General features: G+C 45.1%; 3 long non-coding RNA genes and 1 pseudogene across 6 annotated transcripts; 2 read left to right on the top strand and 2 right to left on the bottom strand.

Annotated features, from left to right (window-relative positions):
- Positions 1-1,035: 1,035 nt before the first annotated feature.
- On the top strand, positions 1,036-1,553 carry LOC129647425 (ferritin light chain-like; annotated as a pseudogene).
- Positions 1,554-18,072: 16,519 nt separating this feature from the next.
- Positions 18,073-20,512, bottom strand: LOC129645450 (uncharacterized). The gene is made up of 3 exons (XR_008711339.1): positions 20,410-20,512; positions 20,049-20,130; positions 18,073-18,473 (listed from the first exon to the last, which is right to left on the bottom strand). It is a non-coding gene; the product is annotated as an uncharacterized LOC129645450 (long non-coding RNA).
- Positions 20,055-71,506, top strand: LOC129645448 (uncharacterized). 4 transcript variants are annotated; one of them, XR_008711337.1, is made up of 3 exons: positions 20,055-20,318; positions 23,521-23,678; positions 71,020-71,504. It is a non-coding gene; the product is annotated as an uncharacterized LOC129645448 (long non-coding RNA). The 4 variants fall into 4 exon arrangements; XR_008711336.1 differs by lacking the exon at positions 20,055-20,318 and adding an exon at positions 23,276-23,402; XR_008711334.1 differs by lacking the exon at positions 20,055-20,318 and adding an exon at positions 44,492-44,661 and having other exon boundaries at positions 23,420-23,678; positions 71,020-71,506.
- Positions 71,507-72,182: 676 nt separating this feature from the next.
- Positions 72,183-73,150, bottom strand: LOC129645449 (uncharacterized). Its single transcript, XR_008711338.1, has 2 exons — positions 72,970-73,150; positions 72,183-72,412 (listed from the first exon to the last, which is right to left on the bottom strand). It is a non-coding gene; the product is annotated as an uncharacterized LOC129645449 (long non-coding RNA).
- Positions 73,151-114,071: the final 40,921 nt, after the last annotated feature.

The following is a 114,071-nucleotide window of genomic DNA, read 5'->3' as shown; positions in this document are numbered from 1 at the left end:
GGCCTTGTATTTGCATCATAGGAGTGTTGTGGCATCTATACAGATGTCCCTTGGAAAATGTAATCTGCCATATTCGTATCACATGTTTCGTTTTTGTTTTCTGCAATGCAATGTTGACATTTCCCCATTGAGAGGGTTCCCTACCTTTGAATCTGAGAAAATCTTTGTAACTGCGGTAGGATGCAGTGGAAGGGATAGGGTTTGACCTCTGAGGCGAGGTCATGAAGGGTCATGTGGCTTCTGTCTGGCTCCCTCTCTCTCAGGATGCTCACCTCAGGAACCCAGCTGCCATGTGGTAAGGAAGCCCTGGCCACTTGGAGAAGCCAGTCACAGGTGTTCCAATCCACAGTCTGAGCTCAGAGGTGGTCCTAGGCAGGACGAGGAGGGGAGAAAGGAGGCCGGGGGTGGGGGGGAGATGGAGGAGCCCGGAAATCACCCCTAGTGTGCTCACTAGCCAACTGGAAATGTCTTTACTATGCTCACTGCTGCTGCTGCTGCTAAGTTGCTTCAGTCGTGTCCTACTCTGTGCGACCCCAGAGACAGCAGCCCAACAGGCTCCACCGTCCCTGGGATTCTCAAGGCAAGAACCCTGGAGTGGGTTGCCATTTCCTTCTCCAATGCATGAAAGTGAAGAGTGAAAGTGAAGTCACTCAGTTGTGTCCGACTCCTAGCGACCCCATGGACTGCAGCCTACCAGGCTCCTCCATCCATGGGATTTTCCAGGCAAAAGTACTGGAGTGGGGTGCCATTTCCTTCTCCGACTATGCTCACTAACCAACTGGAAATGTCTCTACTGTGCTCACTAACTGACATAGGGAGACTGAACTTTCAGTAGCTTTGCTCCAAGATCCCGTGGATCTGTCTCCTGCTTCAACAGTGTTTGGACAGAATGGACCCAGGGATGCCCCTTGGTGCAGCCTCTGACCACCCTCCAAACTCTTTTTGCAACCTTCAGAATCAGCCACACAACTGTCCTCGACCACTGGGACCAGCCAACACCACTTTTTGAGCTTAACTCCTTAATACCCACCAACCATGAGCTCCCAGATTCATCAGAATTATTTCACCTAGGTAGAGACTGCCGTCAACCACCTTGTCAACCTGCATCTGTGGGCCTCCATCACCTATTTCTCCCTGGGGTTCTATTTTGACCACGACGATGTAGTTCTGGAGGGTATGGGCCCCTTTTTCCATGAATTGGCCAAGAAGAAGCACCCAGTGTCTCTTGAATAATGCAAGACCAGTGCAGTGACCGCACCCTCTTCCAGGACGTGCAGAAGCTTCTCGACACGAGCACAGAAAATCCAGGATGCCATGGAAGCCACCCTTCTCATGGAGAAGAACTTGAACCAGGCCATTTTGGACCTGTGGGCCCTGGGTTCTGCCCGAGCAGACCCCCACTTCTGTGGTTCTGGGAAAGCTGCATCCTGGATGAGCAGGAGAAACTCACGGAGGAGATGGGTGACCACGTGACCAACCTGCACAGGCTGGCCGGTCCCCAGGCTGAGTTGGGCAAGTATCTCATGGAAAGGCTCACCCTTCAACATGACTAGGAGCCTCTGGAGCCCGGCCGCCTTTGAGTAGGCCTTCTGGGGCCAGGGCTTCTGTCTGAAGCCCTTTTCTGCAGCCCCTAGGCAGCATTTTAATCATCCTGAAGCCCTCTCCCAAGCTCTGGACCAAGCAGAAACAATTACGTTTTTGCAGGGGGAAAAAAGGGAGAGGGGGGCATATAGAATTTCCCATTTGTTCTAGAAGCTGAGATACCCCTAGGAAGAGATAGGGTCTCCTCCCCCTAAAGGGGATGCCCACACCCTTTCTCTCTGGGTATGCATTGCGGCCTTGCTTCTATCTCATCTCAACAAGCCATTTCTCTATGGGCTGACCCACTTGTTGTTGTGCTATGTCTCTAATAATAAACTTTGCATCTGCATTTACAAAAAAAAGACAAAACAGCCCCTTTCTCAGTTCCTGCTGGAGAAAACTCTGTAAATTTAACTGACTGAGCCTTCCACAACTGGGAGAACCAAGCTCAGATTTTCTATAATCCTGACCAAGTTTTATACTTATAGTGAACACATGTCATGGGAATTAATTTGTTCTTTGAAATAAGAGTTCCCCTTTGTTACAGATGACTAAACAAAGCCTAGGGAAGCTGATGGCGAATCTCCTTCATATGACTCCTGGGGACGATGGCTAAGTCATCTTTGCCCCTTATGTTTGACTATTTCCATAAAATCACCGGGGTCTGCTTCCCCGTGCTTGCTAAGTCGCTTCAGTAGTGTCCGACTCTTTGCGACCCCATGTACTGTAGCCCGCCAGGCTCCTCTGTCCACGGGATCCTCCAGGCAAGAATACTGGAGAGGGTTGCCATTTCCTGCTCCCCGGTAGGTAGCTGCTTATGCTTAGTTACTTACACAGCAGACAATCCCGACCAGAAAGCATTTGCGTGGAAACTTACTAAGATCCCTGCTCTCTTTCCCCAGTTTGGTTGGGCGAGGTGCCCCTCCTCTGTCCCATAGTGCCCTCCTTGCCTTACCCCCCGGTGCTGTGCCTTCACTCTCAGAGGACTCACTTCGTAGCTGCCTTCCCTTGCTGGATGGATATTCTTAGAAGGTAGAGAGAATGTGAGCCTCTTGTCTGGATCCAAAGATCCAAAGTACAGTTCTAGGCTCAGAATAAGTCCACAGTGAAAGTCTGGGGAATGTCGAATGAATGATGCATGCCCGGGCGACACCGCCCCAACTCCATCCCCCGTTAGCATCCTGTGCTGTGTTTTCTTGGCTGTCCCTGCTCTGGGAAATAGGGATGGTGCAGGAGGAGCTGCTCCTTCTAGAATGGATCTGCTGCCCAGCTGCACAGACTGAGGTCAGAAGAAAGTCCTCAACTGTCAGCTCCTCCAGGGTCTGGTTTATCTGCAGAAAGCCCCCTTGCCCAATTTGTTATTGTTCAGTTGTTAACTCGTGTCTGACTCTTTGTGACCCCATGGACTGCAGCATGCCAGGCTTCCCTGTCCCTCACCATCTCCCAGAGTTTGCCCAAGTTCATGTCCGTTGAATTGGTGATGCCATCCAATCATCTTATCCTCTGTCACCCTCTTCTCCTTCTGCCTTTAATCTTTCCCAGAAGCAGGGTCTTTTCCAATGAGTTGGCTCTTTGTATCAGGTGGCCAAAGAATTGGAGCTTCAGCTTCAGCATCAGTCCTTCCAACAAGTATTCCGGGTTGACTTCCTTTACGATCGACTGGTTTGATCTTCTTGTAGTCCAAGAGACTCTCAAGAGTCCTTCAGCTCTCTGCCTTCTTTATGGTCCAGCTCTCACATCCGTACATGACTTCCTTACTCAAGGCCATGCCACATTCTGAATCCCGTGACTTAATACAAGAGGAGGTAAAAGTGGCTCTTGGTCCAGTGGGGTCCAACTCACATGGTCCTCTTTTACTCTAAAACTCCCTGCCTGGTAAACTGAAGAATTTCTGAGCCTACATCACACTTCAACTCCCCATTTGCCCATTTTCATCATCCCATCTTCTTTTCACAGGTGCTGGTCCTCAATAAAAATTTTATGCTGCAAAGTCCATCTCAGTGTCTTCCTCTGGGGAACTCAACCCACAGGAATTTTTCTCGTCTTTGATTCATTCACAAGGCTCTTTACCGTTGGTCAACTTGACTGTTTACCGAGTTAACTTACAATGTTGATTTTGTGAAGGTTTAAAAATATTCAATTCTGATTATGGCTCAGGAGACAATTGATAACTCCAAACGAAGGCTGGGCATAATATCCACGGAGGGATTACTTGGAAAGGTTGGTAATGCCTTTTTCATTGACACTTAGGAAGATACATTCAGCTGAAATTAGACATTTTTGTGAGATCCCTGCATTGACTGATAATACTCAGATTGCTGGTTTTCTTTTTGCTTGATCACTCTTCTGCTGATCTGGATTATCAAATGTCCTGCAGAGAAAAACTGCTTCAGCTGACAGATATGAAGTTCAAACCATATGAGTCCTACTTCTCTGGAATTTTGTCCCCTCAGGTCCTTGGTGCCTTGGTACCACTCTGATGCCTTCAAACAGCCTCTTCTTCCCCATCTTCATGTTTTCAATCATTCTTAAGGGGAGTGTTACTCTGTTACAAATTAATCTGCCACAGCTGGGGGCAGAATTGTTTAGGATCATCTTCTTTCCAACTCACTAATCTTAACCAACAGAAGTGATTTGAAAGAATAGATGTTATCTTTTGTAAAGAAGAAGGGGATCTCAGATCAAAAGGTTATTAGAGGAAAAAATATAATATTGAGCAGGTTCTGGAGAAGTGTGTGTTATTTTTCAATCAGAATTTTCTTAGATTCATCCTCAGGAAAACATGGCTTTCATTTCCCCATTATTGCTGTTGTTTGGTTGTTAAGTCAGGTCCGACTCTTTGCAACCCCACGGACTGTAGCACGTCAGGCTTCCCTGTCCTTCACTAGCACCCTGAGTTTGCTCAGACTCACGTCCATTGGGTTGATGATGCCATCCAACCATCTCATCCTCTGTCACCCCCTTCTCCTCTTGCCCTCAATCTTTCCCAGCATCAGTCGTTTCCAATCATTTACCCATGAATGCATTCAAATTTTATTTCTTCCTGTTATTAGTTTTTATTTCTTTATGTTAGTTTTCCTAATTCCATCACTTTGTACCACAGAAAGTTATCAAAAGTTAAATTTTTGAGTTAAAATCCTTTATTTTGAAAACCTTTTAACTCTCAAGTTAATTCCCAATTATTTACAGTGAAATATAGGGGAAATTTGTATTCATAATTCAAATCAATGAATAATTTTAAAATTTTATCTTTGGTTTTGAATGCAGGTCATATTTTGCTTGTTAAAGATTTATCATCCTTCATCAGTTGTATGACATTCTACAGTTCTTTAAGATACTCCACCATTATTATAGTAATTGGTGTCTTTTGTAAATATTGATGTTTTTGGCTGTGCATACAGTTAAATTTTCTTTTCCTTCTTTCAGTCTATAATAAGATAATAACAATACTGTGAGTCTCCATTATGTTAGTTTCATATTCAAGGAATATCAAAGACTCCACAGTCAGTGTCAAACCCCTGGTGAGTAGTTGGTGAAGATCTCTACTATCTGAATGGAGATGAGGCAATCCTCAGAGGGGAGAAAAAGCCAAACAAAGGAAGAGAAAGCCTCTCTGAGCAGATTAGGGCAAAATTCAGGTCTATTGACACATGCTGGCTAGAAGAATGACCTTCCCCCAACCCCTTGCTGGGATTCTGCACCTCTGAGAAGGAACTGGAACAAAAGTGATTCATTTAGGTGTTTCTCTTACGGCGCGTCCCGCTGCCATTGCGACACCTCGAGAGCCGCTTACCTGGTCAAACAGGCTGTGCTCACCTGGATCTGATTCTTGCCAAGAACTTTATTTTCTTACTCTGAAGAACAGTGACTATGGTTTTCTGATTTGTACGCAATCTTATCTAGTTAGTTGGTAGTTCTTCCATTCATTCATTCATTCAAGGATTTATTTTAGACCTGCTCCGTGGAGGAACCACTCATTTACCCGCGCTCCATCATATAGCGCGTACAGCATGTTCCCTTTTAAAACTCACCATTCCCCTGCCTTCTTCCTCCCTTCCTTGACCTGTCACCCATTTTCTCACTGGCACCCCATCAGACCCTAGGGGAAAAGCCTAACGATGACTCAGGAAAGGAAAGAGGGCTTCCCTGGTAGTCCAGTGGTTAAGAACCTGCCTGCCAGTGCAGGGGACAGGGGTTTGATCACTGCTCTGGGATGCTTCCACATGCTGCGGGCCTTCTAAGCCTGTACTCCATGACTACTGAATCAGCACTCTTGAGCTCACAAGCCACGGCTACTGAGCCTGCTGGCCTAGAGCCCGTGTCCCCAACAAGAGAAGCCACTGCAACGAGAAGTCCAGGGACCACAACTAGAGACTAGCCCCCACCAGCCACAACTAGAGAAAGCCCTCACACAGTAATGAAGACCCAGCGCAGCCAAAAGTAAGCAAACAAATAAATAAGTCTTAAAAAAAAAAAAAAGAGAAAGAGAAGTTCATTCCTGAAGCTGCTTCTATCCGACCCCTCTCGGTTCCCGTCTCTGTTCTGATTTGTGTTCTAGTTCCCAGGCCCTGCTCCCCTGACTTGGCTGTTGAAGAACCCATGATACATCAACGAATTTTTCTTTGCCAAGTGAATTTCACTTCGAGTCTCTGATGCTCACCTTTAGTGTCTGAGCTGTATTTGGCCTTGTCAGTCCACACAGAGTCGAAGTGAACACAGAGAAAAGAGCTGGAGGAGAGAATGTTTTCGTTCTTAATTTCTTATTGCTTTAAACAGTGAAGAGCTTTAGAAAACTTCTGAGGGATTCTACACTTCAGAGACAGGACATCCAGGAGAAGTTATTGGACCGTGTCGTGTTTTGTAGCTGACGAGGGAGAAGAGAGACTTTGGTCATAGGGAACAGATGGTGGTGATGGGACAGGAGGGCTTGGGCTAAGCCTGGGACCATCAGAAGAAAAGAAAAGGCTTATGGAGTACCATCTGTACCAGCTCACACATGCACGATCTAATTTAGTGTTTCCAAATGTCTTCCTTGGAACACTAGTCCCAGGAGATGCTCTATAAGAAAAGGAGCCTGGATTTAAATATGTTTGGGAAAAGCTGCAGATCACATTCCTGTCTGAAGAAGTCCTGCAATAAGAAATCAATTGAATCTCTCCCTCGCATCTCATTAGCAGGATTGCTGTGTCAAGAAGTCTGTGCATTTGCAATGCTGGTAGATTCTGCAAATTTGCTTTCATTTCTCTGTCCACACAAGGACGTATGAGACCACCATGTGACCCAGCATTTTCCCACTTTGGTAACACTTATTAGGCTTCCCAGGTGGCTCAGTGGTAAAGAATCTGCCTGCCAATGTATGATCCTGGGTTGGGAAGGTCCCTTGAAGTAGGAAATGGCAACCCACTCCAGCATTCTTGCCTGGAGAACCCCATGGACAGAGGAGCCTGGTGGGCTACAGTCCATGGGGTCGCAGAGTCAGATTCGACTGAGGGACTGAGCACAGACACACACATTAATATCCCATAGAGCTTATGTTCTAGAAAACACAGGCTTGGTATACGGGTCGGTTTTTAATCTTCCAACTTGTATACAGTGCAGTGTACATCACTGTCCTTTTTCTATATATGAGGAACAGAGGCTTAGAAACTTGACCACCACTTGTAAGGTTGACTCTCTCTACCCCCAACCTGCTGGATATCCAGCCTCTCCACCCCCACCTGCAGGGCAGATTCTAGTAGAGGCTCTTCTTGGAAAAGCATTGACTCCTGCTGCTGGTGGTTAAATTCTGTACATCCCCCCACGAAAGCATTGTGAAGTGCACAATGGTTGGATTTCTATGGTCTTTTTAGGACAGTGCTTTTTATTTCTGGTAGATTGCAGGTTATTAGTTATTGTAATTTCCCCTCGTGATTCTATACCATAGAGCAGAGTTTTAATGATAGTAAAAATAATAACAACCACAACTGATTGCGCATCCACTGTATTCAGGGCACTTGACACAAATCATCACTTGTCACAACAATCCTGCGATAGAGATATACTTCTTGGAAGGTATGCTCATCTTTATTTGAAGCTCTGAAAGGTTGTGACTGGACCAAGGTTACACTGAACTAGGATTCACCCAGTTTTTTCTGACTTCTCTGCATCATACTGCCTTTTTTTGAAAACGTGTTTTGAGTCTCCACCAATAACCAATGTTTAGAACACTTCTGCTTGCACAATTCAAGGTTGCCCAAATCCCAAATCTAGTGACAATGACTGGTTGCCTTTGTCTCCAGATATGATTCTGTTTATCCCTGTTTGCTTAACTATTGATGAAGGTCTGCTTTGGTTTAAATAGAGTTAAGCTATGAGATTATCCATTTTTGTTCTTTCCCCTCTGTTATCCCTTGACATTTCCTCTCTTTTTTCTTCTTATCTCTCTATTCTTATCTTTCCTTATCTCTCTATTCTTCTCTTTCTGCTTTTATGTTTTTTTACAAGGCTGGTGAAGTTTGGTCTTCTCCCAGAATATAACACCTGTGCCTTCTGCCCTGCTGGGCACCAAACAAAAGAACTTGTGAAGTACATCAAAGTGGCAAAAGAGGGACATCCTCGGTGGTCCAGTGGATAGGACTCCATGCTTCAACTACAGGGGCTTGGGTTCGATCCCTGCTTGGGGAACTAAGATCCCACATGCTGTGCCTTGTGACCTGCGCCCTCCAAAAAAAAAAAAAAAAAAGGCAGGAGGAAGTTGGTGATTCTCAGTGTTTTCATCCTGCTACCCTTCTTCCCCCAAATTTCTCCTCTTTATCTCATCACCCAATGTTTCCTACATTTTCCTTCACCTTCTTCCCTTCCCCCCAGATAGGGAGCTATTCCTTCTAAGGGGTGGGGGATGGGGAGGATGGTCAAGCAGAGGGCAGACCAAGTGGGAGACACCGAGGCCAGGACAGGAGAGGGAAGGTCGTTAAATGGCAGAGAAGGCTGAGGACGTGCAGCTGAAATCCCCAGAAGGGACAGTGAGGAAGCAGAAGAAAGAGCAATGGAAAGAGAAGGAGACAGAGATCAGAAGACTGGCAGGGAGCCTGCAGGAGAGGGAGACTGAGGAGCAAGCGGGACCAGGTGCGGGCAGGTAGCAACACAGACATTTTGGAGAACAGAAGGGCATTCAGGAAGGAGAGCCAAGGCCACACAGGGTCGACTGTGTGTGTGTGTTTTTTTTTAAGGATTAAGGATGAATCACTGTTTTCATCAGCATCAGTGCACATGCCATATGTTAGGTGTTGCTGGAGTGGAAAACACGTTGTGCTGACTTAGAACAGGCTCGACAGCCTCCCACTCTGCCCTGCTGGAGGCCGGGGACAGCGCCCGTGGGTGTAGATTCCCCCCAAGGTGAGGTAACGCTTCCCAGGCGTCTCTTGGTGCATGACCCTCAGGGCTTTCTCCTCTAAAGTGAAACCCAAACCATATAAATGCTGTGAACCGTCCTCGACTGCTCAAAGGTTAGAAGAGAAGTGGGGGTCGCTGCCCCACTAATGACAGATTCCACAGTAAAGACTCAATAAACCCTTGGTAATTAATTACAGAGAAAAGGGACATGATAGCAATGTAGGTCAGAGACTCCTTTGAAAATCTGATGAAAGCTATGGATGCTTTCCCCAGAAAAAAAAGTTTGTCTATTGCCAGGGCAGGAGACGTAAGAGAGGCGGGTTCTATCCCTGCGTCGCGAAGATCCCCTAGAGGAGGACATGGCAACCCACTCTAGTATTCCTGTCTGGAGAATCCCAAGGACAGAGGAGGCTGGTGGGCTACAGTCCATGGGGTCGCAAAGACTCAGACATGACTGAAGCGACTTAGCATAGCACAGCCCATACCTATTTTATTTATAACATCAGGATGCTCATTAAAGCACTAACAGAGCCAACGGGACCCCTGGACCCCTGGGTGAGAAGTCCTGACTTAGAGCATAGGAAATACCTTTGCGTCCGTGAACCATGGATCCAACCAAAACCCCAGAAGTTGGGCTGGTGTTGCCAGCATCGGACAGAGCAGGAGGCTGGGTGAGAGGCGGGGGACTTGCTCCCACATCAGCTACAAGGCAGCGGGGAGGGGGAGCTAAGGCCAGCTCTGAGGCCAGGCTTGCCCTTTGAAAATCTCCAACTTACTGTTAGAAAGACAGGTTTTAGTTTTAACTTTTTGATAGTCGTCAATGGCTGCTAGAAAAGGGAGATGTCAGGTTACACTTCTTTACCTTTGACTGAACCCATGGCTCATCTTCCAGTTCAACTACACTTATTACAGTTGTTGCATCTCTCTCCTTGTCAGAAAAAAACCTACCTGTCATGGGGTACACGAATGATTGGAGGGCAAATGCTGCATGCCGCAGTTAGCAGGAACCCGAAATGTAACCTGGATATGCTGATGTCTGCTGAAGCCTTCTAACCAGCATACAGGCCAGCCAACATTCCAGCCACCTGCCTGGCTGAAAACTCTTCTTGTCAAGCAAGGCATCCATCTCCTGCAGGGTTTAACGATAATACAGTGTATGCTGGTAACTGGTGAGCCATGGAAAACGAGTATGATACTGCACGAGAGTTTCCTTTCATCAGATAAGCTAGTGTGAGTTTACACACTGTTTTGTTGGGATTTTAACAGGTTTTGTTTGTTTGTTTTGGCTTTGGAATATCCATATTATAACATTCTGTGTGCTTAAATCTCAAGAATTCATAACTAGACTTGTAGCTCTCAATTTATGATGTGTATGAAATTCCCACTCAGGGGCTTCTTAGAAACTCTTGGACTCCAAGCACTAGGCTAAATGCTTGATTTTATAGATCAGGCATGGGTTGGAGGTCTGCAGTGTAAGAAGTGCCAGGAGTGAGTTTGTTGTAGAAAGTCGGAGGATGTGCTTTGAGAGACTCTGACTTAGAGGATTAGAGAGGCACTTAGTCTATATCTCTGGAGTATTGATTCTCATCCTGGGATTCCTGATTTATTATTTTTCTTCCGTGGACTTATCAAGGCTGATGAGCTCCTTGAGGGCAGAGACAAATGTGATGCTCATATTTCTGTTCTGAATCCTGACACAATTACTGGTAGTCGACTACACGAGAGAACAGAAATGATAGTTAAAATGTCAGAGGATGAATATTAATATGTTGAGATATTTCAATTTCACACTACAATCATGAAAACGAAATCTTTACTTAGCCTGTAGAAGTCCCGCTTGCCATAAAATCTTAAAAGGAAGAAGTTTAAGCACTCAGGGTAATTCACAACTTCCTGTCCTTCACCCTACTTTCTGGATGTTCATCTACTTGAAGTAAGACATTTCCCGCTGTTTTGGAAAACATGATTTGGAAAACAGCAACTCTGTGTAAGTATGTACTTTGTATAGGTGTTGTGAAGGATAAAAAGAAAACTACAAGATTTGATTCCCATCTTCCAGGGGATTACAGTCTAGTAGGGGAAGGGGATGTCCAAGCACGTGGGTATCTATACACCAAGGCAGATGCAGTGCTGGAAATGGAGGACAGGTGGGATCCAGGCTATTAGTTAGAATTGTCTGGAGGTTGAAGAGATTATTCCAGGATTGAGCAAAAGCAGGAATATAAAAAAAAATTTTTTTAAAGTAGGATTGTGGGTTTGTAAACATCTGATAGTTTTTGTCAGTCTAGCACTGTTTTTCCTTTTTCTGGATTCAACACCTCCTTTTAAATACTTTGGAGGACTCCCCATCTCTGATGCACATGGTCTTGGTGGTGCTAGCCTTTCTCTGGACAAGGAGTGACATTTAGTTAGACTAAGCAGGTTCTGTTTCCTTGGAATGTGGAACTTGAACCTACTGCAGCCATGAAATTAAAAGATGCTTGCCACTTGGAAGAAACGTTATGACCAACCTAGACAGCATATTAAAAAGCAGAGACATTACTTTACCAACAAGGTCTGTACAGTCAAAGCTGTGGTTTTTCCAGTGGTCATGTATGGTTGTGAGAGTTGGACCATAAAGAAAGCTGAGCACTGAAGAATTGATGTTTTTGAACTGCAATGTTGGAGAAGACTCATGAGAGTCCTTTAGACTGCAAGGAGATCAAATCAGTCAATCCTAAAAGAAATCAGTCCTAAATATTCATTGGAAAGACTGATGTTGAAGCTGAAGCTCCAATACTTTGGCTACCTGATGTGAAGAGATGACTCATTGGAAAAGACCCTGATGCTGGGAAAGATTGAAGGCAGGAGGAGAAGGGCTCAACAGAGGATGAGATGGTTGGATGGCATCACTGACTCAATGGACATGAGTTTGAGCAAACTCCAGGAGATAGTGAAGGACAGGGAAGCCTGGTGTGCTGCAGTCCATGGGTTCATAAAGAGTCGGACACGACTGAGCAACTGAGCAAAAACAGTTTTGAAGATAGGAAACCACTGGACCTGAATTCTCCTGATGGTGGGATCCTAAAGATGCTATTTTTGTGCTCCTGCATAGGAAAGATGGAAGGTGAACAAGTGGAGATCAGACTTAAGGGACTTAAGAGTTTGGGGAGGTAGTGGGTTCCCGGTTACCGGAGGTTTTCTTGTCTTGGCTGGATGGCCACTTGGTAGGGATGTTACCAAAGAGATCCAAGCATTAGATGAAATGACCTCGAAGTTCATCTTCAACATAAAATTCTAAAACTCTTGTTAGTCATGTACTGTCAGTGACTGATCCCCAGAACATACATCCCAGGAATCCAGGATTATCACAGCACATGTGACGAGAAAGGCCCATACATGAGTTCTCCCAGGTTTGTCTGTGGTGCCTTTAACAGTACCTCTGCTGTAAACCATGCCATAGGATTTGGGCAAGTGTACATCTACTTGGAGAAAGAGAATTTTGCTTTTCCTACATGAGGCAATAATTTGTAAGCCATATGTGTTACGATTGGCTTTTAAAGCAGCAGTCGCCGTAATAAAAAACTCAACTTATGGGAAATTTCAACCATCTCTCTGCTCAGTTCTTTCATTTCCAGTGGGGTTTGGCTGGAGCCTTGAGAAAGGAGAAAATTTTCATAGTAGCAGTCATTGAAAACCAAGCTGTTATAGTCATGAATGAGGTTGAAGTAAGAAGCAGGAAAATTGAGATGAATTTATAATTTATTTCAATGCCTTCCATTTTCAAAGTGTGTTTTTAATTTTTTTTTTCCCCCTGAATATCAACTTACCTACCCACAAAGCTTGTTGTTGTGTGTTCCTGGACTGGCAGAGAAAAACACTGTGAGGGCCTGTTTAGGACAATTAAGGCTCCTACTGATAGGTTACAAATCAGCCTTTACATTTATGCTCTGCAATTTATAATCATCTGCCAAAGACGATCCAGAGCAGACCATCATTCTGTCTTAGCACATCAGTGAGGGCATATGTACAATACAATAGTATATATAATCTCAAGTTTTTGTGTCAAGGTGGGTGGCCATTCAGCAAGCCCACGGGCATTTGTAGGATGCTAATCATGGCACAAGTTAAAATTTGGTGGGATGTCTCACGGGCCACATGGCTTCTTCTGGAATCTATAAGATGTGAAAATGACAGAGAAGATGGGGCTAGTGTCAATGTGGGTTCAATGAACATTTGTTGAGCACACATCATATGCTGGGTGATAAATCAGCATGGTCCCCACGGTTGAACTCAATAAACAACCAACTGCAAGTCAAGGTGGTTAGGAATGCATATGTGTAGACTAATCAGCAAGCTCTTTGCCAAGTGCTGAGATGGGTGCTCTGATGATTTCTGCATAAGAGATGAAATTGTCTAGAATTCCGGGAGAGAAGCTGGGGAAGGGTATCCTAAGCAGAAGGAATAATACCAGCAAAGGCCTAGAGGTATGAGTACTTGCGGCTTGTTCAGAGGATGATGGGTAATCTAGAGCCATGCTACTTGAAGCATGTATAGCCCCCAGACAAGCAGTGTTTTCATCATCTGGGGATTTTGTTAAAGGCAGATCCTTATTTAGTACATCTGGGGAGGGCCCAAGATCATGCATTCATTTCTTACAAGTTCCTGGTTGATGCTGCTGCTGATGGTTCAAACATAGAGTCTAAGAAGTAAGAACTAGAGCGTCTGAGCGTAAGGTGTGTGACAGTCAATGCCAGGACACAGACGGAAGGTCATCTGTGCAGTTCGGAGGGGTGGGCAGCTGACCCTGTAGGCAATATTTTTGGGGTAAGGATACCTGAGTCCTCTTTTCACCTTTGCAATTCTCTCCCCTTCCAGATAGATACCATTTCATAGGATGGTTCATTATAGTCACTCATCTTGAACTACTTTGAATCCCCTGGCTAAGAGGTGTTACTGAATGACCCAAGTACCCTGGTGCTTGGGAGGCTGGAGGGACCTAAAAGAAACGAGTAAACAAACACCACGTGGTGTAAAGACACAAAGCAGATGGCCTGTGTCCCAGCACACTTGACACGGCGCCCGAAGCGGCTGGAACAATCGTTCATTTATTCACTCAACCATTCAACCCCTCGCCTAGCTCTGTGTGCTCAGTCCTGGGGGCCTTGGGTGGGGTGGGACAGTGGGAGGAAAAGGGTTTGAACCCAGACTTGGAAAGCAATTTTCTTTAGCCAGGTAACTCTGAGACAGAGTGAAAGAAAAGAAAAGAAAACAAAAGAGGGTCTGGGTTATGTGTAGAGTTTGGATAACTAGAGGATAGGAGTTCAGTATAGAGGACTGATGAGGTGTTGCTGAGAGGCGGAGGGTTGATGTACACAGCTGTGGGCAAAGCACAGTCCAGATTTCTCAGCTGTTCTGGAAGCACAATAAGAGGTCATCTAGATAAGATTTAATGTAATCAAGACGTGGCCCAACACATCATCCCAGAAGAATGACAAAATTTTATCTTGGCCTAACTTATAATCTTAAAAAAATTAATGATACCTAGATGGATAAGATTTCTTTTTCTTTTTAAAAAATTATTATTATTTGGCTTTCAGTCTGACTACGGTGGAAAGGACCTGACTGTTGGCCAGAAAATGGATTGCTAGCTAATGGGAAGAGAAATACAAGAGTGATTGGGATTCCCCCCTAGCCACCAGTCCACTAAGACAAAATAAAGAGTCTGAAAGGAATAAAAGCTGAAATCTTCCTTGTGAGAGGGCTCTCATTCGCTTTATTGAATAGCAACTTCAGGCCAGGTACTTTTCATAGGATATTCCACTTAATCCTCAAACAGCCTTATGATCAACTTCATAATATTTTTTTATTCTTGCTCATGACTAATACTTTACAGTTAATAAGTTGAGACTCAGAAAAAATAAAGTAGCTTGCCTAAGGTGTCACAGCTGGTAAGCTGCAGAGTCTAATTCGAGTCTAGCTCTCCCTGGCTGCCCAATGCTACCTGTCTTCTGGTTCAATACCAATGCCATGAACACTTCCACTTGACTTAAAAGACATGGAATACAAAACGAATGATTTTAGGAACAAGCCATGGTCCCTGTACTCGTGGACCTAATGACATCATCTGTCTCAGGGATGTGGGAAATTCTCAGTGAATTCCTGGAAAAGTTTCTCAATGAGAAGGGGGAGTGTCATCTTGAACCCCTATAGAGGCTTTTATCCTTCTAGGAAAGGTTAAGACTTGGTAATGTCCATAGTGTCTTAAACCCTAAGGAAGCTGCATTCAGCCCTCTAGGAATAGAGAATTTGTTAGAGAAGCTTTTCCAAAAGGATTGCAGATAGCTCATGAAACTCTCATTAGACACCTGGAAAATTAAGATGAATCCAAGATCAGGCATGTTCTTAAGCCTTTAGACACTGCAGTCTTCCCTTTACAGGAAGGCTGCAAATGGGTGTTAAGAGAACGGTGGATATAACCCCTGGCACAGAATATTTTCCTATTTTATTTGGAAAAGTTATGATGGCCCATTGGGAAGTAGAACCTGTAGCAGGTGGAAGATCTTGAGGCTATTTGGTGACCGGAGAGAAGGCTCAGAGTCAGTGTGGTCTGTTAAGAGATAAAGAAAAAACAGCTCACTCGGAGCTGGTCCTTGCTGACCAGTCTATTTTGATGGATAACAGCTGTTTGAAAGCTTTAAAAATTACTAATGGGCTAGCATATATCACAAGACATGAGTATGCATTTTCTCCACAACACATGGTTACAGGAAATCTCACTTATTTGATTTTTCTAAATCAAATTGAATTTGTGTCTTTAAAAGCCACCTCCCAGGGCTGGTAATTTTGACCATCATTACTTGTCCATGGCGGGCTTCTCTACTTTTCCTAGGTTTGTATTAAGACCTTTCTATCTGTTATAGACTGAATGTCTTTTGCCCTCCCCCAAATTCATAGGTTGAAATCAACTCCCAAGGTGATGGTATTGGGAGGTGGGGCTTTTGGGAGGTGATTAGGTCATGAAGGTAGAGCCCTCATGAATGAAATTAGTGTTCTTTTATTTTTTTGGCCACACCACTTGGCATTCTGGATCTTAGTTCCCTGATGAGGGATTGGACCTGTGCCCCCTGCAGTGGAAGTGTGGAATCTTAACCACAGGACTGCCAGAAAGTCCCAGGGATTAGTGTGCTTATAAAGATACCCCAGAGAGCTCCCTTACCCCTTCTCCCAGACACAGCAAGAAGAACCAGGAAGCAGGACCTCATCAGACAATGAATCTGCTGGCGCCTCGATCTTGGACATTACAGCCTCCAAAACTTCGAGAAATAAATTTCTGTTGTTCAGTTGCCAGAATGACTAAGACACTACTCAGAGTGTGATCATCAGAAGCTTATTAGTAACACAGAATCGTGGGTCCCACCCCAGACCTGCTGAGTCAGAATTTGCATTTTAACAAGACATGAAGGCTATTTGTGTGCACATTACAGTTTGGGAAGCACTGATGTGAGAGTCTTGGAGGCCTATCAGTCCTGACTATTTCTGGAAGGGTCACTGGTCTTCAGGTCTTAATGATTATTGCTGAATTACTTAGTGTCCAGTCTTTTGCGGTTGATTAGGAGCCAGGCATTTCTACTTTCACTGAGCCTCTAATGCTCCATCAGAGATCTTGCCACCACTGGGGTCCCAGGTGGGGGGGGGGTCCCCGCCACTCTCAAAGCACCAGCATCCTTTTCTCCTCCCCCTGAGAACCATCACACCCCAGACCCTTGGGGCCAACAATCTTCTCTTGCATCACAATTGCTGTTCCTGAGGAGGGAGGGAGGTGGTGCCAGGAGAGGCTACCTGTCAGCCACCCTTTCTTCCCTGTGAGACTCTGTGAAATGGGTCTCAGGCGTGGTTGGCCAGTGACCACCCCCAACCCCTATACCCCATTCTAGCAGTGAACCAGAGCGAACCAGCGACCCACAGCTAATCCACAACATGGGAAAACATGAAAGGAAGCCAGTCCCAATTCAGCTTCAGGCTGGACCCGTGAAACTGGGGCCCCTATGAAATAATCCATAGGTTTTATGAGTGGGCCACTAAAACTTTCTCACAGCTTGGACCATGAGTGCATTTTCTGAATCAGTGTCAAGATATGCCAGCTAACACAGGGTTTCAATGCCATTCATAAGCTTCCCTCCTTCCAGAACAAACAAACAACTAAGAATCTCCCGGACATTTTAATTACTTATTGTGAAATGGCAACAGAAAATTTGAAATTAAGGCTGACTCAGGAAATTCAAAATCTGAGTCTTCTGGGGGGTAGGTAATTGATGTTTTGGGAAAAATAATTTGATTAGAACCTCTCATCCACTTTTATTGCCATTGAAAAGAACAAAACATGCTGTCACTATAGCGTTTAACTGACTGAGCTTTTGAGAATTCATTCATTGCCACAAAGTAGCTCATCTTAAAGGAAAAGCAAAAACGTTGCTACAAAAACTTAGCATGAAATAAGTTTCAGGAGAAATATTCATTCGGTTCTGGGTCTTAAAATTTTTTAATTAATGAATAGATATATTTTTGGCAAGCAAAGTGAGATTTTAAAAACCAGCTTGAGCCGAATGTCAGGTGAATTGTGCCCTATTGCCTGGGTCTAATCCCTACTGACCTTTTGTTCCCGTAATTAGAATCAGTGCCCACATCACTATTAGCTAAGGAGACTTTAGAGTTGTTGTAAAATCGCTATTAAATTGGGTGCAATCAGATTCTCCTGTGAGCTCACAAAGTCTTCAGACCCAGGATGAAGGCTGTTTCTCATTTAAACATTGTCAGGCTAAGAAGACCGATTCGATTGCTCCTGAATTTTGCATATGTCAGCATAGTAGAAGCTTAGTCATGCAAATCCCTATTACTTAGCATGTCTGTAGCCCAGAAATACAGAGCTGTGTTGCCATATTTTATCTGTGTTTGTAGTTGAAAGCATGCCTTCTATTGTGTTTTTAAAGAACAGATGTCGGGACAATGTTTAAAGCACATAACCCGAATATTGAAAAATGTTTTTTCTACTTTAAAAGAAAAAAAAGAATCCACAATAATGAATTCAGTCTGCCAGTTTGTATTTTCAAGGAATATTTTAACTGTTGAGGGACTTTCCACACCCCGTCCTTTAAATGTGCCCTTCAGATGCCAAGGAAGGCCAAAGCCATCTTGAGCTAGTCGTTTGTTTTACTGACTCAGCAGGACCGCAACATATAAGCCAGTCTCTCAGGGCCTGAGAGTCTTTAGAACTTCAGGGGTCTGTGTTCCATTCTTATTTATTGAGCGAAACAATGCATGGAGGAAGAGTAATAGAAGCACTTACTTTGAAGACCTAGGTGAGGGTGAACCAGAGGCAAGCGAGTGCTCAGGAGAAATCGGGTGGAGGGTCAGCGAGGGCTGGAAGACAGCGGAAGGCCGAGGATGCGCCATCTCTCTGGGGGACACAGTGGGTGGATTGGCAGGAACTGCAGGAGTTGTGGGTGGAACAGATGGTCCAGGGTCAGGAAGCAAGTTCTATTCTGTGTAGGGTTGCGATAAAGGGTATTCAAACAGGGAAATAAAGCAGGAGGCCGAGCATACCCGAGAGGAGGGTGTGTAAAGGTCAGGAGCCTGTTTGCCTACACCTGGCAGCAATTTGCAGCGACTGTCTGAATGCCACGCACAGAAAGATTGGAAGAGTTCCCAGCAAGGACAGGTGAGGTTCCTTACTTTATCTGAGATAGAGTTTCTGGCCGGGAAGAAGGTTACAGGCAGGGCAAGTGCAGTCAAAAGCAAGGAGCTGGAATAGACTTTTGCAATGGACTAGAACAGTTCTCTTTTTGGAGGTGAGGGGCTAAAGCTTCATTTAAAATGTAGGTTATTTAAGGTCCCAAAGCCTCAGCTTGTCTGTAAATTAAAAGGTTCTATTAGAAGGAACCTGCCAGGGGCTTCCCTGGTGACTCAGTGGTAAAGAATCTGCCTGCCAATGCAGGAGACACGGCTTCCATCCTTGATCCAGGAATATTCCAGATGCCGCGGAGCAACTAAGCCCATGCGCCACAACTATTGAGCATGTGCTCTAGAGCCTGGGAGCGGCAATGAACGAAGCCACTGCAATGAGGAGCCCTCATACTGCACTTAGAGAAAAGCCCATGAAGCACAGACAAAGTTAAAAAAAAAAGAGGAAACTGCCATATTACAGACACGGCAGCAGGACCCGAGTCAAACACAGATCTTGTAACTGAGTAGGACCCCATGGGGCCTTCCCAGAACAGGGCTTCCCTCCTATCCTCTGCTCTAGCTCCTCTCTGAAGTATCCAGATAATAGTATTTGATGCACATTTCCTGGATTGTTTGACCGAAGTGAAAAAAAACCTCCCCTTCTCCAACAAACAGAAGATGTTAACTACTTGAGGACCAAGAGCAGGCAGCCCCAGGCCTCCTAGAGCCTAAGGACTGATAATGTTACGCCCTGTGACACCATTCTGTTACTCTCCATCAGGCTGTCAGAGAACTGGGCACAAGTTGATTACAGACCCTGCAATACCTCCTCCACCAAAACCTGGCTTTTCAAAGTGCTTGGCTGAACCCCTTCGGGGAGCTCTCGGGGCTTTGAAGGGCACGAGCAACAGTCTCCTTGCATGGCCTTGCAATAAACCTTTCTCTGCTCCAAAATCCGGTGTTTCAGTTTGTTTGGCCTGACTGTGCATCTGGTGTACGAATGGATGGTCATCTCTCCACTGCCCTGTATCCGCATCTAACCTCTCTTAGAACTGCTTTGCAAATTAGCACTTTTTCATATCAAGCATCTGGAAGACAGACAAGATATGGTCTAAAAGCCATGATGCTATGAAGAAGCAACAAGCTAATAATTTTAGAGAAAGACTCTCCAAATTATCTGGCTAGTGAGTGGCTGTCAGGTTTGGGAGAGGAGTTACGTGGAGGAGCAAACACGAGCCTGGTGCTGGAACCAGATGCCTGTGCCCGTCATTCTTTGAGTAGCAGCCCCTGTGGGATGCACACGAGAGCATGGGATGCACACGAGAGCAGGGCCATGGGATTCCTTGATCCAGAAAAACAAACAGCAAGGGCTTCATGAAGAACCTTTTTAGTACCTGTTGACGCCGGAGTCGAGTGAGTGATTTCAGGGCATCGAAATGAACCTCTGACTGTGTAGAGACTTGTTTCAAGACCAAGCTTCACAGGGGCAAGAGGGGGAGCAAGGTGTGAGAATGAATGGGCAGCAGGCACTGTGCCCGCTGGACGGCAGTGCCCGCTGGACGGCAGCGCCATCTTGTTTTTCATGGAATTTCTTCACTCATTCAGCACAAAGGATACAACGTCTGCAGCATCTTCTGAGCCTGGAGGGATGGGGGGCATTCAAGGTAGGTCCCTGCCCTTAAGAAACTTATGCTCTATAGAGAATCCCAAAACATAGATTTGAAGCACTCGGGAAATAATTACAAGGTAGCTCACAATTTCTCCTCCTCTGAGGTAAAAGATCAAAAGGGCTGTGTTACAATGGGTCATCGTGTTGGTGCCTGTCTCAATTGCCCAAGTACTCCGGAGGCATTTGAACTGGAGAGGAAGGGGGGCCAGGACTTGGTCCTGGTGGCTCTTGGCTTTCTCACTCTCACCCCAGGCTCTGTCTCCTCACCTGGATCCTGGGAATTAAAGCCCTGGCTCTGACTCACCAGGATGTCATAAAGATTGGCAAGACAAGACGCGGTTCGTCCAGCACCTTACACCCTTTGACAGAAAGGCACCTCTAGAGATGAATACAGGGTGGTATTGCTGATGATAGCAGTTTCGCTTTGCATTTCCATATGCTGGACAGCCTAATCTACCCTGTCTAAACATGGAAATCCCATAACTCTGCCCAACTCATCACTCCATTAATCCACTTAACCCCTGGCCAATACATGATCTAAATATTTAATCTTGTCTGTTTGTTATCTGTGTTTATTCCATGTGAATTCATGGTCTGAATCTCCTGTTTATCCCTCTCGATGGAATCTAACTTCAACTAGGAGAACCCCAAGGAGGGGAGGGAGAGTGTCTTGTCCATTTCTTTTTTTTTTTTTTCCCGCTGGCACCCAGTATTGAACTTGGCACATAGTAGGAGCCTACCAATTGTTTGATGTTGAAGGGCAAGAAGTTCTCAGAGTAATTGTTCTTTTTTTGGCATCTGCAGAGAGATGCTTTATTGCTGCCATGGAAGAATCTTATTGCTTCAATCACCTGTAACAGTTTCTGGCACATAGTGAAAATTTATTTTATTATTATTATTTTTTTACATAGTGAGAATTTAATGAGAAGTTGCATGAATGATCTTTGATCGTGCCTGGACAGGTGTGTGTGTGATAAGTCACTTCATTCATGTATGACACTTTACGACCCCATAGACCATAGCCCCCAGGCTCCTCTGTCCATGGGATTTTCCATTCAAGAATACTGGAGTGGGTTGCCATGCCCTTCTCCAGGGGATCTTCTCGACCCAGGGATCAAACCCAAATAAATTTCCTGCATTGCAGGCAGATTTTTTACGTGCTAGCCATCAGGGATATGAGTCAAGTATAAGAAAAGAGGATTGTTCTAGAAGGCAGGAGACCTGGAAATTGTTTTTGGTTTTTGTAATAAGCTGGTCTATGAGGTTGGTCAAGTTCTTTAAAGGTCCCAGGCCTCAGTGTTCTCATCTGTCACATGGACAGATCAGATTAGGTGACCTCTAAACTGCCTTGGCTCTTACGCTCTATCTGGGTCTGGGAGTCACTCTGGGTGAGGCATGGGGGTGGGGGGTCACCGCCTGTTGGAATGAGCATTTCTTCCCACCATTGGGACTCAGGGATCAGGGACATGGGCAGGGAAACGGGGTGCCTGCTCCCCTCTGAGCCTCCTCCTGGCTCTCTTGGTCTGTCCCTTGCAGCCTGGGCTCGGGGTGGGATGCCAGACATCTGCTCATTCCATCTGCATCAGCTCATGTTTATACAGCGCCCCTGGATGCCTGGGCCTGGAGTCACCTGGGGGAGGGCCTGTGTAGGGGGTTGGGGGGGATCTTGATTATGCCAAAGCCTCCATATGGGCTATGTTGTTTCCCTGCAAAACCCAAGCACGTGGGAGGTAGAAGGAGGGTGAAGGAGATCCCAATTTATTGCTTCGTCATGTTTATTTTCACTCTTGGCTGGTTTATGGCATTTTTCTTAATGTATTAGGGTCACAGTTTTATCGACTTCAAGGCTGCTTGAAAGCTGTGTGTGTGTATGTGGAGAGAGAAAGAGAGAAGGAGGGAGGGAGAAAGACAGAGTCTGTTAAGAATTTCTCTCTTTCTTCCTCATCAGTTTTTTCCAGTAACATTTTGATTTTTAGCCTAAATAATTAGCCATCCTAGCTAAATGTGATTCCCTTCTCACAGCTCACTACACCTGTCACCATTCTGTTGTGATTAGTTTAATTTGCCTAGATCAAAAATTAGAATGTGATTTAACTACTTTTAAAGAGGGTCCAGGGAGAAGGCAATGGCATCCCACTCCAGTACTTTTGCCTAGAAAATCCCATGGACGGAGGAGCCTGGTAGGCTGCAGTCCATGGGGTCGCTAGAGTCAGACATGACTGAGCGACTTCACTTTCACTTTTCACTTTCATGCATTGGAGAAGGAAATGGCAACCCACTCCAGTGTTCTTACCTGGAGAATCCCAGGGACGGGGGAGCCTGATGGGCTGCCGTCTATGGGGTCGCACAGAGTCGGACACGACTGAAGCGACTTAGCAGCAGCAGCAGCGGCAAAGAGGGTCCCTGTAAATTATAATGGAAAAGAATTAAAAAAAAAAAAGAATATAGACATACACTTATGTATAAATATAACTGAATCACTTCTGAAACTAACACAATATTATAAGTCAGCTATGAAAGTGAAAGTGTTAGTTGCTCAGTAGCGTCCGACTCTTTGAGACCCCATGGACTATATATAGCCCACCAGGCTCCTCTGTCCTTGGGACTTTTCGAGAATACTGGAGTGGGCTGCCATTTCCTTCTCCAGGGGATCTTCCTGACCCAGGGGATCTTCCTGACCCAGGGATAAAACCCGAATCTCCTGCATTGCAGGCAGATTCTTTACATCTGAGGCACCAGGGAAGCCCCGAATCAACTATAATTAAAAAAAAAAGGGTCTCCCTCACCTATTTCCCTCATGAATCTACACTGTTGAATTCCTCTGTCTTTTATAATAAAAGTACCAAATCCCATTTGTTAAGCACTGTGCCAGGTCCCACGTCGAGTAGTTAACATAATGATGTAGGAAATCTCTCCATTTTACAGATGAGATTAATGTTCAGAAGTTAATTGGGATTGAAACACAGATTTGCTGGACTTATTCTTTTCCTGCAAATTGAGTCCTAAGAAAATAGGATTTTAAGCATGTCTTGAAGAGCCACCAGCAGGGTGAAAATGTACATGAGTTGAGAGTGGCAAGGTGGGCAGGCGGATTTAGGGCTCTTAGGCGTGACGGTGGTAAAAAGGAAGAGAAGACTACATTTAGAGGGGTTTTAACGCTCCCTTGTTTTTTCCTGGGCTATCTCCTGTGGTTGCAGTGTCCACTTTATGTCTGGGAAAATGACGGTTATCACTGTTGCTGCCCTGATACACGTTTCGACACCGGGAATCTTCCCCTCTGGAGGTGCAACTTCTGATGGTGTTTCAGTTCACTCGTCCAGTGTCAGGCCCTGGGCTGGTGCCAGTGGTGGCAAAGGTAAGACCCACTCTCTCCCCTCCAGACCCTCACAGCTGAGCTCCTCAAGGTTCCTCAACACCCAGCTGGGCTGAGAACATGGTGCCCAGCCATGGGTATATGGTCCCTGTGGTCCTACCTCAATCTTGGGCTACGCAAGAGCCGTAACCTAGTTCTCTTTCTAAGCTCAGGAGCCTGCAATGACCCAGATGCCGCTGAGTGAGTGATTACAAGTTTAGCCAGATTTGAGTACTGACAGTGTCAACGGCAGAGCAATGATTACTTTTTTGAATATGTGTCCCATTCAATGGCCGTTCAGTAGTAACTTGTTCTACAGCCCCTGACAATGTTTTCTGTATTAAGTTATGCTTTGGGGGGAGAGACCCATGCCAAGGGATGGCCAGGTATTTAAAAAACAAAAAATCATTTTTTGATGGCTATGGAAAAGATGTCAAAAAAATTTCCTAAATCTTCAACTGTTTTCCCGATTTTTTTTTTTTTTTTGCTACTGACATTTTCCCTCTGACCTCTTGGAAATAGCAGGAAGGGAAAGGAATGTTAGAATAGCAATTTGAGGGTGATAGAGGTGTGACTATGTGTACAGCTGGGGAACACAATGGGCACTTAAATTAGAAATAATTCTAGGGGATTTCCCTGGCAGTCCTGTGGCTAAGACTCTGTGCTCCCAATGCAGGGGCCTGGGTTCGACCCTAGTCAAGGAACTAGATCCCACATGCTGCCACCAAGACCCAGTGTAGGCAAAGAAAATTAAATTAAAAAAAAAGAAAAATAATTCTGAAACATTGGCCCAAATTTTTCCTAACTTGTAAGAGTCTGTTTTTGTTTTTTTTTTAACAGTTGAATTTCTGCAAGAAAGGTGAGACTGAACTTTTTTAAAAGATTTTTTGTTGTAGACCATTTTTAAAGTCTTTATTGAAATTGTTACAATATTGCTTCTGTTTCCTATAATTTGATTTTTTGGCCATGAGTCATGTGGGATCATAGCTCCCTGACCAGGGATCTAACCCACACATTGGAAGGCAAAGTCGTAACCCCTGGACCTCTGGAGAAATCCCTGATTGAACTTTTGGTTAAAGAGTAAGGAAAATTGTTGCATCATTCCTATATATAAGCATGTGGAGAATGGTTCCCTATGACTGTATCAAGAACTGGTTCTAAGACATTGGGTCGGAAATTTATCTGAACTCTATTTAGATGTTTGTTTTGGTTTTCTGTGCGGATGGTTCTGGGGACAAGTTGGCCAAGGGAAACTGACCATCTTTATTCCTATACAGAGGATGCTAAGAGACCATGCAGAAGCTCCTCTAAAGCAGGAATGGGGCATGCGGCCTGATGAGAGCAGAGACTGGGGGTTCACTTAAGACATGTAGATGAAGGAGCTGCTCTGTGCCGGACCTCGATAGGTTCTTGACAAATTGTTTGGTCAAATGACACATTTCCCACCTCAGGGCTTCCAATCTGTACATCAATGGGAGGTGATTTTATTTATCCTAAAAAATTAGTTGTCAGTTCAGTTCAGTTCAGTTACTTAGTCCTGTCCGACTCTTTGCGACCCCATGGACTGCAGCATGCCAGACTTCCCTGTCCATCACCAATTCCGGGAGCTTGCTCAAACTCATGTCTGTTGAGTCGGTTCAATTTGACTGTAACTCCAACGGTGATAACATATATGGAGGGAAGTTATTTGACCTCCAGTCTCTTTATTTTCTAAAATCCAGAGTTTAATATTGGTTTTTAAAAAAAATCACCTAGAAACCATTTTTTTTTCCTGCCTTACAACTGTGAAGAGCACCCAGGAGTTAACTCAGCTGCAATCAGGGAGTAAATGGTCCAGCATGCAGCTTTCGTGATTGTAACTGTACAAAGATGGGGCTGGTAACGTGACAGATGCTAACAGGGACGGATAGAAGAATACTTTTGTTGTATCAAATGTGCTATTTTAAATTTTTTAATTTTTGAAATTAAAGTATAATGTACTTATATTAGTTTCAAGTATACAATATAGTAATTTGATATTTTTGTACTAGGTTGACCAAAAAGTTCATTTGTAGTTTTCAGTAGATGTTATAGAAAAACCCAAACAAACTTTTTGGCTAACCCAATATATTATGAAATGGTCACCAATGGAATGCACTATTTTATTTTCAAGACATGAAATGGCAATTCTCACAAGAACTTCTAAACAGAAAGCCATTTTTGAATCTACCATATGATTCTAAAGTTGAGTTTTTATGAAAAAATGTTCTAACAGGTGTCAACTGCAAAGCCGGATGTATTACGGTGAGGACCCTCTTTTGATAGGAGAGCTGCTTTTTGTTTCTTTCAAAGGGGGTTGTTGGATGGTCAGAGAGGGGCACAGGCTGACAGATGTTTCTAGTAGGGCTGGAGGTTTATACCCTACTGCTCACACCTCACTTTAGTTAAAAGTAGCTGTGGTTCACTATTTACAGAAGCCAAGACATGGAGCAACCTAAATGTCCACTGACTGATGAACGGGTAAATAAGATGTATGTATATTCAATGGACTATTACTCAGTCATGAAAAAGAATGAAATAATGCCATTCACAGCAACAGGGATGGGCCTAGAGATTATCACATTAAGTGAAATAAGTCAGACAGAGGAAGACAAATATCATATGATACCACTTATATATGGAATCTAACAAAAATGATATAAATGAACTTATTTATGAAACAGAAATAGACTCACAGACATAGAAAACAAACTTCTGGTTACCAAAGGAGATATTGAAGGAGTGGGGGAAGGATAAATCAGGAGTTTGGCATTAACATATACACACTACTAGATATAAAAGAGACAAACAGCAAGGACCCACTGTAGAGCGCAGGGAACTATATTCAGTGTGTTGTAATAATCTACAGTGGAAAAGAAACTGGGAACGTTTATATATGTATGTATATATACACAACTGAATCACTTTGCCCTACCCTTGAAACTAAGATAACATTGTAAATTAACTATACGTCAATAAAAAAAAGTCGTGGATATTGACAAGCTAGCTGGACTTGAAGAATAATGCGTTGTATGCTAACATAATAGCCAGTATTTCCACGGCAATTTTGCTTCCATGTACATTATGACATTCAATCCTTTTCACAATGTTGTGGATATTATTCTTTAGAAATGAGGGAAGTGACTTGACTCAGTAGGAATCTGCAAGTGAAATAGCTGATATTTAAAATCAAGTCTCTGATACCAAATCCTACTCTTTTCCACAGTTTCCTGTTGGTTGGGGTTTATATACTACATAATATTTGGCCAGCAATTTCCTGGGTTAAGTTGACATGGTTAGCTTTTATGGGTTGCAAAGTAATATAATATTTCTTTCACATGGTATGTTTTAAGTAAATATTTTAGATCTTTTTCATATACTTATTTTATATTATCTTTCAAGGTAAATATTAATGTAATAGTACCTTATAACTTGAACAAAGCTTTTAATTTATAGTATCCCTAAAATCAATTGTAAACATTCTCAATGGAGTGAATTTTTAATGCATTTTGCAACTTGAGAATCTGTGATTGAATATATAGATAACACTCTGAAGGTGAAGAGTGGAAATAGAAAACACGAATCTTGAGTACCTAATTCCATGTGAGAAAGTATCCATTTGGCAGACTTAGAAGAGATTTTTTGTGGTTGAACTTCAATTTGAATACAGATTTAGCAAGTGATGGGTTTAGGGGTTATAGTTGGAGTTCTTGAGAAAACTTGACATCATTGTAGTAACGTCCTTCTTGGATATAGATGTCTCCAGGGAACTGATACATATTATGTCACCTCTCCCCAAGTCATCTTTGAGTGCTGGATATTCTCTTCGTGTCCCTTATTACCATCATTATGACAATGACAGTGTTAAGGAGAAAGTGAGGCCCTGAACTAAGGTGAGGTGCTGGGGCCGCACAGGTAGAGGAGGCTCCTGGCGCATCCTCTGGGTGGGGATGTTTAGGGCTTAGCTGGGAGATAACGTAAGCACTGAAGTCTTAAGAGATAAAGATAACCCAGAGTAATGGCCCTCAGACTTTTATGAGGGTGAGGACCCCTTGTTAATATCAAAGAATTTAATGAGCCTCATGTGACAGTCATTATACTTTTAATTATCTTATTGCTGGATACTACTTGGGATTGCAAACCTCCTTGCAATTATCCCCTTGGCCTATAGAGTAGGGGTCACTGGAGAAGAGCAGGGGACCCTGGCTCTTTGGTGTCCCAATAAGTGCTAATACTCCAAAGATTCTTGCTTTCAACTGCCTCTTTTTGCTTTTCCTACCTTCTTTGCTCTGAGAGTCTGGAATGAAGACCATGAGACTGAGTTCTCTAAGCAAACCTCCTATTATAAGGATTTCTCTGGCTCAGTGGTAAAGAAGCTGCTTGCAATGTAAGAGACCTGGGTTCAACCCCTAGGTAGGGAAGATACCCTGGAGGAGGAAATGGTTGTAATCCACTCCAGTATTCTTGCCTGGAAAATCCCAAGGTCAAGGGATCCTGGCACGCTACAGTCCACGGGGTCGCAAAGAATCAGACACGACTGGGTACCTCACACTTATTATGTAGATCTGGACTCATCTCCAAGAAAACTCCAGTGGGTCCGTCACATCAGACATCCATTTACTCTTCAGGAAAGTTTCTGGTGAGAGATTTCTGACTGATGGATTTGTTCTCTGTATTACTGAACTTTGAAGTAATCATCGGGAAGCTCTCTCTCGCCAATTTACCTTTTGAAATAAATCGTGCAGAAAGATGAGTTTCTGGACCAGGGAACAAATTCTCTTCCTCCCTCTTACCTGTATTTTCTAAATTTTCCATACTCGTGTGTATTATTTTGTATAATAAAAATGAGTGTGAAAGCTTGCCCACTTCGATTTCCTTACTCGGGACTCCGTTTTCCTTTCTTCCTGCCATTCTTGGTCTTCTTTGCTGACGCTCATAGAAGCAAGCATGCTACTAATTACGATGTTTGTGTAAGACCACAGTGGCCTGGAGAAGGCTTGTGTGCCCTTAGGGTGCGCTTGCCTCTCACGGGGCGAGACTGTAGAACATGTTTGTGGGTTGGTGGATGTTTTGGAAACTGTCTACCAAACGGATGTGTATTGTATATAACAACAATAATTTTCCAGGCAGGGCTTTTCGTTCCTGTTATTGTTATCGTCTGTCAAGCTCAGTAGTGGCCCAGCGTGGGCTCTGCGATGATCAGAGTGGTTGACAATTGGGACAGAATAGGGAACGGCTCACCTCTGAGGTACCGGCTCTGTGGGAGGCTGGGGGTTTGTGTGGCCCTAACATCGTCGGAAGTGAAATTTCCCCCACGTGATATAGATTCTCTACGGAGCAAGGCTGGTTTCTTCGCTTTGAAGGAGAAATTATGCTGTTTATTCTTGCGTTGTTTATCAGCCCTGCCTGACCTGATTTCCATCACCCAGAATACAGACACTTCGTGTCTTAAGTTCTCTGGCTAAGGAGTCACCCAGTCCCGAAATAAACATTATTTCACATGAGTGTTATTTTCTTTGATTTACGCTGCCTCCGAGCAGATCACAGAGGGAGAGACAAGGAAAGGCTGGTAAAAGGACTGCAGAGGCTAAGTTTCATCTCCTGTGGGATTTTTTAACGGGTCTTGGAGTTCATTGCATTGTCTGGTTTCTTTATGAGGAAGACTTCTAATCTCAAGAGAGGCTAGAGCCAGAGAACGCTTCCAAGTGTCGGACACTCGTATCTAACCTGAGTCATAATCGTGATCCCTTCGCTATCTGACCTGGGTCTCGCTGACTTGAGGGTCGAGGGTAAATTCTGCTGCCTCAGTTGTCTTGCTCTCCCCACAGTGGTACCTCCTGGCCAGTCTCCATCCCCCTGTATCTCTGTGGGCGCCTCACCTGTAATCTCTGGTGGTGCCTGCTTTCTGAGCACCACTGCTCCCAGGGTTGCTGTCTTGCTGTGACTGCCAGGGTCAGGTCGGGCCACCTTGGGCTGGTCCTCTGGAAGCTCAGCAATCTCTTGCTACTGCTGCTCTCCTGCGCCACTGTGTCATACCATCGCCTAGAATCTTCGGTGCTTTGGCCGTTGGCTGGTTCTCTCTCTTCCCATGGACGTCTGCCCATTCTCAAGTTTGCCACTTTACCTGCATAGCCCAGGAGGCTGCAGCTTGAAGTTCCTAGGGTCATTGCCATGCTCAACGCACCCCAGCCTCTGGATGTGTCCCTGGAACGCAGCCGACTCTCGGAAGGTGAGAGGGCGCGATAGTTAAGGCACAGGTGCCAAGGTCACTGACTGGGTTCCAGTCCCAGCTCTGCCCCCCAGTAGCTGTGTGACTTCGAGAAGTATAATCTCTGTGCATTTCCTCAGCTATAAAGTGAGAATGGCACTTTTTCCTCTGCCTCCCAGGGCTATAGGGAGGATTAAATGGCTACACAGAGGTCCATCACTTAGAATGGTGCTCGGCTCACGGTATGAAGGGGCTTCCCAAGTGATGGTAGTGATAAAGGAGCTGTCTCCAATGCAGGAGACATAGGAGACAAAGGTTCGGTCCCTAGGTCGGAAAGATCCCCTGGAGGAAGGCCTGGCAACCCACTGCAGTGCTCTTGCCTGGGAAATCCCACCAACAGAGAAGCCTGGTGGGCTACGGTCCATGGAGTTGCAAAGAATCAGACATGAATGAAGCGACTGAGCATGCAGGCGTGGTTGAAATGTTGGAGACATTTACAGCGGTTACTTTTCTGCCGTGTCCGTTTCATTGAACGCTTTCTCGTCCAGCTCCAGGTTTGCAGTGATTCTTCCTGTCCCCCCAGTACAGAAGTGACCTTCCTTTTCTTTGTTTTCTTTTCTGTGCTCCCACTGCAGTGGGGCCAGGGCTCTGATGGCACAGTACTTCAAAGCCTATCCTCCCCAGGTCAGCCTGTCCAGGATGGTCACTGCCAGCCACATGTGGCCACGAGCACCTGAAACGTGGCCACTCTGATGTGAGCTGGGCCGTGAGTATAAAATGCGCCTGGGAATGTCAAAGGGAAGTCTGAGACAAAGAATGTACAGTTCTCTATTGGTAATTATGTTGATTCCATGTTGAAATGATAAGTTTTAAATATACTGGGTCCAAAGATATATATTATTAAAATTAATTTCCCCTGTTCTTTTAATTTTTTACTTATTTATTTTGGCTTGTGTGATCTTAGTTCCCTGACCAGGGATTGAACGTGGGCCCTTGGCAGTGAGACGGCAGAGTCCTCACCACTGGTCTGTCAAGGAATTTCCTCCCCTGTTTCTTTTAAAATATTTTAACTTGGCTACTAGAAATAGGGGCTTCCCTGGTGGTGCAGTGGTAAAGAATCTACCTGCCAATGCAGGAATGACTTGGGTTTGATTCCTAGTTCAGGAAGATCCCCTGGAGAAGGAGTGGCAACCCACTCCAGTACTCTTGCCTAGGAAATCCCGTGGACAGAGGAGCCTGGTGGGCTGCAATCCTTGGGGTCGCAAAGAGTTGGACACAACTGAGCGCACGCGTGCACACACACACACACACACGAAATAAGTTTCTGCTGTGGTAAAATATACGCAAGATACCATTTACCATTTTAATCATTTTTAAGTTCAATGGCATTCAGTCCATTCATTTTGTTAAGCACCATTTCCACCTCCAGCACTTTTTCATCTTTCCAAACTGAAACTGTACCCATTACACACTCATGCCCCCTTTCTCCTTCCCCCCAGCTCCTGTCCCCACTATTCCACTCTCTGTCTCTAATAAGTTGGTATTCTTGGTACCTCAGGTGAGTGGACTCCTGCAATATATTTGCCTTTTGTGATTGAATTATTTTACTTAGCATAGTGTCTTCAGGGTTCAGTTATGTCTTAGCATGCATCAGGATTTCTTTTTTTAAGGCTGCATAGTATTCCACTCTGTGTGTCTGTAAGATCACATTTTGTTTTTCCATCGATACTGGGTTGTTCCCACTTTTCGACAACGGTGACTAATGTAGAGGAGTGTAAATTTTACACACAGTGTACATTGCACTTCTACCCAGCAGCACTGTGCTAGGGTGTTTCTAAATTGCCGAGCCGTGGCATGGAGTGGCTTCCAGTAAAGGCTCAGAAGCACTGCCCTGGGCTGCCCCTCCAGCGCCTGCCTTCCTCCCTGCCCCCCAGGGCTCCTGCCTTTCTCTGCTCTCAGGCCTTTTCCTTGTGTCTGCCTTTGGCTGCCCCCGACCTTGGTTACTGTGGAAATTCGTCTCAAGAAGCCCTTTGCTGTTTTTAGTCACTAAGTTGTGTCCAACTCTTTTGTGACCCCAGGGATCCCTGGATTTCTACAAAAGTTCTTGTAAGGCACTGGGTTGGGGTAAAGGGTGGATCTGATCTTCTTTTCAGAGTTGGAGACCCTGGCTGCGACTCTGACCTGGCTGGGGCAGGGCTGTATTTGGGTGTGAGGTAGGGCTAAGGAGACAGAGCCGGAGGATGGAAGACTTTCTCCGGGTGCGTGGTCCCTGACCCCAGAATTGGAGGAAGACCTTTTCAGTGGACTATTCGCCCTGAGAAATTTTCCATTTTATTTTTTTAACGTAAAGCGGTGTTACCTTGGGCTAAGTTTCTTTGGTGTCTGAAAATGCTTCATAACCCGCTTTGGTCACAATTAAATGTGGTCCAGAGCTATGTGGGGAGCACACAATCATTTCTGTCTGATGTGCGGATGAGGACTGACCCAGCCTCTCAGCTTAGCAAGCCCTCTGTGGTTTCAGGGATGCCCAGTCTTTTTAGACACGTACGCACTGTCCTGTCGTTTCTAATATGGATGGAGAACATTTCTGATGTGGATGAAGAGGTGGAGTCTGACTCAGCACACTTCTCTTTCACTGTGTATTTCTCTTTGGTTTTTGAACTCTTCAAATATTTGGATGTTCACTCTTCATATCCATATATCTGTGTTCTATCTTCAAACTGAGCAACACATTAGTAAAATTAATTTCATTGTTTTTACAAATACAATAGAACAAAGTGGAAATTCCCTGGCCATCCCATGGTTAGAGTTTTGCACTTTCAAGTCGGGGTTGGGGGTGGGGAGTGGGGCATGGGTTCTATCCCTGATCAGGGAACTAAGATCCCACAGGCTGCATGTCCAAAAAAAGAAAAGAAAACAGAATAAAGTAAAGCAAATGATTTCTGCTTTTTTCCTGGACCTCAGAGGTCACTTTCTGGGCTACAGGTACCTTGCTTGGGAGTCATAATATACTTTTAAAAGTGTAAGATGCCAAATCCTAAGAGTGTAAGTAATTTGTTCTGCTCTTATTAGTGGCAGGTCAAAATGATGACTACAGCTGAAACTATCCATTTACCGGAACCAAAACCTACAACAAAGTATTAGAAATATTGTAAAAATTGTATGAGTTCTCCAAAGCTGTTTTTTTCCCCGTAGACGAGTATTACACTGGCAAAGTGACAAGATATTGATTACATACTTTGCTTTCATTGTATTTCCCCAGGTAGACCACTCATTTACCGCCAATAATCATCACCCCTGGGAATTCCCTGGCAGTCCAGTGGTTAGGACTCCAGGCTTTCACCACAGACAGCACAGGTTCAATCCCTGACCGGGGAGCGATGATCCCTGCCACAAGCCCTGCCGTGCAGCCTAAATAAATAAATAATATAAACTTTAGACATCTTTTTTTTTTTTTAATTGTCATCCCTGTGTAAAACTTTCAGGCTGGCAATGTTACCTACAATAAGACACAGAGAATATTCTTGCAGACTCTGATGGCAAACACAGAAAACATGGACCAAGGTGGTGAGATCAAGGCAGGTCGATTACTCGCAAGAGATTGGCTACATCATCCCCACACAGAAGAAAAATATTCAGACCTCAGTATGCGTGTCTATCTGACATTAATTATTTGTACTTTTAGAAAAATGATATGACTCATCTACGAACTTTTTCAGATTTTGGAAGTTTCTAGGTGCAGCCCTCAGCAGGCAGTCTGCCCCAGACCTGGCCAGGGATCTGCTTAGATGGCGAGTTACACGAGTGGAAGTGGTCTTTCTCGGCAGCTCCCCACACCCCGCTCCCTGGTGTTGGGAGGATTAGCGTAATTAGAGCCTGCTCTTGTGCAGCACTTTGGCATTCCTAGATGAAAAGTGCTAGATGAGCGTAAAATTTTATAACTGTAATGGAATCCAAGCAAATAGCATCGTAATAAATGGGTCTTGCTGCTGATACTGCATTTAAGAGTCTCCTCTTTATTATCTCATGTTTACTATATGTGATGAACTGAGGTGATTAATAACAATGATAATAATTACTCCTACAGTATTTTATGCTTTCAGAGGGCTTTGCAACTGGTTCATTATGTAATCTTTAATCTCCACAGTGGCTCCTGGGCTATGTCAGTTGCGCTTGTTTGTTTAAACGCTTTCATAGAAAGGGAGACATTGGAGAAACAGAGAGGGGGGTGAAGTTTTCAAGTTCCTGGAGCACGGCAGTGTGGAAGGCGAAGATGGATAATGAGTTGGAAAGGAGGCTGAGGTGGGAGGTGGGAGAAGAAAGGTCCAGGTCACAGTGGGTACCGCGCGGGGCTGGGTGGCAGATGGCGATGCCTGGGGTGTGATGAACTGAAGCAGGAGTATTTGAGAAGCTAAATTGAAGGACAACTGGTCCAGAATTTGGGGATTGAGGTCTCCACCCCACGGGCCCCTCTGTCAGGGCCCGGGTGCTCTAGTGGAATTTCTGTGGTTGCCTGTGTTCACTCAGCTGGTCCGTAACACCTGGTCAAGGTTGCTCAAGGGGAGGAGGGCTTTATGTGGCAGCTAATTGGGTGCTATGAGGAACGGACCCCCAAACTGTAGTGTCAGCAACTGAGCACAGCCTAATCAGCTGCTTGGAATGCCCACTTGGGGATCGGCCCTCGGTATGCCGGCGCTCCAGGTATTTGCAAGACGAGCAGTGTGTCAATTACTCTGCGGATGGCCAGATTTATGTGCTTTTTGGCAGTGCTGCTGAGCTATTAATCATGTCTCAGGAACAGGCCCCATGTAAACCACAAGCAAATGGCACGTCTCGTGGACCATCCTGGCAAAACAATGTCATGTTTCCCCCTGTATCTTCTGCTGACGTCGAAGGGGCTGACAGTGAGGATGGATACAAGAGGTGGAGAGCAATAATCCACCACCATCTACCTTTTCCCCCTCTTTTCAAAAATAAAGTCCAAGCCATGTTCTCTGAGCCAAGGAGACCAGATTCCTTCTCAGCCTCTTGAAATGGCATATTTCACATAAAAATGCACCCATTACGCTATTTTCTTTTAATAAGTTAGAGTTTCACGGCTTTCCTTTATTTTTAGTACATTGCCGTTTACATCGGCCAGACATGTAGATTTCTTATTCCTTGGTAAGCTACGCATATCTCAATACATCTAATGTCATAATTAAATGTCATCAGGCTAATGTGTATGAGTGTTTTGAGCTTTATCGCTAATTGCTGTGTTAGCATGAATTAGACAGAGAAGTAATTAGAGGCCCCGGTGTAGCTGTGTCATGTGCTGCAGTTTCTGGGACAGCCTGTGTGTGTGTGTGTGTGTGTGTGCGTGTACACGTGTGTGTGAACTGTTCTCCCCTCTTCCCCCCAATTCCTGATCCCCTCAATGCTAGTCTCGCCCGTTGCAGAAGTCTCTGAAACCAGAATGGAAGCCATTGTCTCCGGGAGGGGTTCCACGTTTCTTGAAATAAGCAATTTTCTGTAATCAGTCACCAGGGAAAGCTTCACTCTGAGAAGCAGAATTAATGGGAGACAGGTTTTAGGGTTTCAAGAAAGCACGTTTATCTTCAGGACAGATGAGTTGGGACCGAGGTGTGTGTGTGTGTGTGTGTGTCGTGAGAGGGGCTGGGTTTGTGCAAAGGAGAAAACAGGATGACACTTGTTTGCAGTTTGAGACCTTCCCCAATCTTCCTACTTTCATCCAACCCTTAAAGACACGTCTTGCTGACATGTGACAGATGAACATTTCTTCTGCCTCTTTCCCTCTGCCCCTCATTCCTTCTTGGTTTTGTACTAAACAGGAGTAATCACATTCTGGCTTTGGGCTTCTCTGGCTCTGGGCAGGGTGGGGGGTGAGGAGGGGGCGTTGGGGGGTGGGTGAGTGGGGAGGAGGAGACGGTGGAGGGGGGGAGGGGGGGAGGTGGGAGAGGTGTGAGGGTTAGGGGTGGGTGGTGTGGGGAGTAAGGAGCGAAGGACAGCGGAGGGGGGTGCAGGGGGAAGGGATGCTAAGGACGCAAGGCCAGGCCTCCATCACTCAGGCCCTGGGGTCCAGGAGAGCCCCCGGCCCCCTGTCCTCCTCCCGCCCAGGGCTCCTCTGCAGCGCCTCTCCACCTCTGGACCCCTTCTCTTGGCAGGGTGTGACTGTCCACTGTGGAGCTGGCAAGACAGTGTCAGAGCCTCAGGGAAAAGTCCATCTTGGGATAACCTTTATCTGCCAGAGAGCCCCTTACCACCTGCTTGATAGGCGAATTTAATTCACTGCTGCTGGGGTGATAGGGAATCTCAGAGAGAGAGCGAGAGAGAGAGAGAAAGCAAGCGAGTCCTTCACTGTACTGAGTTCCCCAGAGGCTATTCCCACAGCCCCAAGATACACTGTGCACTTGGCCTGTACCTGTTTTCTTCATCCAGATATTTTTTTATACGGTGGATTTAAGCGCCTGCCCTGCTCATGTCTGAGCAGCTTTTCGCTGTGGTTTCAGCTCTTGTCCTCGAAGTAGCCTACAGAGCTGTTCCTCTCCCAGGGCAGGAACGGGAGAATGAGAAAGCCTGACAGTTCTGACAAGCCTTGTCAAATCCCCATCCCCAGAGGGGCCTCCTGCCCATTAGGAGGCTGATTGGTGACGGAGGGGCCGGGCCAGTGGTGGGGGCTGCTGCCTGGATTCCGGCAGAGACAAGATCAAGGCCTCCTCGTGCGAGCCGCCGGAGCACCGGGGCTCCCTCCCCTTGACCAACACGCTTTGACAGAAAGGCTTGTCAACAAATAGGCCTGGGGTCAGAAGATAAAGAGTCGTCATTTAGAAATAAACGCCGTGATTTCTCTTCACCATTTGTAACCTCTTTTTCAGCTCTTTCCCTCCCACCCTCCCCCTCCCCACGCTTTTGCACACCAGCAAAGTGCGCATACAAGCTTCGTGCTCAGAAGCTTGTGCCCTGGTGCTCACTCTTCCTGGGGGCTTCTAGCTCCTTACTTTCCTAAACAGCTCCTTCCCCACTTTAAGAAAAAAAAAAATCTCAAGGCGATGTGAAAGCATGTCAGAAGCAAACTGAAAAGCCCAGTGCATGTAAGTTATTGGGTGGTAGGACAAATGAGATCCAAGTTCATAAATGCTGATACTAAATTGTGGAGTAAGAGAATTGCCACAAAAGACAGTGAAACAAACTTCTATGGTGGAGGAAAGGCAAGAGGGGGGTCAGGAAAAGTTCCTGGAGGATGCGGAGATTAGGTCGGGGCTTGAAGGATGGATGGCGTTTTGCAGACCAAAATGGAGCAGAATGGAGGCTTGGGGGAGCAGTAGAATGCCATGGGTATTTGTTATATGTGGGCACCCAGATCCATTCACCCTACGTTTTGGTAATAGCTCTTGGCTTTCTTTTGGATGTCCACCCCTGATGCCTTTCACTGGGTCCGGTTGGGCTGATGCCCTGGAGGTGGCAGGGGACCAGGCCTGGCCAGTGGGACTCAAGAGTAAAGAAGAGAAAAGAGAGCACAGACACTTCACAAAAGAAGAGTCAGCAATGGCAAATACGGACATGAAAATATGCCTGACATTGTTAGTCATCAGGGAAAGGGAAATTGAAGTCAGTGAGAAATTAGAGCTGCCATGCATCTGCCAGAAAGGAAAAACATTAAAAGACAATAATAGTAAATGCTGGAGAATATGTGAAACAATCGGAACTTTCATACTTTGCTGATGGGAATACAAAACGGTACAACTGGTCTGGAAAACTGTTGGCAGTTTCTATTTATATACAGAACCAAGCAATTTTTCTCTTCCTCTTTTAGAGATTTACTCAAAAGAAATAAAAGCATAAATCTACAAAAATGTTCACTGCAGCTTAGTTCCTAATAGCAAAACATTGGAAACAACCCAAATGTCAACCAACAGGGAAAAGGAAAACAAGATGTGATATATCCATTAATTGGAATACTATTCAGTGACTAAAAAGGAATCCAACAACTTGGAGGAATCTGAAAAATGCCATTTGATGTCAAAGAAGCCATTTGCAAGAGATGACGCACTTGATCTCACTTATATAAAGTTCAAAAACAGGCAAAACCAATTTAAGGAGATAGAAATCAGAAGAGTGGTGGTTACTGGGCAGAGAAATAGATTAATAAGAAAGGGGCTGATGTTGATGTATGACAGAAATCAACACAATATTGTAAAACAATTATCCTCCAATTAAAAATAAATAAAAAATTTAAAAAGTGTATATATTCATATATATATATATTTATAATATAAATATTATATTTTAATATATTTGTATAAATAAAATGTTGTATATATGTGTTAAAACTCATTGATTATACCCTTAAAATCTGTGCACTTTCCTTAGGTAAATAATATTGCAATTTAAAAAAGCCAGAATGTTCAGCAAAAGCCAAAAGAAGAAAAGTATTTTAAAAGTTCCACCACCCAAAGAAAATCAGTATTGACGTTTGGCATAGTTCCTTCTAATATTTTTAATTTACATGTGCTTATTTTAAAGAGTTGTAACAAGATTCGTATTTAACATTTGGTCCCTTTTTCATTTAATGGTATATTGTAGGCATTTCTTATGATATGAATTTCAGAAAACAACACGCGTGGCTGGACCGAGATTCCCTGTATCTCTATTTCTTGTTTATAGCAGTGTCCTAAACCAGTGATGTTCAGGTTTCTAGTGTGAGCCATTGAATGATCACCTTGTGACAAATTCCCAGAGATAAACTAGATCGAAGAGAAGGACCGTCTTTGTGCTCCTTGACACATATGTCATTTAAACATTAGTTTTAGTGCCTGAGGGAGATTCAAGCACATATGGACAGAGCTAAAACAGCTCATCTCAGCCCATTTTGCAGTTTTTATGTATTCTCTATTCTTTGTTGTCTACACTGGAGTCCTAGGGACATATATCCACCATGAAGTGAATTATTTATTGGCATGCGTGGGGCTAGCTCAAATGCTGTCAATCTCATTTTAATTCATGAAATTAAAAAATAAATATGTCAAGGCCATTAGACTAGCATTCGCCTAAGAGCTGGAGGCTTAGTTGCTCAATGCGTAGCTTCACTCCTCTCTTGCTGAAGTGTCTTATCTCTGCTCCTAATCCCATTTTGGGAAAAGCTTGTGACCTGGGCTGGACCCTTCACCTGCTGGTCTTCGGGCATCAGGAAACTCCTCACACCATATCATCTATGGAGAAGACTCTGGCCAAAGCCTGAAGGGAAGGAGCTGACCGACCTGTGATTCTGTGTCAAGCATGACACAGAGGTTTTCTCATTTAATTGGCACAACTGCCTTTTGAGGTGGATGTTGTTCTTATTTTACCCCAGAGGAAATGGAGGTCCAGAGAGTTAGGTAAGCTGCTTATGGTAGAAATGGTCGTTCAAATAAGAGATATTTGTGGTTTGAAGATAAAATAGCAAGTCATATCTTGTTCTTATTCCCACTGTAGCAGCCCTTCTCTGGGAAGGCCCAGGAGTCTGTGCAGAAGGAGATAAGATGTTGCAGCTTCCAGCGGACCTGTAGTAGCCAGAGCAACGTCAAGCACACCACATCCGGTGGTGGTGGTGGTGGGAGTGTTGGAAAATAAAATATGTGTGGGGCAGGCTGAGACTCAGGCCGAATCCAACACCAGACACTCTTGGTGGTGACTTTGGGTCCAACTGTGGTTCCATGAAGATGGCTGGCTTCCCACTGAGTGACTTAAAGGTGAAAACAGCTGACTCCGTGCTGCCAGCGCTGTGTGCTCTCTCCTTGAGCTGCCCCTGTACCATGAAGGGGTGTTTTCAGCAGGAAATCAGGGTAACGGAGGACATTAGAAGGTGTCAGGTCCAGGGACTTCCTTTGTGGTCCAGTGACTGAGACCCCGCGCTCCCAATGCAGGGTGCCCGGGTTTTATGCCTGGTTGGGGCGCTAGATCCCACATACCGCAGCTTCCCAGGTGGTTCTAGTCTCTGGGGTCGCACAGAGTTGGACACGACTGAAGCGACTTAGTAGTAGTAGTATGGACACCTTAGATTTGGGGGAGAGTGTTTCAGATTCCTCTATCAAATGATTTTTCTGCCTGAGGTTTGCCTCCTCACTTAAGACCCATAGAGACGCCTAAGCTTTCTTATGTGGATGGACTCAGTCAGAAGTGATACCATTGGTAAGGGCCATGGCTGGAGGTGACATACCCCACGACTCTGGATCCATGGCTCCGCCTGTCTGTCCTGAGGTCTGCTGCTGCTGCTGCTGCTAAGTCACTTCAGTCGTGTCCGATTCTGTGTGACCCCATAGACAGCAGCCCACCAGGCTCCCCCGTCCCTGGGGTTCTGAACACTGGAGTGGGTTGCCATTTCCTTCTCCAATGCGTGAAAGTGAAAAGTGAAAGTGAAGTCGCTCAGTCGTGTCCGACTCTTAGCGACCCCATGGACTGTAGCCTGCCAGGCTCCTCCGTCCATGGATTTTCCAGGGACGAGTACTGGAGTGGGGTGCCATTGCCTTCTCCGCCTGAGGTCTGAGGGCATCGCTAATCCACATTGTGACCCAGGCTTTCAGCACACTGGCTGGGGAACTGGCTAAAGTGCCAGCAGGAGCGTTGCAAGTACGACCGTAGCCTTAGGGTAAATGGCCTTTGATATAAATTCCACAGTAAACAGAAGTTAAAGGATATGTCTTTGTCATCTCTGTCATTCTCTCACACAAACTCTCTCTCTCTTTCTCATACGTTCAATAGAAAAAAAAAAACTGGACTAACATCTTGGTTTTATAATCTTATTTTTATATTGATGAGAATACTATCAAGTGAGGGGAAGGAGAGAGACATAGAAAGAGACAGAACCAGAAAGAGGAAGACAGATGGAGGAAGAAATTGCCTTTCGCCAGTAATATTCAGAATCACTCATCCATGGGTCATAAACCATTGAAAAACTTCCTTGGAATTGTCCAGCCTTAAATAATGCTCTGGGTACTATTAATACAAATCTAGGATCTGAGTTGATTACAGAAATAGGTAGCAACATGAAGCAGTGTATAAAGAAGGGATTTTGGCATCAGTAAGATCTGGGTATGAATCACAGTTACGCCACTTGTTAGTTCTTTGACTATGGGGTGTTGTCAAAACTTTCTATAAAGTGGGGTTAATAATGCCAATCTTATGAGGCTATTCTATTAACAAAGTGAGATAAGACATGTGAAAGTTTTCAGGGCAGACATTTAATTGGATGCCTAACTCATCAATTCTCTACCTGGTAGATTTATCCTAACATGGTCTCGCACTGCAGCCTCAGTCTTAACTGTGAGTTTCTCTTGGTACTTTGGTAATTGCCATTAGTCTCTAAAATGGTGTCCATAGTCAATGTATTTCGCCATGAATTTTATGGTTCAATATAGTCCAGGTGGCTCTCATGGTAAAGAATCCACCTACCAATGCAGGAGGCTCAAGAAATACAGGTTCAATCCCTGGGTCGGGAAGATCCCCTGGGGTAGGAAATGGCAACTGTTCCAGTATTCTTGCCTCGAGAATCCCATGGACAGAGGAGCCTGGCGGGCTACAGTCAATGGGATTGCAGAGTCAGACATGACTGAGCACAAAGTCTAACTTGACAATGTGAGAGGGTAGGAGATGAAGATGTTCTATTTGTAAAGGTAGGCAAAAAGGTTTGCTCTCGTGAATGCATCTGTTCATTTAGTATATTCTTTCCCTAAATGAAAAGGGCTCTTCATGAAAGACTGATTCTCAGACTGTCCCACAAGTAGGTTATGTTAGTCCCATGTCACAGGTGGAGAATCTAAAGCTGGAAGTTTAAGTATCCTGAGTGACTCTGCTAGTAAGTGACAGAGCTAGGGTTCTAAGCTGGTTCGTCCTGGCCCAAAGCCTCCCCAATGTCCACACTTATGGACACAGAGTTTGAACACAACAAAAGAACATCCCTGATCCCAGTGACACTGCATGGGAGTAAGATGTTGTCTTCCCTTCCACAGGCTCTTTGGGTACAAGGCTTGCCTAAAAGTTGAGTACCCAATCCACCTCTTTGATATAAGTTAAAATGGAGCCTTAGAGCAAAAAGGGAGAAGAAGGAGGTTAATAAAATCATTCAAGTGTCATCACTGTTAACATTTTCACTCACACACATTTTCATAAAAAAAAAAAATTGTTTTAAAGGTTATAGCAAGAAAGAATAGGACAATATGGATGCCAGAATCTTCTTAAAAGGTTCTTACTTCTTGATCCATGGCTGGTTTTCTGACTCCACTTCAGAAAATCTTCCTGGTGCTTTTATTCTTCAGGGGCGAGGCTGTCCCTGGCTCACACCCCTCTGCCCCTTCTCACCAGGAGGTCACTCTCTTGGCTCATAGTAATATCCCTTCTTTGGCATCTCTGAGGACCTAATGGCTGGAATTCCTGCTGGGCTAGGAATCATTCCTTTTTGTACATTCCCTAGGAATTTTCTCTTTTGTAAGCCATGGGACATACAATTAGAAAAATTCTCTTTCAAATTATTTAAAAACTTAAAAAGATTTGTTGTCCCTATAGGGATAGGTTTTGGATATCTGAAAAGTTTACTTATGTAAGCCACCTCTCGCAGGAAAAGGGAGTTCATCCAGGAGAATGAGAAACATCCCAAACTTTGTGTTCCAGGAGGGTTCTGGAACTCTAGAGACTAGGGTGTGAAGCCTTGCTGCAGGCTGAGACGTAAGAGGCGTGTCCCTTAACTGCTCTGTGGCTCCATCTTCAAAATGGGATGATACAGTTCACACAGAGGTGTCGCAAGGACTGAGACGGTGTATGCAGAGGTCCTAGGACGTCAGGCCCCATAACTGCTCAAAGGACAATCTCTTATAGTCAGAGAAAGTAATTCAGAGGGTGAGACTGGCCCTTCTCTCTTCCAGGAAACATTTGGGTCTGTCTGAAATGATCATGGTTCCTTCTTTGGCTGTATGAGTTTTAAATTTGCTTTGTAGAAAGGACACGGAGGGGTTAAACAGGAATACAGTTTTTAGCCGTCTTGGCGTTTTCCCTCTTTGTTTAACATCAAAGTGGCCCGCAGTCCATTTTGCCAGTTTATACATATTGTTGTACTCAGAGAAAGGCTGGAGGAGCGGAGCTGGCTGCCTGATTAGCTGTGACTCCCTTGCAGGCTGGCTTAAGAGCCCAAATGGATTCTACCCCTCCAAGGTTTTAATGATAAGGGAGTGGGGGAAGGGGTGGGGAGACGCTCCTTCCCTTTTGGAAGGAGACTTTGTGGAGGCCCCGCTAATAAATCATTTGTTCCTTCTAAATGCACACTCGCATTCACATAAGCACAGACTCAGATGGTTCCCACTTGAAATTTCTCATCAAGTGCAAATAGCTCCCAGCCCGGATGGCTGAGCTGTTTTCCAGCCCCTCTTTGTGCGGACGTTCAGCTTGGGAGCAGCCCTGGGGACTCACTTGGGGGTGGATCAAGGCCAGGAAACAAAGTCAGAGGCTCACTCGGTCCCCTCCCTACCCCGCCTCAGCTCTCATCCCACCACCCTCCTCCTCGCCTTTCTCCCTCCACTTTGAATTTCAAGACAGGAGAAAACCGGGCCACAGCAAGGATTTAGGAACTGACCTTCTCTCCCCCAACCCTTGAGAATCACCCTGAAGCCTGCCCTCTCCCAGGGCAAGGTTTTGCCAGCTCTGGAGGAAGCTGTGCAGAGAAACGGGAGCAGCGGGAGGGAAACTGGCAAGAGAAACTGTGCTCACCTGCCTGAACCCAGTTCCGCTCCTGCGCCTCCCTCCTTCCCCCTGGCCTGGGGAGAGCTGGTGGGGGGTGGTGCGGGTGGTGTGTCAGGGGACTGTGGCCACGTGCTCACTTCCGATCATGTTCCCCTAGATCTGCCTCCCCGCCCCTCCAGTCCAACCATCCCGGTCCAGCCCAGGGCAGCCGCCTGCCTGCTCCATCGGCCGGAGTCATTTGGAGCCGCCAGGTTCGCCTTCCTGTACAGGTGTGCAGCCTGGATAACTGGTGATTAATGCCTGTGTCTGGCCGGGCCCTGAGGGTAATTTGATTTGCTTGATATCTGGAGTGATCACCCCCTTTTCCCTGCCTCCTACCTTTCTTTGTCGGAGTTTGTGGCAGTGTTTACCTTCGTCGGTGTTTTACGGTGATGAATGACACTTGTTTCTGGTGTTTGTTTCCGCCCAAGTTTTAATTAAATTTTGCACGAGGCTTCTGTAATTATGGCCCTGGGTCTCTCTCCTTCATCTTCCCTCCCTGAAGTTACTCAGCACTCAGAATGCTCCCCAGGTCTCCTTTCTCTCCCTCTCACCATCTAACCCCAGTGTTGGGGGGCCAGCAGAAGGTCCCCATCCTTGCAGCCAGGACCTTTGGGTTTTGTGGTCTGTGATGACACAGTTTATGTCCTGCTCTGATGGCTTCCTCTGGACTGGAGCAGGGGACATAGCTCACCTGCAGGAAGAGAGCTGGCCTTGTCCTAGGTGATGGGACGTCTGCAAAATCACCCCCTAAGTAGATACTGCCAGGCCTGCCAGGAGGCTTTTGTCTCTGTTATGAGTGGGGTGAAGCTGTGTTTCCCCGTTCTTTTCCTCTTTCCTTTCTAAGAGCTGTACGGAGCTTCTGTATGTTCCAACTGAGAGAACGCCCACATGGCCGAGACAGCGAGAGCAATGGAGTAATGGTCTAGGAAATAAATGAAGTGAACCAACCCAGGGATGCTGTCTGCCTGCAAAGTGGAGATAAAATTAGAGCAAGTCTGTCTGGTTCAACTTACGGTGAGTCCACAGTTTGGGCCAAGAAGTAACCTGAATTGTACATCTGAGGTTGCAAAAATTGGCTGAGTTTTTTCAACTGTATTATCCACCTGCTTTTGTTTTGGTTTGTCTAACTCACTCCCAAAGAACTCATAAGGAAGATATTCCAAATAAGGAAGAGGAGAAAACAATCACATTCTCAAGAAACTGTTAAGAGATATTTTAGGCCAGAGCAGTTAAGGGGCTGACCTAGAAACACCTTTTTGGTTTCAACATGGACTTATTAAGACTGTGCTGGGTGTTGTGAGGATGCCAAGGGCATGGGGTGTGGTCCTTGCCTGCCTGGATGGAGCTTCAAAACCCCGTTGGGCACAATAAGGCTGATGCATTTAAAAGAGTTCTGAGAGGCTGTGTGGTGCTATGGAAGAGACGGGATGGAGTCTATACGAGGGCAGGAATTCTCCACCCTCCTCTGCTACTAATGAGTGCTGAGGCCCCTGGCAAGCCATTGTTCAGGCTTGGTGTTCTCGCTACCTATTAAGGGAGTCGAATGAAATAATCTCTTAAAGTTCCTTAGAGCTTAATCTTAGAATCTAATCACCAGCACCGATAGGTAGATCTGTTGTATAACTAAGCAATAAAGAGAAGTATGCCGACAAAGAATACCGCGAGCCCTGAGTTCAGGAAGGGCTTGTGTCTCAGTGAAGAGGACCAGCTTGAGGAGGGACCCCTGAGGCGCTGGGCTCAGGATGGACTTTGAAGGCGGGAGGGAGACACAGCAGCGAAATTGCAAGGTGTGTTTGGAGAGTGGGGAATAGGCCAAAGGGTCGGAGTAGTTTGTAGAGGTTGCTGGTGAGGGGGACGTTGGAAAGTTGGGCTGGGGCCAGATGGGAGGGTGTTGATCTCTGGCCTAAGGAGTTAGAACTTGAGTTTGCGGGTGAAAGGTTGTTATGGAAAGGCTGATGCAACAGAGCGGAGGCTGCACAGGTATGTTACTGGGGCAGCGTGGAAACAGCCCAGCCTTTGTTTTTGGCATAAGAGCTGGCTTGTCCATGGGGTCAAAAGCTTCACCTAACCAGATTCCCCTTGCTCCTGGACATGACTCTCCTCTGCTTGGCATTGCTCAATCAATCAATATAGAGTGCTGGGTCAAAAATAGAACAAAAGACATGTGAGAGCCTGGGGACAGTGGTCATTGGTTAACATTACAAAAATTTTTTTTGGTAGGATGTATATAGCCTAAAATTTAAATTTCAGCCACTTTTAGGTATACAAATATGGTGAAGGACAAGGAAGCCTGGTGTGTTGCAGTCCGTGCGGTTGCAGAGTCAGACATGACTTGGCGACTGAACAAGATATACAATTCGGTGGTATTAAATATATTCACATGGCCGTACAACGATCACCACAGTCCATTTCCTGAACTTTTTCATCATTCTAAACAGAAACTCTATACCCATGAAACGATCACTACCCGTTCCTCCCTCCCCCAACCCCCAGTAACCACATTCTACTGTAGAATGTTTCCATAAATTTGCCTGTTTTAGGCACCTCATATAAGTAAAATCATATAATATTTGTCCTTTGGTGTCTGGCTTATTTTACTTAGTATAAGATCTTTGAAGTTTGTGTTGGGATGTGTGTCAGAACTTCATTCTGTTTCAAGGCTGAATCATATTCCATTGTGTGTTTATTTTGTTTATCTGTTCATCTGTTGATGGACACAGGTGATTTTTACCTTTTTGCTAGTGTGAATGATATTGCATTGAAAATCTGAAATTTGGCTGAGAAAAATTGTACTCTTAATGTATGAAAAAAACATTTTTCTGCAGAGAACTTTGAGCAAGGACCAGACACCTCAGGTGGGTTGGATGGCTTGGAGAAAGGGATCCGAGGGCTGTAGGGCATGTGAATGGAATGGCTTTGCTGACAGCTCCTTGACACTGAATAAGATGATGAGACAAGGTCTTGGCAGAAGGAAGGGAGCCTCCTGGGGAAGGAGACATAGAATCCTTCCTCCACCCTCCATATTTGCCCCCCACCCCGAGTTTCCTCTCTGCTTCTGCCCCTCAATCAAATCTGCTCACAAAGAAGGGCTGTTTGTTGGAATAAGCACCGACTGACCTTAAACCAACTTGCTGTTTCTCTCAGGAGTATTAGCATTGTGCATCTCATCTCTCCTTGGATAAAATTAGATTTTGTTAATTGTCAGGAGGATTCCAGCATCTGACACGCAGGTGGAAGAGATGTGGGTCTTTCCTGACCTCCTCACTTGCTGTAAACCTCACAAAAGTTCCCTTCCTTTCCTGTAGTGCGTGGGCTTGAGGAGGCAGGTACTGGCCCTTTTGGGATACCCTTGCCGTATAGGAGGAACGGGAGAAGGGACTGCAAACCCGGAGGATGGAGGAGCATTTCCCTGCTTTTGAGCTTTCTTGTTGCCATCTTTGTTAGAGACAAAGCTGTCCCAGGTTTCTCCACTTTCCTAGGATAAGGGCAGTTGGGAGCATGACTCTTTGGGGACCACCTGGAGAAATTTTCCTAAATTAGAGTGGGCCTGAGCTGCCTGGATGAGGGACACCCCAGCTGTTTGCATGCACAGCTGCGGGTGACTTAGAGACCAGCTTCTCCCAGCACCCTGCCTGCCAGTGCAGCCTTCCACTGGTGAGACTCGCCTCGGAGGTTCCCACTCTGGCCCCACACCTGTCCCACTCCTGAGACTCACAGGAGGCTGGCTCTATCCCAGGAAACCTCACAGAGCAGAGGTGAGAGGAGCTGGCTGTTTTGGGTGTGTGCTTCAGCATGGTGGAGCAGAGAACAGGCTGAGTGTGCAACCACTGTGGCCGGGTGTGTTCAAGGTCTGTGCAGAGCCCTTTCTCATTGGATGCTAAATAAGGAGGACACAGGTGGTGTATGGCTGTCAAAAATTCCATCAGCTAGTCTGTCAACAAACATCCTAGGTACTAGGCACAGGGGATGAGGAGATTAAAAAAAAAGAGATAAAAAGATCTGGTTTTTGTGTGCACAAAGTCAGGGTAGGAAAGGCAAGTTCATAATCAAAGAATACAGAGTGTGCAAGATTGTAGTTCCCCCAAATGGCCACAGTATTTTCCTAAAATACGGTGTATTCATGGGCTTCCCTGGTGGCTCAGAGGGTAAAGAATCTGCCTGTAATTCAGGAGACCTGGGTTCGATCCCTGGGTTGGGAAGATCCCCTGGAGGAGGGCATGGCAACCCACTCCAGTATTCTTGTCTGGAGAATTCCCATGGACAGAGAAGCCTGGTGGGCTACAGTCCATGGGGTCGCAAAGAGTCGTACATGACTGAGAGACTACGCAGAACACACATGGCAGAGGAATAGAAAATTTGAGGTGTAGTAAGGCCAGGAGATCAGGAGACTTTTACCATGGAAAAGAGAGCTTGTTATCCTCACAGATTTTAAGATGAGGGGCAGGTGCTGCCACAGGGGCCACGTGGGAAAGCTCCAATGTCATCAGGAAGCAGAGGGAGGGAGAAAATGTGGGTAAGAGGCTTTCTAGATATGCAGATGCCCACCCTTATGGCAGAAAGTGAAGAAGAACTAAAGAGCCTCTTGATGAAAGTGAAAGAGGAGAGTGAAAGTTGGCTTAAAGCTCAACATTCAGAAAACAAAGATCATGGCATCTGGTCCCATCACTTCATAGCAAATAGATGTGGAAACAGTGGCTGACTTTATTTTTCTGGGCTCCAAAATCACTGCAGATGGTGATTGCAGCCATGAAATTAAAAGACGCTTACTCCTTGGTAGGAAAGTTATGACCAATCTAGACAGCATATTTAAAAGCAGAGACATTACCTTGTCAACAAAGGTCCATCTAGTCAAGGCTATGGTTTTTCCAGTGATCATGTATGGATATGAGTTGGACCATAAAGAAAGCTGAGGGCAGAAGAATTAATGCTTTTGAACTGTGGTGTTGGAGAAGACTCTTGAGAGTCCCTTGGACTGCAAGGAGATCCAACCAGTCCATCCTAAAGGAGATCAGTCCTGGATGTTCATTGGAAGGACTGATGCTGAAGCAGAAACTCCAATACTTTGGCCACCTCATCCGAAGAGCTGACTCATTTGAAAAGACCTTGATGCTGGGAAAGATTGAGGGCAGGAGGAGAAGGGGATGACAGAGGATGAGATGGTTGGATGGCATCACCGACTCAATGAACATGGGTTTGGGTGGACTCCAGGAGTTGGTGATGGACAGGGAGGCCTGGCATGCTGTGGTTCATGGACTCGCAAAGAGTTGGACATGACTGAGCGACTGAAATGAACTGAACTGAGTGGCTTCTGTGGGAAGGTACCGTGAGGCAGGAAAAACAGGCGTAGGCCTGGCTAGTTGGAATAGTTCTATCAGGCGCTGGAGGACAGGGACTGTCCCTCATTGTCTGGCACTGGGTCCTGGGGTGATTAGCGCAGGTACAGAGTGGCCCAGAGTGTGAGAGCTGATAAGGGGGATGATTGGGGTGTGGGCTCTGGATCGGCTGGTTTGTATTTGGAAAGTGCACTTGTGGGGAAGTTGTTGACTATCTCTAAGGTTGGTTAACCCTGGGAGGGCAGTCTCTCCAAGGGCAGCAAGGCCCCAGATATATCAAAGCATCAGAATACAGAAAATAAAAGACATGGCTAGTACAGTATTATGTCTGGTCCCACATGCTTTCCAGGAGGCTTCCCTGGTGGCTCAGTGGTAAAGAATCCACCTGCCAACTCAGGAGACATGGATTCGATCCCTGGGTTGAGAAGATCTCCAGGAGAAGGAAAATGGCAAACCACTCCAGTATTCTTGCCTGGGAAGTCCCATGGACAGAGGAGCCTGGTAGGCTACAGCCCATGGGGTCGCAAAGAGTTGGACACAACTTAGAGACTAAACAACAACAAAATGCTTTTCTAGAATCTGATACTGGTCCATTGAAAGGGAGTCTATTTCCTCTGGCCTTGACCTTGGAGGACCTTTGTGACTGCCTCAGTGAATAGGCCAGAGGAAGCAACAGTATGGCTTCCGAGGTTAGGTCATTCAGGACGATATGGTTCCCACTTGGCTCTTTTCCTGTTGGGACCCTTGCCCTTGGAACTCAGGCCCCATGAGGAAGCCCAAGGCACCTGCAGAGGCCACAGGTCCATGTTCTGATCCAGAGCCCCAGCGAAGGTCTCAGCTGCTTGCCTGCATTTGGCACAGGGCCTGTGAGTGGATGCGGCTTAAGATCCCAGTCTCCAGGCCACCCCAGCTGATGCCAACAGGAGCCGAGAAAAGCCGCCCTTGCCAAGCCCGTCTAAATGCAGATTCTTGAGCAAAGTAAATGGTGTCATTATTTTCAGCCCCTGGTCTTGGGGTAGTTTGTTGTGCAGTGGAAGGTAACCAGGACACAGGACGGTAAGATGATGCTGGGGTCGGGGGTGGAGTACAGGTTGTTCTGAGTGCACATGGGGAGGCTGGAGGATGGGAATAGGGATGCAGTCTGCTCAGAAAAGGCAGCATAGAGTTAATAACAGTAACCAAGTGACTTCTCTGGCAGTCCAGTGGTTAGGACTCCAAGCTTGCACTGCAGGGGGTGTGGGTTTGATCCTTGATCTGAGAACTAAGATGCCCTGAGGTGCAGCCAAAAAGTAAAAAATAATAATAATAATAATAATAAAAAGTAAAAGTGGGGATTGAAACCAAATGGGACCCCAAAGGACCTTCCTGGGGACAAAAGAGTCTCTGCATTTTACCCCTTGACCCCAGCACACACTCTAGTGTGTGACATTCCCTGAGTTCCAAAGAGTGGACTCAAACAGTTACTAACTAGGGAAGTGAGGGAATGCAGGAAAGAAAAGTGGTCAAGAAACAACAGTGCTGTGATAAAACAGAGTCCTCGTTCCCCTTCAAGGGAAATACACAGTAATCTGATGCATCTCTTTGAGATATTCTGCAGGCACTAAGGCCCCCACCTGGGAGGAGAATGGTGACTCCATGCTGAAACCCCAGACTTCCGTTGGAACCTAGGAGTGAACTTTAAGAGCTGAGAGTGGAGAGCAGGTGGCAAGGTGTGGATGTGGGAGGGGAAGGGGGGCAGGCAATGGCCACCCTGACCTATGACCCACTGAAACAGGAGGGTAGGGAGTGTTATACAACCTTTAAAGAATGACATAGAGATGAAAAGTGAAAAGGGAAAGCGTTCGTTGCTCAATCATATCTGACAGTTTGCGACACCATGGACTGTAGCTCAACAGCTCTGTCCATGGAATTTTCCAGGCAAGAATAGTGGAATCTGTTGCCATTCCCTTCTCCAGGGTATCTTCCCAACCTAGAGGTCAAACCCAGGTCTCCTGCATTGCAGGTGAATTCTTAATCATCTGAGCCAATGGGGAAACCCAAAACTTGTATGTTGCTTGACAAACTGGTTCAGTTCAGTTCAGTCGCTCAGTTGTGTCCAGCTCTTTGTGATCCCATGGACTGCAGCACTCCAGGCTTCCCTGTCCATCACCAACTCCCGGAGCTTACTCAAACGCATGTCCATTGAGTTGGTGATGCCATCCAACCATCTCATTCTCTGTCGTCCCGTTCTCCTCCTGCCTTCAATCTTTCCCAGCATCAGGGTCTTTCCCAATGAGTCAGTTCTTCACATCATGTGGCCAAAGAATTTTGAGTTTCTGCTTCAGCATCAGTCCTTCCATTGAATATTCAGGGCACTAGTTTGATCTCCTTGCAGTCCAAGGGACTCTCAAGTCTTCTCCAACACCACAGTTCTAAAGCATCAATTCTTCAGTGCTCAACTTTTTTTATGGTCCAACTCTCATATCCATACATGACTACTGGAAAAACCATAGCTTTGACTATACAGACCTTTGTTGGCAATGTAATGTCTCTGCTTTTTAATATTCTATCTAGGTTTGTCATAGTTTTTCTTCCAAGGAGCAAGTATCTTTTGATTTCATGGCTGCAGTCACAACTTGCAGTGATTTTGGAGCCCAAGAAAATAAAGTCTCTTACTGTTTCCATTGTTTCCCCATCTATTTGCCATGAAGTGACGAGACTGGATGTCATGATCTTCATTTTGTGAATGTTGAGTTTTAAGCCAGCAAACTGGTTAGAACCAGCTAGGTCCAAGATGCAATGATTTGACTTCCAGTGGACCTTGAACCTCATTATATACTTCTTGTAATACATTTGCATAAGCTAAGTGACATACCCACCAGTGCCGTGATAGTTCCCTGGCCAACTATCAAAGATCAAAGAATGGGCAGTGGTTCAATTCCTGGAAATCTCTGCACTTTCCCCCATAGTCCTTGAAATAATCCTACTGTTCTTTAGCCTTTGAAATTATCCAAACCCCAAAACTAACCATGCCATATTTCGGGGTCTGTCACCTTCTGAGATGGCCCACTCTCTGTGGAGTGTGTTTCTCTCTAAATAAATACCCCCACCTTTTAAAAAGATCTTTTTGATATGGGCCATTTTTTATAAGTCTTTATTGAATTTCTTGCATTATCACTTCTGTTTTATGTTTTGATTTTTTGGCCATGAGGCACGTGGGATCTTAGCTTCATGACCAGGAATCAAGTCCCAGTCTGAGTTTGACTGGCTCAAGTCCTAGAACGTGGGTTCAAATCCCGTTCTGAGCTCCACAGTTTCACTATGACCTACGACTCTAGGCCAGTCTTCCTCCGCCTCCAGTTCACTGCCTCCTGAGCCACCCTCTGATTTTTGGTCTCCTAGTTTGGCAAGATTGAAGGCAAGAGAAGGGGACGACAGAAGATGAGATGGTCGGATGGCATCACCGACTCAATGGACATGCGTTTGAGTAAACTCCAGGAGTTGGTGATGGACAGGGAGGCCTGGTGTGCTGCTGTCCATGGGGTTGCAAAGAGTTGGACACGACTGAGCGACTGAACAACTCAGCAACAGCTTTGTTCCTCTCCTCCCTCTTCCCACCCTCTGCTCCCTCTGACTCTGGAAATAATTGCAAAGGATTATTGTGTTGGGACTTATATAATATGGAGTGAAGTGCAGAACACACCTTACAGTTTGTCTCATTTTCCTCCCGTCACTGAAGCAAAGTGTTGAGAAGAGGAAGTCATTTTACAGTTGCTGCAGCTGCTACTGAATTTAGATTGGAAAAACGATTTGCTTGAGCAAAGTGATGATCAGATAAATCCCATGAATTTATTGCTTAAAAAAACGTGTCTGTTAGAGCGAGGGAGTGGCCGCCCCGATGTTGTGAGGGGGCAGGGCCGGGGGAAGGGGCGTTGTCAGCCTCTGTGCACCAACCTCAGAGAAGTGTTGGGCAAATAGGAATGATGAAGGCCTTTCAGCCCTTTGGCATCTGATAAAATCCTTCCCTTTTTCACGATCTCATTTAATCTTCACAGTGAGATGGGGAAGGTAGCCTAGGGGTGGCGTTACCTCCCCTTTATAAATAAGGAGAATGAGAAATGCTCAGCTAACAGGTAGAGAGTCCATCTCCAGCCTTTGAATCTATGTAAGCGCCTCCGCTCTTTGGATGATCCACTTGAGTGTATGCGGTCCCACTGATTTTCAGATAAGATTCACTCTTGGAAGAGAAGCAGGGAAAGACACTTGACATTTATCTTGTGATCATTTCGTGCTGGGGACAGGGAGGGGGGTGCTTATGTTAGCTTTCTGTAGGGGCTGGTTTACAATATGATGGGAAATGATCACAGTTGCTTTTGGTGGCCTGGGCTTCCCTTGGATGAAGTCTTTCTCCTCTTTCTGAGCTGTATCCAGCCCATTCCTAGGAGACAGAAGCTCCATTCCTGCTGCAGTTTATTAAATCAGGGCTGGGCTTTGCCCCCTTGGGTCCATGTCTCCACGGGCTTCTGCAGCTCCTGGTAGGCGTGGGGTCCCTGTGACTTATGCAGCCACTCTCCCGTGGTGGGCCCTCCTCCTGCGGGCTCACTAGGACCTCCAGCCCCTGTGGAATCACTTCTAGATGTGTCCAAGAACACTCAGGAGTGTCCCATCTGGGCCTGCCGGGCCTTGTCTCCTGGGGTGTGAGCCCCTGGTTGTCCTTGAGCCCCGGGACATCCATGCTCAGCAGTTGTCTGGGGTGGGGAAGCTGCCTTTCTGGGCAGCCTGTGCCCCATTGTTTTTCAGAATTTCAGCAACAGAGTTTCTCAGCTTCTTCCAGAACTCCTGGTCACTTCACGCATGGTGACAATGGCTGAGTCCTCGTGAGGATCATCTGTGATACCTGGTTGCTTGGCACACCCCCCTGAGGGACCCTAGGTATCACCTGGGACTCGGGGTCAGTCTGCCTCTCTGCAGATGACTGTGGCTGGTTACTGAGTCAAGCTCAGGGGCCTGGTTCCTTCTCCACTCTGGGTGAGGTCTCTCTGTCCTATAACTGATAGGGGAGTGTCAGTTACTTACATCCCTCCCCCAATACCACACTGTGAGTCCCTGATAAAAAGCAGTGGGCCATTGTTGATTATCCACCCTATGCCAGCTCAGGCATGGGGAACTTTGTGCATGCTATCTTTTTAATTCCCAGAACCACCTGAGACCACACAACTTACCGCACTTGGGTTCAGAGGTCAGGGTGTGTCGGCCGCGAGGGTTGTCTAGAGAAGTGACTGCACATTTCAGTGCCTTTATCCTTCATCTACAAAATGAGCCATTAGACCATATGCTGTTTAAAATCCTGACTTGAAAACTCACCTTTGTTCCCTTTCTGAGAAACATCTCTGACCTTGCAAAAGTCAAACTTAAGCCCTCAAAAGACACAGAGCTGACCGTGTAATAGAAACCTGCCTGATTTCTCTGTCCATGGAATTCTCCAGGCAAGAATACTGGGGTGTAGCCATTCCCTTCTCTAGCGGATCTTCCTGACCCAGGGATTGAACCCTGCATTGCAGGCAGATTCTCTACCATCTGAGCCACCAGGGAAGCTCCAACACCTAATATCTACATACTGTTATTTGTTGTTCAGTAGCTAAGTTGTGTCTGACTCTTTGCGACCCCATGGACTGCAGCACACCAGGCTTCCCTGTCCATCGTTACATCAGTGGGTTGTTATTCTGAGGAGGGAGTTGTTTAAAACTATCTATTATGATTGTTTTTTAATTTCAAGTAACAGAAAGCTCACGTCAAGGCCGTAGTTCTGCAATCATAACAGGATTTGGGAGGTGGTTGTGATCTACTTGGAAAGAGCACCAACTTAGCATCGCGCATCCGGGGCTGGAGTGTAATCGAAATTTACCAGCTCTGTGTCTCTAGGCAAGGAATCTTTGAGCATCAGTTTTCTCAACTGTAAAAATAAGAATTGCAGGATTCATCATGCGGGGGCTTTATGCGGTCCAATGAATGTGACAGTACATCACACATTTGTAACTGCTCTGTGCTACGTAAGAGTTATTATAACTCTTCTTTGGCTGATTCTATTTATGTAAAACCTTAACATCAATGCTTGTCAGTTCTGGAATGAGCTTAGGGAAGGCAATTGCTGACTCTGCCTATGGACCTCTGTTAAGCACTCTGACACTGCTCTACTCTCCCCAAATGTAGTCTAATTTTCCAAATAGTCTCCAAGGGGAAAATGTCCCTGTTTCTTCTTTGTGCTTGCATTTCATACCATGGCAGTGGTCTTTTTCCTCACAGATAATATGTAGTTTTAGTTTTGTAGGGCTTCTCTGATAACTCAGTTGGTAAAGAATCTGCCTGCAATGCAGGAGACCCCAGTTTGATTCCTGGGTCAGGAAGATCTGCTGGAGAAAGGATAGGCTACCTACTCCAGTATTCTTGGGTAAAGAATCTGCTGGTAAAGAATCTGCTTGCAATGTGGGAGACCTGGGTTCAGTCCCTGTGTTGGGAAGATCCCCCGGAGAAGGGAAAGGCTACCCACTCCAGTGTTCTGGCCTGGAGAATTCCATGTCCATGGGTTTGCAAAGAGTTGGACATGACTGAGAGACTTTCACTTCACTTTAGGTTTTGGTAATGTGAGTGTTCTGAAATCTCCAAGAGGGGCAGGTGGGCTGGGATGTGGTAGGAAAGGCAAAGTTCCGTCCTGGAAATGTGAGGATCTGGATTCCGTCCAGGGTTTTGCTACCCATGAGCTGTTGGACCCCAAGAAAGTCCCCCAGTCAGTTCAGCCTCATTTTGATAATTTGTGCAGAGAAAAATTTCAGCCCCATCTTCTAGAGGATTTTTGAGAGGATAAAAGCATTAGCATTCCCATTATATATCACCAAATACCTAGAGAATACTTCCAAGGAGGGAGCGAGTTGCCGAGCCAGGTGCCGAGGGTAAACCAGCCAACTGGATGTGCAGGAAGCCAGCGTATGTGTGAGGTCCATTTGGGTCTCAGGAGGGAGGCTGGGGGACCTCACCTGGTGGGCGTTGAACACTCTGGCTATGATGGATGCTTTCCATATGGAGGCAGTATGTCAGGTGGAAAGATGGGGAGGGTTCGGGGGAAGACGGGCACCCCTGAGGGGCCACACTGACTGCTCCTCTCCAGTTTTCCCTCCCACTTTGGGTGGCCCCATCAAGAGAAGCTGCAAGTAGACCACCAGCCCATCACAGCTGCTCCCTGTAGGGCTCGTGGACAAGTGCGTAGGATCAAGAATTCACATTGTGATGAAGAGTGATGGGAGACTGTTGGTACCCTACTGAAATTGGATGACTTTGTCAATATGGTACTGGAAGATGTCCCTGAATTTGAAGTCACACCAGAAGGAAGAAGAATTACTAAATTAGACCAAGTTTTGTGAAATGGAAACGGTATAACAACGCTGGTTCCTGGTGGAGAAGGACCTGAAGAATGAATGGATTTCCTTGACTTACGCTAGATCCTATTTTGTCTTATGGTGACAACAAAATAGAATTTTTTTTAACCTTTCCACGTTTGTATTCTGTGAAGCCAAGTTTCCCATTGAAGGGAAATGCTTTGAGGATGCCCTGTTCATGCCCGTTTTTGTAAGTTAATCATGATTACTTTGGAAAAAGAACAGTTTTTTTTAAGACAAAAGATAAAGGTGTTTTTGTTAAAGAAAAAAAGAAAAAGAAGCTGAAAGGAGGTGATAGAAGCAGGGTGGGGTGGTCACCCAGTGATGGGACAGTTAGAGAGTGAACATGTGACAAGGGTGTTCATCTTGAGGGCCCTGACTGGCATACGGCAGCGTCCCCAGGGCTGGTGACTTACCTGTACAGGTAGTAAGGGGCAAATCATTCTTTTCATCCAGTTTCCCAGGAGCAAGGAGGGTATTTTGGAATAATCTCACTGGGAGTGGTGTCACCCCGTCTCCTGGGTAAGTTCTGTACCTTGTGCCTTCACCAACAGTCCCGAGGAGGTCTCCGTCCCTCTGCAGCTCTGAATCAGCCCCTGTTCCCCTGGAGGCTTTGCTGGAGCCGGGCTTTGGGTGAGGGCTAATTAGATAATGCCTGTGAAGCACTTGGAGTTCCTTGGAGACGGTGCCTCTCGATGTATTATTAATAGTGGTGAGCACAGTGTTTCCAAACAAAGACGTGCCTACTTAAATACCCGGGGCAGGGGGAGAGAGGGCAGAGGGGAGGCCTGGAGAGCAGACCCAGCAGAGAGAGCCGGTCCCTGGGGAAGGCCTCCAGCTCCGTCACGTGATCTTCAAGGTGGGGATGGAGGGCAGGGACTGTGAGTATGAAATGGAAAGTTGCAGGGCAGTACTTGTGTAGACGGTGTGAGCAGGGCCCTGGTCTGTGATGGGGCGCGAGGAGGGAAATTGGCAAGCCTGGCTAGGCTGTGCCCTCCGGGGGTGGTTTCCTATTGAGGAGATGTATTGACTTTGCTTTGCTTTGTGGCTCACTGGGGCTTCTCTTGGGCTTCCCTGGTGGCTCAGACAGTAAAGTATCTGCCTGCAATGCAGGAGACCCAGGTTCGATCCCTGGGTTGGGAAGATCCCCCGGAGAGGGAAATGGGAACCCACTTCAGTATTCTTGCCTGGGAAATCCCACAGATGGAGGAGCCTGGCTGGTTACAGTCCATGGGGTCACAAAGTCGGATATGACTGAGCAACTTCAGTTTCAATTTCAGGGCTTCCCTGGTGGCTTAGATAGTAAAGAATCTGCCTACAATGCAGGTGACTCAGCTTTGATCCCTGGGTCAGGAAGATACCCTCAAGAAGGAAATGGCAAACTACTCCAGTATTCTTGCCTGGAAAATTCCATGAACAGAGGAGCCTGGTAGGCTAGAGTCCATGGGGTTGCAGAGTCAGGCACAACTGAGCAACTAACACACACCAGCTTCCAGGAGCACTGCCTGGGCTAGCATTTCCCTGAGAGAGCTCCCTCAGCTTTAGCTGGCTGTGTTTCCTAAGAGATTAACCTGGGTTAACCCCTGCTCTTCCCAAAGATTGGGGTGCGCCCCATGCAGATTTCAGTATCAAATGGCTGGATCATTAAAGGACTAATTTGAGGAGGCCAAATTCTATGTTAGGGGTTGTGACTCCCATTCTGCTGGAGGATCTAGCTCAGAGAACTCACTCACCCCTCTATCACTGGTGACCCCTGTAGCTGCTCACATGGGTAGATATCCAGGGTACTTCCAAAAGACATATTGAAGTCTGTTATGGGCTAGGGGTTTGTCTCCCCTGAAAATTCTTATGCTGAAGACTTAATGAAGCTGTTTACTTCAGATTGGGACTTGAATCCAGCCAAAACCCAGGATACCTGGTTCCGATACCTAATGAAGATCAGGTTTCTTGATGTCTCATTGCAGAAAGAATTTGGTGAGAGACAAAATGATAGGTAAGAAGTGGATTTATCCAGGTTCAGAGAGGAGCACACTCCACAGACAGAGTGTGGGCCATGTGGCTGGATAGTTTTTATAGCCTGGGTAATTTCATACGCCAATGAGTGGGAGGATTATTCCATCTATTTGGGGGAAGGGGTGGAGATTTCCAGGAATTGGGCCACCACCCACTCCTTGGTCTTTTGACAGTGTCTTGGAACAGTCATGGCACCTCTGGGTGTGTCATTTAGCTTGCTGATTGAGGATCAAGGTCTAGTCTTATCTGCCATCTTGATCCCATTTGATTCTAATCGGTTTATGTTGTGTCCTTGGACTATGTCATTCTTTTAGAAGTCGTGCCCTGCCCTCTTCCCTCCTGTTTCACTAACTCTCCCAATGGGGTGGTGTTTGGAGATGAGGTCTTTCTTTGAGAGGTGGTTAGGATTAGGTGAGGCATGAAGGTGGGGCTTTTGTTACCAAACAGAAGTTCCAATGACTGATGCACAACAAGGCCAAATAAACCAAGATGTTGGAGTTTGGAGCAGGGAAAGGCTTATTGCAGGGCCAACCAAGGAGAACAGGTGGCTCGTGCTCAAAACCCTCAAACTCTCCAGTGGCTCTTGGGGAAAAGGTTTTGTAGGTAAAATTTGGAGTGAGGGCTGCAGGGTGTGTGACTCTGTTCTTATTGGTTGGCGGTAAGTAACAGGGCAGTGCTCCAGGAACCTTGCCCTTAGGCTGAAGTCACCATCCTTCACTTGGGTGGAGACCTCAGTTCCTTATGAAGAACTTATAAAGATATCATTATGTATATTTCTTAGGAGGAACCAGGACCCTGCCCCAAGCCTGCACTATTGTTTCTTGACTGTTCCTCCCTTGCTTCTGCATCTCCTCCCTTCCCTGATTAGCAGGTGTTTGAATCTGCCCTTTGGCACTTTGGGAAGGTCAAGGAGGCTGAGAGAAGCCTATTTCCTTACAAAGTAGAAAGAGGGAACACACAAAGAATGTGTATCTGGGAGGGCCACACAAGGTTCTGCTCCCTTTCAACCTTACTTGGAAACCAGATTATTGCAGATTAATTAGTTAGGATGAAGTCATGCTAAAGTGGGGGTGGGCTTCTGGTCCAATGTAACTGGTATCCCTATAAGAAAAGAAGAGATATGGAGACACACAGAGGGAAGATGACTCGAAGACCCTCAGGGAGAACACCACATGAAGAGAGAGGAAGGGATGGAATGATGCATTTCCAGCAAGGAAATGGCAACTCACTCCAGTATTTTTGCCTGGACAGAGGAGCCTGGCAGGCTACAGTCCATGGGGTGGCAAAGAGTCAGACACGACTGAGCAACTAGATAACAACATCAGTCACAAAACAACAACAGTCACAAAACAACAACAGTCACAGCAACAATCTACCAGCCAAGGGATGCTGAAGATCGCTGGCCACACCACAGAAGCTATGAGAAAGACCCAGAACCCATTCTCCCCTCCAGCATTCAGAGAGACTATGGCCCTGCCCACACGGTAACTTCAGACTTCTCCTCTGCAGAACTTTGAGAGAATGAATTTCTGCTGCTTTGGGACTACCCTGGTGGTCCAGTAGTTAAGACTCCACACTCCCAATGCAGGGGGTCCAGGTTCAACCCCTGGTCAGGGACCTTGAGCCCACATACTGCAACTAGAGATACTGCATGCCAATAAAAAATAGATAAGTAACAGTTTAAAATTTCTGTTTTTAAGCACCTGGTGTAGGGACTTTTTCACAGCAGCCCCAGGAAATTAATACTTTAGGGTCCAGGGGTGTTCAGATGCTCTTTCAAACTGACCACAAACACCTCGGTTGCCTTAGAAAGCCAGCCAAGCCCAGGAGGCCTCCGCTCTCTTTGTGCCTCTATTTTAGGAAGTCTGTACACATGGGCTCCTAGGTTCACTCATTGAGGACAGGCCTTCTGCTGCCAAGTTCTCACACAAAATGTTCCAAGACACAAAAGGGCTTAGAAACCCAGAGGCTGGAGCCAGGAGAAAAAAAGCAAAGCTGTCTTCCTGTTTAGCCAAAGGACAGGCGTCTCTGAATACCAAAAATCACACATCATTATTTATCCTCATGAATCATCAGGTGACACGATATTAGCGGACACCCCACCCCATCATAGGTCAGTCCCATTCATTACCAGGGGGAAATGGGCAGGTTTAGTATAGGTTAGTAAAACCCCAATGCATCAGATGAGCTGGCACATTCTGGCACTGAAACTTCTTTGCTGTGCCTGTCAGGCACCCTCTGGTCTCAAGGGGTGGACAGCAGACAGCTGCCAGGGTCCCCCTTCTCCCTCATGCCTCCGCCCCCACAGTTGCAGATCACAGGGCTTTTCAACAGCTGCCTAACCACCAGCTCCCTGTTCCTGCTCCTGGGTGGGGATGGCGCATGGGGTGAGCTGGGCCGCAGACACCTGACACTATCTCGTGTTAGATCATCTTCCAGAAGATGTGTAAACCTCCAGCAACCTCAAGACCAGAATCTACCTCTAGGACGCTCCTTCAGAATAGCACCCTGAGGTTTTGCCTTCGGGGAATTTCCACACCCCCCCCCCCCCGCCCCCCGCCCCCACAATCCTTGCTTCCCTGGGAGGGGCTGATACCATTTGTTCTTGTTTGGTCAATAACTCATGTCTGACTCTTTGAGACCCCATGGACTGCAGCACGCCAGGCCTCCCTGTCCTTCACCATCTCCCGGAGCTTGCTCAAACTCATGTCCATCAAGTCAGTGTTGTCATCCAACCATCTCATCCTCTGTCACCCTCTTCTTCTACCCTCAAACTTTCCCAACATCAGGATCTTCTCCAAAGAGTCAGCTCTTCGAAGCAGGTGGCCAAAGCATTGGAGCTTCAGCTTCAGCATCGGTGCTTTCAATGAAAGCACTCAGGGTTGATTTCTGGTTTGATCTCCTTATTGTCCAAGGGAGTCTCAAGAGTCTTTTCCAGCACCACAATTCAAAAGCATCATTTCTTCAGCCTTCTATGGTCCAAGTCTCACATCCATACATGGCTACTGGAAAAAACATAGCTTTGACTAGACGGACTTTTGTCGGCAAAGTAATGTCTCTGCATTTTAATATTCTGTCTAGGTTTGTCCTAGCTTTTCTTCCAGGGAAGAAGTGTCTTTTAATTTCATGGGTACATTCATTGTCCGAAGTGATTTTGGAGCCCAAGAAAATAAAGTCTGTCACTGTTTCCACCATTAACCCAAGAAATAAAGCCTTCTTCACTTGTGTCAGTTAAGCTGCCCGATTGACTCAAAAGCTTTTCTGCCTCCAAATGTTGAAGAGCCAATATAGTTTAGGTGGAGAGGAGATACAGAAACTTGTGTGGGAATGATTAATTTTAAAGTTTGGGCTGCTGAAGGCAGAATGGTCCCAGCTCATGGCTCCTGGTTATTAAAAAAATGTTCTCAGGGCCTGTGGGTGCTAGTATAAATCAGTCCTTATGTTAAAAACAAAAAATAATTATTAATTAGTACAGATAGATTAGAATTTTATTTAGAACAAGAAGCCTGCATTGGTTTTTGCATTTAAAGTGTTGATTAGAGGCACAAGTAGGGTGGGAAGATTTAAGGGTAGGCTAATTAATTGGGCAAAATAATTCGTGAGGCCTGGAGGAGGGCATGGCAACCCACTCCAGTATTCTTGCCTGGAGCAACTGAGCACAGCACAGCAGCACCATGGGTGAGGCCTTGCGTTAGGCACTGAGGGAGATGAATGAGAAATGGCTCTTAGGACAAGGGGAAAATAATGACTTTTGTGGGTATGTCACCTAAGCTGAAGCTCCAATGCTTTGGCGGCCTGATGTGAAGAGCTGACTTGTTGGAAAAGACCCTGATTCTGGGAAAGAGTGAAGACAAAAGAAGAGGGTGGCAGAGAATGAGATGGTTAGATAACATCATTGACTCAACAGACACGAGTGTGAATAAACTCTGGAAGATAATGGAGGACAGAGGAGTCTGGCATGTCCATAGGGTCGCAAAGAGCAACTTAGCGACTGAACAACAAATGGAGTGATGAACTTGGCTTTAGCTATCAGCCCTGGGACATTCTGGTTTCTCTTTCCATGCATTATTATTTCAATTAATCCCTACAATAACTCTACCACTTGGGTTCTATTTTGTATGGTTTGTAAGGTATGAGCTGAGTCAACTTAGTGGGTAAGCCTTCTAGGGAGACTTCCTGTCAGGAGCATGACTAGGAAGCTGAAAATGCCACCCAGAGTTTCAGATGAGTTTTACTGGTGGAAATTAAGGCACCTTAATCTGTCAGTGCAGGGGACACAGGAGACTTGGGTTTGATCCCTGGGTCAGGAATACCCCCTAGAGAAGGAAATGGCAATCCACTTCAGTATTCCTGCTTGGAGAATCCCATGGACAGAGGAGCCTGGTGGGCTACAGTCCATGGGGTCGCAAAGAGTTAGACATGACTGAGCATGCATGCAGTATGGCATGATTTCCATCATAATCCTGTACTGTGATTGGTGACTGGTTGACCTGCAGTTTCCCCAGAGACATATAAGAAACAATGGAAAACAAGGGAAGGACCTCCCTGGTGGTTTCAGTAGTTGGGACTTCATGCATTCACTGTCCAGAGTGTGGGTTCAATCCCTGGTCCAGGAACTAAGATCACATCATCCATGTGGGGTGGCTGGCGGAATAAAAAAAAGAAACAATGGATGAGGCTGTGGAGGTATCCTGAGCGGGAGTGAACTTGTCGGGTCCTTCCTATAGCAGGTATGAGAAGAGAGAGTCGGGGAGATGGGGAGACGCCCAGCACTAGGGTGTGTGGGGCAAGTGGGGAGGTAGGAACCCATCTCATCTGTCAAGGACCAAGGCTGAGACAGGGAGGAAAGCTGACCTGCATTCTGCCATCAGCTTAGCGACCAGGGCTGGCCTTGTGGCTGTAACGTCAGTGAGCTAAGGGCACTTAAGGGCTCAGCTGATGGAGGTGGCCGTGCCCTGGGAACAGCACCTGTATGCCCGAGGCGTCTCTGCAGGGGCAGCGGGATCAGCCTTCCTGCTCTGTGTCCTTGGGTAGTTCGGAACACTGCACGGGCTGCCTCTATGCAGCCCATGGACTGGACTGGACTGACGGAGCTCTTCAGGAGGGTAGGGGAGAGTATTACGAAGTGGGAACCTTGGGAAGGCCCATAACACCCAAGGGGGCCAGGTTGGGCATGCTACCTGGGCTTTAGCTGCTGCTGCTGCTAAGTCACTTCAGTTGTGTCCAACTCTTCGCAACCCCATGGACTGCAGCCTACCAGGCTCCTCTGTCCATGGGATTTTCCAGGCAAGAGTACTGGAGTGGGTTGCCATTGCCTTCTCTGACCTGGGCTTTAGGCTGGTCCTGAAAACGGCATGTGAAGAAGGCCTAGCTCTCCATTCATCAATCACTCATTCTAATGCTAAGGGGTGGGAGCAGGGGCTGCTGAATGCTTACTAAACAAACAAACCAGTTTCCTGGTTGCATAAAAAGAAACTTTGGCATGCTGTGTAAATACTTCAGTCTTTATAGGAATATGCAGTGTTGATGTAATGACCCAGTTTATATCACCCCAGGTTACAACACCCCAGGATAACCACAAACTTATTTTGAAGTGGGAAGTGGGCACTTGGTATCTTGAGCTACATAACTTGAAGTCACTTAGGAGGCTTTTTGTGAATGTAACAAAATGGATGCCCATGGCCTGGAATTGAATGTTACAATGCAGTGGAAAGGGCAGAAGAATAAGATCTTGGTGCTTAACTAGATTCTGCCACTAATGAGCTGTCTCAAAGGACCGTCCATTTAAGACCCAGCTAGGGGTTTAGTGGAGTGGTAAAAAACCTGCTTGCCAATGCAGGAGACATAATAGACTCAAGTTTGATCCCTAGGTCAAGAAGATCCCTTGCAGGAGGGAATGGCTACTCACTTCAGTGTTCTTGCCTGGAGAATCCCATGGACAGAAGAGCCTAGTGGGCTACAGCCTATGAGTCACACAGAATTGGACATGACTGAGCATGCATGTGTGTTATGCCTCAGGAAGGGAATTGCTCTTAGAAATTCTCTTAGAGGAACTATTATGTAAACTCTGGGCAAATTCCCTTGTATTTTGTTGGGCCGATCTGGGTCATGTATCTTGAGTTGAGGAGGAGGGTAAAACCCTTGTGACTGGTTTAGATACATCAAGATCCACTTCCAAAGCTAGATGAGTAGTTATCTTTCCTCAAGTCACATTGGCTACATGATGAAGAACAAAATCAAGGCTCCACCAGCAAAGAGGAAGGGGGGACATGGATGTTGGGTGGGCCACCAACAATATCCACTACAATGAGGCTAACTAACTTGCCTGAGATTGATTTTGGGCAAATTAGCCTTGTTCTTAACCACTGTACCATGTTTGCTCCATCTCAAACATTCCACACGTCTAAATCAATTAGAAACATTTCAGCCAGCATAAGAAGAGACTGGAAATAAATGCTGTTCTAATCCCCAGACACATTTAACTTCTTCAGATAGCCATTTTGCTAAGTACAAGTGAATGCTGAAGAGTATTTTGGCATAAGATATTTGATTGTCAGTTTATGAGTGGGATATTTCAGTTTCAAAGTTCCAGATCTCTTTCTGAGTCCAAAACATGCAAGTGTACAGGATTTCCTTCCAAACAAGTCATAAAATGAAATAGTTTATCCATAATAAAAGCTGGGGAAATGAGACATTTATCTTCCCCTGAGCTCTTTATTATTTTTTTTTTTTTACGACAAACTCTCCGATTTGACCTTAAATTGGGAAAGAGAATCAGAACCTATATATGAGTTTGGTAGTTACCACTTTCAACAACAGCACAAACTGACTATAATAATAAATGGAATATGCTGATCTGCATCTACTGAAAAACCCAGAGCTAAGCCAGCTTCCTTTAGCTCAGTCATGTCACCAAAGATCCTGTTTATTTCTTCATCTCCTATCTGTCTTCTGTGGCTATACCCATCTCAAAGGGAGCTCGCCTCGGGATCACAGGATGGCTGCCCATAACTCGTGGATGACATGCTTCCCTCTTACCATCCGGGGACAACTGGTACCCCTGCAAGAGCTAGAAAACGTCATTCTCACAAATTCCCAGCTATGTCTCCTTGCAGCTCATTGGCCTGAATCAATTTGTGTGGCCAGGGGAAAGGAATGGGCTGATTCCTTTCCCCCACATCGTCTACCTTACCTCTAGAGTTGATCCCAGTGGCCAACCCAGACCCGGGGCCTCTAGGAAAGGGAAGGAGAAATGGTGCTGGGAATGTCACCCACAAAGGTCAACGGCACTAGCTTCCAGGAAAAAATATTTGCCTCCATTGATCAGCGATTCCTCACGGACTTCCCAGAAACAATGCGCACGATGGCAAAAGGAGGAGGCAGGCAGCGAGCAGAGAGAAAGAGAACAATCATCAAATTGTAGGCACAGTTTGTTGGAATTTAGCAAGAGTTCTCTGGCCAACCTAAAGTGTCCGTGGGTGAAAAGTTAAAAATCGTGTCTTGACAAGGCTTGCTGAGTCATCCACACCCCCAAACCTCCTCTCTCTTTCCCACTGGCCGGGCATTTTCTCTGTAGTCTGCCAGGCTCCTAAGTCCATGGAATTCTCCAGGCCAGAATACTGGAGTGGGTAGCTGTTCCCTTCTCCGGGGGATCTTCCCAACCCAGGGATCAAACCCAGGTCTCCTGCACTGCAGGCAGATTCTTTACCATCTGAGCCACCAGGGAAGCCCTCTGAAGGCCTCAGACTCAGTTTAATGCTTCCTGTGTTTATCTGAAGCTCTAGTCACTGGCTCGTCCCTCCCCACACAGTGAGGGGTGGCTCCTCCCTGAAACACTGTCTTTGGAAGACCCCCCCCGCCCCACTTGAGGAAACTTGGTCCTCAGCAGTGAGAGGCCTGGCCTACAGACAGAGACATGAATCCCTGAGGGTCCACTGCTGCTTTGTTCTTGAGTTCTTCATTCAGCTTCATTCATCCATTCATCCTGTTGCTGTTCAGTCACTAAGTCATGTCCGGCTCTTTGTGACCCCATGGACTGCAGCACGCCAGGGTTCCCTGTCCTTCACCATCTCCCGGACTTTGCTCAGACTCATGTTCATTGTCATGCTATCTAACCATCTTAGCCTCTGTCGCCCTCTTCCTCTTTGGCTTTCAATCTTTCCCACCATCAGTGTCTTTTGCAATGAGTCAGACACTCATCTTACAAGTACTTAATGAGTGCCTAACACCTACCAGTCATTATTCTATGACTGGGTTTACAGAATTAAATAAAACTCTTAATGTCTCTATCACATGAAGTTTTCCATGTGGAGTAGATTGAAATTAAAAAAAAATTATTTGACAAAATTAGAAAATGATAAACATGATGTAGAAAAATAAAGGTAAAGAATGTGCATGGGGGATAGTTACTTTGATCAGGGGATGAGACAGGTTCTCTCTGAGGAAGGACCAACACATAGTAACTAGTGGTGTTCAGGACCTGGGGAATCCTTTAATAATTAATTAGTTAATGGTTCACTCAGCCCAAAATTATGCATGTGCATGCTTAGTCACTTCTCCTCTGTCCATGGGATTCTCCAGGCAAGAATACAGGAGTGGATCATCATGCCCTTCTCCAGGGGATCTTCCTGACCCAGGGACTGAACCCACATCTCTTATGTCTCCTGCATTGGCAGATGGGTTCTTTACCATGAGACCACCTGGGATCTTAACTCTTTTCCCCAGAATTAGGACTGTTCAGTTCAACCCAGATTGAATGCAAACTCTGGTCTCCAGCAGAGGGATTAAACAAGCCATTCTACCTTAAAACTGAAAGGGCAAAACTGCAGAGGAGAAGGTATATAAATACTAATGTGCTTTGAAGTCTTTGTATATTTATAGTTCGCTTTATGACTGGAGAGGTGGTCCTTAAGGTTCATCTGACCGTTTGCCAATGAGCATTTCCCCCAAATGGGACCTTGTGGATTCTCATGCCCTCCCTGTGGGCTAGTTAGTGGAGTCCGTGTGGATCCAGGGAATGAATGCACCAGTTTGACCCAAGCATTCTTTGACCTACATGTTTATGGGGGGATTAAGTGTAGAATGAGTTGTCACTGAAAATATGTGCTTTGTGTATTTAGAAGATAAGTATTTTTTTATTGCTAATTAGTGTTGGACTCATACACATTTGTCATGTTGGGATGTCAGATTCATTTGTCCTTTCAAACCCACTGCCTTAATTAATCTTTCCCCAGCTACTCTGCGTTGCAGCCTGGCCATAACTCAGACTGTTAGGCTCTGTGGGAATGGGGTTTCTACTTAGAAACTGTTGAAATTTAAAGCAAAATCCAGAGTTTGAACCTTGTTGAAAAAACATCCTTTGGTAAATTCGAGAGCTAATCTCTGCACGATGAACCCACACGAGGAGACAGTGGGTGAGTATTGTACTGGTCAACCTTGCCTAAGTCTTGGCCCGGGTGTCATTTTTTCTGTGAAGCATTTCCTGAATCCACCCTCTCCCCCCAAGAACTGGACAATACTCCCTCCTTTGTGCCCAGGTAAGATTTTACACTCAGGTATCAGGGTGCCTCTGATTTTCAAAATTTTATTTTTGGCCATGCCATACAGCTTGTGGGATTTTTAAAATTTCTATTTTATTTATTGATTTTCGGCTGCACTGCGTCTTTATTGCCGTGCACAGGCGTTCTCTAGTTGCAGCAAGCGGAGGCTGCGCTCTGGTTGCGGTGCTTGGGCTTCTCATCACTGCGGCTTCTCTTGTTGCACAGCGTGGGCTCCAGGGTGTGTGGCCTTCAGTAGTCGTGGGATGTGGGCTCAGTTGCATGTGGGATCTTCCTGGACCAGGGACCAAACCTGTGTCCTCTGCATTGGCAGGCATATCTTTAACTACTGGACCACCAGGGAATTCCCTGATTTTATTTTGATTTTAATGCAAATGCTTATTCATCTATCTCCCTCATAATACCTTTCTCCCCCGGCTCAGACTCTTGAAAACAGGACTGGCACCCCATTCATATATGTGCCCTCGGCACTCGCTATCTTGCCTGGCAAGATGCTCTTTGTAAAATGGCACAGAAGACTAATTCTTTAAGCACAAGTTATTCTTTAAACAGATAAATCTCATCTGACTCATATAATTGTTGAGACAAGTAGAATTGGAACCCATTGTTTAGGAAAAACCTAATTGATGGTAAATTTAGTTTTGAGAAAATTCTGTCATTAATTGAGATTTTTTTTTTTCTTTCTGAAGAGTGAGAAAGACTGTCATTGTTCAATTTTAATAGAAGAACATCTTTGGGAACATTGATATTACCAGTACCCCCGATAATACATTTGAGAAGTATTGCCTTAACGAATAAGTATTCCAGTATAAATAATATTCTAATCTTAAAAATAATAATGAAAACAATGATGACATTTGTATATTGTTTCACGATATAGGAGCTATCGTGTCTAGTCCGTTGTTTGACCCTGAAGAGTCAGAGGCAATTATTGTAATTGTTATTGTTTTTAGTTGCTCAGTCATGTCCAACTCATTTGTGACCATATGGATTGTAGCCCGCCAGGCTCCTCTGTTCGTGGGATTTCCCAGGCAAAGACACTGGAGTGGGTTGCCATTTCCTTCTCCAGGGGATCTTCCTGACCCAGGGATTGAACCTACATCTCCTGCCTTGCGGGTGAATTCTTTACCACTGAGCCACTGGGGAAGCCCCATTATAACCATTTAAATGATGCAGCAGGTGGGAATGAGTTAAATTGTTCCAATTCACAAATCTGACAGGTAGAAGCATTGGGACATAGGCCCATGTGCCTATGCTAAATAATCCTTCGTGTGTGTGTGGGTTCATGCGTGCACTTGTATGTGAAGGGTGGCTCTGATGGATGGAAAAGCTGACTCTCAGAGTCTGGAGGGTCTTCTTAAGTGGCTGACCTTCAGAGAATTTCAGTCATTCTAATGAAGCCGTGAGCATATCTGCGGACCCAAGATATTTGGGGTTGTGACGTGAGGCTGGGGCAGGAATTGGAGGTTCCAAGTCTTTCCACATCAAGCAGTGTAATTCAATCTACATTGGTCACAACCACTTGTGTGCAGTCCATGGTGATAAGACAGATCTGGGGAAGGAAGAGGTAGGAGTAGGCTATGTGGGGCTCTTCTCTGCAGCTGACTTGGCTTGTTTTCCTTGCCCGAGGATGGCTATTTTCCCTGCCCCTGACAAAGATTTGTCAGTGACCCCAAGCAGGCCATCCCTCAAGCGAGCTCCAGCTAAGAATAAGTACATCCCCAGGGAACACAGTCATTAAAAACACCTGCAGCAGGATCGTAGCAACCACAGGCCCACAGTCTCACAACCATAATCCTTGGGGCCAAATGAGATTCAGGACACAGAATATTACCTAACACCCCTGGTGGAGATCCGGCAGCACTGTGTAAGCCAGTATCTTATTAACTCTGCAGCCAAAGGCATGGACCGCACTGGGGAACAGACAGGCTATTAATAGGCTCCCATCAGTTCAGGCCAGCCCTGGACACCCAGGGAGTTAGCTAACTCGTGGTTTGAGGAGGACCTTGAATGTCAGAATTGTGGGTACAGAATAACAGACCCTTCTCCTCTTTGTACCATCACCACCCCATTTTCTTTTTCATGTTCATCTCAAAGACAAAACATATTCTTTGGCTTGCTGGGGCTGACAATGGCCAACATTTGTTTTCTTAGAAAGATGCTGTATCATCAACCCTCTGGAGGCATCTCCATACATGAAGGCCAATTTTTCTAAGTCTGAAGAATTGCCCTCAGATGTTAATAATGAAAGCTGCTTTGTATGCAAGTTTGGCCAACGGGCAGGTTCTCCAAGAAGGGTTAGAATTTTGTAGAGTGGGGACTTAGGATTGTCCCTCATGTGGTGATTCCAGCAGGAACCTAGGAGGGAACCTAGGAGCCTCTGGGCAGGAGTGGTCACTCCACATGAGGGACAGAATGGGGACAGGAAGGCTGTAACATGGACTTCATTCGGGGAAGAAGGGATTTGGGCTGGGTTATCAAGGGTCAGGATTCTAAAATGAAGGATTCAGGTTGTATGTCTTAAATGATGTAGAGTCAAGAAAGGTGTGCAGCGGAGGCTGATGGATGAAAATGGGGCTTGATGATGAACAGCTTATTGTGTGTTGAACGTGTCAATCTCTTCCAGCGCCTGCAGCTCGCCTCCTGCAGTTTGCTTCCTGCTCAGTCCTTTGCCTGAAATGCCCTCCCTGGGCTCCTTCCCGCCTGGGCACACTCCCATTCATTTTTTAGGACACGGCTCAGATGTCACCTGCTCTGTGGAAGCCTTGCCCTCACCCTGGGGATGCTAACTCCTCCTTTCACTGTGACCCCACAAGCCTTTCTGGGCACCTGACGCCACTTCTCTTGTTGTCCTGCAGTTGCCCTTGAGTCCTTGTTCTCCCCCCAAGTTGAACCACAGGCTCCCCCAGGGAGGGCACCATGTCTCTTTTTCTTTTTTTGGACTGACATCTGGCTCAGTGCTTGACCCGGAGATTGAGACAGTCGTTAGTTGAATAAATGCTTTTCTATCTTTTATCATTTCTAAATACTCTTCTCTTTTTTCCTGTTTCTCTTTTTTAGATTTGTCACATCGATGTAATTGGAGTGATAAGTCCTAAGTTTGGGGACATAGGAGTTACCACCATCCTTCAGTGAAGAACTGCAGGATTATGTGAAAATAAGACTTATGAAAAGGTGGAGAAGGCTGTTGAATGTGTTAAGGTTGTCCCCCAAAAGATATGTCCATGTCCCAAACCCTGCTACCTTATTTGGCAAAAATCCCTCATGGTGGACTTCCCCGGGGGTCCAGTGGGTAAGAATCCGCCTGCCAGTGCAGAGGACATGGGTTCGATCCAGGAAGATCCCCCACGCCTCGGAGCAAGTAAGCCTGTGTGCTGCAACCACTGAGGTCTTGTACCCTGGAGCCTGTGTTCTACAACAAGAGAAGCCTGCACACCACAGTTAGAGGGCAGCCTCTGCTTGCCGCCACTAGAGAAAGCCTGTGTGCAGCTGAAAATAAATAAATTTAATTAAAGGAAAAAAAAAAAAAACACAAACTCGTTGTCTGTGATCTTGTCCAGTACCAGTTCTTATGTTCACTTCCAGGTGGCTTCATTCTGCGTCCCTTCCTACACTGACATCCGAGGCGGGGCTGTCATATCTGGAGCTACTCACAGCTGTACATCACGTGAATGAGAAATGAACTTGAAGACTGATGCTTTCTGTTATCCAGAGCCTACAAGCAACTCACGAGGTTTCAGCGTGCCCCTCTCTCTGGCCCACCGCTACTCCGCTCACTTTTCTTTATACCATATTTTACATGATAATCTCTGGAGTGTTCAACACTATTTTTTTTTTTTTAAGCCTGAAGAAAAACACATTTTATTCTCCTCTTCACTGTTAAGTTATCAAAGCACTGAAGCATTTGATTCAAAGGCAAAACAAAAAGCAAACACAGGAGGCCAAATTATGCCCTCTGTGGAAAGGAGCTGTGTGAGTGTGGATTAAAGAAATGAGTTGAATCACAGGAAGAAAATGACATGGGTTTTTTAGAACAGACAGAAGAGAAAAGTAGGTCAAAATTTTCAACCTCTCAACTGTGTCATCATCCCTTTAAAGCTCTTACTGTCAGTGTTTGGTGAAGTCAGAGCAAAGCCATGGATACTGAAGTCACAATCTGGTAAAATAAGGAGCTTAGCGTTAAAGTTTGGGGAACCTTGGGTCTCCATGAAGATGCTCTAAGGGAGAGTCAATTACTTTTATTTCCACATTTCAAGGCTAAGGGATCACCAGGTAACACCTGCCATTTTGGTTTCCTTTATAATACATGGTGGGCTTCCCAGCAGGCGCCGTGCCTGCCAACACAAGACATAAGAGATGTGGGTTGGATCTCTGGGTCGGGAAGATCCCCTGGAGGAGGGCATGGCATCCCACTCCAGTCTTCTTGCCTGGAGAATCCCATGGACAGAGGAGTCTGGTAGAATACAGTAATGGGGTCACAAAGAGTTGGATACAATTGAGTGAGTAACACTTTCACTATAATATACAGTGGGAGGAAAAATTCAAATTTGATCAGAAGAAACTAGGGTTTAGAAAAGTATTTTAATGAGATTTTCTTTCTCTTTCTGAATCAAAGCTATTAGAACCCAGAACAAAGCCCTTTAAACAATTCTTTTTTTTTCCCTCCCACAAATATGGACAAAATGTCTACCATGTGTATCTTAGTTTCCTATGTGGGCTGTAACAAATCACCCAAAACTTATAAACAACAGAATTTATTAAATAATAGAAATTTATTCTCTTGCCTTTCTGGAGGGCATGTGTGTATGCTAAGTCACTTCAGTCATGGCCAAATGTTTGTGACCACATGGGCTGTAGCCCGCCAGGCTCCTCTGTCCATGGGATTCTCCAGGCAAGAATACTGGAGTGGGTTGCCATGCCCTCCTCCAGGGGAATCTTCCCGTCCCAGGGATCAAACCCACATCTCTTATGTCTCCTACTGGCAGGTGAGTCCTTTACCATTAACACTACCTGGGAGGGCAGAAGTCCAAAATCAAAGAGTTGGTGGGTCCGTGCTCCCTCTGAAACCTCTAGGGAATGTCCTTGCTCTCCTCTTTGGGAGCTTCTCAGGGCTCCAGGAGTCCCTCGGTTGCAGCTGCCCGAGTCCAGTGTCTGTCTCCGTCTATACATGGCCTTTCCCCCTGCATCTGTGTTGTCTCCTCTCCTGTCTCTTATAAGGACATTTCTTATTGGATTTAGGGCCCACCCAGATAATCCAGGATGATCTCGTCTCACTATCCTTAACTTAAGTACACAGACCCTTTTCCCAAGTAAGCTCACAGTCACAGATCTCAGGATGTGGACATATAACCTACCACCACATATGAGACCCCGTGTCTGGTTCTGCAGAGGGAAAGGCAGCTGTGCTTTATTGGGTCTTTTCCATCTCACAGTGAGAGCAAGGAGATATGAGTGTGAGTGCATGCTTCCTGTGAAGACAGATATAAACATGTGCTCATGCAGAAGGGGGATGACATTTCTGGATGAGCTACTCTCAAGAGAATTTATTGGAGGGATGTCACCTGATCAGGACCTTAGGCTGGATTTTTGTTTGTTTTTATTTCATTGTGTATTAGTCACTCAGTCATGTCTGACTCTTTGTGGCCCCATGGACTGAGGCTGCCAGGCTCCTCTGTCCATGGAATTCTCCGGTCAAGACTACTGGAGTGAGTAGCCTTTCTCTTCTCCAGGGGATCTTCCCCACCCAGGGATGGAAGCTGGGTCTCCAGCATTTCAGGCAATTCTTTACTGTCTGAGCCACCAGGGAAGCCCCATTTCATTAGAAATGTATCTTCAATGAAGAAATTTAGATGTTACACATAAGCAAAGAAGTAATATCAAGCTGCATACATTCCTGCTCATAGAGATAAGCTCTATAAAATCATTTCACATTTTTTTTGTTTCTGTAAACATATTTAGAATATATTTTCAAATCAATGAAATCAGAACATAACAGCCCCTTTTGTGACCCAATAATAATGCAAGAACATGCTTCTATGTTAAGACATTTCTGGTCCCCCTTCTAATTTTCAGTCCCAGTGTTCCACTGGATGGCTGTATGTAATAAATTACTTGACCAGTCTCTTATGTTATACATGTAAGTTCTTTTCAAACTTTTGCTGTTTCGAAGCATGCTGCCTTGAATATTCCATCATATTTTTGTGTGCTTGCCCCAAGCATTTTCCACACACAAAGTTACTAGAAGAGGAATTGCTGGCTGCAAAGGTATATTTTATGTGGCTTTATGATAGTTCTTTTCTTTTTGGCCATGCCTCGCAGCTTCTAAGATCTTAGTTTCCTGACCGGAGTTCGAACCTGGACTCTTGGCAGTGAGTGTGCTGAGTCCTAAGCACTGGACCATCAGGGAATTTCCAGACAGTTATTTTCAGAAAAGTAATCTCAACAGCCATAAGAGAGGGGAGCCAATCAAGGGGTTTTTTTGAGAGGCGTGACATCTATAAGGTCTATTTTAGCTTTTAAAATTCTGGGATTCCCAGATACTGAGCGACTGAACTGAACTGAGTGACTGAACTGAACTGAACTGAAGAGAACTGAAGGTGATGCCAGAAGGAAAAACAGACTTTAAAGAGAAGGTCATTGGATTTGGAAAACTCTAAGCCCTGAAGGCCTTGAAGGTCCACATGGACCTTGACATTGCCCTTGACATTGCCCTAGATAATTCTGGGAACAGGACCAGAGATGAGAACTATGACCAAGGTGTGAAAGTTCCTAATTAGAGATTCAGGAAGAATTAAAGAGGAGAGGTGGTAAATGCTTTCTGATGGCTTCTCCTGCCTCAGAAGTTCTGCTCCCTGCCTTGTCTCTGTGTTCTTTTGTGTCTGTTTCTGTTGTGTCCTCCCTCTATCTTGCATCCAATTCTCTAAACTGAAAAAAATCTTTGTACAAGTCAACCACAGGCTAGTAGAGACCTCAGTTGTATACTTGGTATATATGTTGGTAGCTTCATTGGCTGCTGACTAGCCTATCAACAGTTGCCTTTGTATCAGATGCTCACTTGGTCCAATCAGTGGTGGTCACCATGGAACCTGTTAATTTGCATGAAGAAACTCCAGGAAGGGCTGGGATGTGGCAGACACTTGGAAACTTAGTGGGAGAATTCCTGGTGTGTTCTACGAATTCCCCACCCAGGACCGGAGACTAGTTAGGAAGAACTAACATAAACCAGCCAAGTGGTACCATGGACCTGAAATAGGGTGAGGAGGTGGGAATACAGACGAGGGAGGTGATAATAACGCTAGTGAACATTTATGGAGTGCTTTTGATGTGCCAGGGCCTGTTCTCAGCACTTGACATGTATAGTAAAACCAAGTGATAAATCAATATCCCATAAAAAGCAATTGGCTATTGGTAATTATCTCCTGTTCTCCGTCTGCCCCCAGTTTCCTATGGAAGTTGAATGAAATTTTATTCTTTTGGGGAGGGGAGCCCTTTATGGGCCGCAGTCCTGACGTTAACCTTGATCTTAGTCCCTCCCTTTTCCTGGATCTTCCCTTTCCCCTATTTCTGCTGATTTTGAAATTCAAATTTCCTTTCCTCTTGCCCACTTTTGATGGCCACCACTGTGTCACTTTCTCCTCTCACCCCATCCCACTACCTGAGGCACCATTTCTGTTTAGTTGTATACAGTACATATTTTATTAGCTTTACTTTTGTGCTTTTTGTGACCGCACAGACCCACTAAAAACACTATTTTTTGCTAACTTTGCCATAACAGGAACCTACGTTTTGCATCACTGAATTTTGGAGTCATGCTTGTCACTTGTGTGTAAAGGAGGGTTTATAGTGTATTAATTCATTTGATTCTTACAAAAGCATATAAGGTGGGAACTACCATTTCCTTCCCTACTCAGGGATCGAACCTGCATCTCTTGTCTCCTGCATTGGCAGGAGGGTTCTTTACCACTAGTGCTTCCTGGGAATATAGGCATACCTATATATGCCTATATTATTATTTACTATTATTTGTCTATTTTTTCTTTAAGTCATTTCGCATTTCTTTTTGATAATTTTTTGTTTTGGCTGCGCTGGGTCTTTGATGCTGTGCACCGCCGGGTTTAGGGAGTGGGGGCTCCGTGGTTCCGGCACACGGGCCTAGTGGCACGTTGCTCGTGGAATCTTTCCGAAGCAGGGATCGAACCTCTGTCATTGGCAGGCGAATTCTTAACCCCTGGATTACCATGGAAGTCCTCATTTCACATTTTAAAAGTGAACCTATTTAACAAAAAAGCAGTTCCTAATTGAAAATGGGCTAGACAACTTGGAGGGAATTGTTAATTTTGTTTTGTGTGACAGTGTGTATACTTTTATAGAAGAATATTGTTTTCTGGAATTGCATGCTGAAGTATTTGAAGAGGTGAAGTGCCTCAAAGTCTGTAATTTACTTTTACATTGTTCAGCAAACAAAAAAATATTTTAGATGAAGGAAATCTGGAAAATGTCAACAGCAGTAGAATCCCCATAGTGGGCATATGGATGTTCATTGTAGTATTTTTTCTTTATATTTATCTTTGAAAGATTTCAAAGTAAAATATAGAAATTAAAAATACACTTTTCTCACTTATATAAATAGAAAACTTCTTCAAAAAAGAAACTATTTATTTGCCTGCACCAGGTCTGGGAGGCATGTGGGATCTAGTTCCTTGACCAGGAATCAAACTTGGGCCCCCTGCATCAGGAGTGTGGAGTCTCAGCCACTGGACCACCAAAGAAGTCCCCGAAACTTCTATTGCTTACCATACTCAGAAGACAGCTCTGGAAATAAATATATTGAAAATAAAACAGAGTCTTTCAGTTCTAGCTAAGGTCCATTGCCTGATCAAAGGCTCTGTGCCTATTCTCTTTGCAAGTAAAGGGGATTAGTCAGTATTAGAGAGGTGTTAAAGAAATCAAGTCCCAACCTAAGAATTCTCCCTAAATGATTAAAAGAGATTTGAAAAGGGAATAACTCTTTCATTACATGTTTCAATGTTATTTAATGCCATGTCCTTGTACCTCTTAAATCACTGAAGCTATTCATGGCATAGTTTGGGAAATGCTGTCTAAATCACATCTCCCCACCCCCACTTCCCTTCCGCTAAACTTGCCCTGCCAAGTACTAATCTGAGATCAGTCCAACTATTCAACCTCATAATCTTTGGCAGTTTTGGCTCTAAAAGAAGCACACATATTAATCAGGGTTTGTTGTAGGCGGTGGAAGACATTCTAGAGATTTCCAGCAGGAGTGGATTTAATGCAAGGAGTTGGGTACTCATAAAACCATGTAGATGTGAAGGAGAGGAGATCGGGGCACCACTGGGCACCACCGGACTTTCAGATTTGCAATCACACTAGGGATTTGGTTGGAAGAAATCGCTACCTTGTCTGCCACGTGCATCAGCGCCTCACACTCAGCTGGTGGCCAGACCGTGGAGACACCCGCATCTGCTGAGCTTGCTTATCCCCTGCGCTGCCCCCACCACACAGCTCCACACAGGGGCATCTCACTGGCAGAGCCTCAGCCACACCCAGAGGCTTGATTACACGGGAGTCTGAGAAATGGGCTGCTATTCTTCAGCCTCGTGCGGTGCGGGAGATGGAAGGAGGTGATAGGGAGGCTGAGTGCAAACGGCACATAACCCTGGGCCTCGACACTCAGATGCACCGTCTCCCACCTCCGGCTGGGTCCACAGTGCTGTTAGGCCATTTCCATCGTGGTTACGCTCCACTCACTGTTCTCTCAAAAGTCCTGCACTAGATTTTGTGTGCTGGGAGAATTTTTTGTTTTGTTTTAAAGCCAGTCTTTTTTTTTTTTTTTTGCTATGATTTGTCATTCTTAGCATCTAATCCTGCATCCAAATTCAGCCATGAAAACTTGAGGATATTAAATAATAGATACAATCTAGGCCATCATTGCTTTATTCCCCAAAGCTAACATACAGGATGGATATGTAAAGACAGATTGCTGAAGAAAATTGGCAAATCCATTCAGTAAAATACCCATGGAGGACTCCTAGTTTTCCCAATGGATGGGAAATAACAGATCTTTTTCTTATTGTTATTGAAGTATAGTTGATTTAAAATGTTGTGTTAATTTATGGCATACCAAATAAATATAGCTGTGTTGGCATGTAGCAAAGTGATTCATTCACACACACACACACACACACACACACATATATTCTTTATAAAAGTCTTTTCCATTATGGTTTATTACAAGATATTGAATACAGTTCCCTGTGCTGTTCAGTAGGACCTTGTTCTTTACTCTATATATGGCAGTTTGTATTTGCTAATCCCAAAGTCCTAATTTAGACAGCATATTAAAAAGCAGACATTACTTTGCCAACAAAGGTCCGTCTAGTCGAGGCTATGGTTTTTCCAGTAGTCGTGTATGGATGTGAGAGTTAGACTATAAAGAAAGCTGAGTGCCAAAGAATTGATGCTTTTAAACTGTGACTCTTGAGAGTCCCTTGGACTGCAAGGAGATCCAACCAGACCATCCTAAAGGAGATCAGTCCTGAGTGTTCATTGGAAGGACTGATGTTGAAGCTGAAACTCCAGTACTCCAATGGCCACCTGATGCAAAGAACTGACTCATTTGAAAAGACTCTGATGCTGGGAAAGATTGAGGGCAGGAGGAGAAGGGGACAACAAAGGATGAGATGGTTGGATGGCATCACCGACTCAATGGACATGAGTTTGAGTAAACTCTGGGAGTTGGTGATGGACAGGGAGGCCTGGTGTGCTACAGTCCATGGGGTGACTAAGAGTCGGACATGACTGAACAACTGAACTGAACTGAAAGTCCTAATTTATCCTTTTCCTACCCACTTCCCCCTTTGGTAACCATAAGTTTATTTTCTATGTCTGTGAGTCTATTTCTACAAGACTTACAGGTACAGACTTTGAACTTATACAAATAAGTTCATTTGTATCATATTTAATATTCCATATAAAGTGATTACATATATTTGTCTTTTTCTGCCTGACTTGCTTCACTTAGTATGATGATCCCTAAGTCCATCTCTGTTGCTGCTAATGGCATTATTTTATTCTTATTTATGGATGAATAATATTCCATTGTGTGTGTGTGTGTGTATGTATATATATACCACATCTTTATCCATTCATCTGTGGATAAACACATAGGTTGCTTCCATATCTTGGCTATTGTAAATAGTGCTGCTGTGAATATTGGCATGCATGTATCTTTTGAATTAGTTTTTTTTTTTTTTCTGGGGCTGCAGGATCACATAGCAACTCCATTTTTCATTTTGTGAGGAACCTCCGTTCCATTCTCCACAGTGGCTGTGCCAGTTTACATTCCCACCAGCAGTGTAGGAGGGCTCCCTTTCTCCACACCCTCTCCAAGAACAGAATGGTGACTTCTATACAGTCAACTGCACAAGGGCTTAAACTGGGGGCCAGTAGAGGAGCGGCAGAAGTGAAGACCATGGGGCTGAAAAGATGATTGTACAGAAGGTCCTTCCCCAGGGACAGTAGCTGTTTGCCCTACCAAGAGATTTAACACAGTGATTCTTTTCAACTCATCCTTTTAAATAATCTCAACTTGCCCATTCCTTTGCTTTGTTCTTTTTTCCTTTATGCTTTGCCGCGTACTACAAGGGGGTGGATTTCCTGAGGAAGTGAGTTAAGTCCCATCTCCTTCCCTTCCTTCCATTCCTGAATCTTGCCATCTGGCAGTGAAGGGAAGTCAAGTCGACAGTGTTTTAAGGGCCTTATCCACCCCTCATGTGCTCTATTTGAAGTTTTTTTTTTGTTGTTTGACTCATCAGGGGTAGGATATAAAATGTGGGTGAGTTATTACATTTTGTAAGAACACATTCTTTTCCCTTGACCTGTATTAACCCTTGATGATTGTATAGTAATATTACCTAGAATTCTCTCTTTGGTATCTCTTTATATAAGCTAACTAATCCTTGTACTTAAAATTAAGAACAATAAGAAGAAAAATTTCCCAGCAGTTCGATGATTCATCTCTTACTAAAGGTTTTACTCTGCAAATGACAATCTTACACAATCAAGTTCTGCCTGTAGTTCCTCTCATAGCAGCAGTACTGTAGTCCCTCAGTCGTGTCTGACTCTTTGTGACCCCATGGACTGTAGCCTGCCGGGCTCCTCTGTCCATGGCATTCTCCAGTCAAGAATACTGGAGTGGGTAGCCATTCCCTTCTCCAGGGGATCTTCCCCACCTAGGGATCGAACCTGAATCTCCTGCATTGTAGGCAGATTCTTTATTATCTGAGCCACCAGTGAAGCCCCAGTTCCTCTCATGCTGAACTCCCCAAAAAAGAAAACAAAGTAATCGAGGTAAAGAACCTCATCCTTACTTATTATGGTTAATTGACAGAACTAAGGTTAAGGTTAAGAACTTAATAAGTTAAGCTATAGAACCAACAGATTGTACACCCTGGAATCCAGGGGATGAAAATGTTAGCCCAGGGAAGAAAATGTTAGCTTCTGGAACGAGGCTTACAGAATGGATGGAAGTGGCTGTAACTCATCCTCCTCTGCGATTTGGAGATAGCTTACTTATGAAATTAAAGTGCCAGGAAGCAACAACCCTAAAATGTAGCTAATGTCAGATAAGATGTAATCTAGGAAATTGTAATATGCCCATCACGAGGTAATGTTGTAATGGCAGTAGCTTTTGGTGGCTGATAAGAAATATTGAAAAAGGTGCCACCGTGAGGGAATGACAGTGTCTCATTTCTGCAGCGGTGACCTAGGGTGCCGACACCCTGACTGCTGACTTTGGTGTTCTTTTCCGGCGGGTGTACGCCTGCATCATGGAGAAAGCTCAACCAGGCTATGGCGGTCAGAAACGGTTCCCGAAGACCACCGCACTCCTCTCATGCTGCACATGGACTCCCCCTGCAATTGAATCCTCTTAACCGGATTTCCCAATTAGGTTAATTTTTCTATTGGGAAAGAAGGGGTGCTGGGCACCCAGGAAGACAGAGGAAGGGCTGAGAAGAGTGTGGTCAGAATCGGGGGGCGGGGGCTCTGTCAGCTCTCCCAACTCATTTCTTCTCCTGCAAAATGAAGGTGATATTCTTTTCAGTAATTTTGGGCTTTTGTGAAATGTCCCCAGGTAATTGCATTCAGCAGCTCCTGCCTGCCCCAGCTCTGCACACCTGAGTGTTTCGGGTGCTTGGGCACTGTTGCTTCTCTGTTGAAATGAAAGCGCCTCCTCTGCTTTTGTTCACTCATTCTTTCCCTCTTCCCTCAGGCATTCATGTCACAGATGCTTGTTAAGTGAACCTGATGCAAGTCTGAGTTCCCGTGATGTGAATTGAACCCTCGGGGTCAACTCCTGGCAGGGCAACCTCAACCCTGTCACAGCATGAAGGCCTTTTGTCTCTGTGATGGGCCTAAGAGGGCACGAGGCTTCCTGGGTTGACTTGCTGCTGGAGGACTTTTCTGAGCATCTTGGCTCATCCTGTGTGGGTTCTGAGCCTAGGCTGCCTGCATTTGAATCCTTGACACTTCCCAGCAACCACTTAGGCCTCTCTATAAAGCTGGGATACTGACAGCATCTACCTCACAGGCCTGCATGAGGATGAAGCGAGACCGTGTGTGAAGAGTTTGGAGGCTTGCCTTGAAGGTGCTATGTAAGAGTTAGCTAAATATTATGACATTAGGTTGAACCACATAAAATTTCTGGGTTTTAAAAAATTTTAATTTAAATAATTTTTAATATTCATTTTATATAATTTAAAAGGTTATGCTTCATTTACAGTTAATAAAAATATTACCTATATTCCCTGTGCTGTGTAATATATCCTTGTAGCCTATCTTACACCCAAGAGTTTCCCAGCAAGAATACTGGAGTGGGTTGACATTTCCTCCTCTAGAGTATTTTCCCGAGCCAGGGATCAAACCTGAGTCTCCTGCATCTCCTGCATTGCAGGCAGATGCTTTACCACTAAGTGACCAGGGATGCCATTGTTTCCCATGACCTCTGGTGTAATTGCCTTCTCCCTTGGCCTGGGTCCTGGTAACTTTTAGGTACATGGCCCGGGGAACAAAAGGGCAGTTGGGTTTTACTTCATCCCAACTGATGTGTTGACATTCTCAGAGCATGCAGCGCTCAGAGAACTGACTTCAGGTATCGCGTCTTCTCTCCTTAGGACACAGTGGCTGCTCCTGTTACAGGGCTCTCTTCTTCAACTTGCAGAGAGGCAGGGAGAGCAAGAGAAGGGTCCCCCGCAACCCGCCTCCACCCCCTCAGGCCCTTCTCATGAATTTCCTCCTTGCAACCCCATGTCCACAAGCCAAAGAGCCAAGCATTTGTGAAGCTCCTGGTATGTGCCAGACTCTTTAGGGAGCTGAAAAGAAATGCCTTCTGTTCTCAGCGGGCTCATAGCCTAGCATGAATGAACTTTGGATGCTGAGAAGTTAAGAGAGTCAGTGTAAAACAAGGGGGGGAGAAAAGCAAAGTCAAGCAATCATTATCACCGACAACCTACACAGTAGCAACGTATGTATTAAATTCATTCTTTGTTGGTCATTTTCAACTTTAGTGCTTATGAAATGCATCTATAGATTTTAGCTTCAGAAGGTATTTAGATAAGCAATATTTTTATTTGAAAACACTTGGGAGCATGTTAGGGGTTGAACTGTGTTCCCCTTCATCCTCCACCCACTGTCCACAAAAGTTGTATCCTGAATCTCTAATGCCTGTGCCAAGTCATTTTGCTCATTTGGACAATTTTACACAATCGAGTTCTGCCTGTAATTCCTCTCATAGAAGTAGTAGTGGTGTGTTAGTCCCTCAGTTGTGTCTGACTCTTTGTGACCCCGCAGTTGTGTCTGACTCTTTGTGACCCCGTGGAAGACTACCAGGCTCCTCTGTCCCTGGGATTCTCCAGGCAAGAATACTGGAGTGGGTAGTCATTCCCTTCTCCAGGGGATCTTCCTGACCCAGGGATCGAACCTGAGTCTCTTGCATCTCCTGCATTGGCAGGTGGGTTCTTTACTGCCGAGTCACCTGGGAAGCCCCTCTAATGCCCAGTCTGACTGTATATGAAGGTAGGGCCAGTGGGGAAGTAATTAAAGTCAAACGGGGTCATAAGGATGGGGCACTAATCCAATAAGACTGGTGACCTTTTGGTCACCAGAGGAGGAGAGACCAGAAATTTCTCTTTCTCCGTGGGCATATAGAACAAATACCATGTGAGGAAATAGTGTGAAGGTGGCCGTCTGCAAACCAGAAAGAGCGTCGCACTGAAAACGAATTTGGCTGACACCTTGATTTTGGACTTCGAGGCTCTAGGACTGTGAGAAAATAAAATTCCGTGACTTAAGCCACCCTGTCTGTGGTCCTCTGTTCTGGCAGCTTGAGCAGGCTAGTACAGAGCAGTTTTTAATTTTTCCTTCAGTGTAGATTCAGAAAAAAATACGTCCCCAGCATGTCATTTTCTCCGCCCAAGTCTTTGAGCTTAGCCAAGTATCCGCTAATATCTGAAAAGCCACTCACTCAACCTAAATGTTCACAGAACAGATGCACCTCAAGACCTTTTATTCCTTCGTCAAAAATGCTAACCTTTCCTTCTGGTTCCCCCAGTCTCTAAGACATTTTCACAACAAATGTGTTTGGAAATAAAGATGTGATTCCTGCATCTTATGAGTATTTTCTGTGGTGTGTGATGCATGTTAATATAATGCATGAGCACAGATAGTATTTAACCCCTGCACTGTGGGGTCAGGGCTGGGCACGGGGAGTGCTAGGTGAATAACCCCCCGACAAGTGCTATAGGAACATCTGTACCCCAAGTCGGAGGCACGGTCCCATGGCAGGAATTGAGGGGGCTGACGTCGGCACCCCACCGTCACTCCCACATTGCCTGATTCTGACCAACTTCTCTTCATTTGGTTCTCGTATGTATTGATACATATTTATATAATACTATGTATATTCAATCAGTATTTGTTGAATTGAATTATGTAAATACACGCTCGCCCGTGGTATAAGAAGCTACTGCCAGGGTAGCAGCTCTCCAATCATGCGGTGGGTCTTATTTATACACCTCATAAAGGATGCTAAGCTGAGAGGGATCTGTAGAATCACAGCTTTCATTTATTGCTGGGGGAAAATATTTACAAGCAGGGATGTGGAATTTCATTTGTTTTGACACATCGTGGGAGGTGTTCTCAGGAAGGTGTTTGGAGAACGTGCCGTGTCATCCGCCGTTGATCTTATTTGGGATCCACCAGCACATGCTGGGAAAGCCACGGACTGTCTGGAAGGCCCCCTTTCTGCCTGGCCCCAGACTCTTTGTCCAACCATACAGAAGAGGCCCGGTTCTGGTCCCTCCTCTCTCATTTTCCATCACCTGCTTTCCTTTATTGCTTCTTCTTGTCCTCATTCTTCTCCTCCATACCCTTTTCTACTTAAAAAAAAAAATTTTTTTTTATTTGACTGTGCTGGATCTTAGTTGGGGCATGTGAATACTTACTTGTAGCCTGTGGGATCGTTTCCCAACCAAGGATCGAACCTGGGCCCCCTGCATTGGACGCTCAAAGTCTTAGCCACTGGATCACCAGGGAAGTACTTCCCTCTCTTCTTAAAGTCTTTCCTTTTAAGGATTTTTTTTTTTTTAATGTGGACTATTTTTTTTTTTCTTTATTGAATTTGTTACAACATTGTTTTGGTTTTATGTTTTGGTTTTTTGGCCTCAAGGGATGTGGGATCTTGGTTCCCTGACCAGGGATTGAACCTGCACTCCCTGCATTGGAAGGTGAAGTCTTAGCCACTAGACCGTCAGGGAAGCCCCCTTAAAATCTTTATTTTCCTTTTGTAAAACACCACCAACAACAATTGATGAGTTGTTGCTCAAGTTCAAGGGTGAATATATAGTCATGTCAGTGAGAGACAAGATGTACTTAACAATAACTGGTTGGAAAACTGTTTAACCTAATACGTGGGAAAGACAAACAGAATTAAAGCAGGAGCGTACACAGCTCTGCAGGTGTGTGTTTCCCCTGAACTTTGGGGGAAGATTCTGTTTCTTTCTGCCAGCTTCATAGCCCGCATCCAGGTTGATGAGTAGAGGGAGCCTTGACAGATTCATTGTAGAAAGAGCTACTTAAGGGAGAGAAAAAGAGTAGCTCAAGGGACAAAGCCTGGGAGAGGAGGGCAGAGAGGATTTAAATAGGTTTTGCTGTATTGCCTTTTAGTGTTTACCTTTTAAAAAAAAGAAGCCTAACAACAGATTGCTTTTCAATTATTCAAATTGTTTTTCAATTATTTCGGGAGGTCAGATTGGTGTTTGTCCTGCTGAGGATTCTGTTCAGACACTTGGCATGACTGAAGCTGTGACAAGTGGGAAAGTTCTCTCCCCTCTCCTGCCGTCCCCCACCCCCAGGTCAGCTGTTCCCCCCAAGGTCAGCTGTTGTGCCTTATGCTGGGCAACACGAGTGTAAATGGATGTGGCAGGCTGCCTCTCCATCCACAAAGCAGCACGAGGTTGCTTGAAACCTTGGTGACTGGAGGGGGAGGTCATTGATGTTGCAATTGTCTGTTTCTGGTGCAGGGAGCCCAGGGGTCGCTGGTGGACTGATTCCCTTGATATTGGGCCTCTTGGTCCTGCCCAGGTAAAGCAAAGCGTACCTAGGCGTGGGGAGCTGGTGGCGTGCATACGACTCAACAGCTCTGCCGAGGAACGAAGAGGACTGTCTTCTTGGTGGGCCTGGCTGCATCTCTGAGGTTAAGTGTCTGTTTGAAACGAAACAAGACAGACTTCGCTGGTGGTCCAACGGTTAAGAATCCGCCTGCCAATGCCGGGGACATGAGTTCAACTCCTGGCCCCGGAAGATTCCCCATGCCGTGGGGAAACTGAGCTTGAGCATCACAGCTACTGAGCCTGTACTGAGCCCGAGCTCTGCAACAAGGGAAGACACAGCAAGCAGAAGCCGAGCACCGCATCTGGAGAGCAGCCCAAGCTTCCTGCAAGTAGAGAAAGCCTACACACAGCAGTGAAGACCCAGAGCAGCCAAATGAAAGAAACAAAACAGAAGAACCGGCCCTCCACCCTTCTCCTGGGGCCTGGAGACAGCATGGTCTTGAAAAGTGGAACAGAGGCAGCCTTTGAAACTTAGTGGTAAGCTCAGATTCTAAGAGTTGGGCACAGGTCCCTTTGGCTACCTCCACGACTTCTGAAGGTCAAGTCACAAATGTGAAGGCCCCGAAGCACTGTGGCGAATGAGGGCAGGTCGTGCCCCATTTTGGGAAGGAGCGGAAGCAGCATGGCAGGGTAACAGGAGTCCTGTGAGAGTGCCTAAATGAGCCACCCTTTGAGTCAGTTGGCAGATTCATTGAACTTCTCCACATTCCCTGGTGTTCCCAGATGCCTGGAAATAATTGGACCTTGGGTGGCCAGACAAGTTAAGCGGGTGGTAGACGGAAGTGTAGTCTCAACCCAATTGAAAATTATTACTGTGAGAATGATCACAGAGTCATAATAACCCCATTTAATGAAGGCTTCCTATGTCTCTGTTGCTATGTGTTCTCCAGATTAACTCATTTAATCCTCACAACATCTTGGGAAATCTCCCGCCTGATTTATAGGCGAGGAAACTGAGGGTCAGGGTGGTTACATAACTTGCTCATGATCACACACACCGAAAATGTTGGCACCAGAAATCCAGTTCCATTGGTTTGGTTCTGAAGCCCACATTCTTAGCCATAATGGCAACTGCTGGCTCTGCTGTGACAAGACCGCCAGGAAATTAGTCATCACCAGGGCACAAATCGTATCTCAGCTGCATTTTGCTTTTGATCCTTGCACAGGTCCAGGCACATAGCAGGTGCTTAATAAATGGTTGTTGACTCAGTCCCTTTGTTCGAGGGGGTTGTATTTTTGTTGGAGGGAAAATACTATCATGCCTGAGAGAGAAAACAGTTTGGAACAAAATACCCAATGCCAAAAATCCATGGGAGAGTCATAAGGGAAGAAAACACATAATCATTTAACAGATTGGATTCCATTAGCTCCTTCTCTTCTAGTAAGGAAACCATCAAAAATCAAATTAAGATCAGAAGGTTGCTTGATGAATATAGAACCTAAGCAAGGGAAATTGGATTTCCTAGAGGGTGTATTTTCATCACATGGTGACTGCCCCAAGTGAAAAATTCGCCTTCAGCCAGGAGTGTGTTTGCCCAGCGGACTGGATGTTTGTGTTGGCCAGCTGTATTCTGTCCCGGTCAGTGCTGGAAAAACACCTCGTGTCTCACCCTCTGGTTCTTCCTAGACTCCGTGGTGACTCTGTTTGCACTAGTCATTATGACACCCCTTCCTCGCTTTCCACACTCTTCTCACGTTGCAATTTCTCTGTCTACAGTTTATTTTACATGGAGTATAGGTGCCTGCTCTTCAGGAGAGTGGGTGACTTGTCTCCTGGTCACATTTTAGGGCTGCCTTCTCCAGTGAGTGGCTACTTTTTAACCTTAATCAAGGAACTGGTCTGTTCTGGGCTTGTATTGTTCATACTTTTTCCTAAAGCCCATATTTAAGCATTTCTTTCTTTCTTTCTGAAAAGCTCAAGGTGAATTCCATACAGATATCCAGTTATTTAAATAGATGTAATATAATATAGTTTATAATTATGATGTAGTTTGTTATAATATAATAATATAACTCAAATACATGCTTTAAATGAATTTTCTATTTTGAGATCGTTATATTTTCATATGTAGTTGTAAAAATTATACAGAGGAATTTCCTATGCTTTGACCTACTTTCCCCTGCACGGTAACACCTCATACAACCAAGATGTGGACACTGAAAGTCAAGATAGAGTCCATTTCCATCACAAAAATCCCTCAGGGTGCCCTTTTATAGCCACATCTGTTTCCTTCCTGCCCTGAACCCTTCTTTAACCACTAGCAAGCCCTCACCTTTTCTTCATTTCTAGAATGTTTTCATTTCAAGAATGTTATGTAAATGGAATCACATAGTTTGTAACCTTCGGGATTGGCTTTGGTCATTTTGCAGAACTCTCTGGTTATTCATCCAGGTTGTTGACTGTATTAATAGTTTGTTATTTTTATTGCTGAACCATAGCTATGGTATAGATGTACCACAATTTGTTTAACCATTTGCCCATTGAAGGACACTTGGGTTATTTTCAGGTTTGGGCTATTGCAAATAAGGTTGTTATACACATGTTTTTGGAGTAGGAAGTGGCAAACCACTCCAGTATTCTTGCCTGGAAAATCCCATGGACAAAGAAGCCTGGCCATCGACAGTGCATGGGGTTGAAAAGAGTTGGATAGGAATGAGTAACTGAGCATACACATTTGTGTACAGGTTTTCGTGTGACCGTAAATCTTCATTTCTTTGGGATGAATGAGCAGGAGTGTAATGCTAGGTCATAGGATAAGTCTATGTTTAGTTTTTTAAGATACTGCCACACTGTCTTCTCGAGTGGCTGTACTAGTTTACACTCTCAACATCGTACGAGTGATCGAATTTCTCTGTATCCTGAGCAGAATTTAGTATTGTTACTATCTTTTATTTTAGCCATTTTGATGGGTGGGATATCTCATTGTGGATTTAATCTGTATTTCCCTAATGGCAAAGGGTTGGACACGACTTAGCCACAAAACAAGGCAGACTCGTGCTTTGTGGCTAATTTCTTACACTTTATAGCTAGTCTTTTAATTTATTTAAGAGGGTCTTTCACAGAGCAGAAGTTTTCTAATCTGCCTGCAATGCAGGAGACCCTGGTTTGATTCCTCAGGGGGAAGATCCCTTGGAGAAGGGATAGGCTACCCACTCCAGTATTCTCGGGCTTCCCTGGTGGCTCAGATGATAAAGAATCTGCCTGCAATGTGGGAGACCTAGATTTGATCCCTAGGTGGGGAAGATCCCCTGGAGGAGGGCTTTGGCAACCCACTCCAGTGTTCTTGCCTGGAGAATCCCATGGACAGAGGAGCCTGGTGGGCTACACTCCGTGGGGTCACAAAAAGTAGGACATGACTGAGCGACTAAACACAGCACAGAATCTTTATTATATTGAGCCTTTCAATTCATGAATATGTCTTTCCATTGATTTAGATATTTTTAAGTTTTATTTTAAAATTAGCATTGTTTAATCTTCAGCATACAAGTGCATGTAAAATAGATTTATACCGTTTTTTTGTGACTGTAAGTGGCATTATATTAAAAAATTTTGTTTTCACATGTGCGTTGCTAATTTATAGGAATACAATTGAGTTTTGTATACTTATTTGATAACCTGCAGCCTTGCTGAATTAATTTTTTCCTTTTTCTTTTAAATAGATTCCTTGGGATTTTCCGCACAGAAAATTATTATATATCATCTGCAAATAGGTATAGTTTTATTTCTAACTTTCTGATATGTATGCCTTTTATTTCCTTTTCTTGCCTTTTTGCACAGGCTAGAACTTCCAACACTGCATTAAATAAGAGTGATGAGAGCAGATATCCTTGCCTTGTTTTTGATTATAGGGAGAAAACATTCAGTCTTTTATCAATAAGCAAAATATCAATTGTAGGGGTTTTTTTGTGCGTGTGGTTACATTTAAAAATCAAGTTGAGAAAGTTTCCCTCTGTTCTTGCTTTTCTGTTATTCCTTATCACAAATGGATATTGAATTTTGTCAAATGCATGTTTTTGGATTGAAGGATCTAATCATTTTTAAATTAAATTTATTGACTTTCAAAATGAACAAGCTTTGTATCTCTGACATAATTCTTATATATTGTTGAATTCTACTTGCTAATATTTTGCTAAGGACTTTTTACATCTATATTCATGAGGGATATTTGTCTGTAGTTCTCCTTTTGTTATACTATCTTTGTCTAGTATTGGTATTAGAATTAATACTAGCTTCATAAAATGAACTGGGCAGTGTTCCCTCCTCTTCAATTTTTCTGGAAGAGATTGTGTAGAACTGATGCTAATTCTTCTTTAAACACTTGGTAGGTCTCCAGTGAAGCCATCTGGCCTGCCTCCCCTTCTCTCACTATATTTAAAAATGCACATTTCAAAGTATTAAGAAAAATACATACATACACATACATATATTTAGTGTACTGATAACATGGTTCATTAATTTTAAAGACCAAAAATCAAGCCTCTTGAATGAAACACACTTTGAAGTTCTATTTACAAAATGCAAATTTGCCATTCACAATTTTGGGATGAAATTTAGTGGCCAAAGCTTCATGCCTCCTTTGACACGTTCTCTGTTTGCTCAGCAACGGGGTAGAAACGAAGGAAATATCTGTGTGTGGCAAGTCTAGGACCCAAGTGTGAGCGTTAGCACCATTTCCTCCTGGCCTGACGCTTCTCTGTCTCAAGTCATCCTGCGTCTATTACACTGTCTGTGTGACCTTGGCGGATTATTTACTCCTCCTGGCCTCAGTTTGGTTCCCTCATTCTTAGAAAGGGGATGATAACGGAACAGCTACTTGCCTTAGAGGGTAGTTAGGGTTATGTGCTTGCATGCCCAGTTGCTTCAGTCATGTCTGCCTCTTTGCGACCTGACCATCGCCTGCCAGGCTCCTCCGTCCATGGAATTCTCCTGGCAAGAGTAGTGGAGTGGGTTGTCATTCCTGTTTCCAAGAGATCTTCATGACCCAAGGACTGAACCTGTGTCTCCTTTGTCTCCCGCACTGCAGGCAGATTCTGTACCGCTGAGCCACTGGGGTTAGGAGCAGAGTAAATTCTCCCATCCAGGTTCTAACCAGGCCCCACCCTGCTTAGCTTCAGGAGGTCAGGTACAGTCAGGATCGTAAGGCTGTAGAGTAAATTATCAGTGATTCATAGTTGTTATTATTCTGCCAACATAAATGGAATGGTTTCCCTTAACTGATCCCACTTTAAACAGAGAAGAGTCACTCTGTTCCTCTTTTTAGATGCTCCTCTGTCCATGGAGATGAGGGTTTGATCCCTGAGTCAGGAAGATCCCCTGGAGGAGGAAATGGCAACCTACTCGAGTATTCTTGCCTGGAGAATCCCATGAACAGAGGAGCCAGGCAGGCTACACACAGTCCACAGGGTCACAGAGAGTTGGACACGATTGAAGTGACTTAGCATGCACTGTCCATGGAATTCTCCAGCCAAGAATATTGGAGTGGGTAGCCATTCTTTTCTCCAGGGGATCTTCCCAACCCAGGGATCAAACCTGTGTCTCCTGCATTGCAAGCAGATTCTTTGCTGTCTGAGCCACTGGGGAAGCCCATATGTCCCCTAACTGCAAAATTGTCCCCGGTTTAGAACTGCTTGTGTATATGTGACCTCTCCCTTAAAAATTTTTTTGAAATTAATACATGCTTGTCAGGAAAGTTTGGAAAAGACTTGCAGTAAAGGTGAAAATGTGACTTTCAGCCAAAGTGAAGTGGCAGCGGCTTATGCCCCTGAGACAGTGGTAGAACTCCTCTCTGGAATAGGTGCCTTTTGGTTGGTAAAATACCTTGACCAGACACTTCAAGGGTGAAGTGCATGAGGGTTGGTCACTCAGGCCTGGTAGCTGGAGGCAGGAAGGAGTTTACCGGCCTGGGCAGGAGAACAAGGAGGAGTTCCTTTGGGTTGGGGGTGGGGGAAGCAGAGCGGAGGGAGGGGTGTGAAGGGGGCGGGCGGGTTGAGCTGTGGTGTGACAGGTGGTGGCCGTGCAGATGCGGCGGGGAGAGAAACTCACCAGGGTAGGGTGGCTGGAGGAAATTTAAGTGCTGTGATGAACTGGGCAGCCGGCTCTGTGTTTACACCGCCCTGTCCCCATTCCCCACACCTCCAGTTAAGGCTGTTACACCCAAAGCAGCTGGGGGAAAAAAGGGGGCCAGGAGAAGAGCTGAGGGTGGTGAGATGTCGGTGGGACTAAGGGTGAAGGGGGACAGGAAACAGGAGCTGCAGATCTTAGCAGCTGAGCCCTCTGGAATTCAAGAGACCCGGGGGAGGATCCCAGACTTCCTTCTGGACCTGGGAGAGGGGGCTTGAGTGGGATTTATGTAAATCTCAGAGGATGCAATTATTTAGGATGCTGTCTGTATAGGAAGAAAACCATTTGCTCTGTTTCCTTCCAGTATTTTTTTCTTTGAGTTTTTAAAATGAAGTTAATCTTGTTGTATATAGTATAGGGGAGGAAAAGAATTTTCCCTTTACCCTTCTAGGTTCTTGGCTAGATCCCCCTCTAAGAGAGAGATTAATGGGACAAAAACAAACAAGTATGATCACATGGACCCCCTCCTGAAGACCTGGGAGATACCCAGGAAAACTGAGTAACTGCCGGAAATGGCCCAAGTCACCACCCCAAATACCATCTCCAGCTAAAGACAAAAGAAGACCTTGGGTGGTGTGGGGAGACTGGTTCTGGGAGGTTCCCGGGGAAAATCAGAGTAAACAAGGGAAAGTTTGTTATGCAGATTTAAGTTGTAGTCTTCCCATTGATAAGAGTTTCTATAGACTTAGTCTCCTCCTCTTCCTGGTTCAGAGGGGAGGCTCCCTCACAAATGGAGATTTTCCTTATAAATGTAAGTTATATCTCTTAGGTGCCAAAGAGGCATGTTTGGAGTGGGGCATTCGGCCCTCCTTCTAGGATCATTTTTCTTGATGATCAGCCCCCATCAGCCCCCAGAGGAGGTGGAAATCCACCAAGGCCTCCACCTACTGCCACAGACAGTTGGACATGACTTAGCGATTGAACAACAATGCCAGGCAGAGAGCGAGTTTTTGGAAATTCAGCTGCCCCGTGCCTCTCAGGCTGTCCTGCTCCTGGAAGGTGGGGCTGTCCTGAATTATTCAAGCTATAGAGGAGGAAAAATAAATTTCCTTCTTCTCCTCTAGGTTCTGTGGTTGAGACCCCCTTTAATAAAAGAAAGGTTAACAGAGACCTCCCTGGAAGTCCAGTGAGTGGTTAGGACTCAGGACTTCCATGGCAGGGGGCCTGGATCAGATCCCTGGTTGGGAACTAAGATCCTGAAAGCCAGGTGGGACAGCCAAAAAAAAAAAGAGAAAAACGAACAGAGGTTTAGAAGCAAGTATTACATTCGGAGAGACCCAGGAAAACTGCATAAAACTCCCCCAGATGGTACCACCTTAAGTACCATCTTCACCTAAAGACTAAAGATGTTGGTGGTCAGGGGACCAGCTAGGGGAGTTGAACCCAGTAAACAGGAGTAGGTTGTTATGCCGAATTAAGTTGGGGCCTTCCCCACTGATAAAAGTTTCTTGTGAATTACAGCCACTTTTCTCTTCCTGGTAGAAAGAGGGAGACACAGACAAAAAGAGGATTCCTTTGTAAATGGAAGTATCTCCCACAAAAGGGTGAAGTCTACTCTGCTTTCAGAGATGCTTAAAGAAGTGGCAGTCAGTTGGCAAGACACCAGGTGAGTATGGTGGATGAGGAAAAACTTTGTAGCCCAGTTCCTTCAGCTTTTGAAGCGTTGGTTGTGAGACACGCAGTCGGGCGTTGTCGTGGGGAAGAATTGGGCCCTTTCTGTTGACCAATGCTGAGCGCAGGTGTTGCAGTTTTTGGTGCATTTCATCTATCTGCTGAGCATACTTCTCAGATGTAATGGTTTCGCTGGGGTTCGCTATAGTGGGTCAGACTGGCAGCAGACCACAAAAAAGTGACCATGACTTTTTTTGGGGTGCAAATTTGGCTTTGGGAAGTGCTTTGGAGCTTCTTCTCAGTCCAGTCACTGAGATGGTTGTTGTGGGTTGTTGTATAAAATCCACTTTTAATTGCATGTCAAAATCCGATCAGAGATTCTCAGATTCAGAGATTCTCCTGTGTCTGTAGTTTCTCAAGAATAGTCAGCTCAAAATGTTTATGCCAAGAGGCATATTTTGGGGTGGCATACTCTACTCCCCTTCAAAGTCAGGACGAATCTTCCTCAACCTTCCCTACCACCCACTAACTCACATAGGTCAACACATGTGTCATACCCATTGTGAAAGTGTTAGTCGCTCAGTCATGTCTGACTCTTTGCAACGCTAGGGACTGTAGCCGTCTGGGCTCCTCTGTCCATGGAATTCTCCAGCCAAGAATATAGGAGTGGGTAGCCATTCTCTTTTCCAGGGCATCTTCCTGACCCAGGGATCAAACCTGAGTCTCCTGTGTTGCAGGCGAATTCTTTACTATCTGAGTCACCAGGGAAGCCATACTCATTAGCCAGTGGAAAAGACAGTCCTTTTAAGAAAAAAATGCAAAGCTAGTAAGGCTGAAGGTAGTGGAGACCCCAGGTATAACCCAGGGAGGAAGGCAGGCATGTGCCATCTAGGTCAGGATTCATTACCTTAATCCCCTCTCACTCTCTCCTCGTGGACACAGCTCTTGCCGTTGCTGACTGTTTTTGTACTTCAGAGGTATGCATGAGGGTTTTGATTCGCTAAGGAAGCCTGAAGACTGCTATGGACTGAATTCTGTCCTCCATGACCCACAACCCAGATTCATAAGTTGAAGCCTGTAGGGAAAATATTTTTCTCTACCCTCAAGTTCTGAAAACTGGAGGCTTGTGAATTAAACTAACAAAAGACAGATTAACAGGGGAAAAAGATTATTCTTATGCACAGGGGAGTTAACAAAAGAGGTAGCTGGCTGGTTAAATGGTAAAAGCTAGAGGCTTATATACCTAACTTAGTAGGCAAAAGGGGTGGGGGAGAAAAGGCTTTTATGGCAGAATGAATAGTTTCTTTAGGAAAGACAAATGGGTTTTTAGGAGAACAAAGAACAGATAAGAAAGTTTGTGATCATGTTTGTCTATACAGGTCTGAGTGATAGTTCTGTCTCCTTCAGGGCAGTTAAACTCCCAGGGAGGAGGGATTTAGGGGTAGGTTTTATTTCTCTTCTGGGAGTCGATTCACCCTGGAGAGGGAATTATAGCAGTTTTATTTCCCAGAACTTGCTGCTTTTAGTCTGATAAGGGAAGGCTTCTTTCTGCATCTATTGATTCCCAGTTACTTTCAGCTCAAAATAATCCTCATACCAAAGTGGTATATTTTGGAGTGCCATATTCTGAACCCTTTTAGGCTCTAACCCCAATGGGGCTGTATTTAGAGATAGGGTCTTTAAAGAGAAAATTAAAGTTAAATGAGGTCATATGGGTGGGGCCCTAATCCAATAGTATTATTGTCCTTCTAAAAAGGAGGCAGGGATATCAGAGACCTCCCCCTACCACATGCACTCAGTGGAGAGGTCCCGTGAACTGCAGCAAGATGGTGGCCACCTGCAATCCAAAGACAGAGTTCTCATCAGATACCAGTCCTGCCAACACCTCTGAAACTGTGAAAAAATAGACTCTGTTGTTTAAACCACCAGGTCTGTGGTGTTTTGTTATGGCAGCCCAAACAGACCAGGACAAAGACTAAAATATTGTCTTTAAGAGCCAAAGAGATAGGATTTCCCTGGTGGTACAATGTATAGGAATCCGCTTGCCAGTGCAGGGGACACGGGTTCAATCCCTTGTCTGGGAAGATCCCACATGCCTTGGAGCACCTAAGCCTGTGCACCAGAACTACTGAGCTGGAGCTTTAGGGCCTGTGAGCCACAACAACTGAGCCTGAGAACCTAGAGCCTGTGCTCTGCAACAAGAGAAGCCATCTCAGTGAGAAGCCTGTGCACCCCACCAAAGAGGAACCTGCTCTCACGGTAACTAAAGAAAGCCTGAGTAGCAACCAAAAATAAAAAAAGCCAAGGGCTTCCCAGGTGGCTCAGTGGTAAAGAATCCACCTGCCGATGCAGGAGTTGAGAGTTAAATCCCTGGGTCCAGGGGATCCCCTGGAGGAGGAAATGACAACCCACTCCAGTATTCTTGCCTGGAAAATCCCATGGACAAAGGAGCCTGGCAGGCTACAGTCCATGGGGTCGCGAAAGAGTTGGATGGGACTGAGCGACTAAAACAGCATATAAGAGCCAAGGAGATAAAGTTAAAAAAATGGTAGAATTGTAGATGGAAACCGAGCAGGAGCCTCCCAGGTACAAATCATTTCTGTCTTCCCTCCCCTCCTCTTGTTTGTAGGAATCAGTTTTAGGCCTCCTAGACCTGCCTAGATCTTCCCTGAACTCCAGAGGGTAGATTCAAACAGTTGCTCATCAAAGAAGGAAGGGAATGCATAAACAAAAGAGGAGCAATCAAGAAACTATAGTGAAGTGGTTAAGACAGGGTCTTGGCTCCTCCTCAAGGGATATACATAACAGCATCTTAGGGTTCTTCTGCAGGAAGTAATGGAGAAGGCAATGGCACCCCACTCCAGTACTCTTGCCTGGCAAATCCCATGGACAGAGGAGCCTGGTAGGCTGCAGTCCATGGGGTCGTTAAGAGTTGGACACGACTGAGCGACTTCACTTTCACTTTTCACTTTCATGCATTGGAGAAGGAAATGGCAACCCACTCCAGTGTTCTTGCCTGGAGAATCCCAGGGACGGGGGAGCCTGATGGGCTGCCGTCTATGGGGTCGCGCAGAGTCGGACACGACTGAAGTGACTTAGCAGCAGCAGCAGCAGGAAGTAAAGCCCCACTCAGGTGGAGGGTGGTGATTTCAGGCTGATCACCAGACCCTTACTCTCACAGCCAGGGGCTTCCCTAGTGGCTCAGACAGTAAAGAATCTGCCTGTAGTGCGGGAAACCCGGGTTCGGATGCTGGGTTGGGAAAATCCCCTGGAGAAGGGAATGGCAACCCACTCCAGTATTCTTGCCTGGAGAATCCCAGGGACGGAGGAGCCTGGCGGGCTGCAGTCCATGGGGTCGCAAAGAGTCGGACACGACTGAGCCGCTATCAGTCACTCACTCACCAAACCCTTGGAGCTCCACGCTGTTACCTCACCACCAACCAATGAGAAGAAAGTCACACAGTTTGCAGCCCTCACACCGAAAACCATTGGGAATTTCAGGGGGTTTTGAACACGAGCCAATCGCTCTCCTTGCTTGGCCCTGCAAATAAGCCTTCCTCTGCTCCATACCACAACATTCTGGCTGTTGGCTTCACACTGCCCTAAACACAGGAACTTGCATTTGGTAACAGAACCTGGACCACAAAATAAGATGATGGGGAAAGGACGTGCTTTGTGGACGTCTAGGGCGTCTCTGTGGACGTCTGGTGAGGTATCTCGATATTTATTGGGAGTTGAAATAACTTCCAACAAATCATATATGTGTTTCTAAAAAGTAGGAGCTGCATTCTTTGATGTCCTACCCTCTGTTGGACTTTCTGCCAGACACCATGTCAACCTGGTTCAAGGTAACCAGCTGATGAGTCCAAACCTTGGACTCCAGCCTCGGAGCCTCCTGTTCATTCTTTTCACCGAGTTCTGATGGAGAAGTGAGCTGCCAGAGGACCCTAATCAGATGCATGCTCTCATCTGGAAGTGATTAAAGTCCTAAGGACAGATAGAAGCCATGTTGATAGCATTAATTGGTTCCTTATTTCTGAGTTGGGCCTGCTTCATTGTTTAAGATTCCACTCTAATTTGTTGGGATTTTCTCTTCGGCATTGTAAAAAGCAAACTTATTTTGCTGGATGAGAACAGACCCTTTTAAACCGGGCTTTGAAGTTTGCAGCTTTGTAACGTGTCAGCCTTCTGAAAGCTTCTGCTCTCTTGCCAGCTCGAACCGACCCACAGCCACAATTAGCATATCAAAGAGTCGGGGGGCGTCCTGAAGGGGGCTGCGGAGGTGGGGGGCGCCTGGGCCTTCGTTTGGGATGTAAGGAGATATAGGGCCTCGCTAACACGTGCCCTGCTGCCAGGGTGGTTACTCATTTCACCTTTAATTCCATTTCCTCTCCTCTTCTGGCTGTGCGCTTTTGACAATTACACACACACACAATCCTCCCTGAAGGACAAAAAGGAATCAGAAATGAAAAAAAAGAAAGAAAGAAAAGGAAAGGGAGGCATTTTAAGGGAGATAAACCCTATTCTCATCCCTTTCTAAAATCCAACGACTCCCACAGATAAATATGTTAAGTATTCAATAGTTATTTTAGTGCCTACGTTTTGGCTAATTGCTGGGTTTAAAAAATAAAAAGCCTTCAGGAAGGAGGGGGAAGCACTTCAGACTACATTTTACCATTTCTGAGGTGCTAATCCAAAGTCACTGCAGCCTTTGCTGGTCAAGCTGAGCCGAGGATGGTCTGGCTACTCTTACCTAAGAAGGGATGCTAGAACTGCCTAGGAAATCGTCCCCAGGAGAGGACAGCCTCTGCAGTCTGAACAGAGAGGTTCCAAGCAGACATGCAGGTGTGGGTGATCTTGCAGACAGATGATGAGAGAGGAGAGAAAACTGATGGAAACTAAAGACTCCCAAGACAAGGGGTCATGGGAATAAAAGGCTATACAGAAATGACACAAGCTGATCAAAGCAAGATCCCTCTAGTGAGCAAAGTTTATCCTCTAATGAACTGATTTTGAAAGAAAATGATTTGGATTCTTTTCATATCAAAAATATACACAAATGAGTGAAATGGGTGAAGAATGTCATAAGGTAGAAACTTCCAGTTATAAGATAAATAAACCCCAGGGATGTAAGGTAGAGAGTGATGACTATAATGAATAAATCTGTAGTGTATATTTCTAAGTTGCTAAGAGAAGAAATCTTAAAAATGCCCATTACAAGAAAAAAAATTTTGTAAGCATGTGTAGTGATGGATGTTAACATATTGTGGGGATCATTTTGTCATATATACACACATATCATGTTGTGTATCTGAAACATACGATACTAGATGTCCCTTGTATCTCTGTAAGAAAAGAAAAAAGAAACAGAGAGGGGGGAAATGGATATACAAGGTAAATTTGTTTTTCTCGGAAACGGAATTACATGACTTAAAAAAAAACCTAAGGAAGAGTATGAAGTGAAGTGAAGTCGCTCAGTCGTGTTCGACTCTTTGCGACCCCATGGACTGTAGCCTACCAGGTTCCTCCATCCATGGGATTTTCCAGGCAAGAATACTGGAGTGGGTTGCCATTTCCTTCCCCAGGAGATCTTCCTGACCCAGGGATTGAACCCTGGTCTCCTGCATTGTAGGCAGATGCTTTACCATCTGAGCCACCAGAGTATAGCAATATATTAATTGCTTCCCAAAGTTTCAACTTTGTTCCTTGAGTTTAAAAAAAAAACAATCATCAAGAAAATTTATCAAAATATTAATAATAGATATGCTTGGAGATTATAGATTTTTATACTTTTTCCACAGTAGGCTTGTATTAATTTTACACTAAAATGTAGCATATTAATAAATGTCATGACTACATTTGGAATTCAGGAATGACTGTCTTTCCATTGCAATGTCTTTCCATTTCATGCAGCCATGAAATTAAAAGACACTTGCTCATTGGAATAAAAGCTATGCTCAACCTAGACAGCATATTAAAAAGCAGAGACATTACTTTGCCGACAAAGGTCCGTTTAGTCAAAGCTATGGTTTTTCCAGTACTCATGTGTGGATGTGAGAGCTGTACTATAAAGAAGGCTGAGTGCCGAAGAATTGATGCTTTTGAACTGTGGTGTTGGAGAAAACTCTTGAGAGTCCCTTGGACTTTAAGAGATCCAACCAGTCAATCCTCAAGGAAATCAATTAGAAGGACTGATGCTGAAGCTGAAGTTCCAATACTTTGGCCATCTGATGGGAAGAACTGACTCATTTGATAGGACCCTGATGCTGGGAAATATTGAAGGCAGGAGGAGAAGGGGATGACAGAGGATGAGATGGTTGGATGGCATCACCAACTCGATGGACATGAGTTTGAGTAAGCTCCAGGAGTTGGTGATGGACAGGGTGATGGACTGCGTGCTGCAGTCCGTGGGGTGGCAAAGAGTCGGACACGACTGAGAAACTGAACTGAACGGATCGTCTTTCCATTAGTATACATGTTATAGACACAGCGGAATTTAAACTAGAAAACAGTTTTGGGGGGGCTTCCCTGGTGGCTCAGTGGTAAAGAATCTGCCTTCCAATGCAGGAGACACAGGTTCAGTCCCTGATCCTAGAGGAGGGCAACTAAGCCCGTGCACCACAACTATTGAGCTCATAGTCACAAGTAACTGAAGCCCGTGCTCCTAGAGACTGTGCTTCACAGCAAAAGATGCCACCACAATGAGAAGCCTTGCATGGAAGTTAGAGAGTAGCCCCCACCCTCTGCAATTAGAGACAGCCCTCGTAGCAACGAAGACCCAGCATGGCCAAAATAAATAAACAAATAAATAAAAAGTCTGGGTGGCATTTATTTCTCCCTCTCAATTTGAAAGTGAGGTTACTTAGAAGCAGGAAGGTTACATCCAAGGTCATGTAGCCAAGGTATCAGAGTCTAGAGCAAAGCTGTCCAGTCCCATAGCCACCAGACATGTGTTGGTGATGAGCACTTGATATCTGGTTAAACTGGGAGGTGTTGTAAGTGTAAAACAGAGATTGGATTTTATTTACTTATTTTTGGCTGTGCTGGGTCTTCCCTGCTGCACACAGGCTTCCTCTGGTTGTGGTGAGCAGGGGCTACTCTTCGTTCTGGTTCACGGGCTTCTCACTGTGGGGGCTTCTCTTGTTACGGAGCGCGAGCGCTAGGCACTTGGGCTTCAGTCGTTGCTGCTCACCCGCTCTAGTGTGCGGACTCAGTCATGGCATGGGCTTAGTTGCTCTGTGGCATGTGGAACCTCCTTGGACCGGGGACCAAACCCATGTCTCCTGCACTGGGAGGTGCATTCTTATCTACTCTGCCACCAGGGAAGTCCCAGCTGTTGGATTTGAGAGAATCTTTTTCCAGGTGTGAAAAAATGTAAAAGATCTCAATAATTATATTGATGACATATGGAAATAATGAATTTTAGATATATTGGGCTAAAGTTAACTTAGTCTGCTTCTTCCTGTTCCTTTTAGTGTGGCTGTTAGAGAATTTAAAATGACATATATGGCTCCCTTAATGTTCCTGCTAGACAACACTTCATGGAATACAAGTCTTGATTCTCAATAAAGTTCTCTGTAAAGAGAGAACTCTGGATTGAGAATCAAGTATTATTATTGATTTGATAGTTCTGTGTTTAATTGGAGACATATAGTTTGTGTCTTCCATAGCTAACTGAGGATTGGCTATTGCATAATCACACACAGATATTTATGTCTGCAGTGTTTCCTTGGAGTTCCTTTTTTGCTGTCACACATCATTACCACTATGGGTCACGCTGTCCTTCTTGCCTCCTCCTCAAAAAGACCCACAAAGGAACGACACAAAAATTCCAGTTCTAAAATCAAACTTCAAGAATTGAGGGAAGTTAGTTGTAAATAAGGCTTTACAACTCTCCACACAGTTTGCAAACATGCCCTAAATCTTTTGACAATCCTGTTGTCTTGCTTAACATTTCCTCTCCTCACTGCCAGTCCCCTACCTCACTGGCTGTTTATGCAAGAAGCGAATTAAAGCATGCTACCCCACAATATAGGGCCTCCCTTGTAGCTCAGTCGGTAAAGAAGCTGTCTGCAATGCAGGAGGCCTGGGTTTGATTTCTGGGTCAGGAAGATCCCCTGGAGAAGGAAATGGCAACCCACTCCAGTATTCTTGCTTGGGAAATCCCATGGACAGAGGAGCCTGGCAGGCTACAGTCCATGGGGTCACAAGAGCCACCAGCCCACAATATGCCACTTTGACATCAGGACTGTTTTGAGCTGAAGGCAATAAACAACTCTCTGCCCTCTCGCTTTCTGTCCAAAAGTGGGACATAAATTTCCTTTTGAAAAAGGTAACATAAATTTCATTTATAAAGATGTTTCCTTTTTCCATACATGGAGGAGGATAAGAACACTTGATCGAGATGACTCTCATCAACGGAGAAAGCACTAAACTGAGTCTACACAACAAACCTTCCTTGACAAGCCTTATCTTTAATTATTTTCCTCTATATATTTATCTTCCTACAATTTACAACCCCTAGAAATCCCTGCCACCCACTTTCCTTCGTCTAGCTATTTTCCCACAATTTATTGCCCTATGTTAAAGTGGTATATAAGCCACTAAGTCTATTTCTTGGGGGTTTTCACTTCTTTCCTGTCAGACCTCTCATACACATACAAAATAAACATTTTCTCCTGTTAATCTGTCTTCCGTCAGTTTAATTTTCAGGCCCTAGTAGTGGAACCTAAGAGGGTGGAGGAAAGTTTTTCTCCCCTGCACACGGTGCTAGGCATATGAAAGCTTTTTTTTTTTTTAATCAGTTTACAGTGTGATTGATTAAGTGTAACAAAATGTATTGGATTTTTTGGGAAAATAAATTCAGATGTTCCTCTAAACATATATATTTAACCCTTTAACCCTATCCTATAAATTATACTTCTGATAGTAGGTATTTTAACAATTGAGTTAGATATAACTGAAGGCAGGCAGGGATTTATAGACACAGCTTCAGAAAACAGATTGCTGTGCCAAACTGGCACCAGGAAGAAATATCCCACATCACGCCCAGAGATTCAAGAAGTTAGGAACTGTGATACTCTCTTGGCAAACATTATGTGCTGTATCTTCCTGGTGGTGGGGCAAGGGGACAAATGAAGATGACCTTGACTATTAGAGGGCTATACTCTAGTTAGGAAACAAGATCAAATCCCAGGCCATGTTGAGAGAGCAGTTCGACCCACTACTGAATGATGTGGGGATAGGCTTTAGGTACAAAAGCTGTTGGGGAAAGAGGAATGCAGAGTCAAGATCAGATGAAGTTGAAGGATTATAAGGAGGATCTTGGACTTGAGCTGGACTCTAAAAAGACAAGTTATTTGCATGAATGGAAAAGAGAAGCAGGGAAGGAATTCCAGGCAGTATCTGCAGAGGCACAGGAGTGGGAATTGACAGATTTTATGAGCCCCCCCAAAGAAGCTGAGAGAAAATTAGCGCTGTGAAAGCAAACAACTTGTCTTTCTTGTTTAATCCCATACTCCAGTGCCTAGAGCAGTGCTCGGTACGTTGGAGGTGTCTACTGTTAGCTGCATGAATGAAGAAATACTACTGCTACTTTTTAAAAACTATAAGCAGAACACAGAAGGAATTTGCCCTTCAATGCTGCTATGAATGTGAGTACAAATATCTCATTGAAATCCTGCTTTTGTTATATGTTCAGAAGTGGAATGGCTGGATTAGGTAGGCATTTTTATCCCCGATTTATGAATGAGGAAACTGAGGCCCAGAGAACTCCTGTAACTTACCCAAAGTCGCATAGGCAGGAGGCTGCCCAGCCTTTGTCCATTTCCACCCTGTTCTGAGGATCTGCCTTATCTGCATCATTCCCAGCTTTAACTTGGAAAATTGGGGATTAATTTCTGCACACTTAGGGCAGCAGCTGATCTTGTAGCTTACAGAACTGGAAATGCGGAAGACTTAGAGTCCTATTTCATCCCAGACTCAAGTTACGCAAGTCCCAGCTGGCTGAATTCTTTTCTGGACACCAGATTCCAACATCGTTCTGCCTTTATTGCAGTTTTGTGTTAATTAAATGCTAATAGAAGCCTAGGGTGGATTATTTTAGAATTAACTGGCGGAGGAACCTATTTCTAGTTCCTTAACCTTGGGCATGTCAATATTCAAAAACAATTTTAACCTGGGTTGTTTAACCATGAAGTTGTAATTCATGCCAACCATCACATCGCCAAATAGTTGTAAATCAATATTAATATTTTACATGGAATTTTCCTGAGTCTGGTTTCATAGTGGTCCTGAGTCTATGACGTGTGAAGAGAAAAGAAATGCTTTCTTTGTTTACTTTGTAACCTTGTTGTCGCCTGTTCTTCACCAGCTGACAGTGGAATTTGTGTGATATGGACTGGGGAGGGGACAGGCACTGCGCATGTGGACAGGAAGAGAGGCAGGAAGAGGAAGCCGAGGAAGAAGGGCAGGGAAGTAGAGGAGATCTGTAGGAGCATCATATGGCTAAATGGGATTTTAGGGACCATCTGAGCCCTTCATTTCTTCAGGAAGGTCAAGAGGCAGGGAAGCTGGAGTCCAGGCCTACCACACAGTGTGTGAGTGCTGGCATGCTGCTGAAATGTCAAGGTCCCTACGCTTGCATTCCAGACCTCTCTGAACTTCCACATACCTTTTGCACAGGCTCAAAAGTTAGCGACTGAACAACAACAGCAAAAGTTATTCTGGTGCCTGTGCAGGGAAAGAAAAGTGCACTCCAACTGGGTTGGGTTTACGAGGAAAGTTTGTAAGGTAATTGCAGGGTGGGAGGGAGGGGTGTAGGGGACCCAAAGAGAGAGTGCAGTATACCAGGTAGATAACCCATAGAGGGTCACTGTGACCCCTTGTGTGGAAGGAGCAAGGTTAGGAAGAGGTTATCGAAACCTGGCGGGAGAAGGCTCTAGGGAGAGGACCGTCTCATAGGAACTATGACCTTTGGTTGAGGGGCTCAGCCAGCTCGCTGTGGCCTGCTAGGATGACTGGCGTGTTCTGAATTGTGCTTCTTCCAAATTCATATGTTCAAGCCCAATCCCCCAATGTGACTATATTTGGGATAGGGTCTATAAGGAGCTAATTAAGGTTAAATGAAGTCACCAGAAAGGGCCCTGATCTGATGGAACTGATGTCCTTATAAGAAGATACAGCAGAGAGCTGGGTTTTTCTCTTTCTGCCAAGTGAGAACACAGCAAGGAAGGTGTCCTTCTTCAAGCCAGGAAGAGAGATGTCACCAGGAACTGAATTGGCTGGCACCTTGATCTTGGACTTCTAGCCTCTAGAACTATGAGAAATACATGTCTATTGGTTAAGCCGCTGGGCCTGGTGTTTTGTTATGGCAGCCTGAGCTGACTGAGACCCCGGGCTTCCTCCCTTCATCATCTGCTGGTGCTCCCCACTGGCCAAACCAACCAGAAGTCAGAGTTTGATGTTGTCCTTACAGGCCAGCCTTCTGGGTAGAAAAGGGTGGGTCCAGAGGGATAAAACACATACAAAAATCCATCTGTTTTGGATGCTTGGGGTCTGTTTAATGTCCTAGGGTCTCCTCCTTACAGCCACTGTGACTGTGCCCTCACTAATACACTTGATGCGGCTCAAACAGTCCTGTACTCCAAGGTGAAGTAGACCATCTCCCTTTAAATTCCAAGTTAGATTCTCCAAGGTCAGTTTTGTTCTGGCTCAGATTTTCAACTTAGATGTGAGACTTCCCTGGTGGCCAACTGGCTAAGACTCTGTGCTCCCAATGCCGGGGACCCGGGTTCAATCTCTGGTCAGGGAACTAGATCCCACATGCTGAACTAAGAGTTTGCATGCTCCAGTTGAAGACTGAAGACTCCCCGTGCAGCAACTAAGACCCAGCATAGCCAAATAACGACCCCCCCCCGCAACCGCAAAATACTTAGACGCTAGTTTTATATCAACTCAAGAACATTCTTGCTACCAGGGAAACTTATTCACTAGAAAGAGCATTGACCTCAGGGGTTTGGCCCGTGGTTCTAACATTAGCTTGTCAGGTTATTAGTTCTAACATTAGCTCTGACACTTTCAGAATGCCTCCATGGCTGTTCGCTTCCTTAGTTATAGAATGGAGATTACGCTGATCGTTTATCTCCCAGGGTATTATGAGTAATACTTCATAAAAATAGTTGTAAAGCATCTGGCAAATGCAGGCCTTCTTCCTCTAATGCTGAGCTAATACAGTAGCTTTCTTGGCACCCTGAATCTCTAATGATTTGTAGATGGGCCTTTTTACTGAAGGGGCCTTGACTTTGGCATAATCTGCCTGAGCTGATGAGCGCTCTCTATCTTGATCTTGAGAACTCAGTGTAGGTTTATCCCTTCCCTTCCCTGTGTGCTGAACATCCTCTTGATGAAGAAACCATCCAACCGGGTGGGGGAGCGGGGAGCAAAGGCCCTCGACACTTCTATTCTTTTTCCAGAGAGGTGCTTATATTCATGCTCTGGTGGTCACTGGAGCCTAGAAATGTCAACAAGGAGATTTGCTTCTGAAACTTTTCTTGTGTGACCAACATTATGTTTGCAAAAAAAACACCAGCAAGCTGGAATCATACACTGGCATTAAAAAAAAAAGAGCCTCATGACAGTTCCTGTGTTAAGTCCATGTCACACACATATATTCATACTAGCTCATTGTGATGCCCGGCATCCCGCCTGGGAGACCATTACTTAAGCACACGACTCTTGACCCTTTTATTTCAGCACTTTCAGAAGTTTGCCAGAAAGTGCTTGCCTGTGCCAGGCAGTCCTTAACATTTCCCTCTGGGCAGCCTCAGCTCTTCCGTTCAGTCTCTTTTGACCATTAATCCTTCTTTTAGCCTAAGCAACTTGATAAGGGAGAGATCTGGAACACTTTCAAGACCAGACCTCTTTTCCTAAGGAGCATAAATCTGTTAAGAGTGTAGTAACAGTATGAGAACACAGTTCAAGCACATTTTTTTAAAGTTAAGTTAAAAAATGGGTGTCAGGACGATGAGAGAATCAGCCTTGTCACCTGAGTCGTTTTGCATGCAGAAAATTGGCTGGTATCAAAACCCACTTACTATGCTGGCATTCAAATGGAATGTTTGAATAAAATTACAAGGCAGTTATCTCTTAATGTGGTCACCACTGCTTACCAGCTTTCGACGTCCTTTGAGATGCTGGTGGAAAGAAGACAAAGAAGAAAAGGAGAAAGGAAGGGAAGTAATGATGTGAGATAGGAGACGGGAGGGAGAGGAAGGGGCTGGAATCCACACCTGCTCCATGCTATGCGTATTATATCATTTAACTCTCAAGAATATGAGGTCACTGAATTCTCACGACAGCCCTGTGTGGTAGGTTTTATCCCAAGTGTACAGAGGAGCAAGTGGCTATGTGGAGAAGCTAAGTAATGAAGTTGTTGCAGTTCAGTCGCTATGTCATGTCTGACTCTTTGTGACCCCATGGACTGCAGCATGCCAGGCTTCCCTACCCTTCACTGTCTCCCAGAGTTTGCTTAAACTCATATCCATTGTATCAGTGATGCCATCCAACTATCTCACCCTTTGTTGCCCCCTTCTCCTCCTGCCTTCAATCTTTTCCAGCATCAGGATCTTTTCCAATGAGCTGTTTCTTCACATCAGGTGGCCAAGGAATTGGAGCTTCAGCATCAGTCTTCCAATGAATATTCAAGGTTCATTTCCTTTAGGATTGACTGGTTCGATCTCTTTGCTGTCCACGGGACTCCCGAGTTTTCTCCAGCACCACAGTTCGAAAGCATCAATTCTTTGATGCTCAGCCTTCTTTATGGTCTAGCTCTCATATCCATACATGACTACCGGAGTAACAAAGTAACATTCAGTTAAAAAATGTGCTTGGAGAGAAAAATCTGAATCTGTATTGACTTGACTCCAGAGTCCACTCTTGCCACGAGACCATACTATTTTTGCCGGTGAGTGGAAAACGTGCCAGGGGAAGGAAAAGAATCCAGAGAGTAAGCCTGTTATCTGAGCCAGTTTAAACAGATGCAGACAGAAGAACATCACTTGGAATACAGTCAATTTAGACAGAGAAGAGAGTGAGAAGGTACCTTGCAACATCCCTGGAGTAAACCAGATGTAAGAATAAAGTAGCACAGCAAGAATGTTTGAGTTGGAGAAAGGAGTCAAGCGTGTAGAATATGTGACGTCAACTTGGAAAATGCAGGAGAGCCTTAGTGGAACACTTAGATCCACAAAGTAACAAGATTCATGCTTACTAAAAAAACAAACCTAACACTTTAATGGGATGAGGCTGTTGGGAGAGGGTGAGCCTATTTTACATTTGGGAAGATTGTGAATCATCAGGGCCAAAGGACAGAATTCTAAGTTGGCCCACCAGTATTCTGGCCCTTGGTGTATATACACCATCTCCTAGTTATTCGATCAAACACAAATCAAGGTGCTCCAGAAGAGGGATTTTGCGGGTCCAATCAGTTGACCTTAAGATAGGTTTTCAGGCTTACCAGTACAGGTTTTCTCTGGTTGGTTGTGAATGAGGAAGTCAGAGAGACTTGCTCTGGCTGGCTTGGAAGAAACAAACAAGCATGAGTAAAATGCCTATGAGGGCTGATGGGAACTACACGAAAAAAAAGAATTGTGGCCAGTACCTGACAATGGTCCCTGACTGCCAGCTGGGATGAAAATAGGGACTTCAGTTCTATATCCCCATGGGGATGATTTCTGCCTAAACCTGTAAGCTTGGAAGAAGATTGAACCCCAGATGAGAAGTTAGTCCTGGTTGACATCTTGATTTTAGCCCAATGAGACCCTGAGCAGAGAATCTGGTTACTCTGTACCCAGACTTCTGAATTACAGAAACTCTAACAAGTGGTTGTTGTTTTAAGCCACTCAGTTGTGGTGACTTGTTACATAGCAACAGAAAATAATACATGTATATTTCATTTCTCTGGTTTTCTCTACAATCTGTCTTCAGGTGTGGCGAGCATTTTTATTTCCTTTTGTTATTCAGGTAATTTATGCACAAATACATTGAATAACTAGCTCCAGTTTATTTAACTTATTAATCAGAGCTGAGAGTAGATTGGTTCTTTTGATGCTTATAGCAATATACTTTTGGCCCTGCCATAACCTGCATACCCTAAGTTGCTCATGCATGCTCTCCTGACCAGGACAATGCATTCCATCATGTTTGGTTCAATGGAGGAAGTGTGACTAAGGGGGAGAAGGTTGCGGGGAAAGAAGTCAGGAGAAGGGTATATGACAGGGGGCTGCCCATCATTAGAGATGGTCCGTTTTTGCCTTGTATCCGTTTCCCTTCCTTCTGTGGCATATTCATCTATAGCTGTCTTTATGGCTGCCCTGAACAATGACTATGTTTTCAGCTTCCTTTTAGCCAAGCATGGTCACATGACCAAGTTCTGGCCCATAGTGTCTGGAGACGGGATGTGGGCAGCCCGGGGTAGCACTGTTAAAGAAGAATGTCACATCCTCCCCTTTGTCCTTTCACCTTCCCTCCAGCTGGACTTGAGATGTGAATGGACCAAATGGTCTGAACACAGCATCCTAAAGTTGGCGGCGCCATGAATCAGAGGAACCGATGCCATCGAGCTGGTAGCTGCCAGACAGCTTTGATTGCTCTCAAGCCTGGACTGTTCTGTGAGAAAGAACAAACTCCTACCTGCCTAAGCCACTCTCATTTCAGATTTGTTACATCAGCCATACCTAAGTCCTGGCTAATGCATATGCTTACTGGAGCATCTGGGAACAGTCTGTGCATTGTGCAATCGTGACGATGTGTGTGAGAGCTGTGCACATGGAGCTTGACCTGTTATTGTTCGTGATTTGGAGGAAACTTGCAGCTTTGCTCTTTTTCAGTTTCTCTGACTTACCCTCTGCGCTTCCTTTTTAAGAACCCAGCTCAGTGTTGTTCATTTGGTTCCCTCAGTGTCCTCTGGTATGTGGTCTTCGGACCCTTCGTGTGTGTCTCCACAATGGAACAGCTCCCTGGTTAGAGGTTTTTCCCCCATCGTGGCCCTTACCACCCGAGATTGAAGTGGCCCCATTCCTGGGGCCCCTCCCCGCAGGGCTCTGAACCCCCTCAGGGCAGAGCTGTCTCCCGCTGTACCAGAGAGCCTGTTCCATATTAAGCCCACAAAGCATATTTGTGAAGTGCTCATACATGTGAATGAAGGAAGGAATGGAGGAATGCATGAAAACATTGTAAAGTGGGGTGTTTATAATGATGGCCTCCTGTTATGGCTGAAAACTCACTTCTCTATGTGTTTGATGTTGGCCCATGTGGGACTTTGCAATATGGATGTCTGATGTAATAATGAGGTTTTATTTGGGAGGGACACCCTGCACAGTTAAACGCCCTTTATTCTTTATACAATCAGAGCTTTCAAATCAAGTCCTAGTCACATAACTTTCCATCCTACTTTTCTGTCGTTCTTCTTGTCCTTTGCCTTCTACCCTCAGGAAATCCCCTGTATCTGTAGCCCTTTATTTTCAAGAAGTAATCATGTAGTAAATCCCATCCCACTGAGTCAAATTTAGGTCATCTTTTATTTGGTCAAAATACAGTCTTACTGGCAAGTGGTATCACTATTATTCAGGAACACACATATTGTTTTACTTACAGCTATGTAGTATTTTATGTTCTCATATAAATGTTATGCCTGGATTATAGCTGAGGCAAACTGGACTCCATTTATTTGAAAAAATAATGGGAAATCAGGTTCATTCTATTCACCTTCCTGACAGTTTTCTATTTCTCAAAGGGGCCCTTCTTTGGACTGCAGGGGGGCTACTTTGCAGTCTCTCCACGGACTCTCAGAGACAGCTTACTTACTGGTCTGCAAGAGGCCCTCAGCTAGGGGAGGGGGAGAGGCCAAAAAATCTGCCACATGGAGCAAGAGCGGGAAAGTTGCTCAGCTCAGCTGGTTGGAAGAAGCATTAGTCGCTCAGTCGTGTCTGACTCTGCAACCCTATGGACTAGGCCGCCAGGCTTCTCTGTCCATGGGATTCTCCAGGCAAGAATACTGGAGTGGGTTGCCATTCCCTTCTCCAGGAGATCTTCCTGACCCAGGGATCGAACCTGGGTCTCCTGCATTTCAGACAGATTCTTTACCCTCTGAGGTAAAGAAGAGGAAGAGTGGACAACACTGTCCAGTTCGCTTGGGCTAGAGAAGGTAGATGATTAGAAAAGGGAGGTTGTTAGAAAAATGATGACCCTTCCTTTGGGCCAAGTGTTCAGAAAAGATGGAAGAATGCGATTCCGGTAGTGGACTTGTGTATCATCGTTACCACGGTCCCGTGGTCAAAGAAAGACCCCTTTGTTTAGGGTTTTGTGTGTCTGTATCGGCGTGTTATTACTTTGCCTACGCTCCCGTCACTAGCAAATGGTGAAGCCGGAATAGAAGTCTGGCTAAACATGTGCTTGCCTATTCCATGGCTATATTTATGCTTGTTACCTTGTACTTATCCATGTATATACATATGTATGTATACACATCGCTATTTTTGTGGCGATGCCTGCAGGAACATAGTTCTGGAACTTCTTTCGCAGAATTACACCAACAGGAATGGCATTCTGGAACCTTGTTTTTAGCAGAACTCAGTTGTCTGTATAATGAAACACATGCTACATACAGATGCAGTTGAATGTTCAAATCTGAAAATATGCTCATTTATTCGCACTTCCCTTCTCCTTCTGAAGAAGCAGGAGCCACGATTTTGTTAGATGTCGTTCTTGAAGGAGTGTGCCTTCTCCAGAGTCTGAAATAAGACCCGTTCCCCCCACAGGCAAGCCTGCAAGGGAGCTGCCAGCAGAGGAGGAGGAGCTTTGTCATTGGACAGCCACTCCCCTTTACTCCCTCCCCAGCTCCTGGCAACCATCTTTCTTCTTCTGTTTCTACCAGTATGAGGCTATTTTGGACACACATGAATGAAATCCTGTAGTTATTGTCCTTTTGTGGCTGGCACATTTCACTTAGCATCGTGCCCTCAAGATTCATCCACGTTGTAGCTTGTGACAGGAGTTCCATTTTTTTTTTTTTAAAGGCTGAATAATATTCCATTACGTGCATATAAGAGGAGGGCATGGCAACCCATTCCAGTATTCTTCCAGTGGTGACATGTATTCACTTCACCTGGACTAAAGTTCCCCCTTACTCCAGTATTCTTTCCTGGGGAATCCCAAGGACAGAGGGAGAATCCCACGGACAGAGGATGCCTCCTCCCAACCCACTGCCCTAGTGGGCTATAGTCCATGGGGTCACAAAGAGACAGACATGACGGAGCGACTAAACACACACACAGCACATATGCATGTAACACGTTTTCTTTATCCTCTCATTTTTCTGTAGACATTAGGGCTGCTTCTACCTTCTGGCTATCGTGAATAATGTGCAATGAATATAGGTGTACAAATATCTTTTCGAGAACCTTCTTGCAATTTTCCTGGACATATCCAGAAGTGGGGTTGCTGGATCATACGGTAATCCTGTTTTCAGATTTTCCAAGAATCTACACTGTTTTCCACAGTGGCTGCATTTTATGCATTTTACATTTCCACCAACGGTGCACAAGAATTCCAATTTCTCTGTATCTTTGATAATACTTATTATTATAATTTCTATTTTTGAAAGTGCCCTAACCAAAGGATAGGAGATAATATCTCATTGTGATTTTGATTTATAATTCTCTAATGATTAGTAATGTTGACCATCTTTTATATTCTTGCTATTCATTAGTATATCATCTTTGGAGAAAAGTCAGCTCAAGTCCTTTGCCCGTCTTTATATGGAGTTGATTTTGTTGTTGTTGTTATTGAGTTGTAAGAATTTTTATATATTCTGGTTATTAATCTGATATCAGATAAATGATCTGCAGTTATTTTTTCCCATTCCGTAGGTTACCTTTCCCCTTGCGGATTGTTTCCTACGCTGTGCAGAAATTTTAAAGTCTGATGTAGTCCTGTTTATTTTTGCTTTTGTTGCTTGTGCTTCTTGTGTCATATCCAAGAAATCATTGCCAAATCCAAAGTCTTAAAGCTCGCCCCCTTGTTCTCTTACAAAACTTTTATAGTTTTAGTTTAGCATGTAAGTCTTTAATTCATTTTGAGTTAATTAAGCCCAAGTTCATTATCTTGCACGTGACTGTCAGGTTTTCCCAGCACCATTTGTTGAAGAAACTCTGCCTGTTATCACAAGGCTGTTTTCTCCCTGTGTGTTCCTTTCCACTTCTTATAAGGACACCAGTCATATTGGATTAAAGGCTCACCCTGCTCCAGTATGACCTCATCTTAACCTAACTAATTATATCTGCAGTGACCTGGTTTCCAAATAAGGTCACATTCTGAGGTTCTGGGGACTGGGACTTCAACATATGTGTTTTGGGAGCACACAGTTCAACCCATAATAGTTTGTGTCAGGGACTGAGCTAGAATTTCAGCATCTCATTACTCTTTACAGCAACCTTATGGGATTAATGATTATTAAATTCAAGGGACTTCTCTGCCATTCCAGCGGTTAAGACTCCACTCTCCCAAAGAAGGAGCCATGGGTTTGATCCCTGGTTGAGCATCTAAGATTCTGCATGCCACACAGGGTGACCAGAAAAAAAAGTTACCATCTTCATTAGGTGGATGAGAATGCTGAGCTTTAGAGGGGCTCAGCAACTTGCTCAGGTTTTCGAACTGGGGAGATGTCCTGCAACCACTTGACTTTGAAAGTAACTTTGAGTTTGACAAACAGAGGGGAACTTTACTTCTGGTGGCTCAGACGGTTAGGAGTCTGCCTTGCAATTCAGGAGACCCAAGTTCAATCCCTGGGTTGGGAAGATCCCCTGGAGAAGGCCATGGTAACCCATTCCAGTATTCTTGCCTAGAGAATTCCATGGACAGAGGAGCCTAGCAGGCTGCAGTCCATGGGATCACAAAGAGTTGGATAGGACTGAGTGACTAACACTTTCACTTTTACTTAAAAAAAAAAAAAAAATTCTTGGCATCTCTTGCATTTTAGTGTTTTAGTGATGGTTTTTGATTTAGAGATTTTTCAGAGGGTTAGTTCACCTCGGTCAGAAAGAAAGTTTCCCGTGGTTTGGAACAGGCCTGTCTGGTGAGATATTTTTCCAATTCCTTGCAGATATGAGTACAGTGTTGACCATTCAAGAGGATTTGAGTTTGGACCCAGCAGAACAGAAAGGTCGGGAATCTAGGACTTAGAGAAAAGCCAGGGAAGATTCAGGGGCATATAAGTTGTGATTTTCCTTTTGTACGGATGATGCATAGTAACATATACACAGAAATATATAAGACCTGAGATGAACACATGGCTATAGTCCTTTATGGAGGAGGGAGAAAGTGGCCAGGGAATCTGTCTGCTTCCAGCCCTGTCCTTTCCCAGTCCTTTCTGTCTCTAGCCTTCTAAAGACTGATCACAATGGGGAAATAGAGGCAATTCAGTGTTTCCCTCCACTTCTGTCTTAAAGTTGTTTTCAGAGAAAAAAAAAAAAAATATATATATATATATATATAAGCCAATGAAGCCTGAGACTGCCTGTCTGACTCTGTTCAGAAGCATCTAGATCTTAGCAGAAGGCAAAGAGAACAGAACTGAGCTGGATCAGCTCTTCTCACCTCCTTTCTTAGAGTAACACATACCATTTTTTTTTCAATTC

The sequence above is a fragment of the Bubalus kerabau genome, chromosome 3 (assembly GCF_029407905.1).
Source record: "Bubalus kerabau isolate K-KA32 ecotype Philippines breed swamp buffalo chromosome 3, PCC_UOA_SB_1v2, whole genome shotgun sequence".
Taxonomy (NCBI): domain Eukaryota; kingdom Metazoa; phylum Chordata; class Mammalia; order Artiodactyla; family Bovidae; genus Bubalus; species Bubalus kerabau.
Note: the sequence above shows the minus strand (reverse complement) of the source record. Positions and strands in the feature narration are given on the sequence as shown.